General features: G+C 41.7%; 1 protein-coding gene across 1 annotated transcript; it reads left to right on the top strand.

Annotated features, from left to right (window-relative positions):
* The first annotated feature begins 15,088 nt into the window (after window positions 1-15,088).
* LOC104569502 (versican core protein-like) lies at window positions 15,089-112,789 on the top strand. Its single transcript, XM_088519787.1, has 14 exons — window positions 15,089-15,155; window positions 28,978-29,349; window positions 36,663-36,837; window positions 36,950-37,077; window positions 45,439-45,732; window positions 48,608-51,715; window positions 72,698-78,220; window positions 80,342-80,455; window positions 85,717-85,830; window positions 90,260-90,418; window positions 90,989-91,071; window positions 110,778-110,922; window positions 111,869-112,051; window positions 112,487-112,789. The coding sequence occupies exons 1-14, from the start codon at window positions 15,089-15,091 to the stop codon at window positions 112,615-112,617; spliced, it is 10,596 nt and encodes a 3,531-aa protein (XP_088375913.1). The 3' UTR covers window positions 112,618-112,789.
* Window positions 112,790-144,179: the final 31,390 nt, after the last annotated feature.

A 144,179-nucleotide genomic window follows, 5' to 3' on the forward strand; every position in this document is an offset into this window, starting at 1 on the left:
GCATCAAAAGTTCCACAGGAACTTAAGGAAAGTTTTCTTAACAGTGAGGGTGACAGAGCACTGGAAGAGGTTGCCCAGAGAGGTTGTGGAGACTCCTTCTCTGGAGATCTTCAAAACCTGCTTGGACGCAGTCCTGTGCCACGTGCTCTAGGTGACCCTGCGTGTGCAGGGGGGTTGGACTAGATGACCTCTAGAGGTCCCTTCCACCCTTAAGCATTCCATGATTCATGTCAAGACGCGATGGAGAACCAAGACCAGGGCTGTAGAGCTAGCTTCTATTTTGACTGTTAAAAATCACCCCTGTCCTGCCTGAAGCCAAGGTAGGCAAGCAGAGCAAGCGCAGACAAAGCTGGAAAGATGGCGGAGGGGGGGGGCGTGGCAGGACTGGAGGGGATATCTAAACTAGCATCAGTTTGACCTTGATGCTTGATCATTTAGGAGTTCCTCATTCAATCTGCAGAGCTCCTGGAGGTTGGCTCGAAAGGTGGAGAAAGTGCCACGGGGTGCACCCTGCTCCCCTCTCCTGTGGCCTAGGGTGGTGGTAGGAGGCTCATCACATTGTTCGAGAGCTGCAGGAAAGGGAATGGGCCATGGCTATGGCCTTGGCGCTGACGCAAAGGAGAGGATCTATCCAAGAGAGCTGCAAACCATGCATGTGTCTTCAAAGGATTTGGCCTGTGGCCCACAGACCTGTGGTGAGAGGAGCAGTAGCCTATATGTGCATAGTGCACAGCCCCTTATGTCATGGAGAGCTGGGGAGTCTGCTCTGAACCAATGCTGAAGAAATTAAAAGTTCAATTTTCTCCCTTAATCACAACATTGTGCAGAGGAAGTGTGCATGGCTTCAGCAGGAAGGGTGGCTAGGCAGGGAGGGCCAGGCTCACACACACATGGCGGGGGGAAGGGGAGCAGAGAGCAGCAATGCCCTCCCCACCCCCCATGGCTCAAAAATGAACTGTAATGCTTTTGCGTGAAACTTCTTGCGTTAAGTCTCAAAATATGCAGTGCTTTATAGTGCACATTTTAAAGCATCGAATTACATTTCTGTCAACTCTTTCACGGCATGATGTTTCAGGATTTAAAAAAGCCTGCAAGCCAACATTCAGCAGCTCCAGGCTGCTTGCACAGGGCACAACGCAGGGGCTGAGCGTGATGATTCGGGCCCAGTGCTGAGGGGCTGCTGTGGCCAAATACAGCCTTTGCTCACATAGGAGAAGGGATTAGCCACTCTTAAAGCCCATGGTAGCGAGTAATTATGGATTTACCCTATTTAAGGAGGAAAGAGCAACAAGCCAAATCTCTGGAGGCGAGATAAGTATTTGATCCTTGCAGTCCTGCTTCGGGCCTGTGGCTCAGACGAACGTGGGCTGGGTGAAGCCCCCAGGCCTCTGTCTCCACCTGCTTGGCCGTGATCTCCTCCACCTCTCGCTTCTCCAGCTTGGCGCTGAAGGCTGTGTTGGAAAATGCTCTGGGCTCGTTTCAAACTCTCTGTCAGCAAAACTCCAGGGATACAGGAGCCGGAACAATAATAGCAAGAGGCACTGAAGGAAACCCCCTCCTGCATCTGCCTAGCATTTGCACCTGCGGCTGCCAGAAACGTGCCCAGATCAGACACACCTATTTCTTCAGGCTTTGCTGGGCCTGGATTTACACCTTCTGGAGGGGAGGAGAAAGTGGCACGTGCTCATCTGGAAGCGAGCGTTGCAGGACACAGCTGCTTGCCAGGATTTTGTGCCTGTTGAAGGGTGCCTCTGTCACACAGCAGGATAGGTACATCCTGGGAAAGGAGTTGCATGTGAAATAGGGGCCAAGCTTTAATTGGTGAGAGGTCCCCTGTAGAAGGGTGGGTTAGAGTTCTGCTCATGACTTCATCTCCAAGGGTTTTGGATGCAAGCACAGTCTCTAATCTCAATAATAATAAAAAAAGCATCTGGAGATGTGTAAAGCTAGGGTGGAGAAGCTTGGCTCAGGAGGCTGTAGATGTGAGATTGCCTGTGAATTGGCACAGTTGGAGGAAGTTTGGAACAATTACCAACATATTCTTTTATTACAACCTCCACTGAGATTGGGGGAGACAAAGGGTGGGGGAAGAGGATTTCGGGCCCAGTCACTTTCTCCATTTAGCTGGCTTTGGGAGCCAGAGCAGAGGAGGTCTCTCCATTCTCTTCCCAATTAATTATTTAATTAGGGAACAATGTTTCTTTCACACTTTTCCGAGGGCTGATGCCTGCGCGCCGAGCCGCACTCTGCTACCGCCGAAACGCGGCTCTGAGGCGGCTTTTGGGCCGCTCCCGGACCGGGGTCGGGGGGGCGGCGGCGGGCCCGGGGGCGGTCGCACTGCTTCCCCCCGCGCCGGGCGGGCCGGGGAGTGCCCGCCGAGGCAGGCGCTGGGGGCTCTCCTGCGCCGAGCAGCTGCGGGAGCTTTGCAATTGCAAGGAGGCTCTTGAAGAGCCTCTGAACCCTCCTCTTCTCGAGCTAATGCCCCTCTTCTGCAGCGCTGACGGTACAACGATATAATAATGATGGGTGGTGGAGGCTTACATTTGAATTTGTAGGCGAGCTCTTTTTGCTCACAACTTGACGCAGGAACCTGGAATCAGGTGCTTGCCCGTGGGGAAGGAGGGAAGAGTGAGCTCTGAGAGAAGGGGAGATTCTGGAACCAGCATCTTCTCCCAGCACTAACAAGGGGATTTACTCTCTTATGTGGCCACTGGGATCTCTGGACTGGCCTAGCATCACGTTGTGATTTTTTTGCGATCTCTGCAATATGCTACCTTTTAAGGTAACTATACTCCTTTTTTTTTTTTTTTTTTTTTTTTTTTTTTTTTTTTTGTCCTTACCAGTAAGTACCTAGTGTAAGATTTAAGATTTAAAGCGAGTGTTTTGTTGTTGTATCTGCAAAGACAAAGAGTTGAACTGCAGACCTTCGGAGTAAGAGAAGGAATATCAATGATTGGGGAATTTAAGCAACCTGGGTAAGTTCAATAACGCGTGGGGAGGGAGAGGGGAAAGGATTCTCTGGGACCTACAAAAATCCCGTTGTGTAAAGAGGAGAACAAAGAAAGCTAGGAAATAGAAGATTTCGGGGGTGGAAGCGCTGACAGAAGTCTCGGTATTGGTTGTTTGAACGGATGGGAAGGTAGCGCTGCACCTTGGTGTGCGACGGGGCTCAGGAGGGAGAAAGAAAGCAACTATTTTATACGGGTATTAAATGCACAAAAACACTGTAAAATCATGTAGCAGGAGCAGCAAGAATGGTCTGAGGAAATTCCCCCCTCCCTCTCCCCCCCCTTTTTTTTTTTCCCCTTTGGAAAAGTGTATGCTCGCTCTCTTCTGGTGTTATGTGCCCCCCCCCTCCCCCCCTTTTTTTTTTCCCTTCCTTCTCTCCTCCTCTTCTGTCCCTCCCTTTCTTCCCCCCCGATGTTCCTGGAAAGCTGTTTCCCAGGCAGATCGAGGCAGGGGGGCTGCGAGGCTCAGACAAGCATCCCTCCAGGGGAGACAAAAGGCAGGCGTCCTTTGAGCCATATTTTCATGCTAAAAGGAGGGCGGTGGGCGAGGAGGAGGATCACAAAGTCAGCGGAGCAAAATGCCCCCCTTTTTACATCTGCGGGCAGCTTCTCGGGGGACACTGCCTTCCCCTCTCCGTTCGCTCCTTGGAGTCCCTCCTTTGTGTTACAAAAAAAGTGAGAGCATCGCGAAAGGAGCCTGGGGAGTTTCGGCGGCGGGAAAAGAAGGGGGTGGGGAAAGGCGGCGGGAGCCCCTTCGGCAGAGGAGCCCGAGCCGCTCTGGCGGCCGTGGCCTAACTTGGTCGCACAAAGGGATGCGGGGCCACCGGGCCGCCCCCCTCGTCCCGCGGCTACCTAGGGACCCGCCCGCCGGGCGCGCATGGTCTGGGCTGGGGGGCTTCCCTCTTCTTGCAAAGAGGTGACTGGGGGCGCTTTATCCGTTCGTGGTTGAAACGTGTTGCAGAAATCCGTCCCAGGACGGGAAGACTTTAATTTTTTTTTTTTTTTTTTTGGGGGGGGGGGGGGGAAGGACTGAAAGAAAGAAGTTTAATTCCAAAAAATGAGTAACACTTGGCAGATCTGAAACAAAGTCGAGTCAAATATAGGGATGGGTGACTTTTACTGTGAAGCGTGTTGCCGGGGAAGGAAGAACAAGTCGGCGGCTATAATGTAAGAATGCATATGTATGTATATAATATATATATAGTTCTCCTGAGGAGCCTTGTGCCTGGGCTGCTGGGGAGTCTCGGAGCGGGGCAGCGCGCCGAGGTTCCCTGCGCTCGGGCGGGCTTCGGCGCCACAACTCGCGCACCTCCAGCCTGCGACTTATTACTCAAGCGGACTGAAGAACGCGTCCAGATTTCTGTAAATGTCAGGCTGTAGGACGCGCGTCTTGATATAATGCAAACAGGAGGGGAAAAACCTATGTCATCGCTGGAAGCGGTGGCTTCGTGGAGGCAGCTGCTGCACGAGCGCCGTGAGCCGGGGCAGGCGCGGGGCTTGCGCGGGGCGGGGCGGGGCTGGGCTGGGCTGGGCCGGGCGGAGAGGGGCGCGGCCACGCGGAGCGGCGGCCGCGCGCTGTCGAGGAACGGGGCGAGAGGTGGAGCCCGGGCGCCCCCTGCCGGCGATGGGAGGTCACGCTGGGCCCGGGCCGGCTGCGGAGGGCGGCGATGGCTGCGTCCGCTCCGCCCGCGCGGCCCCTCGGGCCGCTGCTGTTGGGGAGGAGGCAGGAACCCAGTCCACGGGGCACGTGGGGGGCAGCCATGGGGCGTATGGGGGACAGGGGACCCTGCTGCGGGGACACAGGATATGTGGGACACAGTCAGAGGTTGCAGGGCCCAGATGAGGGTTGCAGGGCCCATGGGTGGCGTAGAGGGGTTTGGGGGCATAGGGAGCTAGTGGAAGAAACATGGGCTGAAAGGCCTGTAGGGAATGCTAGGCTCAGCCAAGGGGGTTGAGGAGCAGCTGAAATGGGCATGGCACCTGTGAAGGATGCAGGGCCCAACCAAGGGACTTGGGGCCAATGGAAGAGTCCAGTCCGGGGGTGCAGGGCCTGTGGAGGACATGGAGCCCAACTGAGGGGACATGGGGATAGCATGGATGGCGAATGAGCTGGGACTTGCATGTGGCAGCGTGGACTGGTGCTCCCCAGTCCTTAGCTTTCAGGAATCATGTTGTCCCTGGGATCTTCTGACAGCAGCCACAGGAAACTTGCTTCTCAGAGAGCAAGATGAAAGTAGATGCCTGCTGCATGTTAACTGCAGAAGAGGCTGGGGACTACAGGTACAGACTGCCTCTGAGGCTTTGCTTGATTCCTCATGCAGGGCTGGACTCTGCTCCCACGTGTGCACAGCTGGCTGCAGGACTGGTGATAGCGCACAAGCTGGTAAAGTTACTATATGCAACGCGATGCTGCATGTGGTGCTATTCTGAATGTCACAACCATTTCTAATTAATGAGGGATATACCTGACATAGTTGTAATAACACCTCTACAGGAGAGGTGTCTTTTTTTTAAAAGACGCACACACAAACGAAAACCTAAGCTTTCAGCTTTCCTAAGTCCTTTGTAGAGACAGAAGAACAGTCATGCTAATGTCTTCAATGTATGTTGTGTAAGTAACTCTTCACAAATGTCTTTACATGTGTATTGTGTGTGTGTTTAATCGAGGGCCTTAAGGTCCCTGCCCATAGTGCAAATATAATCAGTCCAACTGGCCTCAGAGCACTGAAGCTGGAAGCTTCTATCAGATGTTCTGATGACCCCACTGGTCTCATGCTGGGCCCTTTGCTCCTAGGGTGGTTGTGGCCTTGTGGCCTGTGGATTGTAAATGCCCCAAGCTGTGTTTAAATCAGTTATGTGTGTGCAGCATATGCAGCTGCATCAGTGCTCTTTGGATGAGCCTGCTGCACACTTGGTAGTTGTAGGGGTGGTGTTTCCTGTCCCATGAAGTTGGATGGATAGAAGAAAGGCGGTAAAGGGGCCTGAATTGGTTTTACCCTTTCTTGGGACAAGAGCTCTGATACTTTTTGTTCTTTCTCACACAGTTTTTCTTTTCATTTCCCCTTGCTGTTACCCTCACATTCCTCTTGCCATCATTGCCACAGCAGTGACATAGGTGAGAGGCAGATGGGCTGGGGAGAGGAAGGGCGGGAATGCCCAGAGGAAGCTCAGTGGGAGGCAGGAGAATGGGGCTTGTGCCACAGGTGGAGCTGGGATGGGCACAAGGTATGGGTGACCTGCAGGCACATGGGGTTGGGGACCCTGCTGCAGGTTCTACCTGAGGCGCTTTTCTGTTGCCTCCCTGTGAGGTGAGGCTGCTTATGTGTCACCATACGCTTCTGGCATAAATTAGCGCTGATTGGGAGAGGGGGATCTTCTAGTGCAGTAGCCTCCCTGCAGCTGCCAGAGCAAGCGAGGGTTGCCAGAATGTGCTGTGCTCTGGTCACTCTCCCATCTGCACCCCTGCTCATGCTTGGGACCGGAGACAGTTCTGCTGGCCTGTTGTGACTCCTGCAGACTCTGCTGGTGCTGGAAGTGGTGAGGAGAAGTTGTGGCAGAGGTCCTCAAGACCTTCATGGCCTTGTGCCCTATTGCAGGAGGCAACTTTGCATTTGCCAGTGATGAATCAGATACAGGCCAAGCTAACCAAGTGGCAGTATGGTGGACTAATTAATCCCATGGCAGAAATGTGGTGAAACGGGCTAAGTTAATCAAACAGAACTTATGGTTAAATTAATACATGTGAGCAATTAACAGTCAGCTGGCACAAAAGGATCAAAGGATGGCAAAAGAAAATGCAGACTGTGTATATTTGAGGAAAGTATAGCAGCTGCAAAAGTTTCAACCAGAGTCAGAAGGCAGTGAGAGAGAAGGCAGCAAGAGAGGTGTTACATCTGGGATAGGTCAGCTCTAGCTTGCCTGGTTTTCACTGGAAGGTTGTGTAATTTATTGTTTTACCCATTAGTAGGAGCAGTAACCTTAATTTACTTCTCTAATGCCGGATTTTCTTTGGGATCTTTTTTTCCTATGTTACTATGAACCTTAAACTTACTGTATAGGCAGAGAGGGGAAATGGGCAGAGCTTTTTTTTTTTAATATATATATAAAAAGTAATGTATCCAACTTTCAGAATATAACTGTAGGATATGTCATATTTCGCTATGACCTGAAAAGTTCCACCCTCTTATGACAGTGTCACCTCTATGAAAGTAGCTAATTTCTTACTTTCCCAGCTTCAGGAGAAAAGGTTTCCGATAGTGGATCCTACAGGGATAATTCACTTTCTTAACCTGGAATTTCCAAAACGGGGAGGGAGAGAGAGGAGATGTGATATTCTCCCATCTGGTTAAATTAAAATTGCATTGGTATGATATCAAGCCTTCATTGTAAATTAAACACAAGCTGGAATGTGATCAGAACTTATTGCTCATCTTATTGCTCATACAAATTCTTGCTTAGCTACTACTTTTGTAAGGCAAAGCAGCACTGCCTGTAAAAATAGGAACTGTGTTCTCTTTCCCCAAAAGAACACATTTTCATCCTTACTGCTACTTTTCAAAGATGTGAAGTTTACTGGGGCCTTGGCATCTTTCAATTAAAAGACACTGTGCCCAGTGTAGATCTGTTTGTATGTAGTAGCTCCTAGTAAACTGGATCAGTCCAGTTGGAAACTAGCCAGCAGGCAACTCAAGTTTGGCCACATAAAGTAAGATTTTTATTTTATTTTGTTTTAATAGATGGTGGAAAATAAACGCTTGCTCAAGTCTTGTAGTCCTGAGTTGGCAGGGTTTCCTTATGGTGTCCATAGCATTGGCTTTTTCTTACTCTAGGCGTAGTCACACCAAGTGGAGGGGGGAAGGCATATGGAAAAAGGCGTGGTTAGAAAACTTTTGGCTAATTACTGGCTGTGAACTGAGCAGAGACCTCTAAACTGTAGTGTGCAGGGATGGGAAACGCAAACCAGTATTAGAGCAGGGATTTCATTTATTTTTCAGAAAGCTACAAGGCAGCAATGTCAGCTGCAGTCTGGGTTGGTCAGCACTGGGAGAGGAGATGGGAGTAATCACTTTGGGACAGTAATTCAAGTGGCCTGGAAATGTGGACAGCACTGACTGGGACTGGGGACTAGCAGTAAACACTCTTGCCTGTAACTCCTAAAGAATATTGCTGATACTAGATTTGAAGAATTTTGTTTTCCAATTCTAGACTGGGCTGCCCTTCAGGGTCGCATTAGACAATACCGTTTTAATCCACGTGCTGTTGTTCTGGTGGGGACACTGGGATAAAGGCATGTCTCATTCTGACTGCTGTAGTGGAACAGCACTCTGTAACCTGCAAGTGTTTGCTGGATCCTGCTGTGGACTAGGGTGTCAAAACCCTCATGCTTGAGTGTTGCCTGGAAGCCATGGACCTAAGGGGTGAGGATTGAACCAACATCTTTCATTGCTTGAAAAAGTGCCTCTGGGGAGAGAAGGTATAGAAAAAGAAACCATGGATACTCTGTTCTGTACTGATGGCTGATATCAGCTAGGCTTCATCAGTCAGAGGATGTCTTGCAGATTATTCCACAGTTGTCATGTTTTCATGTGCTGCCATTGCATTTTTTTTCATGTTTAGTGCCTGAAAGCTGCTGTTGACTTCTTCATATGGTTCCTCAAATTACATTTGGAGTTCAGTCACTGATATGATGTTTGAGTTAGTATGCTCTGTATGTGTGTGTGCAAACTGTAGTGGAATGGGAAGATGAGGTCCTGCCTTGAGCCTCAGGGCAGCTGGCGCTGCTGGCTCTCACAGCCCCTGTATGCAGTAGCATTGGTGGAATTACCTAGGTGTGGAACCAGTTGCACCATCTCCGAGTGTGAAGGACTGCCCACCAGTATGTGGTGAGTATGTAGGTACTGGTTGTCAGAGCCTTCACCAGAGCCTTGGATTACCAGTCCTGTTGTATGGTAGTTCTGAGCAGGCTGCTCTCATGTTCAAGAGTGCCTCTTTATAATCTGAGGTGTCTTAAAATTCTGAACCTTTCAACAATTAAAGGATAGATCCTGGATTGTCACAGCTTGTTCAAGAGAGCGTTCTTGCCAAGCATCAGTTAGGTAAAAGCATTTTCACACTGGCTTGTGCTGACACTCACTTTTGCCACCCTTGTGAGTAGGGTGAAAAGTAAAGCGTCACCAAGTAATCCTTGTCCTTCAGGATTGTCCATTAGAAGCTATTAACCTGAGACCTCCAAAGAGACTATTGATGCTTCCTTAGCCTTCCTGTTGCTGTTTGACTTGAAAGCCTGTTGGCTTCCTTCCCCTCGAAGGAAATGCCGTAGAACGGGAGGTATAGAGCAACATGCACATTGCGCTGTTTATGTGCAGCATGCCCATCTCCAAGGAAAAACAAATCCTTTATTCTTTTACTCTGTGAACTTTTATTTCTTGTCTGAGAAACCAAGGTTGCCTTCTGGGGGAGGAGGAAGGTAAAGAGTATGGGGAAAAATATGAAAAGCTAAGCTTGTAAACAATTTGTTCTTGACTATTTTGTTTCGCTGTTGATGAACCAGTGGGTGACACATAGGAAACATATGGACAGAATATCTCAAGAGAAGGTCTGGAGCCACAGTGTTCTCATCAAGGCCAGAGCTTTAGCGCTATTTTGAAGGCAGGTCAACTATTTGCTGTGTTTGAGGGTGGCAAATTCTGTAGCACTTCTTTTTATGCCTTCATCAGAGTGGTTGTGTTGCTGGAGGAGCTAATTTGTAGTAATTTCTGTGCTTGATGTTTCACAGTGGTCTCGGGATATGAGGGTTACTTGAAGTGCCTTCTAGTTTGTGCACATGTGTAGACTTAAACTGACCTCTTGTAGGAGAAAGGGAGACTGCGACACCATATGGTCATCGACAAGACTCGTTTATTGAACACTCAGTGTGCACTTTTATACATAGCTTAATTAGGTTCATGCATATTGCAAAGCTTGAGCTCAGGATAGGTTAGCTCTTATTTGCGTCAACGAAATTCTATGCAAGATTTCCCCGTACACGCGAGCGCTTCTTTACAATGATTGGTCAAGACCCCGCGTCCATGCGTCTAACTATACAGTGTGATAGGCTAACTAACAGAGGCTAACTAACAGTGCCCACGTGTCCTCACATTTAACGACCGTCCCCCTCTACTTGTTTGTCTCAACTCTTTGCCTCCTTATCTGACTCTCCGCAAGATCTCCTTATCTCTTAGTCAGCAGTCCTTCCACCCTTTCAGCTAGGCCTGGCGCCCTTCTGCCCTTATCTGGCTTGCTCACAGCATGACCACTGGCCTTCAGAAACCCCACAATTCCCCTTTCTTGTTTTTGAGCAAGCCAGAATTCTTGATGGTTCACCCAAAATATGTCTTTGATCGCCTTGTCTACTGTCTGTCTCAGACACTTAATCAGGCAGGGAACGACCACCAAAATGCACAAGATTAGTGGAATCATCAAACCCGTTTTGCTCAGTGATTGTAGCCAGCCAAACCTTCTTTACAACATTCTCAATCATATTTGATACACATTTCAATAAGCAAGGCACAACTAGTAGAATGCAACATAGGATCAACAACACCATCCCAACACTTAATACCTAACACCGGTGCATCGAGTTGATCTGCTGTTCCACAAAGCCAACAACTCTTGATTTGGTTATAATTAACAATCTGCCTAAAAAGCATAACATATCCATTAGCGCTAAAAGCAGCATTAACCCCTATAATAGCGTTAAAAGCAATACTACCTCCTAAAAGCTACAACATACAGCTAATAACAACAGTAACACTTCTTCCTCCCATGTTTTCCTTCTGCAGGCTCACACTTTCCACAGCTAGGGTACTGGTTGCTTGCCTGCTACATCTGATCTAGGCGAGTTTGCTTCCAGCCAAGGTCTCACCCATTTCGCTGGCACCCATCTGGTTCCAATATCTATAAATCAAAAAATTTAAAACAAATTTAAAACATACACTGCTTTTGCCAATCTCTCTGCAGGCATAATTCCCAATTCTCCCCCTCTTTTTTTTTTTTTTTTTGTTTTGTTTTGTTTTATAGCCAGTATTTCAGCTTTTGGTTCTTCATTCTTACTTCCTGTGCAGAAGTATTTCCCTAGTCTCTTTCCAAGGACACAAGTCAGAGTACAGCTCCCATTCCTCCACTGGTGGGGGGGACGCCATAGTCTGAGTTATTCCTGTCTTTCCCGCTTTCAAATTCTGCACTTTCTTGTTGTGCTTATTCAGCCCTCTCTACTGATACACATTACACAACATCTAAAGACCACACACACAAACAGCACAAACAGAGTTTCTATCTAGTGGCACGACCTCACGTAGCTGTGCACTTCACTAGTGAGTTCCACTGTCTCAATTGCCAAATCCCATCCTTGTCGCCAATTAGGTGCGAATGGGCTTGGGATTTGGCAATAATCACCCAAAACAATGTGGCTACGGGGAGCCTCTATTCAGGTGAAAGCATCTTTAATAAGCAATGTATGAATAACTACTCTTGAGGTAATACTTGTCGGCAGGATACTGAGACTGAACATCTTCTCGAGTTGGCAGATTAGAGGGTTGCTGACAGGCTCCTAACTCGGCGGGCGTCCCCGCAGAGACAACGTGGGTCTCAGTGTTAGGAGTCTCACCCCCCCTCTCTCTGCACTGTCTGTTTAAGCCCGGTGCATCCTGCCACGTAGGGCCAGTACGTGCCAGCAGGCAGTCCGGGGGGCGGACAAACTCCGCCTTCAGTCACATAACCTTCCCTCCTGGGTGCGCAAATGCGCATATCAGTAAGTGGTCCCAGCCGTCAGTCTGAGGGTCCTGCCTTTCTCATCTTCCTCTTGGGTGTTTGACCTTCAAACTAGTTTAGTGGATGTTTGCAGTTCCCGGGCAGGCAAACATCTTCTTTCTCAAGATCCCATTATGACTCTACAGATCATACAAATTTCCTCCTTTCAACCATACCTCGTGTCAGCATCATTATACAAAGGACACAACACATAATACAGACGAACATAGCAAACAGAAATAATAGCCCTAATAACGGTTTCTGTCCTCACTTAAAGCATTACAATTCTTCAACCCCCACTTTAAAAGACAGATCAAATTCCCCTGCACCTCCCCCCTGGCTGTTGTCAAGCCATCAGCAACATAAGTTTCCTTGATCTCATTCGCCTTCTCTTCCCCAGCTCCCTTCTCTAATTTTTCAAGGCGATTCAACAAGTCCTGGACCCAGCCGGGCTGTTCCTCAGGCTCGACAGGGGGTCCGGAAGTGGGGGCGCAGATGGTGCAGGTGCTGCAGGTGCAGGTCGGGGGGTTTTGGCGATGGATCTCCAAACACCAGCGGTTGTCGGTGGCGTGGCGGTCCCGGTCCTGAAGTGCTTGCAAAGGCTGCCGTGACTCCGGCGGCCACTTTGCTTTTTGCTTTCACATCGGATTTGAATACTAGGTGGGGCTCGGCTTTGAACCCATTCTCTCTGCACCAGATCAAAAGCTTGCAGAGGGCCTGTTCATCAGTAGCTTGCTCCAGGGATTGCACGAGCCTATTCACCAAATTTCCGTAGGACTTCCACAATCCCGGTAATTCTTTCTTTAAGTCAATTCCCTGTACGTTACATTGTTGTAAGGTACGGGTAAATAATTCATACGCCACTTGCCTATCCATTCCTGACGTCAGCGCGCTGTTGCAGCTCTCCAGGCTCCGGTGGCGCGTATGGCCCGAAACCATCTATATGATCTTCGGGGGTGCCGTCCTTCCAGCGTTTGCTTGGCGGATTTGCACCGTCCTGGCTGCAGAGGACCCAACTCCTACTTTCTCCACCGTGGTGCGTCCTTCTCCCGATTTCTTTTCTGTCCGAGAGAGGATTGCCCTTCGTTGCATCACGTCGGGGTCACCATTTGTAGGAGAAAGGGAGACTGCGACACCATATGGTCATCGACAAGACTCGTTTATTGAACACTCAGTGTGCACTTTTATACATAGCTTAATTAGGTTCATGCATATTGCAAAGCTTGAGCTCAGGATAGGTTAGCTCTTATTTGCGTCAACGAAATTCTATGCAAGATTTCCCCGTACACGCGAGCGCTTCTTTACAATGATTGGTCAAGACCCCGCGTCCATGCGTCTAACTATACAGTGTGATAGGCTAACTAACAGAGGCTAACTAACAGTGCCCACGTGTCCTCACATTTAACGACCGTCCCCCTCTACTTGTTTGTCTCAACTCTTTGCCTCCTTATCTGACTCTCCGCAAGATCTCCTTATCTCTTAGTCAGCAGTCCTTCCACCCTTTCAGCTAGGCCTGGCGCCCTTCTGCCCTTATCTGGCTTGCTCACAGCATGACCACTGGCCTTCAGAAACCCCACAACCTCTTATTTCCTGAGATGTTGTGTAGTACTGGGGGTCATTTAATGAGTATCTAAGCAAATAAAACTGCTGCGTTTGAAAAGTGATCTACTGCATTCAAATGAACTGTCTGCAGCTTGTGTGTGTGTGTAACCTTTCCACTCCTGACAGCCTTCCCTGATGAATTTCTAAAGACTACAATCACTGTCAAGATTTTTAAAGTTAGTTATTAAATGGATGATTTTTTTATCCATGTTCAGCCTTGCTTGTGTGTAAGTAGGGGAAAGACCCCTACTTAGACCATTTGAGCGCTGTTGGAGGATATGCGTTAGTCTTCAAAAAAATGTTAGAGGAGACTAGGACTCAACCTGAGTTAAGTCTAAGATGTCAGTTCTTGTCTAGGATTTGGTCATAAAAAGTGAAAATTCTATGGAGTTGGTCTTGCAAAAGAAGAGATATCACATCATACTCTCAGGACACTTGAATGGCTGAAGCAAAGATGGGGCATCTTTGCCAAAGTGTGGTCAGCTGCATGGAAAGCAGCTGGGCTCTTTCCCCACATGCCCTGGGAATAGGTTGCAGCATATAATGTAGCTAGCCAACTCTGGCCATCGTCATATAGGGGAATGAAGCACTCCTGGGTTTTCGGTACTTTTGGATGGGAATTCTGAACTGTTACGCTGTTATGTTAGAGCTGGGATGCTTTCATGTTAGAGATTGCCTCATTGTAAAGGCTTGGTTTGAGATATATGGCATCCTTTCTGAGCCATTCAGCTATTACAGGGTGAACCCAAATTTGCATAGACTCTTGAGAAGTTTGGGCTATAGCTGGAGGCTGTGTAGAGGACTTTCTTGAGGTTGGATGCATGACCAGTAGTTTTCTGAGGATGTTACTTTGTATGTATTCATGTAGCTGTCTATTCAATATAATCTGTGAAGTTTTGTGGATGTATTAGTTACTGTTTTAAAGCACTAAAATGCTCATGTGTAAAAATTCTAAAATATGTAATACGAGTTTTATAGTTGTAACATAGATGTATATCTAGTAAATCTTAGTTTCAAGATTCCTAACAGCAGTTAAACTGTAATGTCTTGGATTGGGGAAAAGTGTCATTTTGGGGTACTAGCTGAAGCAAAGAGCCCAAGTAGTATATTTCGAGAGCAGTATTGGGAAATCTGGAGGTTTTTAACAGCAGTGTTTCACAAACTGTTCCTGAAAGCTATTTCTTATGATTGATAGATATAGCATATGTGGAAGAGAGACTATTACAAAGCCATTATAATATCTGACATTTATGGGAATTGTAATGATATTTTTAGTGCGCCACATAATTTTTGTATTAGCTCATGGTCAATGCATTAACTAGGAAGCGGAATAAAAATTACAATATGCTATTATGAACACCCTTTTCAATTGTAGAATGGCAACCTCAGAAGGAAGTAAGGAGCACACACAAAGGGGCTTGACAAATCTGAATATCGCTTGAGAATCGATAATCTGAAATTCATTATGAATCTGTATTAAATAGGTCCAAATTATCATAGTAACAAATCTCCATCAAAATGTTTGGGGAAGTCTTGAAAGCAGGAAGTCCTTGGGCAACACGTTTGCAGATGGAAAGCATCATGAATTGATTCTAATATCAATGGCAGTTACTGATGTACTGAGTTATAGCACTTGACAAGGACACAGTGGAATGCCTCTAACTCATTTTTTTCTTTATCTGTAGGTCAAGATGTTAAATATAAAAAGTATCTTATGGATGTGCTCTACATTAGCTGTAACACACATGCTTCCTAAAGGTAAGCGTCTCATAAAGAATTATTTATTAAAAGTCATTTAACTGACAGTGGAAGGCGTCATGGTCCAATTTGTAGCATGTATCCCAAAATCTAGGAGATGTGGTTTCTGGTCTTGTCTCTGATATTATTTTCTGCAATATTGTGTATCCAACTTTGCTTTTGTTTTCTTCTTTGCTTTACTAATTTACATAGAGAACTCTGTGGTGAGGATGCTTCTCCAATATCTTTGTGATGTCTCATGACTTTTTAAGTGACGCTGTAGGTCAAATAATGAAATGCCATTAGATTATATTGTGTAAAGTAAATTAGATTCTATTCTCCAATTTTTCAAGAATAGAATTTTAATTCTGTAACCTGTGCTTGTGAAGTGCTTGGCCTATGGGTCAGATGAGTGTCATACCTTCATTTTTCATGGACTGAGCAGGAGCTCTTCTCCAAGAGATGAGGAGAGGGCTGCCAGGAGGGATAACTGTAGCAGAGGGCAAACCCCTTTCATGGGAGCCTTCAGCCTGACACTGTGGAGGGAGGCAAGGAGTGCTGCCTGTGGCATGGTTCTTGGGAGCAAGAGCAGATGCCTGGGACTGTTAGCTGTATGTATGTATATTGCTCATGTATATCATGCCACAGCACTGTTTTGGATTTATAGGACACATGCTCTTCCATAGTTCCTGCTCTCTGTGTTCTGAAGTGGGCAATATCAGCCCCCTTGTTGATGGGGGCAAATGTGTGTAGTTTGAGTGGTCCTCAAGATATTGAGAAGGGGCAGGTTCCAGGCTGTTGTGTATTAAGGTAGATGCAGGTGTTAGGCTTGTGTGATAAGGAGAAGCATTTCTATTATGACTCTTGAAATCTTATGTTTACTTAGGGTAGAACTTCACAGACACTATAATCTCGCACATTTTGCCATTAGATGGGATAATAATACTTCTCCATCCCCTAGTGCTGGTTTTCATACTTTATACTGACACTAGTATTTATGTAGGTATACAGTCAGCTGGATCAGGTAAATATACTGTCTGAAAGACAATCTATTTCATTTTTTTTAAAGGTTACTTTTTAGCTAGGTTAGATGTTTGATCTGACTCTCCACCTTGTGCAAATGTTAGTGCTGGCAGAAGTAGGGACCTGGGAACTCATCACTCAGTAAAATGAGACTGAACCTTGTAGTGGCAGAATGAGTCTGCACCTCTAGATATCCCCTGATTTATTCTGCCTTTCATGATTTACTCTGCCATGAGCCTCTAAAATGGCTCATGAGGTCTCCAGTGTGAAATTTTTAGTACATAGGCAAGTACATACTGGGGTGTTTGTATGAACATCCTGGTTAGAAGTTCTCAAAAATAGTAGTTCAGGTTCTGACTAGTCCTTGTTTGCCTGGATCTTTCAGAAGGAAGGTAGAAAGAGCATCTGCTCCTAGGAATACATGGTGAAGGTTGTGGCTTTTATTTTCTAAGTTAGGGGCTGTTCTTTTGTCAGATATTCTTAAACATGCTCAAAGCATGCCCATGATGAAGAGAACAAAGATTGTAAAATGTTATTTAAAAAAAAAAAAAATGGCTCATACTGGCGGTTGTCTCCAGGCACATAGAGGACAAGAAAATACTCGAGTAGTCAGCATGGATTCACTATGGGGAAATCATCCTTGACTAACCTGATAGCCTTCTATGATGGTGTCACAGAATGAGTGGTGGTGGGGGTGAGTGACACAATGCACTTCTGGGAAAGAAATAGGAATAGGTTTTATTGGCCATGATAATGGCTTCATGAGATTCTATGGCAAGGTCACTTATTAGTTGCTGCATGGAGGTTCAAGATACATACAGAATTACCAAGGACACCCTCCCGTTGGGTCACGAGGTTCAGATTGGACCCACTTGATTTCCAAACTCCTCCTTGAGAGGAGTCTGGGTGCAGCTGGATCCAGTCCTAGTCCCAGACCTGGTCAACAGTTTATGTCTAAGGAATTTATGCACAGTTACAAAGTAAAGTTTACAAAATCAAAAAGAGAAAGGCACGCTATTGTTGCTTACCACGAATCTGTAGTGGGAAGAATGTCTTGACCTCGAGGAGTATCCTTGAGAGGCGTCCCTGCTAAAGGGGAGATCTTGGCGTGCAGCCCACTGCCATGCAAGGAGAGCTCAATGGGCTCTTGGGCTGTCCCCGTATTTATGGGATGAAGATGATTGACTGATAGTCATTCTTTCAATTCAGAAATGACTGTTGGCTGGTGCTTATCTCCCCATCAGGATAGGGCCATCAGGACTGTTATTGATGGTTAATGTCTGGGTGGGGGAAGAAATCAGGGAGGCAACTACTAGGATCAGATAATGTGGTAGTTAACACCTGAACAGGGCTACCTGTGAGAAGTCAGGATGAGCTGGGGAAGGAGCATATCTGTCACAGATAGAATGACTAGCTGGATAGATGAGGGGAGAGCAGTGGATGTCATCTATCTCGACTTCACCAAGGCTTTTGACACCGTCCCTCACATCTTCCTGGGCAAGCTCTGGAAGTATGGGATAGATGAGTGGACAGTGAGGTGGATTAACAACTGGCTGGATGGCAGAGCTCAGAGGGTGGTGATCAGCAGTGCAGAGTCCAGTTGGAGGCCTGTAGCTAGCAGGGTCTTCCAGGGGTCAGTCCCTGGTCCAGTCCTGTTCAATTTCTTCATCAATGACCTGGATGAAGGCACAGAGTGCTCCCTCAGCAAGTTTGCTGATGATACCAAACTGGGAGGAGTAGCCGATACCCCAGAGGGCTGCGCTGCCATCCAGAGGGACCTGGACAGACTGGACAACTGGGCGGTGAAAAACCTCATGCAATTCAACAAGGCCAAGTGCAAGGTCTTGCACCTGGGGAGGAATAACCCCAGACACCAGTACAGGCTGGGGACTGACCTTCTGGAGAAGAGCTCTGCAGAGAGGGACCTGGGTGTCATGGTGGATGACAAGTTGACCATGAGGCAGCAGTGTGCCCTCGTGGCCAAGAAGGCCAATGGGATCCTGGGGTGCATTAAGAAGAAGGTCTCCAGCAGGTCGAGGGAGGGGATCCTGCCCCTCTACTCAGCCCTGGTGAGGCCGCATCTGGAGTATTGTGTCCAGTTCTGGACTCCACATTACAAGAGGGATGTGGAGCTGCTGGAGAGAGTCCAGGGCAGGGCCACAAGGATGATCAGGGGCCTGGAACATCTGCCCTATGAGGAGAGGCTGAGGGAGCTGGGCCTGTTCAGCCTGGAGAAGAGAAGGCTGAGAGGGGACCTGATCAGTGTCTACAAGTACCTCAAGGGAGGCAGTGAGGAGGATGGTGCTGGCCTCTTTTTAGTTGTGGCCACCGACAGAACTAGAGGTAATGGCCACAAACTGAAGCACCAAAAGTTCCACAGGAACTTAAGGAAAGTTTTCTTAACAGTGAGGGTGACAGAGCACTGGAACAGAGTGCCCAGAGAGGTTGTGGAGTCTCCTTCTCTGGAGATCTTCAAAACCTGCTTGGACGCAGTCCGGTGACCCTGCGTGTGCAGGGGGGTTGGACTAGATGACCTCTAGAGGTCCCTTCCAACCTTAAGCATTCTATGATTCTATGAACATATAGATTGGTTCATATTCTTTTATTTTCAGAAATATCTGCTAGTTTGTGTATTGCTGGTTTTCAGCATGAATATTACAGGATCACTGCAAGCTTTTCCGATGCATCTGGTTTCTTTAGCTGAAGAAAAATCCTGTCTTTGTGTCTAGAAGAGTTTGAGCGGAATGCTCAAGTTTCTGTATTCATCAATAAGGGTTTCTCCACAGTTTGGCTCAAGAGCAGGACAAAGGGAGGGGAGACTGAGTGGAGCCATGAGCGAGTGGGACAAAAAGAGCCATCTGCAAGGAGATGAGGGCCTTTACAAAGGAGGGAAATAGGGCAATTCCCCCACATTCTTCAGCAAGGGGGACAAAGGAGTTGGTGAGCTCAGGTGAGAACAGATGGCGGGAGGCCGGAGTTCGGTGTAGGCGGGCCGGAAGGCTGTAACTTCTGAGGACCTTGGCCAATGGGGAAAAGGAGAGGGCGTCCCTCGGTCGGGAAATTAGGATAAAAGAGGGGCTGCGTCCCCCAGCAATTTGAGAGACCCCACAGGGATATGCCTGGTGGACTCTCCCTTTATTCGAATAAAGTTTTAGGACTCCTCTGTCTCCTTTTGGACATTCAGTTCTTGACAGCGAGATTTTCCGCACAAGTTGGACAAGGATTTCTGAAGCTTCATCTTTCTTTTTAAATTCTCAATTGAAATACCAACCTGAAGCCTTGAAATCTTTCATGAAACACAAATTTCCATAACTCCATTCCCCAAATGGATTGGGTAACTCCACATGTTTTATTTAAATAGTCTTTTGAATATGATGCATAGCAATATTGCCTTTCCAAAGCTTTCAGGTAAAATCATTCTGAAAATGTAAAAACTTTCCTTCAGGAGTCGCATGGAAAAATTGTCAAGTTTTACACATATATTAAAAATTCAAAGTTGAGCTTTGAACTGTCACTTTCTTTTGGGGAAAATGCTGTACTGGAAACTTTCTAAGCATCTGTAGTATTTGGTGACTAACCTATTTCCCTGTCTGTCACTGCTGGTCTCTAATCACCTGTCATTCAGCCTAAACCTGGCATTATTATAGCTGCTTAGTTAGTTCAACAGCTTACCATAACATCTTCCCAAGCAACTTTTTTTGCCAAGTTCTCCAAAAGACTTTATTTGGATATTTCAGTTGAGTCCTGTCTCCCCCACCCTGCCTCAACACACTTTTTTTTGAGTGTAAATCCAAGAGTTTAAAAAGTTATAACAAAACTTTAGCTTTTTTTTAAGAGCATGCTTACAAGCATGCAACACTTCATGCATTCACTGTCTTTGTTTCCACTCATCTTTGAGAGCAGTCACGTTCATAAATACCTAACATATTTGCATGGTGTACTTGTTAGATTTTTATACAGCAGTGTAAGTTTCTTTTGCGTTCAAAAAAAAAAAAAAATAGAATTCTCTTGTATGGTTTCTTTAAGACTTTAAATTCCCAGGAGAGAGATTTGTCATGAGGGCAGCAGGAAGTCAAACGTAAGCCTCTTGGGTCACAGGAGCACCCCTTTGCAGGACCTGCAATGTTTGCTTTGCTATACACGAAGGATTAATGACAGAAGTTAATTAAAGTTTTACACCTACTGCTAGCTTGACATTTACTCACTTTGAACTAGCTAATGTTAGGATATTGTAGTTTATAAGCTGGCCTTGGTGACTGTGCTAGATATTGGCATTTACTTTTTAAGTATCTATCTTTTATGCCACGAAAGCCTTGTAATTCAGGAAAGAAATCTCCTAAATTGCACTGTATGGTATATTTCCAAGTTGTGCGTGTGTGTAAATGCACAGCAGGTTATTTTGTTGTGTATGCATATGTACATGCATAAAATACATATGCATGTATATGATTGCATGTATGTGTGTGTACGCATGTTACAATGAATTCTGTAGAGTCTGAAAGTATTTTATTCTTTATTACTTTATGCTTCAGTTACTCTGCTCAGATAAATCTCCTGTTAAAGAACTTGGTGAGGGTTTTTTGTTGGGTGTCAATCTATATCTCCACTGTCCAAGTTCTGTGTAAGTTTGTGCAAGCAATGCATTCATTTTAATTTTCTCACTGAAAGATTTAGGGTTAATGAATAGGCTTCTAAAGTTCAGTTTTAATATTCAGATTTACAGAACATATAAGTTCATTGATACTTTCTATGACTACTCACAGGTAGGTCTATAGCATATATGTAGGTAGGCTGTTGATGAACTCAAAAAGGAGATTTAAATGTTCTTGCAAATTTGGCTTAAAAATAGAATCTTTTACTCTTTAAACCTGTGGTTTTGTCTACTTATTTAGCAACAGCTAAACAGATTAATTTGGTAGAAAATTTGCTCTTCTAAACACTGCCACCTCCTATAAGGTGGAATCTTTTCTTTTGGATTCTGACTTTTTTGTCTGTTACACTAACCAAAAACTGGTGTTGTGTAGAGTAACACTTCAAAGTTCTGAATCTTTTTTTCTTTACATTTCTATTTAAAGAAGTTTGCAACTTTTACAGCAATTTATATGTACGTGTGTGTATGTGTATATATATATACACACACACACACAAAGAATACCAGTTTGTGTCTAACTTCTGAAGAAAGCCATCAAGCCATACTTCATTGCTAAAATGAGCTGACTTTACAACCCAAAAGATATACTGGAAGGAAGAACCTAAGGCAGTTTGGTTAACAAAGAGGGGAAGGAGGGGGGGGGAAGGCAAGCTCTTTTTTAACTCCTCTCTAAAAAGAAATCACAAACTCTCTTTATTCAAGGTAGAGAGCAGAAGCCCTGTCAAAGAACTCATAGAATCATAGAATGCTTAGGGTTGGAAGGGACCTCTAGAGATCATCTAGTCCAAACCCCCTGCATACGCAGGGACACCTAAAGCACGTGGCACAGGACTGCATCCAAGCGGGTTTTGAAGATCTCCAGAGAAGGAGACTCCACAGCCTCTCTGGGCAACCTGTTCCAGTGCTCTGTCACCCTCACTGTTAAGAAAATTTTCCTTAAGTTCCTATGGAATTTTTGGTGTTTCAGTTTCCGGCCATTTCCTCTAGTTCTATCAGTGGCCACCAATGAAAAGAGACCATCCCCGTCCTCTGCACTCCCTCCCTTGAGGTATTTATATACACTGATTAGATCCCCTCTCAGCCTTCTCTTCTCCAGGCTGAACAGGCCCAGCTCCCTCAGCCTCTCCTCATGGGGCAGATGTTCCAGGCCCCCTGATCATCCTTGTGGCCCTGCGCTGGACTCCCTCCAGCAGCTCCACATCCCTCTTGTACTGTGGAGCCCAGAACTGGACACAATACTCCAGATGCGGCCTCACCAGGGCTGAGTAGAGGGGCAGGATCCCCTCCCTCGACCTGCTGGAGATGCTCTTCTTAATGCAACCCAGGATTCCATTGGCCTTCTTGGCCACGAGGGCACACTGCTGCCTCATGGTCAACTTGTCATCCACCATGACACCCAGGTCTTTCTCCGCAGAGCTGCTCTCCAGAAGGTCGGTCCCCAGCCTGTACTGGTGTCTGGGGTTATTCCTCCCCAGGTGCAGGACCTTGAACTTGGCCTTGTTGAATTGCATGAGGTTTTTCACCGCCCAGTTGTCCAGTCTGTCCAGGTCCCTCTGGATGGCAGCGCAGCCCTCTGGGGTATCGGCTACTCCTCCCCGTTTTGTGTCATCAGCAAACTTGCTGAGGGAGCACTCTGTGCCTTCATCCAGGTCATTGATGAATAAATTGAACAGGACTGGACCAGGGACTGACCCCTGGGGGACCCCGCTAGCTGCAGGCCTCCAACTAGACTCTGCACCGCTGATCACCACTCTCTGGGCCCTGCCATCCAGCCAGTTCCTAATCCACCTCACTGTCCACTCATCTATCCCACACTTCCGGAGCTTGCCCAGGAGGATGTTGTGAGGGACGGTGTCAAAAGCCTTGGTGAAGTCGAGATAGATGACATCCACCGCTCTCCCCTCGTCTATCCAGCCGGTCATTTCATCATAGAAGGCTATCAGGTTAGTCAGGCAAGATTTCCCCTTGGTGAATCCATGCTGACTGCTCTTGAGCACCTTCTTGTCTTCCATGTGCCTGGAGACAACAGCCAGTATGAACCATTCCATCACTTTTCCGGGGACGGAGGTGAGGCTGACTGGCCTGTAGTTGCCTGGGTCCTCCTTCTTGCCTTTTTTGAAGACTGGCGTGACATTGGCCTTCTTCCAGTCTTCCGGCACCTCCCCTGTTCTCCAGGATCTTTCAAAGATGATGGAGAGCGGCTTAGCTATGGCATCTGCCAGCTCACGCAGCACTCTGGGGTGCATCCCATCAGGGCCCATGGATTTTTGGGTATCGAGTTTCCTTAGGTGCTCTCTGACCCAATCTTCCTCTACCCAGGGCAAGTCTTCCTCTCCACCAGCTTCTTCTCTTGTCCCTAGGGCCTGGGGCTCTAATGGGCTGCCCTTGGTAAACACCGAAGCAAAGAAGGCATTGGGCAACTCTGCTTTTTCTGTGTTATTTGTAACCAGGGTGCCCATCCCGTCCGCCAGCGGACCCACGTTTTCCCTGATTTTCCTTTTGCTGTTAATGTATTTGAAGATTTTTTTTTTGTTATTTTTAACGTCCCTTGCCAGCTTGCCTTCCAGACGTGCCTTAGCTTTCCTTGTTGCATCTCTGTATTCCCTGACTACGTTCCTGTATTTCTCCCATGGGACCTGTCCTTTTTTCCACCTTTTGTATACCGCTGCCTTCTGCTTGAGCATTGCCACAAGCTCCCGGCTCATCCACGCAGGTCTCCTGCCTCCTCTGCCTGCCTTCCTACACACAGGGATGCACTGTTGCTGGGCGTGGAGGAAGTGCTGCTTGAAAACTAACCAGCTCTCTTGGGCCCCCCTGCCTTCTAGAGCACTAACCCATGGGATTCTACCGAGGAGGTCTCTGAAGAGGCTAAAGTTGGCCCTCCTGAAGTTCATGGTTGCAAGGCTACTTACAGCCCTGCCTCCTCCTCGTTGAATCCTGAACTCCACCAACTCATGGTCACTGCAGCCGAGGCTACCCCCCACCTTCACATCTCCTACTAGGCCCTCCCTATTTGATAGCACGAGGTCCAGTAGCCCACCTCTCCTCGTCGGCTCCTCCACAACCTGCGTCAAAAAGTTATCGTCGACGCTCTGCAGGAACCTCCAGGACTGCTTATGCCTGGCTGTGTTGTCCTCCCAGTTGATGTCAGGGTAGTTGAAGTCCCCCATGAGAACCAGGGCCTGTGACTTTGAGGCAATATCCAGATGACTATAGAAGGCCTCATCAACCTCCTCGTCCTGGTCAGGTGGCCTGTAGCAGACACCCACCACAGTGTCTCCCACATTAGCCTGCCCTCTAATCCTTACCCACAAGCTCTCAACTTGCTCATCCTCCACTCCCAGGTTGAGCTCCATGCATTCCAGTTGCTCTCTCACATAAAGAGCAACTCCACCACCTCGCCTTCCCAGCCTGTCCTTCCTAAAGAGCACATAGCCTTCCATGGCAGTGCTCCAGTCTTGTGAGCTATCCCACCATGTCTCTGTGATTCCAATGAGAGCATGATGCTGGGACCGCACACAGATCTCCAGTTCATCCTGCTTATTCCCCATGCTTCGCGCATTGGTATACAGGCATTTCAGGGAAGCAACAGAGGCCACAGGTTTCCCAGGAGGGGTGAAAGAGGACCCTCCGTGATCATTTCCTATCCTCACTTCCCCACTAGCATACTCCTGCTGGATGCCATCTGACCTAGGCTGTGCAGTACTGCTTGCCGTGTCAGTGTGCCACTCCCCTTCCCCCTTCTTGCCTAGTTTAAAGCCCTCCTAACCAGGTTGGCCAGCCTTTTGGCAAAGAGACGTGTGCCCCTCTTGCTAAGATGGGTCCCATCATTCCCCACTAGCTGGTGGTCATCAAACAGAGACCCATGGTCATAGAAGCCAAAACCCTGTTGCCAGGCCCAGCGGCGCAGCCAGTTGTTAAGCTTCCATATCCGCCTTCTCCTCCTTGAGTCCATTCCCCTCGTTGGCAGAATAGAGGAGAACACTACCTGGGCTCCCGTACCTTTGATGGCCATCCCTAGGGCTCTGAAGTCTTGCTTGACGTCCCTCATTTTCCCCATGGCATCATTAGCACCCACATGAAACAATACTAGAGGATAATAGTCCGACTCCTGAACAATTCTTGGGAGCCTTTCTGTGACATCCTTTATTTTGGCCCCTGGCAAGCAGCAGACCTCTCTGGATGAGGGGTCCGGTCTACATATCGGTGCCTCTGTGCCCTGCAGCGTGGAGTCACCCACGACGATCACCCGCCGCTTCTTCCGGGTGCTCCTTTTCACTTTAGGGGGAGCAGCCTTGCAGCATGGAGCAGACTGCCTCTCAGGAGAGAGCCCCCTAGACGGGCCTTGGTTCAAGGCCTCCTCTATCTGATCCACATGTTCCAGGGCCTTGTACCTGTTGAACGTGGTCACCGGTGGAGGTGAGGTGGGCCGTGGAGGGGATCTTCTGCCACCTCGAGTGGGGACCTGTTTCCATTGTTGGTCATCCCTGGAACTCCAGGAGGTTTATGGATGCAGATCTATAGCTTATCGAGCTACCTGTCTTTAAGAATGTCCCTTTACTTAATAATGCATTCCAAAACTATTGCAGCATTTGGTTAGGTCATTTTTTAAGGAATGGCTCTAGGATGTTGGGCCATAAGATGGGGAAAGGCTCATAGTTTTTGACTATAGCTGAAACCTACACTTTGCCTTCATGCATACAACATTGGCAAGTGTCACATCCCTTCAGTCTTTCCTTAGTCCCATGCACCATGAGCCCCCAATAAACTGGTAAAAATACAAACCTTAGCCTTAGATTTGGGGAAGGTAGGACTTCCATATAACTGATTCCTGTCTTATTTGGTCACTTATGCACGACAGGCCTGTTTATCAGGATCTCACATGGGGAAAGTTTTCATTCTGCCTTCTCTCATTGCTCATACCGAGTACTTGATGTTATTTAATGTTTTTATTTATTTATTTATTTATTTATTTATTTACTTTTAAAAACCTCCTGAGCCACAATATGACCCTGTAATAATTTGACTGTGTGCTGCTCTGGGCACAGCCCTGCAGTCTCATCTCATACCAAACTCTCATTGACTCTTCCAGGATGTACAGCAGGGGTCCAAATGACTTGTACTTAGCTGTATATTTTCTCTCTTCATTGCCTGTGTATTTTCCCTAGTGAATTAATTTTGCTTAACAACTGCATGTATTATATAGCAAAAGAAAAAATGACTATGTTCATCATAGTCATCACCAAACAAGTTAGTCACTTCAAAAAAAGAAAGAGGGGAACAGTTCTGAAGTGCACGATCTTATTAATATTTTAGGTCATACATGGCCCATGGGATAAAAGAGCGTTCAACAGTAGGGAATTTCTGTCCTAATGAATTAGTAAGTATCTTCCCATTTCAGCTTGTGTTCAGATTTACAGAGTTACAAACAAGCCATCAAGCAAGAAAACATTTTGTATTTTGCTAGCCACACACTGTTTAAGGAATTTATACCATACCATGATGAAAAACAGACCTAGTATGGAGCATGAGCCCAAGATGAAATGTAGAAGGAAGAAAAGCAATTAATAGGATTTGATTAATGAAATGGATTAGTTAATAGGAATGGTTTAATAGGAGAAGAGTGATGATGTCTGCATTGACCAGTAAACTCAGCTTGGGTAGTTAGCTTGGACTGTTGCAGGAAGTCCTGTTTTTTGGGGGCAATGCAGGCACATCACTTAATCCAATGTTTTAGTTCATGGGTTTTGTTTTTCCTCCTCTTCTGCTCTGCTTGTCCATCTGCAAGTCAAAACAGAGTGCTTTTTTATAAAAGTACTTTATAAGAATTCTGCAGTTAGACAGACGTATTTGTAGCTGCATGATCTTCCCTATTCTGGGATCAGCCCAATTTATGATAGATCTAGTTTGCATATCACTATGAGTTGTGTTTGTTGCCAAAAGTTTTCAGTCTACTGAATGTGAAGATACAGTTTTTTAAAGGGAGGAAATTTCCTTGGGGGTCAGTACTGATATTCCAGTTCACTTGCAACCGAAGAGAGATCTCTAAATCTATTAGAATTCTTTCAGTCAGGATAATTAAGGTAGGTCATTTTTTGTTTAAGAAGTTCCCAATATGTATTTAAATGGCAAGAGATTATGATAAATACTAAATATTTGGAGACTGTTTTTAATCTCCCACCTGCGCAATTTGGCAGTAATTCTATCACAGCTGACAAGATTTGGTCTTTATTTAGTTCTACACCACTGTTGTTTGCTAAAGTTACAATAAGTTAAATGTGATATGAACCAGTTTTGTTTCCTACTGAAAAAGCCAGTCCTTCCTAGTTTATGGCAATCAATTGACTCTAGGGAGTCAATTTTGTATTTCATGGCAGGTAATAGCCACAACTTTTTAAAGAAATGTATATGCAAACAAAATTTTTGAGCTAGACTTTATAAACTTCTACTGGCTTGTCTGTAAGCCTTGAGAATTTCCCAGTCTTCAGTTCTTGTACTGGTCCTGGGGGGAGGGTGTGGGTGTGTTGTGGTGGGTGGGTGTGGGTGGTGGTGGTGGTGGTGGTGGTGTGTGTGTGTGTGTGTGCGTGTGTGTGTTTTGTGGGTGGGGTGGGGGGTGTGTGTGTGGGGTGTTTTTTTTATCTTTCCTGTTTTGCAAATTGGTTTTTGCCATACTTGAGTTAGGTATGAATGGAAGGAACGTGAGCACTTCTGTTCCAAATTGTGATTCTTCAGTGGTCAGTTCGATTATTCCATTTTTCTAGTTAGCAGTTTTTCCTAACATATCAAAATGGTTATTCTTAACCGTTAACATCTTAACATATCAAGATGATTATTCTTCTGTTGAATCATTTCAAAGTAATACTGCTAATACTTTTTGCTGTATAAAGGTCTCTGATAAAAGTAAATAAGAAATATTTTTTTTCTATTTCTCTTCCTCATTTTTTTTTCTTTAAAAATCTGCATTGTACATGCAGAGATAATATTTTTGATGGTAGATAGGCAGATATTTCATGCATTATTGTGGCCAGTACTTGTTTGAAGCTACTGTTTTCCCAAACTTTATGAATCTTAGATAACTTGAAATTGGTAATCAGCATTTTCAGCTTTCCTAAACTGAGTGCAGGACAATGGAAGAGGATATGTATGCATGTGTATATAAATACACAGATATTTGTTATTGTACTATACTTAATGACGGTTAAAAGCTGGTGTATAATAGTATCCAACAGAAATTCTCTTCTCAGACATTTGCTGTGTAGAGGTTGGATGAACAGTAGTCAGCTTTTCCCTCAGCATATTGTCAAATGGAAGCATTTCACTGTAAAGTGTTTGCAGCTGGGGATGTCATAAAATTGATAAAGGTCCTATCATGTCAAGTTTGAATCAAGCAGGGGCTTTCTGTGCACTTCTTTGCTTTAACATCCTAAAATACTTTATTTCTGTAACATGTTAAAGGCTCTGTGTCTGCAAGGAAATAATTTTAAAAGAATGACTAGTTAGAATCTGGCTGGACAGACTTTTGTTTCAGTGCATATGCAATAAAAAGGGTTAACCCTTTTTAAGAATAATGGAGTAGTGTAATGAAACCTATGCAAAGTCATAGGCTATGTTTTACCCTTAGGATGTGAATGCCTAAAGAAGCTCTTGTAAGAGCATGAACGTATAGCTTATCAGTAGCTCTGCTATGTGCATGCTGCTGGATAGCAGCAACTCGCCCTCTTTCACTGAGACTGCCTTTACTCCTATGATGTAACAAAACATAGCTCTTGCAATCCATCTGGCAGCTGAAAAATTCAAAATGGTTTGCAAAACATGTCAATAACTTCATGGTTATAACAAATGGAGAAAGCAAGTCATCAAGCAGTGAATTAATTTGCCTATCTAGGAGAATGGTGGAGACTAGGGCCTTTGGGCTTAATCAAGGACTCGGGTTGTTGGAGCAGTATTTTGTGGTGGTGGTGGTGGTTGTTTGTGTGGTGTGTGTGTGTGTGTGGGGGGGGGGTGTGTGTGTGTGTGGTTTTTTTTTTTTTTTTTTTGATCAGTCTGGGTGAGAACCACCTAAGGATTGTGAGACTCTCATATTCAATGACTGTGAATCCTTAAATAACACTGTAATTTATATTTTTTCTAGTTTGCTGGTGCCCTAATGTGACTTCCCCTTTCTTCTAGTCAAAGCAGAAAAAAAAGCCCAGGTAAAGGGATCCCTCTCGGGAACTTCAGTCCTGCCATGCTTCTTTTCAACTACACCCACTATTGCCTCCAGCTACGCACCTGAATATCTTCGAATCAAATGGTCAAAGGTTGAACTGGATAAAAATGGAAAAGATGCAAGAGAAACCACGGTCCTGGTTACCCAAAATGGCACCATCAAAATGGGCCAAAACTACAAAGACAGAGCCTCTGTTCCAACCCATTCAGAGGAGACGGGTGATGCTTCACTGACTCTCTCTAAGCTGCGCGCCAGCGATGCAGGCGTGTATCGCTGCGATGTTATGTACGGAGTTGAAGACGCACAAGGCATTGTATCGTTGGCTGTTGATGGTAAGGAATTGCTTATTTATTATCAGCAGTGACTGCAATAAAAAATAATAATTGTGATACAACTAGAGGACATTTAAAGCAGTGTCTTTAGCAAATTGTTGTTCTTTAATTGTTGACGCTTCCATTTCTCTGCTTTTCTTCTGTTTATTCTTAGGAATCTTTTTCAGTCTGTAGTTCCCCATTTCGCTATTTTTTCACATTTCACGTTTGTTCTTGAAGTAGTTTAATACTTTGCTCATCTTCTTTGCAAGATGAGCTCCTGCTTTTACAGTCTTTTTTTCAGGATAAATCTCTGTTTTCCAAAACCAACTCTTTTGAGCCCTCGTGCGCAGTATAATAATATATGTCTCAATGTCTTTACAAGAAGATAAACTTGGCAGGCAGAAACAGTTTTATTTTTTTTTTTTTTATGTAGGATGAGAAGAAGCCATTGTCTTGCCACTGGAGTTCTAGTTGGCATCACTTGCCACTGGTTGTGCAAAAAATAATGCAAACTATACTGGGAACTATTCTTTCTGTGGTATGAATGTCAGTCACAAAGGAAGAATTTCCTTTGACATGATAAGAAAGGTTGGGCAGTTAGGAGTTTTGCTTTTCTAGCAGAAAAGCAAAAAAGGAGATAACTGCTAATCTTCTTTCATGGAAGATCAAGCTGAGGGTGGACTTTTAAGTACTGTAAAGAAATGGCATCCAAAACTTTGAGGGGAAGAAGTGTACATGTAAAGATATGTAACAAACAGGACTTTAAAAAGTGCATAAGTGACAAAAGTACTTGATCTCTGTGCTTTGCTCCTAGGTGCATGCTTATACAGCACAGTGAGTACAGGGTAGAGACTGCTGCGTGTGTGTGTGTGTATATCTGTATACTGGAGCAGGCTATACTTGCTGCGTAGCTCTGTCAGCGTGGTGCTGAGCCTGAACTAATAAATTGTGCTGAAAGTCGGGACATATTAGCTCAGGCACAGTGCCATGTTAATGCAAATTTTGGGCCCAAATTTTTCTGTGTGCTTAGGATGTTGTTCTATGTGTATGTATCAGGCTTGCATGAACATTAGCTTGGACTCTTTGCTTAGCACTCCTTTTGCATTTAGGTGTTTTTATGAAGGTTTCATGAGTATTTATTCCAATGACTGAATCCCAAAGCAAACATTAATATTGATTGCTGGAAGTCATGGCTTTGGCTAAGATTTTTCATAAGCTTAATACTTCATTGTTCTTCCAATATGCTTAATGCAACTTTAGCAGTTGTTTGGCATTGATTCAATGAAAGGTTTTTAGAGGTATCATCTTAATTTGGAAATACAATAAATCAGTATAACTATTAATGTCTGTATAACTTAACAGGCTGTGTACTCTGACTGGCAAAGGCAGAAGAAATGCTGGTTTGAACATTATTTTTCAGTAACTAATGTACCTAGCATTCCTTATTGCTTTTAAATTGTTCCCTTGACTACATATCTATATCCAGAAGCAGCGGACATTTACTGTAATGTCTGATTTATGCCAATACTTCAGCTTGTATACCTGGTGCTGCTGAAAAACACTGTGAGATGCAGAGTTCATATTTTCTTTTTTAAAGTTTCACATGCCTTTCTGTCAGTGCTGTTAGTGATTGCTCTAATGCCAGAATTTGGGAAAGGGAAAAGGCTAGATCTTGATCTAAATGAAAAATAGCATTATTAAATAGCATTTATTTACTTAATAGAAAAAGTAAAATACTGAGGCAACAATTGAGAATTTATCAGGCTCATAAAATTATTGCCCCTCAATATTTCTATTCCATTAGATTGCTGGTCATCTGTGATTTCAGCTTTTATTACAAAAAAAAAAATCCCAAATATAGCTAGTTTTCAGTGTACTGTCTACTTTAGGCTGAAGCCTCAAAAAGTAACAACTGCCTAAGAAGAAATACGATCTCTTGTGCTTATTCTGTGTACATTCTTCATTGACTGTCGTTGCTACAGTATTGGAGAATCTTCTTTTCAGAGTGAAGGTGTTAACTGCAAAGCTGGCAGCTAACACAGTTCAGCACTGTGTTTTGGTCAGCTCTTCTAAGCTAAGTGTAACTGATACAGGTGCTTGTGAGGGAGCCCTAGGAAGACGGAAGGGCGGTTTCATCTCACAGGACACCTCCTTTCCTGTTACTAATTGTGGGGAATAGTTTCCATACACCCTGGTTGCAATTAGAACTCTGATTCCTCAAGCAGGAAAATTTCATGCTTAAGTAGAGCTAATAGTCTTACAGCATTATATGCTTGGATCTCTCCTTAAAAAAAAAAAAAAAAGGGTGGAATATGCAAAATGTCATTCGTATTTTTTTTCCTTTTGAGGTGTTATCTGTCTTCTCTATGCTTTGCTCTATTTGACATCTTCCCCTTTTCTCAGGAAATACCCTTTTTGCCAGCTGTTGTAATCTTATCTTTCTATAGCATTTTCAGTTTTCCTTCTGGACCCTTCTTATTATCATTATTATTAAATCCACAGTTCAAACCATCTTGCAGTAGGAAGCCTCAGCCTCTTAATTTTTGAATGCTTGAAGTTATTTTTCCTTCAGTCTTGATTGTTTTCTTCCCACTGTTATCTAAAAACATCAAGCCAGGCCAGAGCCCTCAGACCTCTAAGCAGGATGGCTTTCCCTTCGCTTTAGCTACCAGTAGTAGAGGCAAACGTATATGCCTCTTCCTTCCCATTTCATGGGGCTTTCCCATTTTGCAGGGCTTTGGATTTTCACCTCTGTGCCAGTAGAGGAATATGGATACCATGTAGAGGTTGGCTACCAGCAGGAGATGCCCTCTGAAGGCCATTCCTGAGTATTCATCTGCCTGCTAACAGTTCACCAAATGCAATTTCATGATTATCATGCTGATGATATGAAACTGGGAGGAGTAGCTGATACCCCAGAGGGCTGTGCTGCCATCCAGAGGGACCTGGACAGACTGGACAACTGGGCGGTGAAAAACCTCATGCAATTCAACAAGGCCAAGTGCAAGGTTCTGCACCTGGGGAGGAATAACCCCAGACACCAGTACAGGCTGGGGACTGACCTTCTGGAGAGCAGCTCTGCAGAGAGGGACCTGGGTGTCATGGTGGATGACAAGTTGACCATGAGGCAGCAGTGTGCCCTCATGGCCAAGAAGGCCAATGGGATCCTGGGGTGCATTAAGAAGAAGGTCTCCAGCAGGTTGAGGGAGGGGATCCTGCCTCTCTACTCAGCCCTGGTGAGGCCGCATCTGGAGTACTGTGTCCAGTTCTGGGCTCCACAGTACAAGAGGGATGTGGAGCTGCTGGAGAGAGTCCAGGGCAGGGCTACAAGGATGATCAGGGGCCTGGAACATCTGCCCTATGAGGAGAGGCTGAGGGAGCTGGGCCTGTTCAGCCTGGAGAAGAGAAGGCTGAGAGGGGATCTAATCAGTGTATATAAATACCTCAAGGGAGGCAGTGAGGAGGATGGTGCTGGCCTCTTTTCACTGGTGGCCACCGACAGAACTAGAGGTAATGGCCACAAACTGAAGCATCAAAAGTTCCACAGGAACTTAAGGAAAAATTTCTTAATAGTGAGGGTGACAGAGCACTGGAACAGAGTGCCCAGAGAGGTTGTGGAGTCTCCTTCTCTGGAGATCTTCAGAACCTGCTTGGATGCAGCCCTGTGCCATGTGTTTTAGGGCACCCTGTGTGTGCAGGGGGTTTGGACTGGATGACCTCTGGAGGTCCCTTCCAACCTTAGGCATTCTGTGATTCTATGTTGAACATATGGTGTATGACTCCAGTTTTGAAATCAAGAGCTGAAATTGGGGTGGGATTTATTTTAACTTCAACTATTAGATTAGAACAGCCCCCCCCATCTTAAGTCCAACATGTAGGCTCTTGCCTCAGTCAGCTGCTCTTTGGTGAGCGTCTTGGGTGAGCTCAATACTGGCAGTCTATATCCCCCTCCATTGATTAGAGACTTAGAGGACTAGTTTATCTTAGAAGTCTAAGCTAAAACTTACGTTTGCTATAATTTTACTAGCAAGCAAACCTAGGTGAACTGACTCCCACAAAGGTTTTAGAAAGAAGTACTACTACATCTCTCTGTCCCTGTTTTCTTTTGATAGATATAATAAAACTGACTTTTATAGAGTAGTTTTAAGGCACCTTAGCAAAAAAAAATCTGACCTATGAGTGGCAAGTAACAGCACTCTTCATTCTGGAACGTGATTGGACATTTAGTGAACTACTTGTGTTCTGCTATGGTGTTGGGCAATAAAATAACATCTGACTATGTCTAATCCAGAAGAAAATCTGAATAAATCATTGTTTGAGATGATTTTTGATAACTCTCTTGGAAATGTCTGCAGATTAGTGTTATCCTTTTCTTACTGGTATCTTGTGAAACTGCTTCTTTCATAGATCTGTTGTTTTTATTTGATTTTGCTGCAATTCTGAGTGTGTGTGCGCCTTTTTTTTTTTTTCTTCTTCTTCTAAAAAGCAAAAAAGCCATTAAGGAAAATCCTACAATACTGATTTAGTTAATGGGAAGAAGCAACAATTAGAGAAGCAGACTTAGATGATAATTCACATTTTCATTTTTATGCAAACTCTTCTTTCTTGAAGGCATTATAATGATAATAAATGGGAATTGTTTTCAATGCCGGAACAGTGCTCCTCAATTGTGCTCTTAGCCCTGAGAGATTGTATGTTGACAACCTAATTGATTTATTGTCTAAAGCCAGAATTCTCCTTCATTATCTCTTAAGCATGGCATTTGAAGAGATGTTTTTTTATTTAATCACTCAGAATTATGTCATGCACCCTTATGAGTTCTTCCTTGCTAACTAAATTAAGACCGCTACATCTTTAAAATCGTGCTTTCTGCCTTGAATTACTCATCTAAGGAGGTTCCAGCTTCCACAGCTGAAACTGGAAGAGCACAATGACTAACCGCTATCAAAGGGAAGGAGAGATGAGTTTATTCCTGGTCAAAAAAAAGAAAAGACCCAGGGTTTATGCACAGTGCACCTCAAGAGCAGGGAAGTAAAAATGCCCCAAGAAAGCTGCTATCCCCTTCCTGCAGGGATTGGCAAAATGGCTGCTGATGTGCAGCCTGGTGGGGTTTTGTGCCAGCCTGGAGGACTTGCAAACAAAGAGCTCTGGGAGCTGCATCAGCCTTATGGCATTACTACTTCTGCAGAGCAGCTGAGGAGGGCAGTTATTGGGCGTGGCATGATTTCTCTATTTTTAATTGATCAGCACTGGCTTAGTCTCTATGGGTACTTGCAAGGAGGTCCTCCACTCAGGAGAATCTGCCCCATGAAAAGGTTAGGTAGAGCACAGCATTAATTGCTTATCCTCTCTGGACCAGCTTGTTCACAGCAGTTTGTGTACCTGTGCATGCAGCTGTGTTTTTCTGTACAGCTCAAACACCCCAAACTGTGCAGAGAAACAAAGTTAGTCAGTTCAAGCTGTTCCTGCCTCTGGAGAGCAGGAAGCCCTTGTGGATGCATGGGAGCAAAGCAGTTGCTCTGCACTTTGTCTGCATGCTGAGAAGCTCTCCAAGGTATTTGCCAATGGAGCTCCTGCTGATGCAATGCAGCTTCTGCTTCCAGAGCCTAGGACAGGGTTCAGAAGATGAGTGCAAAACCTCAAATGAGGAACACAAGTGAATTATTCATGCAGGAAGCTGAAAATGCTGCCATATTCCTTCCTTTCATGCAGTGGCCTGTTCTATAGCCTCTATTTTGGTGTGCATTTTTGATGTAAATTGTTTTCTGCATTAAAGGCAGGGAGAATCATCAAATTTATGTAGAATCTGATTAGATTTGGAAATAAGATGGGGGATCTTTGAGAGGCCTGTCCCTCTCAGACTATCATTTGAACCTAAAAATAAACAGAATTGCGACCTCTGACATCGTAATCTTAGTCTTTTCTCTTGGGTTGCTGTTTGAAAAACCCAATTAGGTATCCTTTGCCAGATCAGACAGCTTGCCAGATTCGGGCTTTGTGTGACTCTGAGACGGTATGTTGCAGCAATATGAGTTCACTAGTGATAGTGAATGGTAATTTATTGGCCACAGTTAAGTATGAGCTGTCTTATGTGAGCCTCCCTCTAGCAATTCCTCCAAGTTTTGCAGCATGATACCCTAGCAAGTTAAAAAGCAATGGTGCAGCCCAAAGATGTGAAACCCCTGGACTAGTCTCTTAGGCATGTAAGTCCTGCTTCTTAGAAGTGAAATACTTTACATTTTTCTCTCGTTAGTGTAACACACAGATAATTGACTAAAAGACATTCTTTCTCGGACAAAATTCTGTCACTTGGGCAATGAATCTTGGATACCTCAAATTACTTTCTTATGAGTGCTCGTTCTTGCTTAGAAGTAGTCACTGCTACTCCTTCCTGTAGCTATGCTTTATTGGTTTGCCAGATGTCCAGCAACAATGTTATATGGCTGTAGTCTGTTTTCTAGTTGCTTTATTTGTTCTCGGGCAACTTATTTTCTTGCCCTTTCTTGCAGAAAGCAAATAGACAAAGGGGGGGAAAAATCCTTTACAAACGTTTTAAATTGTAAAAACTCGGACAATGGATTTTGTTTCAATTAGACACAGAAAGAGGGGCAATGTAAGTCCTGCACTTGAATCTCCTTAGCCCCAGGGTTTCTTCTAATTATTGCAGCTATTGGACAGGCTTATATATACTGACCTCCTCCTTCCCATTCATCTTGGAGGCTCTTTTATGTCCATTAGCTCCTCCCTCACTGAAAATGGAAGAGCCTTAAACTCTAATAGGTGAAGTTTACCTCTTGGATCAGGGTGAGGAGAACAAAGCCTTCTCCAAGTTCCTTTCCAGGATTTACAAATGGCCAAAGGCTTTTTCTCAACACTGTAAAAGCTACTGTAAATTGGGAGTGATACCAACGCTGATACAATTCTTTAGTTTTGCCTTGTTTGGCTATCTCAGAGATTGCCAGTATATGCCAACTGAGAAAAGCAGTGGTTACTTCAAAAATGGGAGAGTTGAAAGATAGTTGGTTCTTGGAAATGCACTTGCATGTTTAAGCAATATGAAGCTCTAAAAAAACGAGTTCAGAGAAATATGTTGCTATCTCTTGCTAAATTAATGAACCTTTTTGTGGTTGTGCTGAGCAGAAATGCTTTTGATCCCAAATGAAATGTTGTATCAGTCTAGTAATTTTGAAGTAATTTTTAGATTCTTACTACTTTTATTATACCAGTCTGTTTTCAGCATTGTAACAGCATCTAGGGAAAGTTACAATATAGTGAGAATAGCAAAAAATGCTGCAAGTTGTGTCAGTAATGTGAGTTCGTTATCTTTGCAGGTGTTGTATTTCACTATCGTGCTGCAACCAGCAGGTATACTCTGAATTTTACACAAGCTCAACAGACTTGTCTGAACAACGGTGCTGTCATAGCAAGCCCTGAACAACTGAAAGCAGCCTATGAAGATGGATTTGAACAATGTGATGCTGGCTGGCTGGCTGACCAGACTGTTAGGTGAGATATTTAAAAGGTCTCTAGACAGCATTTTCCAAAAATAATATGCTTAGCCTGTGCAGACTTAATGCTGACTTACCATAATAACAAACGTGATTATGCTGCATTTCAGATATCCAATTAGATATCCGAGAATCGGCTGCTTTGGAGATAAAATGGGAAAGAAAGGAATCAGGACATACGGACGCCGTTTTCCTAATGAAACTTATGATGTATATTGCTATGTGGAACACATGAAAGGTAAGATAGACCTATACATATTCTGCACTGCAAAATCTAAAATGACTGGAGAATCTAATACAGAGATGTAGCAAAATAAGTAGTTTCTTGCAAAATGTTTTGACTGTTTTGAATATGAAGAGAGTTGCTGAATGAAGTGAACCTATAGCTTGCGGTCTAATAGACCTTGCTTAACAGTGAATGTGAAGGTGTACAGCTTACTGAGAGACAAGGTTAAAGTGGCAATAGTCAGTGACAGTAGATCTCTCAAAAAGTTGCTGTTGAAGCATCGTCTTTAGTTAGAATGTTATTAAAGTACTTTCAAAGAAATATATTTAACATTTGTGCATATATGTAAAGGTGAATATAGTACATATGCTAACTATATTATAGCTCACGAAGTTTGCAGTTAACATTTTACATATTCAGCACTTAAAATTAGACAAAATTAATAGGATTTAATTGCAATCAAGGGCTAATGCCATCTTTTTGTGAATAGAGTCTCTCATCATTGAAAGAAACAAACAAGCAAAAACTTTCCGATGAGGAATCTACATCTTTTTTTTAACAAGATGCTTTATGATTCCATAGTATGGCCATAGCCTTTGCAAAGGCTGCTATTTACAGGCCCTAATGCAAAGGGTGTCTATGAACCATGGATCATGTTGTGCCATGGTACCCCAAGATTTATGGAAGAGTTGAATTCTATGATCAGTACTTATTCAGGAAAGAGTGGAGTGGTTAAAAGGAAAAAAGGACAGTAATTTTTCCTGAGATTGGGGAGTTCTATTATGCATAACTCTCCATCTTACAGGTGTGATACTATAATCATTTCTTCTCATTTCCCTTTTAGAAGGGAATTTACCTATATCCTTCCAGTGGACTTATAGATATATTCCAGATACCAAATATTCATATGCTTAGACATTGCTGTGACTAGTTAAATGTTTATACTTAAAAACTAAATTTAGAAATATCCATTTCTGTTCTGTAACCTTTTTTCTTTTTAATGGCTTTGTGCCGGTTATGCTCATGGGAACATCCCTCTGGGAACAGAAATACTTTATAACCAAAGTACATTTTCCATCTACTGCAGTGATCTGAGGCTGTAGTTCTGCTCTATTCCATATCAGTTCCATTGTTCTGTTCTAAAAGATGCTTTGAGTTTGTAAGTGTAAATATTAAGGGATGTATCTTTGCCTGATACGCATTTGGTATAGTGCTTTTGACATCAGTGCAACAGTAAATCGGATAGGGCTATGAGCAAGCCTGCCTGTTTGTATATGTGTATATTCCTAACAAAAAAATGTAACATCCCCCCCTTGTCCCCTGAATATATACTAAACACCTTTAATGAAATGGTGTCTTCACCACTGCCTTCTATAGACTAATTCTTGTAATCTTTGGATGGAAATGGGTGGTCAGGAAGGAAAAATTTCTGTTCTGTCTTCAGATAAGCATATGTGTGATTAATTTGTCAATACTGTGATGTCAGAAATGGAGACAAAGTGAAATCTGCTCACCAAAGCCCACTGATGAAGTGTGGGGCTCTGAATATGTGGTGCAGAGCCAAAGCACAGGCTGCTCCATGTGGCATTGTCTTCTGGCCAAAGTCAGTGAGAGAAACCATTTATGTCTAACAAGCATATATAATATGCAGATGGGGAGCCATATCAAGAAAACTATTTTGGGGTGGCTGTGGGGAGGATTATAAAGTCTCCTTTCCATGCACCTTTTGTCCCCTGCCCCAGTTAGTGGTGTGGGTGGTTTAAAAAAAAGGGAGGGGGGGGGGAAGATGTCTTTTAATATTTTCTATGCAATTTTGCTAGTGTGAGATATTTGTGTGAGAATACCTAGGCTATAACTTTTAAAAATTATTATTAAAGCTTCAGGTAAGAAGTTTCTGTGTTTTTGGCAGCTAAAGATCTCTTCTAGAGTCTATGCTGATTCTGCAGCAAGCACTAGATTAAATTTCAGTTAAAATTAACCCTGGAACACAGGAAAAAAAGGACTTATTTTCTTCTGTCTTTCAGGGCCTATGATAGGGACATATCTTTTGCATTAGGCTAAACTGGGCATGTGTGTCTCCAGCTTTGAACTGTGTGTCCTAATGTATATACAGCATGCAAGAATTCTTAAGAGGAATATAGGGCCCAAACATAGGAAGCGCAATAGGAAATAATGCCATGATGCTTTTTACGCCTAACCTCGTATTTGAGCTCATCCCTCTTTCAAAGGGATGCAAAAATCCTACCTTCTGAATGCTTATTGTAAGACATAGAGAAAAAGATCATTAAAAATCTATTTCTCTACTTCATATAACTCAGTGACATTCTGCAACTTCATCAGAGCACTCTAAGGGTGTAACAGTCACTATGTTACTCTTCATGCTTCAGGGCAGCCTATAGAGTAAGATCAACTCTTCCAGTCCTTCCAAGTGCAATGGATTCCTGTTAAGCTATCACTTCGCATTAAAACAGACCTAAGATATTCAAGAGGGTTTAATTAAATCATTACTGATGTATATCAAAATGAATCTACTAGCTTGTTTTAACATGTGAAAGACTTTTTCAGCTTGTCTAGCTTTTTGCTTTAAAGTAATTGAGCTAAAATGTTCAGATCAGAATAAATCTATTTTTTTTTTCTATTTCCTTTTGGAAGGGCCTTTTGAATGGGCCAAAGAGAGAGAAGAGGAGGAAACGGGAATTCTTTGAACATGTCATCCCAAGTATGCATGGTTAGATATTTTAGTTGCCACCATATTCCTTTTTCTCTAGATACTTGACTGTATTCTAGAAATGAAATCAAGGGTTAGACAGAGTTCATATTCTGAGGAAAAGGAAGACACAGAGCCCTGGAGCTCTAACATACTCACGAAGGCAGCTCTGCTTGTTGAGTGATAGGTTTCAACATCTCTGAGCCAGCTAACGAGCATGTCTGGAGTTTGCTACAGACCCATTATACTCCAAAAGGAAAGCTGCTGGGCTTCTGGTGAGGAATACTGGGTCTTCTCCTCAAACATGTGGAAGCATATTGGATTTTTTTTTTTTTAACTTAGAGTTGTTAGTGGCAAGCATTAAAATCTATAGGAAATGATTAGTTTTTTTGTGTACTTGGTCTCTCTTTGGATTCCCCTGATAGTTCCCTTAGTCTTTCTTAATTGACACTGCTGAAGGTCATAAAATCAAACCACCACCAGGTAAAACTTCTGAGCATTTCTTCCTCATTTGTGATACTGAATTCCAGATGAGACTAATGAAGGGAACTGTTGCTCTGGGAGAGTAAGATGAGGAAAAAGGCTAAGAATATATATAGAGAAAAAAACAAGTGCAAGTTTTTAAGGTGTTTGATGTGTTACTAGATGTGTCAAACTCGCTTAGTGAGCAGCTACCTCTAGTTTTGTCCTAGTCAATACGTGTTGTGTATTGACTCCTGGCTATGGGTCTATCCTATCTATGTCTCCATGCTTGCTTTTTAAGATGTGCAATTCGCAATATTCACACCTATAGACATGCCCCACTTAAGGAGATATCTCCCAATGAGAAAGATGTGTTATCCTTCAAAGGAATGAAACTTGCTATAAAACCACCTGATAAGTCTCTAGATCTTTTTGCTTGGGGGTTGTAGTGTATCAGCTTTTGTCTTCAAGAGAAAAAAATTGGCACCTTCATCTGACTTGAAATATCTGAGAGAAATAAAAATTCTTGGAGTGCTCCCCAGGTTTCTTTGAGTGTTCTGACTGCTGAAGCTAGGCAATCAACTTGAAACTTGATTTTAAACAGGGGCCAAGAAGAATACCCATTGCATTATTGTCTGCAGTCTAAACATTGTCATAGTCTCCATTTCACTCCTTGGTACTATAAGACTGGTTTCTCTTTATCTGCTGGACTAAGCCCTGGGGTTTGTCTGCATAATATTGCTAAAATATTCAGAGTGGGCTCCAGCTATGAAAACATTGCGCATGGCTTTTAACGCGCACACACACACACAAAAAACAGAATCTTTTCAGCTTTGTTGTTGGTGGCTATGCCACTCATTTATCAGCCAGACAAGTTTTCTCTTTATTTCCTTGGGGTACACTCCCAAAGTTTCAGCTTGTTAATCAAGGTGCTTTCAGACATAATAATTAAGACACTGTAAGAGGAGGGAATTCTTCCTGCTAAATATGGAGCTTAGACCATTTGTGCTTCCAAAATAGGAGCTATATTTAAAGAATACATGGATTAAATATACTTTGTAGTTTCACCATTGACTATTTATTCCTTTTAAAGGAAGTTTCTGTATAAATATTCTCTATTTAGTAGTTTGAACTAGCCAGACAATTTCAGCTACTGCAACTGACAGTGCAAGGCAGGATAGGAGCATAAGTCCTTTTTCCCATAGCCTTCCTCAGTTTTGAGGTTGAAGTCTTGAAAGCGGTGTGCAGACCCTGAGCTATACAAAAGATTCCCCCCCCCCCCCAAAATTTGGCTGTTTCTGAAGAAATTTCCAATGTTCTTCCTTTAAGTACCAGCATCTTTCTTCACATTCATACTTCTGTTATTTCCCTCTTGTTCTGTTACCCCACTTGTACATAGACTAAAGGGGAAATGGTGTATTTTCCAGACTAAGTCGTTTTTTCTCTCCGAGATAAGCAGCTAGGTTTACAGTGAAGTAGGACCATCCCTCTTTTCACATGGTATAAACAGAACTATCTTATGGCTCTGAGGACGAAACTGCAGGGAAAAGCTTCAGGGATTATATAAGTAGCCCTTCCAGAGCATGTACACAAAATATGTAAACATCAATAATTTGGTAGCCATCTCTTTCTGACCGGAGACTCGTGTCTAGCAAGTGCTTTAGCACTGATCACATCAGAGAGGTGACATGGATTGCAGAATGTTCTCTGTCCATATTCATAGATGATACCTGCAAGGGTGCATTATTATAGGTCTGCTTTTAGGAAATATGGGGCCATCTGCATTGCTGCTTTCCCAAAAAAATATACACGAGTGCTTCCTGTACATGAGTAGTAGGTCCTGATTCATTGTCAGTGTGCAGTTCCCTGAAGTGTTAAGTCCATTGCGTGATCTCACAGTTTGCTCCAGGTGAGAAATGCAGGAAAGATTGTACGAACTCTTATCACATATCTTGGGGCTGCTGTAATCTGATTGATGCTTCCTGTCCTTGAGTTTTGAGTGCTGTTTTCTTCCCATGTGCTCAACAGAAGTCATTTTTCTTCACCCCCTCCCCCCCCCTTTTTTTTTTAATTATGGTTTTGGAAAATTGTAGGACAACTTTCAAATGTTTTGAGGTTTATATATAGCAGAATGTTTGTTAATTTGCCCTGTTTTTTGCATATTATCCCAACAATTACTATGCATATCAAATATACATTGAAACACACAATTTTTTTTCTTGAACTGGACAGGCCAATTGTGAAATCATGTCTTGAGAAAATGACCACTCTTTGGAAATTGACTTTTACACTCTGCTGGGTTGTTTTTAAATAGGAGTTCTAGAGTCATAGCAAAACATTCCTTGACTGGAGCCATTGTGAACTGACATGTTTTAGCATAGTTATACTTTTTTTTTGCTGTTATCATTCCCAAAATACATGATTCTATACTCAGTGTACCATGGAATGACAATAAAAGCATTTTGCTGGTCCTCTGGTACCTTTTCACATTCTTTTTACATTTATTATATTAAAAAATGTGAAATAGGTGACAAAGAATGCAACTTCAGACTTCACTTGCTGGAGTGTTCTGGTTAGCCTGTATTTTTTTTAAATACACGCTTTTTCTTTTTAGGATTTTGTTGTTTTATTTTATTTCCTTCTGGTAAAACACAGTTTAGACAAAGATGGTATCTACATGACATCAGCTGACTTTAAAGGTAAACCATATAAGTAAGTCTTGGGTCTGCAGGATAGACTTAGCACAGAGCAGGATATGCCACCCACCTTTTAAATGTGCATTATCAGCTCTGCATATGCAAGCATATTCTAAGGCTAAGTTGCATTTTTATATGGAAACTTGCCTGAGGCAATCTGTGAGATCTAGGTCATCCTGGGGTCAGTGAAGAGATTGCAGAACCCAGGGCACTTGGAGGTGATGGGGTGGTTCCCACCTCCCCAGCAGCTGAGGTGCATACAGAGACTGCTCTGATTGCCAGCTGGGTGCCCTTTACAAGGATTGGGCATGGGGCTGGCTTGCTCCAGCCTTATTTTATAAGGAGCTGTATTGTTGCAGCAGATGTCTTTGATTCTCCATCTCCAGAGACCCCTGCTCTTCAATACCCCACAAATGGTGTCCAATGTGGGGCCTGAAGAGACAGCTGGATGGGGAGAGGCTGTATTGGGGGGTAAGATTGACGAGCTGTGCAGAGAAGCTCTGGGTCCTCAATGCTCTGCATTTGCCTAATTGAAAGCAAATTTCCATATAAAAATGCAACTTGTGAGACTTGAATGGGTAAATTTTTAGTTAAGTGGCCTCCCTTATATAAGTAATTTGAACGTTGTGTTTTGAAGTTTTGTAGTCAGGCATGAGTTTCACTAAGTTTTCTTGCTTTAGTGGTGCAGATATCAACTTGGAGGAATAAATACCTCTAATGATGCTACACAAAGGCTTCATTTGGAGGCAGTTGGCTTCCTATGCACGGTGATCCAGATTAGTTGATGGAAACTTTGCATTGCTATTAATCTTACTCTGTTTACCCATTTTCCTGTCTTTTCAGGAAGCTTTTCCCAGAAGGGATGTTGTGGGTTCTTTTGACATTATTTACCTTTTTAATATATCATATTTGTTATTAGCAAAGCATTAAAATACATTGGTTTTCTTTTTTACTTTCTTGTCGAACTAAACTTAAAGCCTCCCTTCTAATCACAATTATTTTAACTACTAATTTTCATACATTTCAGAGCTGCAACATGAGGGGATAATTGAATAGTCTTGGATGGGTTAGCAGGGTGGGTTGCTGTGCGGAGGTCTGTCCTTGCTTCATTGATTCACAGTGCTGTCACTGGGACAGTGTTGTGGGTAACTATATTGGTTTGTATTGGCCCTGAATACTGATTTGCCCTGGTGAAGAGGCTGCACCCCACAAAAATGTGTAATAAAAGGTGTATTGTTTGTATGCCTTGTAGAGCTGAATAAATCATTTCAGCACTTCTGAGGGCAAATGGTTGTTCACTTCCCTTATCTTAAAGTGTGCTCACCAGACATACCGTGTCCCTCACCTGCTACAATACTTTACTTCTGTTAGAAACACCCTACAACATGTATAAAGAAACTTACACTATGGGATTGATATTACAGCTATAATAACAAATCATAATTTCTATCTAGGAGGAAAAAGCAATTTGGCACACTGCCTTCTTTCACACTTGCATTCCTTTCAAGCCTGAAACAAGTGTAATGTGAATGAAACCACTTGGGGTGATCTAGTCTCTCCCTCTGTCTTTTGCTAGTTTGTCTTGAGAAAAGTACAGAGGTGAGACAGATTGCCTGCCTGATGTGAACTAGCAGCCCTGCAGCAGCAGTCACCATTGTACATTGGATGGAAGAGAACCTCTTATAATGAATATGATGAATTTATGGTGTTTTCTTCAAACATCTGGATTTTAGATTTCATCAGTTTTGTGAAGTCTGAACAAAAATTAGAAGAGTCAGTTTCCTACTTTTGTTTCTGATGTTTTGGTGAGTGAATGCACCAACTGTATAATAGTGATTTAACTTGGAGGATGTTCTGCTGGAAAATATTTGATGTGCTGTTTATTTGGATTTAGTATCTGGATAGAAAGGCGGTATTTGCAAATTATAATTTTGTGGAGGCTAAACTAAATAAGGGGTTGTCTAGCTTTTTTTTTTTTTTTTTTTTTTTTTTTTTTTCTCCTCCCCTTGGGGCAAAAGCGAAACCAATGGAAATATGACATTAGAAGCTGCTTTGGAGCAGCTAGTGAAGATCATTTGATTTCAAGTGAGATTTTAGTGATGACTAAAAGGTCAGGTAAGGGACCTGCAGATGTAGATGTGTTTTACTGAGAAAATAAATGTGCTCAGATTAGACTTAATTAGTACAGCTGAGTCAGTGTACTCTAACAGAGCTCACCAAGGAGCTCTAAGGCCCACCATTACCTCTGCTTAGAGATTCCATCTTCAACCACAGTGGAGAACATTAATATGTAATGTTTCTGCTTTTGAGGTAGGTACGTTCTTATATTATGAGCAATTAGGTTTTCTATCTACTTAATTTTAAGTAAAACTTTAAGAGGGGAAAAAAAAATTTAAACAAAATTGGAAGAAAAAATTTGGGGGACTTTGAAAGAAAGAGGGGAATCTAGACTGACTTGATAATGGAAGGTGATACTCTGTCTTCATTATCTGTGTTCTCTTCCCTTAGATCAAGTCGTTCATGTTTCGGTTCCTATGAAGCTAACTTTCGAAGAAGCTAAGGAGTTGTGTCGGAGAAGAGATGGCGTTCTTGCATCTGTTGGGAACCTGTATGTTGCCTGGAGGAACGGTTTTGACCAGTGTGACTATGGCTGGCTGGCTGATGGAAGTGTTCGCTATCCTGCATCTGTGGCTAGGCCCCAATGTGGAGGAGGTTTACTTGGGGTGAGAACCCTATATCGCTATGAGAACCAAACAGGCTTTCCTTATCCAGATAGCAAGTTTGATGCCTACTGCTATGAACGTAAGTGGTGGGTGGGTGTGTGTGTGTGTGGGTTTTTTTTTTTTTTTTTTTTTTTTTTTTGACTTTCTCATGTGACTTTGTCATGGCTGCTTGAAATGTGCAACCTTACTGTCCTTGTTTCTGTGAATGATGAGCCAGCCGTAGCTACAGATATTTCCAGCACAGGCACTGGATGCTCTTTTGCAGACAGTCTTTGCTGCTGAAAGTAAATCCTGACACCTGGTATAATATTGCAGTCTGGCAGCTCTCACTTCAAAAGTGTGTCAGTGGGAGCTGGAGGTGCCCCATGTTCTCATACTCTTATCTGCAACATTTTAATATATATATTTTTTTCTTTGTTTTTTTGTGGGTAAGATCTTGTAAAACTGCCAGTGGAAGCAGTCCTAATGGACTTCAAAGGAACTGCATGCCAGAGGAAGGACTAATTAAGCTCAGGAGTGTGTGCTTTATCTGCATAATAGTATCTTGTCATGCTTCTCCTTCTGTCCCTCTCCTCAAGTGTTTATCATCACTTTTAAGTGTGATGGGTAAAATTAATTCTAATGGGGATGAAGCTCCTCAGTCCCTTCAAAAGCCTGGAGCAGGGACTTTACAATTTGCCTGTAATCTAGTCCATAGAACAAGTTTCAACTTTCTAAGTCACCTTTTTTTTTTTTTTTTTTTTTTTTTTTTTTGAAAAGTGCTCCAACTGTTCTTTCAGGAAATTTTACTTAACAAATTTTAGCTCTGTGTGTGTGTTTTTTCAGATCTGCTTTTTGTTTTGGCTATGTTTCGTGCAGCTTTGTTGTTTCTTTTTAGATTGGATTTATGATTTCATTTTAGCTGTAAATTGGAAATATTCAGGTTTTGAGACACATTGTCCTATGTGTTAATTCACTGAATGAAGTTCGCATTATTTTAATTGTTTCAACAGACCCACATCAAGGGTGACTTCAAGTCATCCTCTTGTGACTAAGGGCCTGTTTGCCTGATGCTTTGTCCATCTAAAGCTCAGAATCAGAGACTGGTTTTGAAAGAAGAAATATAGGAAGCAACAGCTTTCATAGTATATAACAGGACAGACCTTTGTTAGGTGATGGAAATGGAAAATAGTTGTCTCTGCAAACCTCTTCCTTGCCCCCTCAAAACCTCTGTTTCTGACAGTACTGAGAGTTCAAGCAAGAGTATTTCAGCACATCCGTGTGCATGTGGTGCAAGGCAACTTGCAAGCACTGTTTTTCTGTGGAAGACTTTCTGTGGAAACACAACAGACAGCTGAACATAGCAAAGCCAATGTATTACATCCCTTTGTCAGCTCAGCCCAGTATCAGAATGGGCAAAAAAAGAGTAGGGAAGCATCTCTGTCATACAGCTAACCACAGGCTGTTAGTTCTGTTCATGCTTCCTTTCTCCTATGTGAAGGTGAAAGCTTAAACTGCCTTACTGAGGCAGCTACCTTCACTCAACAATTCTCTGTTAAGAAGATAAGTCTTTGTCCTTCTCCCAGAAATGTGGTTTAGCAAGACATGCATACCTGCAAATATCTCTAGTAATATCTTGGATGAGGTACAGGTCAAATAAATCCCTAGAGTGCTCTACTGGCTTCATAGCAAGAGGCAAACATTACAAAGGAAGTACATGATAACAGTTTTCAGCATGTTTCTTATTAAAATCCTTATTTGGTATCCTTAAAGTCTGCCGCCTTAAGTTGTATAGTGTGCTTTCCTTGGGGAAAAATACTAAGTTTTAATATTGCTCCATTATTTTAAATCCCTGTTTAAGCAATGGTGGGAAAGAAGGTGAAAAAAGGCTATACAGTGAAAGCATAAGACAGAGAATGAAACAATATCATATCTGTACAAAGCCACATTCTCTATCCAAAAACAAATTCACTCAGGTTGTTCATAATATAAAAAGAATCAATATTAAAAAAAAAAAAAAGATAGCCTTTGATATAACCAACTGCTGGTGAGAACTTGCTTTTTTGCTGCTAATAGGTTGATTAATTTTATTAGGAAAATCTGCCTCATGTCTTGCATCGGAAGGAGGACAAAGTAGATAGCATATTACATGCATGTTGTAAGGACTACAGTAATGTAAAACATCTGGGTGGAGAAGATGACAGTTAAAACTGTTGTTCAGCCTATTAAAACAAGTATTAAGGATTTTTGTTTTCTCACAGCAAAAAAAAAAAAAAAAAAAAAAAAAGATTTCTCCATGAAGAATAAGCCTCTTTGATCCACTCAAAGTTTGCAAACTTGAAGTGTGTAAAAGATCCTATATCTCTTATTTATGCCAGCACAGTTCTAGTTGTCTTGAAAATTAATTCTAGCTGGAACAGCTCTTTGGATAGGGCTAGATTCATGTCACTTTGCACATGATAAAAAAAAAAAATGGTTATTGATAAACTCTTTAAAAGTAAATACTTATGGCAGTGTGCAAATGAACTATTTGACAAATAGAATACCTTTGGTATTTGCTCTGATTTTCTTTAAATAGATACTTATTTTATTCAGGAATTATCAGATAATGAGTAATGAATAATAAGTAACAGCATCTCAGGCAAATCTCTGAATATCTGGATCTTCCAAACATTTTCTTGGAAAGTGGAAAGTTACTTAAACAATTGTGAATAAATGTACACACATACCCAGCAGTGATGGAAGAAGATTGGCTCCTTCACAGATTTTAAAATCTGCCATTATGCCCTCGTTTTGTCCAAGTTTGCTATATAATAGTAGATAGATATTAGATAGGCACCCAATTAGACATGAGTGTGTGAAAATAACCGATTTGTGCATACATGCTGTGAATGCTTGAACATTAAATGTCATTGCACAAAATTTGTGCTTTTACTAAATGATTCCTTAACATCTTTTTTTCTCCTTTTTTTAAGGTAAAAAAATCATACCAGAGTCTACAACTCTTAAACTGGGTACACCTCTGAAAACTGCGTCAGACAATGTGAAACCATCATCTGCTAAAGTTACTCTTAAACCTCCTATTTTTGAGGCTTCAGTTACTGAAATGGCTATCACCAAAACAAAGGTCCCTTATTTAGAGGAAACAACCCTTGAGAGTGAAGAAGATATAGAAATGACTACTGCTTTGGCTGAGGAAAAAAGGAAAATGGAGGTGCTTATGAAGAACAATAAGTTAACCACCATTCTACCTCAAACTGTCACAGATGGTGAATTAAGCACTTATGATGCACTGGGAAGGACTCAATATGATGTTTCACCTAGCTTAACAGAGAGCACATCTGCAGCTTTGGAGGAACACACTTATTCTGAAGCAGAATTGCCCAAGGAACAAGGTAGGTCTGAAAGCATTAAGAAGGATGCTTTCTTGACCCCTGTTATTTTTCAGGATAGCACAACTGTAGTTAAGAGTTCTTCTGTTTCATGGGAAGATATTGAAACAGGTAATTCGGAAAACCATGATGATGACCAGACTGAACAAATAGAAGTGGGTCCTATGATGACACCTACAGACAGCTTGGTATCAACTTCACAGAGGGGGTTTCCCGGGACAGGGACTTCAGTTTCACTAACAAAAGAGAAAAGCTATTTTGGTACCCAGTCAACAAAAGAACCCCCCAAAAAATCAATGGAAGCAAAATCTGACAAGAACCTTACAACTGTTGTAATCCCCAAATCTTTTTTCACTGATCAGTATGATCTTACTACAGAGGGAGAGGGCAATGAAAGCATGTTCACTATTATGCCTGATAGGATTTCTGGCATGGTTACTAGTAACATCCCAGAATCAGATGTTCCTGCTATATCAGAAACATTCTCAGATGAGCATGTGGTAACCACTGAACAATTTTCTACGGCCAAAGAGTCAACTCCATCATTTAAATTTAGTTCCTCTGCAACTCTGTTTGAGGATAATGAAGCATCAGCTGAAGGAAGCAGAGAGGACTTGAAAGATGAGCAGCCTACCATGTCATCTGCAATACCTGTGTCTATTATTCTACCAGCTGTTAGTCAGACAGGATCTGAGGCCATCACACTCTCAGGAAGTGTTACTTCCCCTCAAAGCTTTGGAGAGAGTGTCACATCCATCATCCACTCATCTCCACAAACAGTAAGATCGGCCATTTTAGAAGAACAGGAAAAAGCAAAGGAGCCAGAAGAGCAGACAATTGATGTTACAACCCCTTATAGCACAACAGTCACTCCTGCTTCTGTTAAAACAGAATCTGAGGGATATTTTGTAAGTGAGAAGTCCACACCTGCCCCTCCAGTCTCCAGCATATGGCTACTGACAGAAAAGGGAATGGAGCCTACATCCTCTCCAGGGAAAATTATGGAACATATGAAACACTCAGGAGCAACAAGTTCAGAAATAAGAGATGAAATTAAGATAAGCACTAAGCCAATGGAAACAAAAGATGCTGAAGAAGCTTCATCTGCTGTTTCTGATCAGAGTAAAGATATTGGAAGTGTCTTCCCCCCAAGCAGCTCTTCAGTTTTGAAACTAATCACGGTATCCAGAATATCAGTGGATGAAGATAGTACAACAATAAAGCCTTTTAGATCCTTAAGTGATATGGAATTAACTGCTTTGCCCACGTTTATGGAGGTCACTGAACGTGAAGGATATGAAACATCAGGGTATATTTTGAAAATGTCCATGCCTACCCCAGAAGTTGAGCAAAAAGAGGTTACTGAGAAATCAATAGCAACACCTGCTGATGAAGATGTCACTACTGAGATGGAGGCTTCATTACACACAGTGACAGAAGATCAGACAAGCATTGCAATGGTAACTGAGGAAGAATCACTGACAACTCTTCAAGACATAGGAACATCATCAGTTGGCTTTGTAGGAGCAAAGGAATCTATAATACTTACAGATGTAAGAAAGATAAGTACTACAGTTGCCCAGAAAGAACATGATGTTTCCATAGTTTTGGTTACTGTTGAAAATGGGATCACTAGAGATATGCAAATAATTGATCAGACTACTTCTGGTGGTTTTGTTCCAACAGAAACAACTGCAAAAGATAGTGAAGTATTTCTAGATGAGCTCTTCACAAAAGATCAAGATATGGAATCAGGTACTTCTACAGATTCGACCTTACCTGTGACAACTATTCAAATACAGGAACAACAGATGATATCAGAATCTGAGTCATCTCAATCAACTGTTCAAGAGAAGCAGGATGAGGCAGGTTCAGCCTACGATGAAACATATCCAGCAACAGAAGTATCAGTGCCTTCAGTAAAGCTGACAGATTATGGAAGAGTCCTAGGACCTGCTGAAACAAACACTGTCACCTTGCACCTCACAGTGACTTTCAAAGCTGCAACTGCTGCTGATCAAGAAGAAAAGATTACTGAAGCAATGTCTGCAACAGCAAGCATCCAAACAAAAACAGATGAAAGCAGAGGAACATCTGCCAAAGAAGAGGACAGCAACATAGTGAGTTGGGAATCCGTGTTGCCCCCTCATACAGTGCCGACAGACCATTCTACTTCGGAAAGCATTACTCTTCTGACGTTGGGAGCTTCTCCAAGCCAAACTTTGGAAGGTTCAGGAGTATCAGAAGAACCTGAAGAAATCAAACCAGTTATAATTTCAGTAAATGCAACAGAAAAAACAATCCGCAGTGATGTAACTACATTTTCCATTAGTGCTGTAGACAAAATTCAGCCTACGGCAGCATCCAAACCTACCCCAAAGTCACCACGTATCATTCTTGAGGATGATGAAATAGTAACAAGTAGTGATATCATAATAATTGATGAGTCTATTTCCCCCAGTAAAGTCACTGCTGATGATGATCTGACAGGAAGAATGTCAGAACTGGAAATTGATAATGAATATTTCACATCATCAACTGCTACCGCAGTTGCACGACCTACTGCGCCACCCAAAATGAAGGAGGCCACAGAGGCATTACAACCTCAAGAGGTCTCTCCTCCTACTTCATCCCCTGATCGTGGAAGTGCCATAAGATTGTATGTTATTCAAATCACAGGCAATGATACAGGTAAGATTTTGCCTTTTAGACCTACTGTCCAGCACAATGGACAATTTATCATAATAAACTGGTGTATTTTAGAATATACCAGAGGTGTTTCTTGGATCACTGAAGCATGCAAAGTACCAAGTTTTATCTAGGCAGCAACTTACTAGATGTTGGTAGGTCTATTATTTATACATTTAAAAAAAAAGAAGTGTATAATATATATGGTTTTGAGCCAGATTGTTTTATCTTCATTCTTACATGAAAAGTATTGTTGTATTACCTATTAAGAGTCTTGGTGGTTATATTTCTGTTTTTTTTATATGATGTTGTCAAGTCATTGATTTAACTTCAGCTACCTGCAAAGCAAGCATTTTAATTTCACAGCTTTCATTCCATGCATTACTGGTCTCGAATGAAGCACTATATTATTTTAACATTCTATTAGTCTGTAGCTATTAACAATGCCATTTACGGTGTAGTCAGCTAAAAAAGATAAAGACGTATTGTTATGTCTACAGAAGTATCTCCTGTGGCTTAGGGGGAGGATTTTTGCAGGTTTTTGTAGCACATAATATTTTTTCTGACTGATTTGTAGCATCTGTGGTGCAAATTGACATAATTTGTACAGTTTCATCATATTTTTTTAGCTGATGGCACTGTATATGTGTACGCAGCTTCTATTCCATGGGTATCCAGAACAGAAACTGCTGAAATAGTAATGAACTATTGAGTTTTATGATCAATGTGTTGCTGTAATATAATAGCTGAAGGCCATACATTTTTAATTTAAAGAAGCCTGTCAATTGACTAGTATATCTCTTGATAAAGCCTTATTTTTTTAAATTAGATAAGAAAACTGACAAAAAATAAGGCTCAAAACAGTTATTTTAATATTGCACTATTTTTTAAATATATTTTTCTTTTTTGAAAGAACACAGTAAAAATACATTTTGTGTGCCTTATATCATAACTGTGCATGCTGATTTAGAATGATTATAGAACAAGGTGATTTCTCATTGATTCTTGACTTTAACTTCCATATCTCTGAAGGACTTATACAGCTACCATAATTTATGCAAGCCTTTTGATTTTTGTCAGCAGTTGATTCTGTTTAGCAGAGTTATTTTCAGAAATGAAAAAACAGCAGTAGATCCCTTGAGATCTGCTGTATCATATTGAATCTTTGGTGCACTGGATTTTGTATCTTTAGGTTTATTATGCTATTTTATATTTAGAAGATGTATAGTTATACAAGTTATCAGTGGCAGTTTTAACCCTCTATTTCAGAAAATAATAGTTCTGTTATTTAAACACTTTTCTGTCATTTAAATACTTTTGTTTTCAGGATACTTTATGGTTATTTTGGCTGATGTTGTCTATATTGTTAGTGTATGGGAAGTTATATGAGACAGTCTGGTAAGTCTGTCAAGAACAGAAGATTCTTGAAGACTAGAGTTAGGTTACATACTGAATGTTTTTGTAGCTGTGGAAATTTGGTTAACTGAGCAGAATAATAGTGAGACTGTACAGTAGTGATATAGTTTCCTCTGTTATATTGTTGGGCTATAATACAGTTTATTGCACATGGGCATCTATGTTCCAACTGCATGGGAGAAAGTTGTATGGCTTGGAAATATGCAGAAACTTTATATTTTCTTCAAGTGGTGTACAAGGTCTATTTTTCAAAATTTCTCAGCATATATATCAAGAAGAGTCATGGCTTATGTTTTGCTTAGAGCAGTTAGGAATATTGTGATTCTGTGAATTGTTAATCCAAACTGGACTACGTAGGGGACAGTGGATCAATGCATTGTCACATCCACAGCTAGGCTTGCTCTCGTTTGGGTGATCTAGGCCTGAGGATAGACTTTATTCAAGGTTTACTTTCTGTGTCTTCACAAACTTGCTAAAGCTGTGCATGCATATTTGCAAAAGTGAATGTGTTTGTATGTTTGTGGATATTTACATGCAGAGTTAAAGGTATACAGCCTTCGAATTCTGCCTTTAGGAGTGAGTATTCCCTAAATGGCAGTGGCGCTCTCCTCCCAAAATGCAAGGAATTTTATCATGTATTTAGTGCAAGGTCACAAAGGAATTTTCTTTATTACTCTGTTTTCGGAATCTGACATTGCAAGTCTCTACAGTTTTAGCTACTTGTAGAGAAAAGCCACCCTATACCTACAGGCTAGTTTAGAGCTGCCAAAGATTTATTCTGTCTAAGGATTTGGGTTAGTGTTTTCTGTTCTTTCTGGAAAAATGAAAGGCTGTGTCTGGAAAATCCTGTCAAACACATTTTCACTGCATTGTGCTTCAGTACATAAGGTTTCCTTTGTGCTGAAGGAAATGCATATAGGTGGTGGTGGAGAGGAGTGGATTTGGCAAATATTCCTAACATATGCCGTTCACTAGGATATAGTTCAACTTTATCATTCTTGATTTAGAAATTGATTCACGGTCATCCAGGAAATACATAAATGGTACCTTTGACTTTTAGTTCTCAGCTAATTGGAACAATAAATAGTTTTCATCATTATGGCGTTCTGGTAAAACAAGTTTTTTCTCTTATGCCTTGGCATATTTTCAATGCAAGATAGCTTGGCATTCTTAAATATAAGATAATAACAATATAAGCAAAGACCTTCATGATTGTGAAGCTAAGAGTCCAAAAATGTTAAATTGCTAAATGCGCAAAAAAAAAGACAGCTTGCATAGCATGCCCTTCAAATAATAGCTGTTGTAAATAGGAATCTAAGGAGAGCTTTGCTGTATAAAAGTTGTATATAAATGAATATAATATTTTCCTTCTTGCATATGCAGTAAAGTTGGTCATTTTAAGAGATCTTTATCTCCTTGTTGCTCAGTTTTTGCTAGAAGTAAGTTATTAAAGCAGAGCTCGATGGAATTACAGTATCGTATTTTGTTTAATATCAGACATATCACTTACAGTGAAAACTTACTAGTATACTAACACACTGAATATTGCTCTCTGCAGCTCCATTTGCCATCTGTAGAGTAGGCATAATAATAAAGTGCTCCACAGAGGTGCTGTTAGGTTTGTTTAGTTATAAACAATATTTTATACTCCATATGGAAAGCAGGGGTCATGTCAAACTAGAGGAGTTTGGAGAGAAGCAAGCTGTTTTAGCAGTACTCAGCAAGCAGGGCAGTGTGTGCCACACATAGCTGCGGCGCTCTCTGTGATGTGTGGGTTGTCTTGAGTCCTGCTGAAACAAAGGGAAGCCCTTTGCTATTTCAAGTGTAGTAACTGTACCTGTGGCCAGGATCTGAGAGAAGTAAAATTGGGAAGCATTTCTTGCGCCTTTCTTTTCCCTCTCAAACCTTCACTGAACTGGCAATGGCTTTGCTGAAGTGCTTTGAAGTCTTTAGATGGAATGTGTTATGGATGTACGAAATGCAGGGGATATTATTCTTTTTTTATTATTTTAGATGCAAGCCACACTTGAAAGATGTTGAATGTTGAAAGGGTTAAATTCAATTTATATATACTGCCAAGAATCTTAGGCTGTCCTAGACCCCCCCGGATTAGTCCTAAATAGTACAATATATGCCCTCAATTTGATGCTAAATATATGTGTTCTTTTTATATTTGTCCTTTTTAAAATGCAGTACTCCCTTAAATTTATTTGACCAACCATCCAGAAAGACTTTCTCCTAAAGGACCTCTTTTGCCATCCAAGAGTTAAATTGTTATACTCCTAACTTCTCATAGGTTTGCTTGTGATCAATTAAAACTTTCATAAATGAAGTTTCATTTAGTTTTAGGTATAAAATTTTACTCATGGAAACAGAAGTAATTAGGGACTTTGCTGTAGATCCTACTCATTATCCTACATGTTGGTAAATACACTCAAATGCTCATAAGAAAGAACATATACTTCAGTGCTGCTTATTTGTACAAGATTTTTTTTTGTTTGCTGTCTTCACAATGTACAATACATTTTATCACAGAACAAACAACCCATATTCTGCCATATGAGCAAATGTGAGGCAGGTGCACAAATTAAGAGGAATATAAAGCATGCAGTTTCATGCAAGGTTGTCAAAATGAGAAAGCTCAATAGCCCTGCTCTGTGATCTGTTACCATAATAGCAGTTTTTCGTTGCATCAAATGGGACACAAGTTCTGTCTTTCATCGCAGAGAGGTAAAACTTACCACTTTGTGCCCTTTTATGTTCAAATAGCTCCTGTGTATTGTAGTGGCAGCTCTGATGCTGTTGCTGGAGGGTAATGGATTTGTAGCTGAAAAAAGAAGACTGAAGGAACTTTTCAGCTCATAAAGCTTTTATGAGCTGAAAAATGCTTGTGGGGGTGGTGTTTAACAGTGGTTGAGGGGATACTGGAAACATAATCTGTATGTATCAGGAGTAATTTGCACACCTGCACTTTTTGGAGACATTTAAAAGTCTTAGTTGAATATGTTTCAAAGTGCTTATTGGACCCTGGGACTCACACCAGCTCTATCTGGTTTCTTGTCTCCTTCAGCTTTGAACAGAATGAAACTGCAAGAACTTGTGCTTTGTAGATGTGGAATTTTGTGGAAAGGGGTTATAAACCTCTGTTTCAACGTGCAGTTCTCTCATGTGCATGTTTCTGCCTTAGAAATGTAAGAGTATGTGAAATTTGAATGAAAATGAATACTGCAGAGTACAGAATGCTAATGACTCATGGTTATAAACTTTTTTTTTAAAGGCAGATTACAGTCTTTTTGGGTCCTTTTAGACCAGGTTTCAAGGTTCATTTAGTCTTCTTGTGCCCAGTGCTCCTACTGGAAGGATATTCCAGAACATCATGATTTTGTACACATTTATTCTTGCCAGCATTGTCTTTAGCTCAAATAATTCTTTTTTTCTCTCTGACATGTGTGTCTCGATACTCTTTTTTTTCTCTGTTGAGGTATAGCAAATAACTGTGTCCCCTTCGTTTTGCTAACTTTGGGGGGGAATATGTGCATGGAAGGATGGAAATGCTCTGGGATGCAAGGAGAGGAGCTGGCCCTGTTCCAGGAGCTGGGGGGTGTCAGGATGGTGTGATGCCCTGACTAGATTACTGTGTGGAGGGATAGGAGTAATATGCCCTACAAACACAGTTTTTGGGCACCATTTCACTTGCACCAGAGCTAGCATAAAAGCATGGGGCATGCATGTTTGTATCTACCTGCGCCTTTACCCACATTGTTCTCTTAAGTTATTTTGTTTATGTCCCCTGGCAAATCTGTTTGGATGCTGTTCTTTGAGGTATATACACATGTGCTATGTGCTATTTTTGTTGTAATTTTCAAAAGTTATGTGTACTAATTACTGTTAGGAGATGAGGAGACTTCTTAGTTTATGTGCTGAAATTGCTTTGTGTTTCCACAAATAAGTATATCTTCCTAAAACCTATTATTTATTCTGAGGACCTATTTCAAATCTAAGCCTATTGTAAAGAAAGTTGTTTTCTTGCATTCACTTCATTCTCCTGCATGATACAGTGATTGACTGCATGTCCAAATGGATGTGTATGAATAGGATTTCCCAGACTGCAAGTTTAGCATCAGTAACATCTGCTTGGCATTAGTAGTAAGTGCTTAATTCTTGTGATCACTGTTATGCAACTAAGAGAAAGCAAGTTCCAAAGTTGTCTAAACAACGTGGTAAACAGTGCACCATATAATTTCAAATACATCTTGAATTGTATGTGCTGGTGTGGTATTCTGTGGCCACAGCTTTATTGCTATTGTGCTAGTAGACACCTGAATTCATTGGGATGTTGTAGCAATAGTGAAAGCAGCTCAGTGTTGCCTGAACCAGCTTCCCTACTTATTAAATGCAAAATCTATATCCTGCTTTAACTGAGGTTGGCCCTGTATCCTTATTAACTGCAATGCTCTAGCTGATATTTCAGCAGCTGCTGGCTCTCATCAGTCCTGGAGAAAGGATACATTCCCCACTTTCATGAGCACTGTAGTCAATGGACATGGTCTTATTTCAAAGTCTGAATGATTAATGCAGTCTCTTGTAGCAACATTTTGTTTCCAGCACTGTGCTTGTGTGTTTGGCTAGGAAATGAAAATACCTAATGATTTTGAAACACATTTCCAAATGAAAGAGGCTTGTTAATGCCAGATAGCTATTCAAGTAATTTTCATATCCTGAATGACCAAACTCTCCATATTATTCCTGAAACCTGATATACATTGAGCCAACTGCTCATTTTGTTTAGAGTAACTCAAGTGTTAAATGCTAAGTACTGTGGTTAGATTTTGATATCATGTTCCCCAATGTAATTACAGCATAATAATTCCAATGAGCTGATTGAGAGCAGAATAGTTTTGGGGATGGTAGGTACCAGAATATCTTCATAACCTTTACCACCTCCAGTTCACTTTATAAATTATGGTATTCTTTTCTTCAGGATGGATTTGTGTTGTAGAGAATTAAATGAACATATTTAATCCTAATTAATAGACCTGTTGCTTAATTAATCTGGCTGGCTTTTTTCTAAATTAGAATATTCATGTTGTATTAGTATTGTAAAGAGCTTTTAGAAATAAACACAACACAATTGCATATAAATTAGATTTATAATTCAACTTCAAGAGGGTCCTGTGTGACAAAGTACTGATAAACAAATACTTGTAATAAATTCAAGCTTTTTGTGATTTGATCCTTTTTTTTTTTTTTTTTTTTTTAAAATGTGTGTCTAACACAACTGAAATTTGATACTTAAAAAGTTTCAAAAGGAAATAAAGCTAAGGCTGTGAGTTAATAAGTAGTTTGTAGGACACTATTGCTGGTTTTTCCTGGAGACTTATTATAGAATAAAATTTTCCCTTTTGCATTCCTGTATAGACTCCCATAAATACAAGGAACAGTGCCCTCACATTAAAGAGGATGCCTATGCATTTTCTGCTGTTTTTTCATTGTTTCCAAGGAAACATCCCAGATAAAGACATAGGGATTACACATTTCTAGTTTTCTTATATCTCTCTATTCATGAGAGGAATGAAAGAATTTTATTCATAGTTACAATGTAGTTTCCATGCATCTGTTGTAAAGGAAGAGGAATCCTTTTGCAAGTTTTTGTTTGTCTTCAGAAATTGTACTGCAGAAAAAATGAAGTGCCTTTTACATGGAGACTACATCCAGAATATGCATTGACATTTTTAAGGAAGGTAGTTGTCCATACCAGAATTTTCTGCCACTTTCAGAAAATGTTATCATTTTAGTGCACATAAAGTGATTTTGCCAAACTCTGGATAAATACTGGATATGATCCCAGAAATTTAAACAAAGATGTGTTCTAAGTGACTCAAACTAAAGCTCCTAGTAGAAAGTCATTCTGTTAAGAAGGGTCACTTGAAAATTATTCTGATAATAGAGCTTTAAAAATGCTTGTTGACTATTTTTTCTTTTTTGAAAACAGCTTTTAGGCTATTATTTTTTCAGTAGCATTTTTTGTTTGTTTTTCTTTTCGCACATTTTAGACCTCTGAATCTTTGAAATGATTGAAGTTCGTTCTTCTAATGCAGGGAATACAGCTAGTCTTTTTTTTTTTTTTTTCCATCTCCCTCATTTTGCCGGTGTGTAGATGATAAATTTACTTAATAGCCTGCATAATACCTGTCAGTGTCTTTGAAGATACTTGTGCCAGAAAATAATTCACAAGTCAGGATGTGTTCAGAATGTCTGCAACATTTTCTGTAGCCTTTGGGAAAATTGAGCTAAAGTTATCTATCTTGTTCTGCTGAATAATTCGCATTTAAAAAAAAAAAATCAGTGAATCGTACTAGGAATTGTCTGATCAGTCCTGCATTATTGCACTTGCTTAAGTGAGGAAAATTCAGTTTCAAAAATTGTACAGAAATTTCTCTTCATTAATGATTAGACTCCTGGGGAGGAAAAATTTGATTGGAAGTTTGCTCCTGGTCAGGAGCAATTTGATCTTCCAGTAGTCCCTGCTTTTGTGTTACCTCTGCTGTGTTTCTTCATTTCTTTTCTTTCTTTTTTTTTTTTTTTTTTTTTTTTTTTTTTTTAACCCAACATTAGATTACAGAATGCCTGAGAAGCATTAATTTTTTAACTAAAATGTTAGGTTTTTCATGTAGTCCCTAGTCAAGCAGGAGTTCCATAGAGTTACTGGGAGCCTTTTGGAATTAGGAAAGGAATTTTCATGTATTTGATGTAATTACTGTGTGAAAACAGCATCAAAGGACATGAGAAACCAGAATCCTTCTTTTTTAAGTTCTTATTATTAAGGGTTATTTTTAGCTGAATAGTAAATATTAGGAGTAACAATATCTTAAGGATAAAAACACAAGGTAAATCCTCTGGTGAAACTAGCTAGTGCTAGTGGAGTTGTAATGGCGAGCGAAGATATGCCTTCGCGCAGGTACTCCGTTTCATATTTGCAGGAGGTGGTTAGCATAAGTTCTCACAGGATTTCTTTGACTAATTGCCTGCACACCAATCAATGTTTTCATAGCTGATTTCATAGCTTGGGTCAGAAGGGCAATAATGGCAGATTTGTCATAGTTTGAAAATGACTTAATAATGGGTAAGATGATAATGTTTGTTGTTGTTCTGTGTTGGTACTGGAGTTACCAAGCTGGAATCACAGCTGAACATTGCAGTGCATGTAATGGATAACGGTTTAGCACAAGCATGAGTGTTACATTATTGGGATTATGATGCCCTCCTGGATCATTGGATATATACTCTTTAACCTGAAAAACTAGATTTTTTTATTTAACAAGAACTAAGAATGCTATGAAAAAAAATCAAAGAAAGCGAACTATTTCTGCCTCTCTAGCACTCGATCATTCATTTGTTCTTGCTTTATTTAAATTATCTGGCTTCATAGGTGGGTGCTTTAATTTTTTTTTTCTTTTTCAACTTGTTCTGGCTACAGAGCCTGTCAGATGTATGCTAACAGGGTTTTAGTCAAAAGTCTGTCTTTTCTGTTCTTCTATATTTTTTAGTTGTGCACCACAGCTATACAAGTATTCTTAGCAATACTTGGTTGAAAACTTTTGTTCTCAAGTATTTTCCAGCAAGAAATTCTTTTTTCAAAAACAAATGTTTCTAAAAACAAATTAATATATTTTTCGAAACACTGTTCCAAGGAGGAAAAAATGATTTTAAAAATTCTTAAGAGAAATGCAATGTTTTCTCTGTTTTAATATATATTTGGTTATATGGTTAGAAAAATAATTATTTGTATGGGTTATATATCCTTTTCGATCTCAGAATTATAAAATATTTAAAATTTTACAGGTATATAGTAGCTTGCACTTATATAAGTCTTTTCCACTGACAAGCTTATCCTGGAGTACTTCTGCATTAGACTTTTCTGCTAAGCTGTTCTTGTAAAAAGCCACATGCCATTTATGTCAATATATATGTATAATCACTCTAATTGTATATAGTCTAAACATGTTTTCATTTAAGATGTTATAAAAGATACTTCGTAGAGTAGCAACTCTAATCATTTTGCACAAGACCAAGATTTATTTGTCATATATTGGGCTTTTTTTGCAAAGCTTTGGTTGTATTTCAGTGAAGAAAACTGAAAGCTAAAAATAGACTTGCTGTGACAGAATAAATGTATGTTGTCACATGATTAATAGCTCTAAATATCTCCACAAAAGGAACAAGGCTGCAGGCAATCCATGCATCTGATCAAGTGCGGTTTTGAATGCTGGCTGCATGGCCAGTTAGCTTGTGCAGAGGTTAAATTAAAAGTGTGCTCTGAGGTAGTAGAAGGATACTTAAAAATTGTGGTGAATAAAATATCAGAGTAGCTTCATAGTAAGTGACAGTATATATACATAAACTACATCAGATTTCAGTAAAAAGAGCCTTGTGGACTAGATCAGGTGTCATAATCAGGATAATTTCAGTTGGCTGAATGGAGCTATTCAGAACAAAGCCAGTTTGCGTAGAGAGGATCCTCCTGAACATTTGTTTTCTTTCTATAGAAATAAATCTTTCATATATTCACATAAATATATTGCTATATAAATAAGCACAGCTCTCTGGTGGGACTGGAACATGAGAACATTTTCTGGTTTTATTTTTACTATATAAAGTTTCCCCTTTGAGACAAATATTGTTCAAGAAAGTAACATTTAGCTTATGCCTGCTAAGTAAAACAACCTTTATTAATACTGCACAAGTATGATATCAACCTTTTTTTTTTTTTCCTGCTACAAATGCATTAATGAGTCTACTGTAAGTTTGTTCCTAAAGTCAAAATATATTTCTTGCATGACCCTTACCAGGGAAAGGGACAAGGGAATAAATGTTCCTTATGGGACTTTTCATGTCTGAGCAACTACAGTAACAGTCTTATGGTGGACAACATCTGCTTCAACATTGTTTGTACCTGTGTAGTATTTTGACGTGTGAACCAGAGTTGTGGCAACAAGTCATTTTTAGGTCTGCTCTCTTCCCATGTTAATAAGGACAGAGTTTATTGATCCTTGTTTCAGCTGTGTAATAGGGGCATTTTGAGGTTTCCCTTGTGTAGCACAGAACACTATTGGGAGTAAGCATCACAGAGAGACAGTGGTGAGATCGGTCTAGGGTTGATTTCCCACTGTTTCCTCCTCAGCTATGAAAGATCATATGAGATCAAGCCCGAAGTTGCTTTGGTGAGCAGTTACTTTCATTACCAGCCATCACTTCTGTCTGTCACCTGACCTGCTGAGTTGGCCTGTACAGTTGAACTTTTCTAAATATATACAAACCAGCTAATCCAGATATGATGCAACTGCAGTCTGACTTTTTGCTTTGTTTAGAGTTTCAGCTGGAGGAAAGGATTTAATATTTACCAGTTGTTTGGTTTTGGGTGGTTTAGCCCTGCAGAGTTTATGAATTCTCCATGGGCAATAAGTAAAATGTTGTCATTGGAAGGCTAATTGTGGCAGGGCTGATATGGTAGGGTTCACTCTTAAATCACATCCTTGACTGGAAATGAAATGGGGAGAAAAATAGTTGTCCTTAGAATGTCCTATGACATATACTTGCTTATTCTCCAAGGAACTCAATCCTGCACTTTCTGGGGCTTAGACTTGACACTGCAGGACTGCTGTTTTTAACAACTTGACATTTTACTCAATCTGTTTTAACAAGCCTGCCACTGGCATGGTGTGCATGGGGGAGAAGGCAGGAAGCAATGAGGCCAGAGGAAACCCCAGAGATGGTCAGAAGGCTTCATGAAGCTCTTAAAATGGTTTCCTTATTTCTGATATGGTTCTTGCATCATCATGTATCTATTGCTTTAAAATTTGGCAGAGAAGTGTGAACATGACCATGCAGGCCAGAGCCCTGAGCAAAACAGATGTCCACAGAAGTGACATCCACTATGCACAGGTGTTTCTGGTCATAGCCAACTATTCTGGCAAGCTGGAGCTTGTGGGAATGGTGCATCTTATGCAAGCTCAGTCTATATCTGATATTTTTATATATACTGCTGATGAGATTTAATAATGCAAATTTCTTTCAATTATCAGAGGGAGAACAAAAGATGATTTTTGATTAAATTTAGAAGGTTAAAAAAAACTATTGAAGCATGCACTGCAAGGTAGCCAAAGTTAGCAAAAATTTTGGAAGTATATATCCATCTGGGGAATATTTTTAAATGAACTAAATGAAGCTTTTTGTTTATTTAGACTGAATAATAAGCAAGAACCGATTTTACAAGACCTCATCATACATATGGATAAAGTTAATGTAAGGTAGAAAGATTAAATTAATCAAAAGTTTTAATTATTTCTGGACATTTGTTTGTTATCTTTTACTTAGGTGTGTATAGTAGTAGCCATGTTTCTTTAACACCTTAGACCAGATCGTTGGCACTATTTCCACCTTTTCCTGACAGGGAGAATGGGGTATGCCTGAAGCACTGTTGCATTTTTTTTTTGACCGCACTTAGTTAGGTTAATGATAGTACAAGATGGCACAAGTTAGAGGAATTGCAAGCACTGAAGACTGACACTTGGAATTTTCTTTCAGCGGGGAATGTTTGTATTTCATGATCTTATTTCTTTTGAATTGAGATGAAAAGAGCAATTGAAAAAACCCTTTCCTATGAAATAAAATGGCCCAAAAGATGTTATCAGAATGTTTTAAATCGAAATAAATTCAAGTATTCTGTTCCAATTTAAAATTAACGTTTTTATAGGAAAAACTCTAAATGTAAAGTTTTTGAACCAAAAAAAAAATCCTTAAGGATTCCTTAATATTTTCCTGATGAGGTGGAGACACCTGTTGAATGAGTTTAATTGTGCTGACAGCATGATTGTTCTTGATAGTTCACTTTTGTGAGCTGGTCAGGAGGGTCCCGCAAATGTGCAGGGATTTTGAGACAACAAATTAAAGCCATTAGGTTCCATGCTGAAGAGTCTTAATCAGATACAATGTGCATGTTTAGTAAACTATTGTGTGGATTTTCTGTTTGGATCAGCTTTTCAAAGGAGCTTCAATTCGCAGCACAGCGTTGCACTCGGAGAAATTCTGTGATCAGTGTTATATAGCAGGTTGGACTAGAAGTTGGTCCTGAATCTGTGCATAAATAAAAATGTAGCAGATTTGTGTGTCTGCCTCCATCCGTTCTCTGTTGTTAGCATGATTTTTGTAGCATGCTTTTAAAATTTGGGCCCGTATTGCTTTTCTCAGAATAATGGTTTAGAAAGATTAAAAGGCCTGATCTATAGCTGGTATGAAGCCTGAGATGTCAGACTTGAGCTGTAATGGAATGGCTTATGTAAGCTGATGATCTCTTCTTCCATGCCTAGCTGATGAACTAAATTGTTGTGCCAATTGTGAGACATTACAGTTTTGCTTGTCCCATTCTCCTTGTCTCATACACATCAGACTTTGGACTCAAAGCACCTGATCAAAGGGAGCTGATATTTAAGGCTGTTATTAGGGAGAAAAGCTGTTGATGGTAGGTGTGATGGAGTCTTCTACATTAGATGATGATCATGGTACCATACAGACCGACTGTAGCACAGAGGAGTCCTGAAACAAAAAACAAATCAGGAGTGCAGAGACTGTGTGACTTTGCTCGTGTTTTTAGTGATTTCACATTTTCATCTCCTATAATTTTTAGCCAAAGTCACCAGGCTAGAGTTCTGAATGATCAATCAAACATAACTATGGTAAAGAACAAAAAAAAGCACAGTCCTCAAGTGATGGTGAGGGTTGGTTGTTTCGAGCTAATGAGAGAGATGTCTTTACTTCAATCTATGATAATTTCAGTTTAGGTATAAAGGCATGTTGGATGGTTTGGTATCAGTGGGCTGAGATCTAGGGTAGACTCTTGTTAAAGATTTTGAACCAAAGTAATCACAGATATAGACATGAAGTATATGTATATGAAGGGATGGTTTAAAAACAGGGAGTTTCATTTGTGGAAGAATGGGCAAAGTGGCCTGCAGCCCTGTTATTTTCTGCAGTATCATTACACATCAAGGTCGATGTGCTGATAGAGGAGAAGCCATTTCACTCTACGGCCATGTTTAGCAGAGTGCATACTACCTGAGTAGGCATTCAATGCATCTAAAAATAAATGCAAAATAAATCTGAGGGGAAGGAATGAAGTCATTTAATGTGGCTAGTTGGCAAATATACACAAGAGAAGAGCAGGTTTTCCCCATTTTTACCTTTAACTTGTTTATTGCATTTTGAGCCACACATTTTTGATTCTTGTTGAAGTTAAGTTATGATGTCAGCTCTTTTCAGTCACCGAATGTCAAATTTACAGAAACTTGATCTGAACCCATACACTTGCAATATTTTATGATATTTTATTCATTATATGAAATAAATTTTCTTTAATTCTTTTGAAGCAAAAATGAAAAAAAATTGGTCCTTAGGCACAGGAAAAAATGTGAATAATGAAAACTCTTCTGTGTTTTTATCCTATCCTGCCATGTGGTAATGTGTTCTTGATAGTGTAACATACAATTTGTAATGTGGATACACTGCAATGAAACTCTCACTTTGAAGACACAAACAGTCCTAAAAAGTGTTTCTAAATTCTTCTCTTCCTGTATTCTAATCAAAATACAGGCCCTTATTCAAAATCCATGGGACAATTTGTGAATCTTTCAGTGTAATTCATGGGTTTATCTGAGCTCTAGTCCTTCTACAGAAGACTGAACAATATTATTTCTCACAAATAAGCGGCCAAGTTGTTCTCACAAACACGGGGCAAACTGTAGGATTCTACAGGCAGAATTCTGTTATGTGCAGAATTTCAGCTTCAATGTTAACTGTCCCAGTATAAATGAGATTTTGCAAAATTGTGCTAAATGCATAAGTCTTCTGAATAATATCATTCATAGAATGCTTAAGGTTGAAAGGGACCTCTAGAGGTCATCTAGTCCAACCCCCCTGCACACGCAGGGTCACCTAGAGCATGTGGCACAGGACTGCATCCAAGCAGGTTCTGAAGATCTCCAGAGAAGGAGATTCCACAACCTCTCTGGGCAGCCTGTTCCAGTGCTCTGTTGCCCTCAGTGTTAAGAAATTTTTCCTTAAGTTCCTGTGGAACTTGTGGTGCTTCAGTTTGTGGATGTTTCCTCTAGCTCTATCAGTGGCCACCACTGAAAAGAGGCCAGCACCATCCTCCTCACTGCCTCCCTTGAGGTACTTGTAGACACTGATCAGGTCCCCTCTCAGCCTTCTCTTCTCCAGGCTGAACAGGCCCAGCTCCCTCAGCCTCTCCTCATAGGGCAGATGTTCCAGGCCCCTGATCATCCTTGTAGCCCTGCCCTGGACTCTCTCCAGCAGCTCCACATCCCTCTTGTTCTGTGGGGCCCAGAACTGGACACAGTACTCCAGATGCGGCCTCACCAGGGCTGAGTAGAGGGGCAGGATCACCTCCCTTGACCTGCTGGAGATGCTGCTCTTAATGCACCCCAGGATTCCATTGGCCTTCTTGGCCACGAGGGCACACTGCTGCCTCATGGTCAACTTGTCATCCACCATGACACCCAGGTCTTTCTCCGCAGAGCTGCTCTCCAGAAGGTCAGTCCCCACCTTGTACTGGTGTCTGGGGTTATTCCTCCCCAGGTGCAGGACCTTGAACTTGGCCTTGTTGAAATGCATGAGGTTTTTCACTGCCCAGTTGTCCAGTCTGTCCAGGTCCCTCTGGATGGCAGCGCAGCCCTCTGGGGTATCAGCTACTCCTCCCAGTTTGGTATCATCAGCAAACTTGCTGAGGGAGCACTCTGTGCCTTCATTCAGGTCACTGATGAAGAAATTGAACGGGACTGGACCAAGGACTGACCCCTGGGGGACACCACTAGCTACAGGCCTCCAACTGGACTCTGCACCGCTGATCACCACCCTCTGAGCTCTGCCATCCAGCCAATTCCTAATCCACCTCACTGTCCACTCATCTATCCCACACTTCCGGAGCTTGCCCAGGAGGATGTTGTGAGGGACGGTGTCAAAAGCCTTGGTGAAGTCGAGATAGATGACATCCACTGCTCTCCTCTTATCTACTCAGCTGGTCATTCCAACATAGAAGGCTATCAAGTTAGTCAAGCACGATTTCCCTTTAGTGAATCCATGCTGACTACTCTTGAGCACCTTCTTGTCCTCCATGTGTCTGGAGACAATGGCCAATATGAGCTGTTCAATGACTTTTCCGGGGACAGAGGTGAGGCTGACTGGCCTGTAGTTGCCTGGGTCCTCCTTCTTGCCTTTTTTGAAGACTGGCGTGACATTGGCTTTCTTCTAGTCCTCTGGCACCTCCCCTGTTCTCCAGGATCTTTCAAAGATGATGGAGAGTGGCTTAGCAATGACATCCACCAGCTCACGCAGCACTCTGGGGTGCATCCCATCAGGGCCCATGGATTTGTGGGTTTTGAGTTTCCTTAGGTGCTCTCTGACCCAATCTTCCTCTACCCAGGGCATGTCTTCCTCTCTCCAGGCTTCTTCTCTTGTCCCTAGGGCCTGGGGCTCTAATGGGCTGCCCTTGGTAAACACCGAAGCAAAGAAGGCATTCAGCAACTCTGCTTTTTCTGTGTTATTCGTAACAAGGGTGCCCATCCTGTTCGCCAGTGGACCCACGTTTTCCCTGATCTTCCTTTTGCTGTTAATATATTCGAAGAAGTTTTTCTTGTTGTTAACATCCGTTGCCAGAGTGCGTTCCAACCGTGCCTTAGCTTTCCTTGTTGCATCTCTGCATTCCCTGACTGTGTTCCTGTATTTCTCCCAGGGGGCATGTCCTTTTTCTCTGCCTTCTGTATACCGCTGCCTTCTGCCACAAGCTCCTTGCTCATCCACGCAGGTCTCCTGCCCCCTCTGCCTGGCTTCTTACACACAGGGATGCACTGTTGCAGGACGTGGAGGAAGTGCTGCTTGAAAACTAACCAGCTCTCTTGGGCCCCCCTGCCTTCTAGAGCTCTAGCCCATGGGATTCTACCGAGGAGGTCTCTGAAGAGGCTCAAGTTGGCCCTCCTGAAGTCCATCATTGCAAGGCTACTTACAGCCCTGCCTTCTCCACGTTGAATCGTGAACTCCACCAACTCATGGTCACTGCAGCCAAGGCTACCCCCCCCCCACCTGTTGCAGATAGTTAGGGTCCGGCGGCCGGAAGATATCGTGCTGTACGGAAAGGTAGAGCCCCTAATAGCCAATAGTGTTAGTTTATGATGTAAGCAGACGGATGTGACGTTGTAAACCTTAGCTATATAACACCTTGTTACCCATCAATAAATGCCATTTGCTGTCCACCACAGCGGTGTCAGCGAGCTGATGGCCCGAGCGGCCTGGGGGTGGTCGCCGTGCCGTTCCTGAACCAGGTCGCCATGCCCCTTGAACGGCAACACCCACCTTCACATCTGCTACAACTCCCTCTTTGTTTGTTAGCATGAGGTCCAGTAGGCCACCTCTCCTTGTTGGCTCCTCCACAACCTGCATCAAAAAGTTATCATCAACACACTGCAGGAACCTCCAGGATTGCTTGTGCCTGGCTGTGTTGTCCTTCCAGTTGATGTCGGGGTAGTTGAAGTCCCCCATGAGAACCAGGGCCTGTGACTGTGAGGCAATATCCAGATGACTATAGAAGGCCTCACCAACTTCCTCGTCCTGGTCAGGTGGCCTGTAGCAGACACCCACCACAGTGTCTCCCACATTAGCCTGCCCTCTAATCCTTACCCACAAGCTCTCAACTCGCTCGTCCTCCACTCCCAGGTTGAGCTCCATGCATTCCAGTTGCTCTCTCACATAAAGAGCAACTCCACCACCTCGCCTTCCCAGCCTGTCCTTCCTAAAGAGCACATAGCCTTCCATGGCAGTGCTCCAGTCGTGTGAGATATCCCACTATGTCTCTGTGATTCCAATGAGATCATGATGCTGGGACTGCACACAGATCTCCAGTTTGTCCTGCTTATTCCCCATGCTTCGCGCATTGGTGTACAGGCATTTCAGGGAAGTAACCGAGCCTGCAGGTTTCCCAGGAGGGGTGAAAGAGGACCCTCTGTGATCATCTCCTATCCTCACTTTCTCACTATCATACTCCTGCTGGGTGCCATGTGACCTAGGCTGCGTGGTACTGTTCTCCCTGTCTGTGTGACACTCCCCTTCCCCTTTCTTGCTTAGTTTAAAGCCCTCCTAACCAGGTTGGCCAGCCTTTTGGCAGAGACGTGTGCCCCTCTTGCTGAGATGGTTCCCATCATTCCCCACTAGCTGGTGGTCATCATACAGAGTCCTATGGCATAGAAACCAAAACTCTGTTGCCAAGCCCAGCGGCGCAGCCAGTTGTTCATCTGCCATATCCGCCTTCTCCTCCTCATACCCGTTTCCCCACATTGGCAAGAAAGAGAACACAACCTGGGCTCCTATACCTTTGATTGCCATCCCTAGGGCTCTGAAATCTTGTTTGATGTCCCTTCGTTTCCTCAGCTTTTTCATTTTTTGGAAAGTTTAGAAAACATCAGACACCTGTTTTTCGTTTAGTTTTCTATTCATTGTTCTTTAGCTGCTTATCTGAAGGTAGAGAAAATGGTTTCTACTGCCTGATGTCCAGAAAACAATTTAGGAAAGGCTTTCAGAGTTCTTTGTAAAGTTTTAAGAATATTTTTAAAAAGGTTATTTAAAACTTCTATACATATTAAATGGATTAAAAAACACTCTAGGCTGCTCATGCGCCTATATATTTTTTATGTGTTCACTGCATACATTTTCACTATCCTCAATGAAAGGCTTTTCTGATAAATTTCCTCTAGCACTTGTTTGAATTGGCAGGCTGAATTGCTAAGCCTTTTTTTTTACAACTTTTTAGCCACTTTTTTTTTCTTTTTTTTTTTTCTAGAAGTTATAGTAAAAAATCCTCTCTTTGAACAAGTGCTATTTTTGGCTTGCTTGTCATGATAATGTGTGAACTATTTATAAAAATACCGAAGAACCAAATTCCTTTCCCTTAAAATCCTTACTTTGTTTCCTGTGAAAAAAAAATCGTATCTGTATGGCTTTTCCTGTACAGGACACTTCAGCTGAAATGGACATGAACGTAAAAATTGGCAACACGTCAGCTCTACCTAGACACTTTATTACAGGTGTTTGTGTGTCTGCCCTGAGGGTCTAACAAACCAATTTAATAGATAAGACTTTTCCCTAAATGCATGTTTTATGATAGAATTCAGGTTTTCATCCCCATCTTTTGCTTATTCTTAGAGAACAAAGTTATATGAGCTATGAGCTGTGTAGATTATTAGCCATCTCTAAGTTTTAAAGAATTTACCATAGTTAATAATGCTGAACATTAGCAACTTGGCTTGCTAAAACAGAATAATCTAAGCTCTAGAGAGATTTTATTAGAAAGAATTGAGCAGAATTCAGTGTATTTTCCCTATGGAAGCATGCAGCCTTTGTAAATTAATTAAAAAAAAAAAAGCTACTGGAGAAAGGAACAGGGTGAAATTCTCCCTCTACAAGCACTGAATAAGACAAATCTAAAAATCTAAACAAGTCTATGTCAGGGAGACGGGAGGAGTTTCAATTCTGTAGTTATCTAATAATCTAATAGAAATGTCATAATTCAGGATGAAGTAGACATCAGACTACTTTGGGGCAATACAGGATAGCTGAAGCAGAAATGAGGTATAAAGCAACATTTTTTCCCTTGCTTTGGGAACACTGAACTTAGTTCTGTACCTCTGGCTTGTACAAAGATTCAAAACTACTGCTTCTGATTATTATAGTGGAAATACACAACACTGAAGACCATTTGTTCTTTGTAGAACAGGTATGGATCTTAATTTTTCTCAAGTTGTTTGATAATGAAACTTAAGCCTTAGAGTCAGGACATCCTTATTTCATGTTCTTCATAAAATATACCTGATGTCACCATTTACCCTTCAGCTGGAAGTATATCAAATTGAAGACTCAGTAAATACTTCATACATTTAACTGAAAATACAGGGTGAGTTGTTAGAACATTAATTCTCAATAGAGTTGTAAATGACCTTTTCCAGTCAATCTGCATGCCCCAAAGACCTCAGAAGAACCATAGGCCTCTCACAAGGTTATGCAACAGTTTAATATGATTTAATATGTTCTTTTCCAGAATGATCACCTGATTAGTGTATCTTTGTGGGTCCTAAAGGTTAAATGGTGTTCATATTTAGTAGAATTACTTCAAACTAATGAAATAATTTACCCATCGTATGCTTTATATATATATATATATATGTATATGCAGTGTAGATAGTTTTAATGAGGAAAATTTATTTATGCATCATCTAGTGTGTATAACAGAATACCTCAAAGTATGCTGTGGGGGAGCAACTATTGCTGATGATACTCTAAGAATGAGGTGGTTAGTGTTGGTTCAGCTGAGAATAAACTCCTTTTGGACAAAAGGCTTATAAGCGTATGCTCTCAAGCCAGATAGATGAATGGAATAAGGTTTCAGGACAAAGTTTCCAGCTTCAAGTCAGTAGGTTGAACCTTGTATCAGTGACAGCCTGAAATTTTGCTTTTTTTTCTGAGTCTTTTTTTTTTTTTCCAGAGGGTAGCATATATTATGTAGTACTAAGAATTTTCCTTTAATGTTTATTCTGAGATGGAGCACTTAAAAAGTGTCTATTGAGTTATGAGTTATCTGTTGGGATCATAAATGTTACAGGAATTCATGAGGGCTTTGCAACCTTGTCTATGTAGAACTTTCTTCCTCCTTTTTGGCTCTTCTGTTCGTCTACCTAGGAAAAAAAAAATTAAAAGGGAGAGGTTTTCAATATGTATGTGTGTGAGAGAATAATTCAAAGTGAGTGATAAGCAGAGCAAACTTACTGAGCTTTTTTTTTTGTATTATTATCTGGATAATGGTTCATTTTTGTATCCAGGATAGTTGTATTTGCTCTCCATTTTGGAATGGCACGTTGCAAGACCTCTGGAAGTTAGTCTTTATTTATTAACCTAGGGTCCAAGAATAAAGAGCCAAGCAGCTCATGGAGTTTTGATGGTGTTACTTGAATTAGAGGATACATAGAGGATAAATGGAACTGCAGAGACATGTTCTGAACATCCTATTTTGTTTTAAACTCAGTTTAGTAAAAAAAAAAAAAAAAAAAAAAAAAAAAGCTAGTGTCACAGTTCCATAAAAGCAGTTGCTGAATGTTGGGATCACAATGTTTGGTCTAAGAATGATTTTCATCTTGCGTATTTCTTATGTCCGCTGAATAGGATGAGTCAGCTCAGATCTGGTTTCGGGGCTAAAGACATATGGCAATCGATAGTATTACATAATCTTCGTTTTTAATATACACAAATACTTCAACTGAAAAGTCAAATACTGTAGCATCTTTGAAAATAGTGTCAATAGAAAAACATTTTTGTTTGATATATTTCCTGTGTTTTTTGAATTTTTTGATGTTGGTTTTTGTTTCAGTATATGGTTTGTACATATAATGCGTGACCATCTCTATCACTTAAAAATTATGAAAAGCTCTTTTTTTTTTTTTTTTTTTTTTTTTTTTGCAGATCATCCGGTGAATGAATTATTGGATCTGTTCAATCCCCACATACTTCCTCAGGCAATAGATGAACCCCACATTGATGCAGAATCATCTCAGGCTGAATCCTGTACTTCAGACCCTGTGCAGGATTCATCTGAATATATTGGACCCTTTCTGTTGGATCCTTTCTTTCCAAGCTTTTTAGACTCTTTGGAAGAGGAGGAAGACTGTGAAAATACTACTGATGTTACAACTCCTCCAGCTTTGCAGTTTATCAATGGCAAACCACAAGTGACAAGTGCACCTAAAAGCACAAAAGCTGAGGAAGCCAGAAGTGACCAGATTGAAAGTATTGCACATTTCAAAAATGTAACCTTTTCACAAATCAATGAAACAAACACATTTATAATATCTGAAAGTGAAGCTTCTGGTACAAGGCAACCAAGCAAAGCTGGAGAAATAACAGGGGTGTTTGAATTTACACAACCGACAGCAGATGTTGCAATGTTAGAACCTGTATACAGTGGTGAGACAGAAATTGCCACAACAGATAAATCAGTAGAGATTGCTTCTTCATATGAAGATTCTCCACAAAAAGGTAAAGTGACTGTAACATGGCACAAAACGGATAAGACTTCTACTGAAGACACAAAAAACTTACTTTTGGTTACAAGTGAATCATCTGGAGATGGCTCTACTGAATCTGATTTGTCTAGTTCTGTATTCTCAGAAACAGTAACAATATCAAGAAAGGAAGATGATGAAAAAAAAATAGATATAACTTCTGTTCCTAATGTAGTTATAGTGGAAAGTTCTGCTGTAACTGCTCCACTAGATGCAGTTTTTGATACTGCTACTGTTCGCATAGCTGTGAAGGACCTTAATCCTGAAGAGGTTACCTCTGTTCCAGGAGATCGTTATAAATCAACTGTTAAACTTGATGCACAGTCCTCAGTTGAAGGTGTTCTGGAAATGAGAAGTCATACAGAAAGGCCCAAGATAAGTGCTTCTTCATTTATAGTTACTGAAGGCTCAGGAGATGTAGAAGAAATCACTATTGCTTCAGCAATGACAATGGAAACAGCAATAACTGAAAATCTTTCTGTGAAAGATATTTCTTTGGGCTCTGGCACAATACTGCCAACAAAAAAATCTGTAATGGTTTTGGGAATCACCTCTTATTTGGCTAGAGGAACAAGTAGTCCTTATTCTGCTTTTGATAAAAGTTCTGGAGTAACTGTTCCCACCAAATCTGTACCTGAGTTTATTACAGAAAAAGTAGTTGTGAGCTCTATAGTAACTGAAAATAAAACTGAAGATGAAAAAGAAATACAGACCACTGCTTATTCAGCTAAGGAAAAATCAACTTCTGTTGCTGAGGGAAAATCAGAGTTGAATGAAATTGAAAGCACTACTAATGATGTCAGAACTGTAAGTCAGGAACCCACCACTCTCAGAGAAACAGTATCAGGCACAAATACTGTACGTTTGCAAATTAAAAATGTTACCACCATTCCTCTCTTGAAAGAGAAGAGACCTTTCATAAGTGAAGGATCAGCAGAAGAACCAGCTGACATATTTTCAGGGGGTCCCACAAGAAAAGTGGTAAGTACTGACTCCCCATTTATTGATCCAGGTTCTGGAGATATAGATAATATCATTGAGTCTGCTACTTTGACTTCAGTTCCATCAAGGTTTATGGCTGAAACACAAACAGAAAAGCAGGAAGGAAATGTTTACAGCATAGATGCTTCATTGAAGAGCACAACTATAAAATATGAAGAACATACAAGAAGTGATAAATTAGCAATATCAGTTTTAAGTACCAGGTCAGATGACTTGATGAAGGAAGCTGAAGTAGTAAGTCAGATGTCCCAGAATATTTTTAGTACAGGAAATCCAGGAGAACTAAAACAGGAAGCAGAAGCAACTTATACAGTGCCTTCTCAGGAAAAATCTAGTCCTGGTTCTAGAGAAGAGGTGACATCTCATGTTACATCAGGAGATAAAACTAAATATTTACAAACAGGTGAGGTTACATCATCTTCAGAATATGTGGTTAAAAACAACCCCCCTGGAATCATGGTGACACATGGTACTGGCAGTATAAAAGCAGTAGCTGAATCTACAGAAAGCAAAAATGAAAAATATGGTTCTTCAACTGTCTCTTTAGGCAAAATCTTCCTAATGGAGCTTGGCTCTGGAGAAGAATGTAAAGGTGACAGCAGCACCTCAAAACTAATATCTAATAGACCTACTGAAAAAATATTTGTAACTCATTTCTCATTTACTGATCAAGGATCAGGAGAAGCAGAGACTGTCACTGAATCATCTATAAAACTAACAACTTCACCAACTAGGAGAGCAGAAATACAGGAGAATTATGACAAAGAAGTGGTTAGCATGTCGTCTGCAGATTATGCCTTCACTACTCAACCTGATGAGCTAGTCACAAGTACTGAGCATGAAGTAACCACACTGAAAATTTTAACTGGTATAAAATTGGAAGATAATGAGTCAGTTGATGAAGCGATGACGAGAGATTATATTACACAAGTTCCTTTAGAGGAAGGCACGCATTCTGGGGAGAACAGGCTGATCTCATCAAAAGCTACAGAATCTTCTGAAGAAACAACAGAGGACCCGTTCTTTAAAAGTACACAGTCTAAACTTGAACATGCAGGATTTTTAGATGTTCCCACAGTAAGGCCATTTTCAGGAGAAAATAAATTAGAAATTGAATCTGTTAAAAATATACCTTTGCCATTTCATGATGATAGAGTAACTGAGCCTGTAAAGTTTGAAAGTGAATATATAAGCTCTTCAGTTACAGGTACAGAAGGAGAAAATTATTTCGGACAAAAGGTTTTCCCTACTAAAGATATTCCCAGATCACTCCTGACACCTAAAGAAGACAAGCTAACAAATAATGAGATCACTAATGACCTGTTGATTTCAGGAGAAGGATCAGGAGATGACCTTGCTGTTAGTCCTTCTATAGTGCCACTGGCTGTCAAAGATATCACAAACACTTTAAGTCCCCAGACTTTTCATTCTGCAAATGTGGGATCCAAACTTTCAACTGACATGACACAAGACTTTGAAACAGTTAGCACTGAATCAAACATTGAAGTTAAGGAAGAAGTTACAAGTGCTGCAAAAGAGTTGATTTTAGAATCAGCAAACTCGATAGTCACCAGTTCCCCAGCTTTAACGAAAGAGAGTTCCAAGAGCTTTGGCACTAAAGAGGTAAAAGAAATCAAACGATATTTTATTGTGAGTGAAGAACCTCATACTAAAGAAACTAACTATAGGAGAGAAGCAAATGAAACATATAGGACAACGACTACTTCCAGAGCTGTTTCTCAAGAGGAAATTCAACATTTGCTTATCGGAGATGGTGTGACTCCCCCTTCTGTATTAATCAGTGGAACTCCTAGTCTTGAAATAGAAGAATCACTCATAACATCAACAACAAAAATGCCAAGCAGACCTGAAAGCCCTGGAGAAGGATCTGGTTGGGTTGATGTTTCAGGTTCATCTTCCCCTGATACATTTACCCATTCATCAACTCCCCCTATGGCAAAAGTAGAACTAAATCCTTCATCTAGTGTTCCTGGGGAAGTTTATTCTGAAGTTACAGCAACAGAGGCATCAATATCACAGATTGCGATCACTGGATTATCACTCCTCTTTACAGAAGAAAAAGAGATAGTGACAAATCCGACTGCTGTTCAGTCAAGGACAGATACATCAGAAGAACTAACAAGTGATAATGGTATCTATGAGAAGAACATTCCAGTGTTTGATGATAAAAGAAATGTACAGAATGTTTCAGTTTATGGTGATATTACACTAATTGAAGATCGACTTGAAATCATCCCAGAAAAATCAAAAATTATAGACATGGATCACTCCACATCAATGCCTGAAGATATAATAAGCGTGCAGACAGTGGCAAACCCTGTCATACAACCAACATATAGCAGTGATGTTAACATGAAAGTTGAAATGGAGAAATATGATTCAACACCTAATTTTGACTTAGACAAAGAAAAGTCACTTGGATCTGGTAATGGTCTTTCCTTGACTACTTCCAGTCAGCCGATAAATAGTGAATCACCAACAGCTGAGCACAGACTAAAATCAAATGACAAGGATGTGGGTTCAGGCGATGCCATGGAGTTTACAACAGAAACTTTCATCACTACTGAACTCTCTAAACTGGACATTTTCCTTCCAACTGTACCATCACTAGCAAGCCCTCATGTACCTCATGAATCTAAAGAAACTGAATTTGTGACTAAACATGTCACACTGGCAAGCACAATGGAAGACACTTATGAGCTGAATATTTCAGCAAACAACCAAGTAATAGCAGATCAAAGTGAAACCATTTCCATCTCTGGTATTTCTGGAATGGGCCAAAAAGAACTAGATCATAAGAAACCTGTGGTTCCTTCCCTTAGACTACATTTGATTACTGAGACAGAACAGGCTTTGACAACCAACATGTTTGATGTTATTACCACCACACAGTATACATTCCCCCACGTAACAGTGTCATCTAGCAAGAATGAAGAAGAGCACTCTACAGTTTATATAGACACAAAAAAAACATCAACAGAATCAGAAGAAACAGATTTTTATTCAGTACCTCAAACTCCTAAATCCTCAATAACTGTTCAGTTAGTTAATGGAGTATCTGAATATCCTGAAGTTGTCATTCCAAGTACTTTGTCATCAGAGGATTCAGATCAGTCCAACTATTCATCAGAACAAACCTTCAAAGAGGTTAATTCTGATATTGCAGCAACATATAAACCACCTACTACAGATTTTTTTGAAAAAACAGAGTCTCTGCTACAGTTTTCTCCTGAGCCTGAATCAGAAAGCACAACTATAGAAGGTATTCCTCATTTTAGTAGATTTGTAACAGACAAGATAGAAGAGACAGAGACTTCTGTAACTGATCTGGTTGTTACGGAAGAAGCTACTGTTTCTGGAGATTCTCCATCAATACCTGTCTTCCCTACTGCTTTTTTGAGTTTGAGAGAAACAAAAGCACAAAGCACAGATGTTCCTAAAGTTAGCACAATTAAAGTTGAAACTTCTTCAGAGAGAGTGAAAGACCCTAGTCAAGAAGATGACAACAGTAATGAGAAAGAAATTCTATGGCTTTTTTCCACACCTGCTTTGGGTTCACCTGATAGTGTTGGAGGTAGAGGATTTACATCTGAACAGGAAGCAGTTACAATGTTAACTTCATCTTCAAAACCTCTGCATAGGAGCATGGAAACACAATCAGCTTTCTTTGTGCAAGAGGAGACCACAACAATTTCTTCTAACATTGCAACAACCAACAGAGCCCCTGGAAAGAGTCCTTATCAAAATAAACAGACAACAATAAATTCTGAGGAGTTAAACAATGCTGAACTTGTAACTTCATCATTTTCCCTTCCTGAACTTCCTGAAGTCACTAATGGATCAGATTTCCAGATTGGCAGCAGTGTGGGTTCAGTTGAAGGCACAGCAGTGCAAATACCAGGTAACTTCCCAATCTGATCAATGTTTGTTTTGATACTTGTATATGTTTGTCTTAACTCTAATAAGAGGTATAACTGAAGCATTGTTGAAAGACATCAAAACTCATCAGCCTCAAGCTTTGAAACCAGCATGGCTGTTGATTGTGTACAAAATTAAGAAGAATGTGGAGACTGGAATCCAAGCTCAGTGACTTTTTGAGTGTTTGCACCTGGATCACAGTTAAGGTAATCATGTAGTTCTAAAAGGCAGGAAGGTAACATTGACTGTGGTAGAAAGTTCAGCAGTAATTACATAACTTTCAAAGTTGTAATGGAAATATATATAACTATCTTATCTGATAGGTTTTCTCTCGTAGCATGATGATAGCATGCACATATACTATTGATTTATAAGTAGTCTTTTTATAACATACATAATTGACTTGGATTAAAACTGAATTATTTTCAGTCTACAAGATTATTTTCAGATGAAGTGACAAATGAGGCTCTGCAAATTCAGCTGTCTGCAGTTTAACTGGTTGATGCAGTGTCCAGCTCACATAAATTCAAGATCTCTTAGACATCATTTGCCACAATATTTTGCTTTATATGACAGTTATTAGGCACTGTTTCACAAAATACACAGATGATACAAATAAACTCAATTTAAGTAGTGTGGCTTCAATTTGTAATTTATCTAGATATAGCTGAGGAAAGAACTAAATGAGCTTAATATTGCGGGGGCTTTATTATTTAACCTCCAATCATCCAGGTAGCTGTCAATTTAAAAATATTTACTGGGGAAATATCCAGTCCTTAGGAGGACCAGCAGACAATAAACCCCCAATAAATATACTTAAGTATGTCCTGCATTTTGGACATTCAGTGATGCCATCATAAAACAAGTACCCTGTTTTATGAAGATGATCAGGTTATTTTGAAGCCCTCCCAAACAAGGTCCCGTCCACTTAATTACTTGCCCAAATTTATAGCGACAGGATTTTCTGAAGCTACTTTTTTTTCTAGTGGCTGAATAGGGAACTTCTGTACTTTAAGAAACCTGCTCCATTAAAAGTTTAGCTTGTAGTGGTAAAATAAACATTTCTTATTTTTTATTTCTTAAAGGATAGTTAAAGTATCTTGCAAAAACACAGCCACCAATCTAATTGGTGTGTGTGTGTGCGCCTCTGAATGAAATTAGGTACAGAACTTTCTTTGCTGCTTTGTAAGTTCTCAAATAAAGCAAGGACTCTGTTTTTGTATCACAGAGGGAAATGACTTCATGCTTTTACTCTAGCTCTGAAAAGCTGATACTTAAAATGATTATCTGTTGCATATCTGTTCTCTAAGTGATCACTCTTATTCATTAAACCAAATGCAATTATCTAAGTGTAATTCAGTGTATTCAGTTGAAATAAACATCACTAGAAGGCATCAAAACTGCAAAGAAAAGCATTTAAATGATAGCTCCCCTACCAACTGAGGATTTCACAGCAGGTAAGCTTTTATCTTAATGTTTTAGTGCAATTGTGAATGTGTTTAGTATATTTACTTGTTTTTCTGAAGTGTGTCTTCAAGATAGACAACTGGGAAATATGTTTGTGTCCTTTCAGAAAAATAAGACTTTGTAGGAATTTACTGGTTAAATACATAAATAAATAAATAAATAAAAGCAGCCAGATGGTGTGTTAGAGATGTATGTTCTGTGTACCCACTCATGCTACATAAACTAACCTTGTTCAGTAAATGCATTTTCCATTCATTTTGCATTTCTTTAACAGTTTTTAGCTATAATTGTCATGTCATGCCAACTAAATCCTCAATAGAATATCCCGACTACTTGTTATAGTACAAAGTCCTATAAAATGCAACAATTCTGAAAATGATTTATATTTGTTCATAGTAAGTATAATGTTATTGTTAAAGTTGCAAATAACGATGCCTGAAAATAGCAAGCTGTACTGTTTTACAAAACTATTTTATTCATAGTCTTCTATGATGTTGTTAATAGTTTCTGTAACTACAGTAAAGCCTACAATATCAAAGCAAAAATAAGGAACATATATTTCTTCCAAAGAACCAACAACACTTTTTTTTTTTTTTAAGACTACAGAGTAAATTTTCATTTTCTATTTGTTTAACAGGCCAAGATCCATGCAAAAGCAATCCTTGCCTTAATGGTGGTATCTGTTATCTGCATGGTTCATTTTACATCTGTACATGTTTGCCGGGCTTCAGTGGGGAGCAGTGTGAATTAGGTAAGGTGATACCATCTACACCCTAATTAGAATATACATTAGAATATAAAGTCTTTGTATGTCTGATTTGGACAGGAAATGGTGCATTTTAAAGTTGATAAACACCTAGGCAATGGAAAAATTCTACCATCAAGTCTTAAGAAAATAATAAAATTGAGGAAGTCCACTTACCGCTTTCCCTTATAAGTTATGCATGTACACATACACACACAAACCTAAAGGAAGTATTAACTAAGCAGAATGATCTAGAATTCATGAAAATAAATTCATAACAGCATTAAATAAAACCAAATAAACATTATTATTTGGAATAAGTCCTTAAAAACTTTGTGTAATAATTTGACGGGGCAGTAAATTTCCCTAATCCCAAACATAATTAGGAAACAGAACCCTGAATACCAGCTGATATTTTTTTCAGGCAAACTATAATCATACTCAGATATGAAGATTTTTTTTTCTGTGCTATTGTTACACACCATGGAGTCAAATACAGAGTCAGATTCTCCACAGATTAGGGGAAATACTGCATTCTGCGCAGTTTGCCTTCTTTCTCAGTACCAATGAGATGAAGATCTAGGTTTTAGAAATTAACTCAGAAGTCATGCTGCAAGGTAGAAGAGTCTATATGTATAAAATTGTGGTTCATTAATATCCCTTTCCCAAGGGAACTGCTGTAGAGGGATGGCTAGAGAGCCGCGTACATGGCTGCCCAGCAGGCCTGCTCAATTCCAGCCTTCAGGTTTCAGTGAAAGAACAAAGGGAGTGCTAACTAGGAGATAAGAAAGTAGACCAAGGTCAGAGGGAATAAAAGAGCTGTTGAACTAAAAGGATGAGCTAAACAAGTAAGGGGGGCTGTAAGGGTCTGAGTTAGATCATTGTCTACCAATTAGGAGCCTGTGTAATTACATCACTAATTGTTAAGAATCATATAAATGTACTGCATGAAAAGCTAATAAACGAAGTCAGTTCCAGCTTCTATGAAGTTGATGTCTGGCATTCCTGACCCGCTCCAAGCTGCAACAAGTGGCGCCCGAACAGGGACCAGATTCCGAACAGGGACTGGTACAGGGACCTGGCACAACGGTGCGGGATTCCGGAGGAACAGGGACCAGATTCCGAACAGGGACAAGATTCCGAACAGGGACTCGATTCCGAACAGGGACCAGATTCCGAACAGGGACTGGTACAGGGACCTGGCACAACGGTGCGGGATTCCGGAGGACGACGTACGGGTGCAGCCGAGTGATCCGACCAAGAAGGGGACCGGAGCGGGTAAGCCGGCCGTGATTGCGCACACGGGAAGACGGCGTGGGGTAACGGTTAGAAGCAGAATTCCCAGTGCACGTGTACATGGAGCGAGAAGCTGCTGAACAACTGCTGCTGGACTTATTAGCAAAAAGGGAAGCAGCAGTGAGCACGAAGAAGCTGTATGAGTTGATTAAGTGGGCAAGGGAGAAAGGACATTTAAAGGAGCCACAATTTGTTTTTAGTATAACAGAGTGGCGTGAGATAGGGAACTCATTATGGGAAGCCACTCTGGAGGGCAACAAAGCTGCCAAAGAACTGGGTCAAACTTGGCGCGAGGTGGCGAATCAGCTCAAGTGTATGCAGGCTGAAAAGAAAATGGTAGCAGCCGCGACGCAGATGCTGCAAGGGGAGGAATCAACTCCTGAGGGATCGGCAGTGCAGAAGGGCCCCCTTGGACGAGGCGCCACTGCAGTCCCAAAGAGCACCGCCAAGGAGTTGATCGATAGCGTTCTCGGAGGTGGGTCGTCGCAACTTCAGCGTCCCTTGGAGTCATCACCTCCACCACCGGAACCTGCGCCAGCCGAATCGACCGCGACTCCCGAATCGCCACAGCAGCCATCGGCGCCATCACTCCCGGCAGGGGCAGCTGGAAATAGACCACAGGAGCAACCACCAGAGCGAAGCCGGGACCGACCCTCTGATAGGCTGTTCCGAGAAGCCTCTAGAGCGCTGGTTCAAGCCCAGGCAGATGGGCGAGCCACAGATGGGGGGTGGTCGGGGGCTTCCGGGGGGCTTTCGGGTCCGCGGGTTTCCTCTTCGCGTTGGTCTGGGGTTATCAGGGATGCAATTCTGGAGGGTCAATAGGAGCCGGCTATGAGGGTAGCGTGCCCGGTAACCTTTGAGCCGGATGGTCAAGGGGGGGCAGCGGGTAAATGGGATCCGTTTGACTGGAAAATTCTGAGTCAATTGAGGGATACGGTCGTGCGTTGGGGGATCAAAGGCGAGCCCTCCAGACAAATGCTATCCTACATTTTTAACAGCGATATGCTTCTTCCTAGTGACTGTCAACAAATTGCAAAATTAATCTTGACACCAGGTCAGTTACTGTTATGGGAAAGAGAGTGGGCAGCTCATGCGGCACGGGAATGCGCTGTGCCGCGGGGGCAGGATGATCCGTTGTTTAATTTACGGCCCGAAACGGTCATCGGACAGGGAAACTTCGCGGATGTGGGATTCTTCGGTCTAGATGGACTAACGGACTGGTTAGGAATTGGGGGATGGATAAAATCATTGATGAAATCGTTGTTAATGTTGTTACTATGGGGACTGTTGTTTGTAATTGGCTTAATGATTGCTTGTACCTGTTTGCGCGCTTTAATGTCACGGTTATTAACTGCTTTTTCACGCAATCCGAATCTGACGCCTCAAGGCTGGCTTGCTTCCCGGCGTCACCTAATCTAAAGAAAAGGGGGGATTTGATTTCTCTTTTAAAGTGGGGGTTGAAGAATTGTAATGCTTTAGACGAGGATAGCAACCGCTAGTAGGGCTAGTATTTCTATTTGCTATGTTCCTCTTTATCATGTGTTTCATCCTATGTATATTGATGCTGACATGAGGTATGGTTGAAGGCTGGAAACTTGTACGATCCGTAGAATCATAAAACTGTTGTACAAAACAGAACCTAAGACCTTGAGAAAGAAGATGTTTGCCTGCCCGGGTTGAGAGATAAGGAGTGCGGAGGCGACTGCTTAGCCAGGCTCACAGCCGACCTCCTCAGAAAAGCAGTTGAAGGCGACTGCTTGACCGGGCTTGTAGCCAACTTAACTGCAAACATCCTCTAAATTAATTTGAAGGTAAAACATCCGAGAGGGAGGGAGATGAGAAAGGCAGGACCCTCGGACTGACGGCTGGGACCACTTACTGGCATGCGCACCTGTGCAGCCAGGAGGGATGGTTATGTGACTGAAGGTGGAGTTTGTCCACCCGTCCCGGTCTGCCTGCTGGCACGTACTGGCCCTACGTGACAGGATGCACCGGGCTTAAACAGATAAAGCAGAGCGTAAAGGGGGGGGGGTGAGACTCCTAGCACCGAGACCCACGTTGTCTCTGCGGGGACGCCCGCCGCGTTAGGAGCCTGTCAGCAACCCTCTAATCTGCCAGCTCAAGAGAATGTTCAGTCTCAGTGTCCTGCCGACAAGTATTACCTCACGAGTAATTAGGCATACTTTGCTTCTTTAACGTGCTTTCACCTGAATAGTCGTAGCCACTTTGTTCTGTGTGATTATTGCCGAATCCCAAACCCATTCGCAACCTAATTGGCAACGAGGATGGGATTAGGCAATTGAGACAGTGGAACTCACTAGTGGAGTGCACAGCTACGTGAGGTCGTGCCACTGGACAGAAATTGTGTTTGTGCTGTTTGTGTGTGTGGTCTTTAGATCTTTATTGTGTAATATATATATCAGCAGAGAGGGCTGAATAAGCACAACAGGAAAGTGCAGAATTTGAAAGCGGGAAAGCCGGGAATAATTCAGACTATGGCGTCCCCCCCAACCAGTGGAGAACTGGGAGCCGTACTCTGACTTGTATCCTTGGAAAGAGACTAGGGAAGTACTTCAGCATGGGAAACAAGAATGAAGCGATGGCCAAGCTCCAGTGCAACTGGCACGGAAGGACCTGCAACAGTCCTTACAAATTGTAAAAGCCTCAATGCTACTGGAGCGGGGGCCTTCTTAATATATAGAAATCCCAAGCAATTTCTGGGGAGGAAACCAAACTGAAGCTATGCAAACATAAATAGAAATGGAAATCGTGAACCTTTCAAAATGATTGGGACATCTTAATAATCGATTTGAAAGATTGTTTTTTCACCATACTATTGCATCCTGAGGACCACGACATAGTGGAACGTATGAACCAAACGCTGAAATGCCAGCCATTAAAAAAAAAAAAAAAAGGAAAGAAAAAAAAAGAAAAAAAAAAGAAAAAAAAAAGAAAAAAAAAAGAAAAAAAAAGAAAAAAAAAAAGAAAGAGGAGAATTGGGAATTATGCCTGCAGAAAAATTGGCAAGAGCAGAATATGTTTTAAAATTTTGAGATTACCCCAGGACAGCCTAGTCCCTCTGATGGTCAAACACAGGGCTGGGCTAAAGGGAGCCCTGACAGAAGTAAAGTCGGGTCCGTGTAAGGTGATGCTGAGAGACTGGAACACGGGAAAAGTGACAGGACCTTTGGACTTGATAACCTGGGGAAAAGGGTATGCTTGTATCATTACAGATGCTGGAACCAGATGGGTGCCAGCAAAATGGGTGAAACCTTGGCTGGAAGCAAACTTGCATACATCAGATGTAGCAGGCAAACAGCTGGTACCCTAGCGGTGGGAAGTGTGAGCCTGCAGAACATCATGAGAGGAAGAAGTGTCCTGTACTACTAAGCAGGCCTTGCTGGTACAAAAGAAAAAGGGGGAATTGTAGAGGGATGGCTAGAGAGCCGCGTACATGGCTGCCCAGCAGGCCTGCTCAATTCCAGCCTTCAGGTTTCAGTGAAAGAACAAAGGGAGTGCTAACTAGGAGATAAGAAAGTAGACCAAGGTCAGAGGGAATAAAAGAGCTGTTGAACTAAAAGGATGAGCTAAACAAGTAAGGGGGGCTGTAAGGGTCTGAGTTAGATCATTGTCTACCAATTAGGAGCCTGTGTAATTACATCACTAATTGTTAAGAATCATATAAATGTACTGCATGAAAAGCTAATAAACGAAGTCAGTTCCAGCTTCTATGAAGTTGATGTCTGGCATTCCTGACCCGCTCCAAGCTGCAACAAACTGCTGTTTTGTTTGTGGGTGAGGAGAGTGGAAGGTTGTGTATAGTGAAATCAAAATTATGCAAAGAAGAAAACCGCCCTGTTAGATCTTTTGCAATACTATTGTGCCTAGTAGTAATTATGACTAAAGATGAGGAACATTTCCCTTCTAGTAGATAGGTGGATTATAAAAACTCTTCTATATTTATTTTGTAGATATTGATGAATGCCAATCTAACTCATGTCAGAATGGAGCGACGTGTATAGATGGCCTCAATACATTTACTTGTGTCTGTCTGCCAAGCTACGTAGGTGCTCTCTGTGAACAAGGTAAGGCATATTTTTTAATCTGTGGCGATCTAGATCTCAGGTATGCTGTCATCAAAGACGCAAAACTCCATAAATTTTCCAGGAGCTCTAATATGAGTTTTTACTCATATTAGCACTAAAAGCACTAGCACTAACCTGGCATAGTATTAGCAGTTTTAAAGTATTTAAGGGGATATAGGCTGTTGGTGCCTTCTGCCTCACAAAGCTGTAAACAGTGTGAAAAACCCATCACTTAGAACAGGCACCACTTGAAAGCAGGAATATTCTGCTGAATATACCTGATCACATATCCATTCACCAGGGGCCATAACCTTGACATCTGCATCCCAGACTCTTCCAGAGTGACTCGTTCAGTGATTATTTTGGGAAAAATAGGTGCAGAAGCACAATTGCAAGGAAGCTGTAAGAGACATTCTAAACTGGATGGTTAAGAATAGAGTAAGTATCTGAGTCCCCATAATTGTTAGAACATTACCTGCATAAAATCCCCCTATATTTAAGAGAAATGTTTACAGTGCAAGATGCTTAATGTGTGCATGTCTGAGAGGAAGAAGGGTAGCAAAATCTGGTCGGTCAGTAAAACTAAGGAAGGAATTTCCATAAGAAAAAAGAAATTGTGCCTTAGTGTACTTTTTAAAGCCTGTAAAATATTTTTCTCTTTTTCTTCAACTGAATGGTTTTGTTCACTGGCCAGTGAACTAGAAATTCTGATATTGTTTTATTAACAGTGAATATTTCAAGGCTTGTGTCTCATCTTCAGCTGAATGAGTGAAAGGCAGTTTGCAAACTCTTCCAGGTCAACCTGTAGAGATTGGTTTGTTAGAGCAGAGACCTCAGGAAGCTGACTAGCTCCAGCAGTTGTCACTTGTCACTGTTTAACTCTGTTAATAATCTGGCTCACCTTACAGTTTGAAAGGCCTTTCTGAATCTGTTCTCCAGAATTACAAGTTGAACATGTTTTTACAACAGAAAAAAAAAAGTGTTCTTGTTCCCTTCCTCCTTCCCTTTATTTCAACAAATCCATAGTAGTGAATGGCTCTGAGCACCGTGGTAGCTTTAAGCTGTCTTTTATGACCAACCTGAGAGTGCATTTTAGGTGGTTAATGGGAATGTTTCCTAGTTTGTCAATCAGAAACAGAGCTCTGCTCACTCAACTTTGGAATTTAAATTTCCTCCACTTAATGCCTTGCAGTGGTTTGGGACCTGGGAAAAGTGTTCAGTGCCAAATTTCCATTCCACCAGACAAATTAAAACTGTGCTGGCAATTCAGACATAGTTGTCTGGCAAGTAGGCTTTATTTCAAGGCATCAGTCCTGACCTCACTAGATTTAAAGACCAGCCAGAATGACAGAACGTGTACCTCAGTGACACAGGAAAGGTGGAGCTGAGCACACTAAGATTATGTTTCATTAATACTTCTTTTTTTTCCCCTCCCGTATAATTTATTTATTTTAGAGATTAAAAAAAAAAAAATCCAGATCTCTTCCTTCCCCCTCCTTCCCCCCCCCCCCCCCGATATTCATGTTTCAAGGTTAGGCCATTAGATCTTGTTCTCTGAACTCAGCCTTCTAGCTCTTGCATTTTCACACGCTCTGCCTCCCTCATATTACCACTCAGCAGATTTTTCATCAAATCTTGCGCTTTTTCTAGCGATAGAGGCTTAATCAGAGTAGCCTGAAGCTGCTTTCTGACCATGACTTTTCTCAGCTTGCACAGCTGCTTGTAATCTGACTTGTTTCCTGTGGGACGAGGTGATCCTAAAACAATGAAAAATAAATTCTTATGTGCCTTCACAAAGGACATTTTGCTGACTATTAGTCAGCATTGTGTGGTTAAATAAATGTTCTTGAAAGCCAAAGGCAGACTAAACTTGGCCTAGGCAGACTAAAAATGGCCTAGATCCCAGAGATTAAATCTGTATTTGTACCATGTACCTAATGCAGCATACAGCAAGGGAAAACATCAAAAACTAACAACTTGATAGCAAAGATTACATTCCTTTTTCATACTTGGGATTTCTCAAAGCATAAGCAGTTTTCTACAGCTTGACTTGTGGAAAATAAAAGCATGAGACATCAGTTTAAGTTCTATTTTGCCTCTCTATTTGCTTTTGACATTTATGTCTATGCTAATATATGTGTATATATATATTTTTAAATATTTTGATACCAGACTCTTAGGACAATAGCTACTATGTTATCAGTGTTGCCAGAAATTGTCAAAGAAATGCCACTGAACTGGTAAAAATGTATTTATATGAATTTAAAAGCGTAAATGTATCTGAAGCTTAGTTTTTATGTCAGGAAATTTTGGAAAAGGGGAACAAAATTTCTAAAGAATAGAAGCTTTCATGCTTCAGAATGCGAATGATCTCTTCCTGCTTTGATTAAGAATCAGCCTTGCCTTATTGGCAAATTATTCCCTAATTGTCTCCCTGTGATGGAGCAATAACTGCTCACCACTGAGTATACATTGGCAGCCTAAGTGTACGAAGGGTCTGATCAATTTTAGTACTTTATATGACACGTGAACTCTAGCTAAAGCTTGAAAAATATCATAACCAAAGAATGATTGGGGACATTTGTATAGGAGGTGGATATTTTTATGGGGGAAGCAGAATCCAGACCTTGAGACAGAAGGTGTTTGTCTGCCTGGCCTGAGAGATAAGGAGCACGGAGGTGGCTGCTTAGCCAGATTCACAGCCGACCTCCTCCAAAAGCAGTTGAAGGCAGCTGCTTGACCGGGCTTGTAGCCAACTCAACCACAGATGTCCTCTAAACTAGCTTTGGAGGTCAAACACCTGGGAAGGAGGAAGACGATGAGGAAGGCAGGACCCTCAGACTGAGGGCTGCGACCCCTTCTCCCCCCCCATTGGTATGCGTGCCTGCACACCCCAGAGAGAGACAGTTGCACAACTAAAGGCGGAGTTTGTCTGCCCCTTTGCTGCCCCCCCCCCCCCCCCGGCTGCCTCCTGGGTCAGACTGACCCTATGTGCCAAGATGCACCGAGCATAACAAGAGATAGTGTGGAAAGGGGGGGTGAGATAAGGAGAAACTCCAAACACTGAGGCCTGTGCTGTCTCCATAGCAGCAGGTCAGTGTCTCTGTCTCTCTCATCTGCTCTGTTCGAGAGGATGTTCAGTTTCAGTATCCCACCAGCGGGTATTGCCTCGTGAGTAGTTACCCATGTTTTGTTTCTTCTGTGTGTTCTCACTTGAATAAATGCTCAACGTAGCCATTTCGTTCTATGTGGTTTATTGCCAAATCCATCTGGAACAACATTTTATAATGTTTAGCTTTTTCTGTACAGTGACCAAAAAAAAAACTCTCTTTGGCCAAAGCATGTTACTGACTTTAGGAAATTCCATTTCATACCCAGAATATATAAATACCTCCTGAAAGGCAAGATGGTTGCTTTCAGATGTGGTGGAAGTTTGAAAGACTGTTGCATGATGAAAATAAAAACTCTGCTTTGTGTTTCTGTGCTTGAGCATCCCGCAACAGAGGCCCTTCTGCGTGAGCCAAAAGTGTGTCCAGATAACTGGAACAGGATGCAGTTGGGACATGCTGTAATTTTGAGCTGAAGTGTCCTTTATGGTGTTATTTCAACTATCATAACTCCAGTTTGAGTTTTCTATATAGTTTCTCCTGTTCTTGTCCAATCCACAGATTCTTACAGCTCCAAAGCCCATGTTTACTTCTCTTCAGATAAAAGGAATACTGGCTGATGTGAACTCCTACCTATTACATGTCTTTATCAGTCCCATCTCCCAATAATACAATCTCCATTTCATTTCTTTATATTTTGCAGTTGTCTTTAGAAACTGATACCTAAAATTTTATACTTTGTAGTGGAAGGTGGGTTTTGGAGAAGGACTTGGAGAGGTAAATTCATTCTTCAGGAAGATAATACGCCAGTTCCATATCTGTGGATTGAATAGTGACACATTTTCCTTTATGGTTACTTTTAATTATTGGTTATTTTCAAACCCAAGTAATTCAGTCACTATTCAAAGAACTATTTGCTGTACAAACAATAACTCTTGTCCCCATGTACAAACTCATAAATAAAACTGATGAAATGCAGTCTATCATCCAGGCTTTTCATTCATCCAGAATTATGGACTAAGGATGTCCTCCTGGGATTGCCCAAGTACGGCACAATAGGATCAATAGAAGCTCACAAAGTGGCTGATAAAAATTATATTCCTTATGTGAATAATATTCATACAACTTGTACTGAAACCTGGTAAACAGGACTACTTGAAATATTATTAAGTCTTCAAGGGTGAATGATTATTTTTGCCTTTGCATTGCTTAAGGGAGAGGATACCTTTTTGAGCCTCTGCATTGGAGAAAATCCATCCATTTCTGTGAAATGTGCCTGTGTTTCATGCCTGTTAGAAATATGATTTGTTTATTTGTCACAGACACGGAGACCTGTGATTATGGCTGGCACAAGTTCCAAGGACAGTGCTACAAATACTTTGCCCATCGTCGTACATGGGATACAGCTGAACGAGAATGCCGTCTTCAGGGAGCGCACCTGACAAGCATCTTGTCCCATGAAGAGCAGATCTTTGTGAACCGTATGCATTAGTAAAATTCCACTCAACAAGAAAGGGCCCTGAGGATTCAGAAATAGAGAAATATCCTTCTAATCACTTAGCTTTGTGTTTTCTTTTTAGAATACGCTTAGAAAACCTTTCACAGCGCACATTGTGTTCTTGATGTTTACTTTTGCTGTTTAGTTCCTTATCACAGTTATTTGTTATGTAGAAAATATCTTTCCTGAAAGTGTAATAGAACTACTTTTTAGCATTGAAGAATATATAACAGTTTTTTTTTTTTTTCCTGAAAACCTTAGGTCTTTTTAGTAATTAAAAAGCTAAACTGTTTCTTTTGGGAGGCAAAGTAAGGAGAGAAGAGACAGGATTGTTTAAAACTCAGATCTGAATCTGCATTTTGTAGACTTTCTGAATTAAAATTTAAAAGCTGAAAAGCAGCCTGTAAATAATTGTTTGAGCAGTGAGTAAGAGAATCTTAAGAACAGGATGTCTGATTCATTTCATGCAAGTTCTTTTATTAAGATAATGATGAAAACTCTTCCATTTATGGGAAAGTTAATAAAAATATCCTTCTGGTTCCTTTTGCTTTAGGTATTGGGCATGACTACCAGTGGATCGGCCTCAATGACAGGATGTTTGAGCGTGACTTCCGCTGGACTGATGGTAGCCCGCTGGTAAGATGCCTTTAAAATGAAATCACTTATTCATTTATTTTTGTGGTGGTTTCTCAAATTCCCACAGAAATGAATGAAGCTTCACCAAAAATGCAGTCGTTAAATATGTAAGCAAGTAAACAGCCAGGAAGCTATCTTGGTTTGGGATAGCTCCTTTTCTGCAATATATTTCTAAATTCTTATTCTTTGTTCTTATATATGTGGGAGCTCCCAAAGTTTCCCAACAGAAACCAACACTTAAGGTTTAGTCTGGGAACATAATTTAAGAGTCTTTGCTGGAGCTGGTTTGTGCTTATCTTTACTTATACAGTGATACATGTCAGAATTCTCCTTTCTTTCTTCTGTAAGTGGAGAAGAGTGCATTTTTCAGATTTGTATATGGCATACATGCCCTTGCATTTGTGGGACACATTGAGGAGTCTTAAGTGGACTCTTCTAGTGTATGTGGCAACTGTACAGCTTGGACTGAAAAGCAGTCATCCTTAGGTGGTTCAGGAGGCCTGTAATCGGTAATCTGTCCCTAAAATTTTAAGATGTTCTTGATATCACCTATTTCCTTAAGACAGGATGGAAAACCAGCAGAAGAAAGGGAAAAATCTCTGTACTTGCCTTTAGCTAAAATAAATCAGATTACTACATACAGGAAATTGTTGAGCTCTTTTCAGTTCAAAATAGTCTCTTCTGTATTAGAGACAGGTGATTTATTGTCCTTTAATACCCATTAAAAACATTATTAAAAAATGGTCATGCTTATTACTGCTTCATGTAAACATACTAAGACATAAAGTCCTCTAAAATGAGGACTAGTGGCTCTAAATTATCCACTTCTTGGGAAACTTACCATGTGTGGCAGATGACACAGGAAAAAAAGAAAAGGAAGATCAAACTTTTTTCTTTCATAGCTCTCTGAGAGAATTATGGTACCCATTTGTGCTTGGAGGCACAGTGTCTTCCAGACTGTAAGCAAAGGGCATTCTTCCAACCATTTTCTTACCTCTGCCCATGTATTTTGGGGAGTGCCCTATGTGCCATGTCCTTGAACTCCACTTATTGTGGAATTCATTCTGTCTCTTACATGATCTCTTCCATGTTACAGACAGTGACTGGCACCCTCTGAGGCCTGTTTAATTTTGAGTGAAGCTTGGGGAAATGCCAGTCTTTTTGCATTCGTTGGATAAGGAGCCTACACTTCACTAAGGGACTTAGAGTTAGCAGAGGGAAATTTGCCAATAAATGCAATGCTTGAAGGGTCAGCATGTCACTCATACCAGGAGTCTGAAACAAGATGCAATATTGCAAAGATAAAGTTGATAAGTCAACGAGTGATGAATCTCAGGATGGGATGGTGCTGAGACTTGATTTCTAATTCAAGCTGCTGGACAAATGTGTTAAATTTTTACTTTGTTTTTTAATTTAAGCAAAAGAAGGTATCCTAGCAGCAGGATAAGACCATCTGCCTAACAGATTTATCTTTTGACTGATCTTATCTTTATCCCACTTTCCAAATTTTTTTTAGCAACTTCTCTCTGTCTCTTCCATTGGAAACAATCTTAAGTGTCTCTTGAATTCATTTATATTCATTGTTTCAATAGCCTTCCCTTGTAACTTTTTCCATATGTTTTATGGATGCAGTAGTAACTTGTTTGCTTCTTTCTCCTAGGGTGGTTGGTTTTTTTCATACTTTCTAACCCCCCATTCAGGTGATAGTGATTTATTATTTCACTAGTAATTGAGGTAATATCCTAATGAAGCATAGGTGTCATATATATTTCTGTGGTGATGTGTTAGAATTTCACTGAATTTTAACACTGTGTAGGTCAAAAATTACATTTCTCATGTATTTGCACGTGAACAATAGGCATGGTAGTGTTAAAAGTGTTTATGTAATTCAGGATCACAAAAATCAGCATAACTCCATCACCACTCAGGTTCTAATCTGAATTTCTGAGGTTAGAGATAGCTCTTGCATATAGACAGATTCTAGACAGTTTTCCGTTTTGCATATCAGGTGTATCTGTAATTGAGCTGTGCTTTTATGTTTGCGACTCAACTCCATGTTTTCTTCAAGACAGTATTTATCCATCTAGACTGCTATTTAACACTTCCAACTCACTAGAAAATTTGTCAAGTCTGCTAAGAATTCCCCTGACATCAGATTATGAATCTGAAAATCCTGCTAATAATGCTATAAGTTGTGTTTTTTTTTTTATTTTATTTTTTATTTTTTTTTAAGTCCTAATCTTGGTAGGGTAAGAAAAGAGCAAACAGAACAACAAAATCCACAGGAGATGTTGCTGATGGACTTCTTGGCCCAGTGCTACTGTTTTACCCAGTACAGCCCAGATAAAAATAACTGATGAATGTTGTCTATACTAAATCCTCATGATTTTTTTAATGTGAATTTTCATTCTGAACCAAAATGTTTGGCTAGCATGGGGGAAGTAGAGTTTGGAATCTGTAGACCTCAGACTCTAACACTGGAGATTATGGAATAAATTTTGGATTATTTTGTTACACGTTTTCCATGAACATGAGAAAACTACAATTTAATCGGTATGCTGAAAGAAAAACTTTTGCCAAGTGTTGGCATGAATTTTATTAGCATTTTCTGAAAAGGGACTCAAATACTCTTTTTATTTCTTTACATCTAAAAGATATTTCAACCAATGATTTCAATGAAAGGAGATTAGCTTTTTTGTTGGTTTTTTTTGTTGTTTTTTTTTTTTGACATTTTCAGCTCATAACCCTGCTGTGTTTTTTCCAGAAGCTAGATGCCAACTACTGTTAAATATAATGGAGTTGGACAAAAAAAGCATGCAAGAGTTCCTTATTGAAAAACAATGAATGTACTTCCAAGTGTATTGCACTTTGTTTCTTACTACACTGAGTTCCTGAATACACGTTCACCTTATTTTTTTTTTATGAGTTGCATAGTCACATGCAGCATTGGCGTATAAACCTTGTGCTGTCTCGCATTGCTTCCCAAAATACAAGACTTTTATGCATGTTTTTCTTGCTGATTCATGTGAAAAAACTTGTCCCTGTCATTGCTCTAGTAATGTGAGAAAGCTTAAATTCTCAAATGTCGTTGTTGGAATTTCCTTTCCCTCATGGAAAGGATGAATGGATAAAAGTTTTGCTAACTATATAAGTAAGGACTATTTAGTTTTCTGTGCAGTAGGACAGATAATATCAGTTCAAGCCACTTCAGAGGGATGAGAGGCTTGTTTGCTTCTAATCAACATTGATCAACATTTTAAAAAGGCAAATATGTAGAATTAAACTTCTTACTGGGAAACTTACACTGAACATTCCATTAAAGTAACTATGGCAGGCCCACAGTCATATTGAAGAAAACAGTAATTTATATGCCTAATAAGGGTGTAAGCCTAATCAGCTACTTTGGATAGTCTTGGCACTGGCTTTTGGTCCCCATTCCTCTACCTTCTCAAAATACTAGCTGTTTTAATTCGTCAAAACCAACAGTAGTCCAAAAAAGTTGCTTTATTCCTGTGCAAGTTTTTCTTATATTAACTGGAATTTATGTGAGATTACCAAAAAGAATGCCAGTTAGCAAATCTTAGAATATATGGAGTATCATCTTGTAAATATATGGCTTGATCTTTAGCAGAGTTATTTAAGGAAGGAACTTTTAAGATGAGGACAATTATCCACATGAAATAGAAAGAGGCACAGTCCTATTTGTAGTATTGTAGGCTCTGTTCTTGCAAAGATAATTTGAGTAGACTTTTGGTCTACCTCACTGAAGTATGCAATGACGCATAGCTATTTGTGCATTTGTAGGGGATTAGGATTTTAGTCTTAAAGTTGCCTTTCATTTAAAACTGTTCAGCAGTTTTCTGCCCTCTGGGCAAAATGACATCTCAATCTCCTGGTGTATGACACTTTTTCAATGTCCTGTGTCCATTATATCTCAAACACATACTCATCTTAAAAAATGCAAAATAGTCTGTAAAATATTTTGGTCTTACAAATGGTATCCAAATGTTCAGTTGTCAATCTAGGTGCTAATTTCCCATGAACAAGTTAATATTATTTCATTATCTTGTATTTTATTGGTCAGACCATGTTTTATATTTGTCTTGCTTGTAATTCTTTTAAAAAAAAAACAATTGGGAGCTTTTTGGCTGAGGTCAAGACACCTCTTTAAAGCAGCTTCTTGGCTAGGCTGTGAGTACCTCTTCCAATATGTAAAACAAAAAAGCTATAATTACCCTAATCTGGAATACAGTGCTGGCCACCCATATGAATCTCATTTGTTCTGATTTGTTGTCCTGTATCTATGTGGCAACAGAAAATGATCTTTATTTATTTATTTATTCATCTATTGTGTATTTTCTACATTTTTAAAGAGAGAGTTATTCGGTGTTTCCAGTTGTTGAGAGAGGCAGATTCATGTTCTGGAGCTGATAGGCCATATGAAAAACTCTCTGGCAGCATTAACTTATTTTTTCTCATATCAAGTGAAAAGAGTTGACTGCAGCTGTATTAGAACAACATAAAAGTGTCATTCAGGAAACCTGGTCCCACACTTCTGGTGCAAGTTCAGCTCTGACCACAGTGAGCTTTGCCGATTACTGGCCACTACCAGACTTATATTGGCAACATAAAAACAAAACAAACAAAAAAACACATGGACCAGTAGAAACAGAATTTGAAGGCTGCAAATTTTGGCCTGTCTGCTTAGTCCCTGTCTTATGGATAATGTGTTTCAAAGGTAGAGAGAGCAGGCACTAAAGTGAGCTCAGAGCACTCTCAGCATCCCCACATTTCTAGAGCATTATTAGGGCATACTTCTTGAAAATGCTGCAAATTACTGCTCAAGATATTTCAGGTGCGGTTGCTTCTTGCAGATGCGAAAGGTGAAAGAAAATAATAGTTAGAGAGCTCTGCTTCTGTTCTATTACAGCAGGGGTCCTCAAACTTTTTAAACAGGGGGCCGGTTCACTGTCCCTCAGACACTGTCGGGGGCCAGACTATAGTTTGGAAAAAAATGAACGAATTCCTATGCACACTGCACATATTTTATTTGTAGTAGTGCACAAAAAACAGGAAAAAGAATGCAATATTTAAAATGAAGAACAATTGTAATCAACAAAAACAAATAATATTTCAATGTGAACTATGGGCCTGCTTTTGGCTAATGAGATGGTCAATGTTAGGTTCCATATTTGTCACTGCTAGTCGTAGCAAGTGATGCCAGTGTTCATCAGTTAGTCTGGATCTGATTGGAGATTTCAGATGTTTCATTCGGGAAAAAGTCTGCTCACAGACATAGGTGCTGCCAAAGATGGTTGCAATTTTGAGTGCATGGTTCCTGAAATTATGATATGCCTCTGAGGGGAGAGATGCATAGAAATTAGTAAGGCTGCTTGATTTGAATGCATATTTCAGCGAGTCACAAGTCTGTAGTTCGGCCAGTTCCATTTGGTAAATCGGATCAACAGTTTCAATGTCAACAGAAAATGGGTTCCGGAAAAGCTGTATGTCCTGTTCATGGAGACGAAGCCCTTCAAATCTAATTTGAAACTCCTTTTGCAACATTTCTAGTACATCCATACATGTTTTGTTTGGGAATGCAACTGCTGGTTTTTCTGCAGACAGGTTTTGAGTTGTGGGGAGATGGCAGAAGTTTTCCTCCTTTACTTGGTTAATGAGCAGGTCTAATTTGACTTGAAATGCTTTCACATGTGAATACATATCACAGATGAGCTTCCCCTTTCCTTGAAGTTGGACATTGAAATTGTTGAGTAGCTCTGTTACATCTGTCAGAAATGCAAGGTGCCATTTCCATTCTGCATCTTTGAGCTCTGGTACTTCTTTGTTTTTAGAAAGCATAAAATCATAAACCTGTGGAAGTAAGTCATAAAATCGTTTCAAAACTCTCCCTCGACTCAGCCAACGGACTTCTGTGTAGTACAGAATATCTTCATAGGCATCATTTAGCTCAGAAAGAAATTCCTGAAACTGTCTGTGGTTTAGCGCATGAGCTCTAACGAAGTTAACACAAGAAACTACAATTTTCATGACAGAGTCCAGCTTCAGTGATTTATAACACAGTGCTTGTTGGTGGATGATGCAGTGTATGGCTATTGGATGTGAATGGCTGCGTTTGTCCATCTCTTTGTTAATGCGTGCAACCACTCCTTTCATGGACCCCACCATGCTAGGAGCACCATCAGTTGTCACACTGAATAGTTTACCCCAGTCCAGCTCCAAATCATTCATAGTTTGGCAAACTTTCTCATAGATATCCTCTCCTGTAGTTGTTCCTTTGATGCTTTTCAGTGCAGCAAGCTCCTCTGTGACTTCGAAAGAATCATTTGTCCCACGAATGAAAATTAGAAGTTGTGCAGAATCATGAACATCATTGCTTTCGTTGAGTGCCAATGAGAAATAGCAAAGTTTTTTTGAGGAGTTTTGCAATTGCAGATTCAAATTTTCCCCCATTTCTTCAATCCTTCATGTAATTGTGGGTCCTGAAAAACTCACTGTACTAAATAAATCCGCCTTCTCTGGACGCATCTCTTTGGCAACAGAAAGAAGGCATTCTTTAACAAATTCTCCCTCTATGACTGCTCTGCAAGGGGGCGCTATGAGCTCGGCAACTCGATAGCTTGCTCGAAGTGATGATATATTGAGCTGCTTTTGCTTCACAAAAGTATTTTCATAGAATCATAGAATCATAGAATGCTTAGGGTTGGAAGGGACCTCTAGAGATCATCTAGTCCAACCCCCCTGCATACGCAGGGGCACCTAGAGCACGTGGCACAGGACTGCATCCAAGCGGGTTTTGAAGATCTCCAGAGAAGGAGACTCCACAACCTCTCTGGGCAGCCTGTTCCAGTGCTCTGTCACCCTCACTGTTAAGAATTTTTTCCTTAAGTTCCTATGGAATTTTTGGTGTTTCAGTTTCCGGCCATTTCCTCTAGTCCTATCAGTGGCCACCACTGAAAAGAGACCATCCCCGTCCTCTGCACTCCCTCCCTTGAGGTATTTATATACACTGATTAGATCCCCTCTCAGCCTTCTCTTCTCCAGGCTGAACAGGCCCAGCTCCCTCAGCCTCTCCTCATAGGGCAGATGTTCCAGGCCCCTGATCATCCTTGTGGCCCTGCGCTGGACTCTCTCCAGCAGCTCCACATCCCTCTTGTACTGTGGAGCCCAGAACTGGACACAATACTCCAGATGCGGCCTCACTAGGGCTGAGTAGAGGGGCAGGATCACTTCCCTCGACCTGCTGGAGACGCTCTTCTTAATGCACCCCAGGATTCCATTGGCCTTCTTGGCCACGAGGGCACACTGCTGCCTCATGGTCAACTTGTCATCCACCATGACACCCAGGTCTTTCTCCGCAGAGCTGCTCTCCAGAAGGTCAGTCCCCAGCCTGTACTGGTGTCTGGGGTTATTCCTCCCCAGGTGCAGAACCTTGCACTTGGCCTTGTTGAAATGCATGAGGTTTTTCACCGCCCAGTTGTCCAGTCTGTCCAGGTCCCTCTGGATGGCAGCGCAGCCCTCTGGGGTATCAGCTACTCCTCCCAGTTTGGTATCATCAGCAAACTTGCTGAGGGAGCACTCCATGCCTTCATCCAGGTCATTGATGAAGAAATTGAACAGGACTGGACCAAGGACTGACCCCTGGGGGACCCCGCTAGCTACAGGCCTCCAACTAGACTCTGCACCGCTGATCACCACTCTCTGGGCCCTGCCATCCAGCCAGTTCCTAATCCACCTCACTGTCCACTCATCTATCCCACACTTCCGGAGCTTGCCCAGGAGGATGTTGTGAGGGACTGTGTCAAAAGCCTTGGTGAAGTCGAGATAGACGACATCCACCGCTCTCCCCTCATCTATCCAGCCGGTCATTTCATCATAGAAGGCTATCAGGTTAGTCAGGTAAGATTTCCCCTTGGTGAATCCATGCTGACTACTCTTGAGCACCTTCTTGTCCTCCATGTGCTTGGAGACAACGGCCAGTATGAGCCGTTCCATCACTTTTCCGGGGACAGAGGTGAGGCTGACTGGCCTGTAGTTGCCTGGATCCTCCTTCTTGCCTTTTTTGAAGACTGGCGTGACATTGGCCTTCTTCCAGTCTTCCGGCACCTCCCCCGTTCTTCAGGATCTTTCAAAGATGATGGAGAGCGGCTTAGCTATGGCATCTGCCAGCTCACGCAGCACTCTGGGGTGCATCCCATCAGGGCCCATGGATTTGTGGGTATCGAGGTTCCTTAGGTGCTCTCTGACCCAATCTTCCTCTCCCCAGGGCAAGTCTTCCTCTCTACCAGCTTCTTCTCTTGTCCCTAGGGCCTGGGGCTCTAAAGGGCTGCCCTTGGTAAACACCGAAGCAAAGAAGGCATTGAGCAACTCTGCTTTTTCTGTGTTATTTGTAACCAGGGTGCCCATCCCGTCCGCCAGCGGATCCACGTTTTCCCTGATTTTCCTTTTGCTGTTAATGTATTTGAAGAATTTTTTTTTGTTATTTTTAACATCCCTTGCCAGCTTGCCTTCCAGACGTGCCTTAGCTTTCCTTGTCGCATCTCTGCATTCCCTGACTACGTTCCTGTATTTCTCCCATGGGACCTGTCCTTTTTTCCACATTCTGTATACCGCTGCCTTCTGCTTGAGCATTGCCACAAGCTCCCTGCTCATCCACGCAGGTCTCCTGCCCCCTCTGCCTGGCTTCTTACACACAGGGATGCACTGTTGCAGGACGTGGAGGAAGTGCTGCTTGAAAACTAACCAGCTCTCTTGGGCCCCCCTGCCTTCTAGAGCACTAGCCCATGGGATTCTACCGAGGAGGTCTCTGAAGAGGCTAAAGTTGGCCCTCCTGAAGTCCATCATCGCAAGGCTACTTATAGCCCTGCGTCCTCCTCGTTGAATCCTGAACTCCACCAACTCATGGTCACTGCAGCCGAGGCTACCCCCCACCTTAACATCTCCTACTAGGCCCTCCCTATTTGATAGCACGAGGTCCAGTAGCCCACCTCTCCTCGTCGGCTCCTCCACAACCTGCGTCAAAAAGTTATCGTCAACGCTCTGCAGGAACCTCCAGGACTGCTTGTGCCTGGCTGTGTTGTCCTCCCAGTTGATGTCGGGGTAGTTGAAGTCCCCCATGAGAACCAGGGCCTGTGACTGTGAGGCAATATCCAGCTGTCTGTAGAAGGCCTCATCAACCTCCTCGTCCTGGTCAGGTGGCCTGTAGCAGACACCCACCACAGTGTCTCCCACATTAGCCTGCCCTCTAATCCTTACCCACAAGCTCTCAACTCGCTCGTCCTCCACTCCCAGGTTGAGCTCCATGCATTCCAGTTGCTCTCTCACATAAAGAGCAACTCCACCACCTCGCCTTCCCAGCCTGTCCTTCCTAAAGAGCACATAGCTTTCCATGGCAGCGCTCCAGTCGTGTGAGCTATCCCACCACGTCTCTGTGATTCCAATGAGATCATGATGCTGGGACCGCACACAGATCTCCAGTTCATCCTGCTTATTCCCCATGCTTCGCGCATTGGTATACAGGCATTTCAGGGAAGCAACAGAGGCCACAGGTTTCCCAGGAGGGGTGAAAGAGGACCCTCCGTGATCATTTCCTATCCTCACTTCCGCACTAGCATACTCCCGCTGGACGCCATCTGACCTGGGCTGTGTGGTACTGCTTGCCGTGTCAGCGTGCCACTCCCCTTCCCCCTTCTTGCCTAGTTTAAAGCCCTCCTAACCAGGTTGGCCAGCCTTTTGGCAAAGAGACGTGTGCCCCTCTTGCTAAGATGGGTCCCATCATTCCCCACTAGCTGGTGGTCATCAAACAGAGTCCCATGGTCACAGAAGCCAAAACCCTGTTGCCAAGCCCAGCGGCGCAGCCACTTGTTAAGCTGCCATATCCGCCTTCTCCTCCTTGAGTCCATTCTCCTCGTTGGCAGAATAGAGGAGAACAGTACCTGGGCACCTGTACCTTTGATGGCCATCCCTAGGGCTCTTGCTGAGTTGTCAATCCATGTTTCAGTCTTAATATTTTATCTTTTCTCACTTGTCCGACCAAATCATATTTATCTTTATGTTGAGTTTTGTAGTGTCGACGCAAATTGTATTCCATGAACACAGACACTGAATTCTGGCATATCAGACAAACAGCTCTTTCTTTGTACTCCGTGAAAAAAATAATCAGAAGTCCACTTTTCTTGGAATACCCTGCACTCGGAGTCAATTTGTCTTTTTTTTGACATGATGGTGCGTGCGCTTCCCACTGGTGCTGGTTTGCTTGTCCTGCCTGGGAGCTGGAGGGAGGGAGAGACGGGGGAGCCGCCCACCTGGCTGATGCCGCCTCCCCCCTCCTCAGCCCGGCCGCGCAGTCCAGAAAGGGTGGCCAGAAGGGGCTGAAGGAACTTTGCCGCGCCGGGGCTCTGGCGATTCGCCCGAGTTGGCTGGACTCGCAGTCCAGAGGCTGCCGACTGAGCTTGCCCGGCAGAGGAGATGCCCGCGCCTCTCGCCTGCCGCGCATCGCGGAGGAGGAGGAGGAGGGGGGGGGGAGGAGGAGGACGGGGGGAGGAGGGGGGGGGAGGGGGAGGAGGAGGGGGAGGGGGAGAGGAGGGGGGGAGGGGGAGGGGGAGGGGGAGGGGGAGGAGGCGCGGTTTGTAGCCGAGAGGCGCCCCCTGGGGGCGCTGGTTTCAGCCCAGTCCCGGCGGGTGCTTGGGGGCTGCGGAGGCCGGCGCGCGGATTAAGCGGCAGGAAGTCATCTGCGGCTGCTTGGTTTCCCCCCCAACCCCCGGCGGGGGGTTCTGTAAATACCGGCGGGCTGGATTGAGGACCCTGGGGGACTGTATCCGGCCCGCGGGCCCTAGTTTGAGGACCCCTGTATTACAGTGTAGTTACAGGGCTGTTTATTGGTGTGTGGTGTGAGGAAAAAAAGTTTTCCTCTGAAATATAATTTTATTTGAAAATGGTAAGAACTTGCTGCATAAAATAACTTCAATTCTATAAAAATTCTAATTCTCTTCTGCAGTTTTTTAGTATTTCTGTGATAGTGAATAACTTTGCCAATTTTAAGAATGGATTGTGGACAATCTTCAGTCCACATATATATTGTAAAAAGCTGTAAATACTAAAAGCAAATCAATTTAGGATAATGACAGTGATACTGGAGCAGAAAGCAAGACCTAGATCAGTCACACAATTGTAAGAGTTTGTCCAAGCCTGATTGGATCAGTGTAACACAATTAAATAGTAAATGATAGCTTTAGTAAGAAAGAGCCAATTATTACTAATAAAACTTATGCTATCAGTAGGGACACTTAAAAACTGACTTGATCAAAGAAAGAGTGAATGCAATGGGACATGTGAAACTATCTTAGGGAAATTGAATTTAAATAATTCACTCAGTCCTGTGAATAGTAACCTTTACATCTGTACAGCATGCCCATCCAAATAGAAGAAAAATGGTGTTGCTTTTGGCAGTTTATCCATTGTATTTGGATTGCTGGCATTTCACTATTAAGGACCCTTGTGAACAGGCACAGCAATAAAGGAGTCCTTTGGATCTATTCATATTATGGATTAAGTACATATAGCTACTTGTGGTTGTGCCTCGGGCCTCTGTCTCACAGGGGGAGTTATTCATATCCTTTGGAAAGTGCTGCTGATAATTAGTGCTTTGTACGGCGGTGAGCTCACTCCCATTACATAAGATTAGTGCTGTAATAAGGAGGTGGCTAGTGTCTGTGGCCAGATTGTCTGTCACTTATAGAGCACTGCCAGCTAGGAAAGTAATGGGTCATATTGCCACTTTTAAATCTGTCCAGAGACCCAGGGTTAGTTTTTCTCCCCTTCGGCGCAGCAGTGTTATGCTTTGTGTTTGCAATGCTGGCCTTCAGGTTGTCAGAGTTAGTTAAAAAAGCAAAACAAAACAGCAGTTTAATTCTGGCAAAAACAAAGCCCTCTCTTTTCCCCCTCCTTTATTGGTCAGTGAATCAGAATGTTTTAACTTGAGCAAATCTATAACTATTCCCTACTCAGAAAGAGTAACTCCCTTGAACGCAAAACCCTTCAAATGGTATAGGATATTGTAGGGAGGTAGGCTGCCTCAGAGGGTTAAATAAAGCAAACAAGCTAAAAAGTACTGTAGTCAGCTGCAAACAAAAAGCTCATTGTGCCAGCGTCCCACAGGATCCTTGGAGAAGGCGATTTTAAATCTGCCAAATGTTTTGATTTTGTGCTGCAAACAGTCATTAGAGCCTCTCTTTAAGATACTCATTTGACCTGCATTAAATGGAGAACTATATTATGTTATTAGTGACAGGTATGTTTTGAGTTCAGCCTGTCTTGGGCTGTAAGAAGGGCCTATTGGACAAAGTGGGTTTTTGTCTTATTTATACCAAGGGGGTAGGCAGTTACTTCAGAGCCTCGTTACAGTTGGCCTGGGGCTGAAACTCTTGAACAGCTTCAAAACTGCAATAATTGTTAAAATAAGTGGCAAAATGAAGGATTTTTTCCCCAGTGGCTCTCTAGTAAATTGCACATAAAAATGAATTTACATCATGTTGATAATATATAATTATGTCAATATGACTTCCAGAGCACATGTATTATACCAATGAACCTTTATCGCTCTAGCATGCTTCTCTTCAACACTAAAACACCTGGCCATTAGCAAGAGACTTTCACCAGCAATTTGTGCCATTCGCTTTTGGCAGCTCTGCATGCTAAGGTGTGTATTCTGGGTCTTTCAGAAGCCATATACATGCACCACTGGACAATGCAGTTCTCTAAAGGAGGAATTTATTATATTTAAAATCTCTTTAAAATACCCTAAATGTTACAACTCCAAGAGATCTCGATTCAGATGAAAGTCGATGGGATTTTGTCCATTGGCTTACATAGCTTTTAAAGAGCTAATCAAGGAGCTATCTGTCTGTGTCATTATTATTTTGGACCTATTCGAAGCCAGTGTCTAGGCTCAGCAGTGAGTAGACATTGCCATCTAGTGGGACCTTCCTGCCATATGTAACATCTTTCACTTTCCATAAGAAAGTTGTCATATTTTGGTACTGTGCTTTTTAAAAAAAAGCAAAAACAAATGTTTTCATGGGTCTTTTTAATCTGTAATCAGTGCTTGCAGGTATTCATTGAAATACCTAAATTTATGATATTTTGGCTCCTCTCTTTGCAAGCTTCATACATAAAATGAAAGAGTTGCCAACAAATTCTACTACTTACTGTGTTGAAGGAAAAACAAACCCAAAAACCTTAAAGTAAAATCCTTTGCAAGGTTCATTAGCAAAGCTCATGCTTTCTGTATCTGAACCAGTGAAGTTAGGAGCACTTCTGAGCTCCTAGAGCTGGGAGTTTGCTGTAGTCACACTCTGACTCCCTCATGGAGAAAGCTTTGGGTGCACAACTGACCCACATCCTGGCAGCTTCCCAAATTATGTGCAAGCAAAGCTCAGATTAGGGACTTGATGGGAGACATGCAGTTATGATATATGCAGTAAGAATACAGGACCACAGCATGCAAGCTTGTATGTACTCACTCTTTGGTAAGGTTAAACACAGCAGTTGCCTTTGTAGGGGCTAGAATTTCTCCCAGAAACTATTTACTAACGTATGTAGCTTGACCCCTTGTTCAGCATGTTGTTTTAGCGTGTGCCTGAATTAGCCATGGGCGCACCACTCATCATTAAAGTAAGGTATGTGCTTGGGCCCTTACTGAATGGAGTTTTCAACCTCATGAATAGTTTTGTGAGTTCTGTCCAACTACTCCCAGTCATAAAATTAAACAGAGAATCTTTTGCAAGACTGAGGTGGAATCAAGTGAAACACAGCCAGGACTGTAAGGTAGTTTCTTGTCTTTCCTAATGTAAAAAATGTATTTAAAGGCCAGGTGATCCTAATGGAAATACGGAAATATTACTGTCACTGCCAAGTCGGCACAGTAATGTTTTATTTTTGTTTGTTTGTTTTGTTTTCCCCCCTCTCTCTCCTCTTTCTATTGGAAGGAAATGGAAGCCCTTTCAAACTTCCCATGAGTGTCTCATGTAACAGCAGCAGGGCTGTGTAACAACATGACAGAAACCAGGGGATTCTGAGCTGATCCATATACTCCTTGTAACCTTGTGCTGGTCTCTTTATCATTTAGCCAGCCTTAGGACTGTGTAGTAGCAAGAACATAACATGAGATGTAATTTCTAGTTATGCTATTCAATTATAACAGAACCTTTGTGCTGAGGAGCTTGTTCAGTAGACTTTTCTGATTTAAAAAAAATAAGAATTTTATCTGCTATTGTTTTAAAAAAAGTGTGTTCCTGTTCTCAGCAGAGTTATGGAAGACAGACAATAGCTGGTAAGCTTTGCAATGCTGGTTTAAGCCAGTTTCATGATAAATACCGATCATGAAATGTTGCTTCACTTTAAGATGAAATGGTACAGAGCGTATCCATTCAGTTCAATCCCTGCATACTTCCTTCTCTTTTTGATTTACCTTATTAGTCTTGCATTAAGTTACAATCAGATAGGAAAGCAACCAGAATGAAATAAAATAAAAATCCCATTGGAAATTACAAGTGCCAAAAGAGATTTATAATTTAAGCACATTTAAACATACTGAAAGCATGCTTCCTTTTCCCACAAGGAAAAGCATGAACCCTAAAACCTAAATGTTAGATGTATTTCTAGTAAATTATTTCTTAGCTTTAGTTATGTACAAAAGATTATTGGCCTTTTCACAACAAAGAGGTCAAGTAGTTACGTTTTGTTTGCATCTAGTTTATTTTGTTGTGCTTCATTAAACATAGTGTTGTTGATTTGTTCTGGAATGCAAAATCCAAGCTATTGATCTCAGCCACTTGGTATGCCCTTCGGAGATAAAGCAATGGCAGATATTTCTAAATGCATGTCACAAAGCTGAGGTGCAGCTTACTCATAGATTCACCTTGGCATATGCAAACATCTGAAAGAGCTGAGTGGATTATTCAATAGTCAGGATATGAGTCCCCAAAATAAGGTTGGTTATCTGAATATAGAAATAACAAATCTTCCACAAGGTCAGATCATGTCCATGACAGGAAAGCTATGCTCATTCAAATTCTAGGTGACAGCAATATGAATGACAAAAATATGAATGACAAAATATGAAAATATGAATGACAAAACAGAACAATTGGTTGATAAAATTAGCTGCTTTGTGACTCTTAAATCCTTGCTTTCTGAGACTTAATTAATCAAAAAGGTCTGAGTGTCACCCAATTGGCAGGTTGTGGCTATTGCTCAATTCAGTCCTATACTAGGAAAACCTCCAAAAACTGTGCAGACCTGCTTCCTGGGGAACTTAATAAAAGACCTTAATAAATAAATACACTCTTGTTACTGCCATATGCACTGGAAATTTCCTGTGAGGCAGGAAAATACACTGTCACTATTTTACAGATTAGGAAATGAGTCAGCCAAATGTATTTCTTAATGCCGTGCAGGAAGCCTGAAGAACTGAACCCATGTCTCAGCTGTGGTTTTCACCAGTGGACCATCCACCCTTGTTCTGCCAGGAAACTTTCAATATTCTCTAGCAAAGAAAGCTAGTAATTCCTATGTGTAATTATGGACTTCAATTTTACCAAAAAAAAAAAAAGATACAAGAAAGGCTTCTTTGAACATAGTATAATTAAATATGTAAAGAACATAAGGGGAGCCCTGTTGCTAGCTTGAAAATGATGGCAAGACAGGGTAGTTGTGTGGGCTCCTAAAGGACCAAATGAATGCGTGGATACCAAAATCTTGTTCCAAAGGCCAGCGCTAGCAGTTCTTTGATTACCCTGAAATCTCAATTTTTGGTAAAAAGAAATAGGTTTCTAGTTCTCATGAATGTTAAGAGTTTTGTAAAGTAGCTGATGCAACAATATGTACATGAGTTGAAGAGTTGTGTACTCCATGTATTCTTGCTTTGAACTTTCCTCTCCATGGCCCAGCAATGCCATGCTTTATGTCTAGAGAAGAGCAGGCCATGTTTGTATTAAAGATTATAGGGACTAAAATGTAGAGCCTGGAAATGCTTTGCATTGTAATCTATGGGAGAATGTCCCATGTGTTATGTCAATGTTCCACAGACACAGAGTCAAGGAAAGGCATCTTGTTTAGGATTTTTGGGCAATGTTTCCCAACAGGGGAGTTATGAATTGAATATTTTAGATACTTTATTACAAGGGGAGGAAAGCCCTTGGGAAGCCTTCACTCTTGGCATGCTTTGCATGAGATTATAGGGAATATTGCTGAAAACAGTGCAATCCAATATGTGACACATGGGATTTGGTTCTTTCCCATTGATTTTATTCTCATATAGTTTTACTGGATATAGTGAGAACACCCCTGATTTACACTAGAGTATGCAAAAAAACAGAATCAAGCTCATGGACGCGCAAAAATGTCATCCGTAAGGAGAAAGCAAAATATTAGTGTATTTGTCTAGCAACTTACCAGTCAAACTGTGAGAATCTTTTTGTATCCTTATCCCCCTATCACTGGCTAAATAAGGAATTGAATAACTACTGAAGAACTGGGTGGAGACTTAAGAAAGCAATTCAGCAGTCTGGAACTTCCTCTGCTAAGCAATTCTGGCACTAAAACCAAGAAAAGACAGAGTCCGTGCAATGACGATATCAGATGTGAGGTAGCTGTCATGCTGGAGCATATCAGACATTCTTGCATAAACCACAGAGCCCAGAGCCTAGATATGATTCTTTGCTATGACACAGCAGACCTGCCAATGAAGCAAACAAAAAGTTTGAAGTCGGTATGGCAAGGTGCGTAGGGCATATGGCATCTATGTGCCATCAGCTGGCAAGCTGCTGAGCACCTTCAGCTCTCACACCCCCAAAGGCCATTGCATGTCTTTGCTTCCCACACTCAAGTCCTTACGGAAGCAATCATCTCTCTGGTGTCGTTCCTACAAGTAACAGCTACAAGCTGCATTGAAGTTTTCCCTTCTCTTTCAGCACGTTATTGATCAAGCTTTTCTATCACATCCCAGCTGTTTTCCTTGATTTTTGTTTGTGTCCGCATGTGTGGTCGTACTCTAGAAAGCAACTGAATTGCCTCATTTTAAGAAGCTAATTGCCTGTCATCTGAGCAATATAACTGGCCACATATGCCTCCCAACTTACAGCAGTAAGTGGGCCTTCAGTGATTTGAGAGAGGTATCACTTCCCTCTGCTTATCCTGCCTCCACAACACACACAGATGAACTTCTCTGCAGCAGGAATGAAGCCTACAGCAATATTTGTTGAATGGCTTTTGAGATGTGGTGTTTGCGAAGCTGTATCAAAGCTTCTATGCATGTGGAGGAGATTAAACAGATAGCTGGGGCAGCGACATTAGCCATTCCTATGTAAATCATTTCTGTTAGCAAGCCAGAACCATCAGTGTGCCTAGCTATTGCTGTTTGGTAGAGCAAGCAGTGACTTTCTACCTTGTAGTAGCGTGAGCTTTTCCAATCACATTCCTGCGTCCTTAACCAACTCTGCTGTAGGTAGGTGCTAAACTTCAGGCTGAGCAGTTATTCCAAAATATTCTTTTGGAAAGAGGGGACTTGTGGTCCTCTGAATTGCCGTAGTACATAGTATACATGAGTACCTTCCCTCCTCCCTGTTTGTCTTCTCAGTTGTTCAGGAGATATGTACAGAGCTTTCTTGTTTTTTTTTTTTTTTTTGCACTAGGTGTTGCAGAAAGCCTCCCAAGCACAGATCTTGACTGATATGTATAGTATTTTGCTAGTGTGCTTGCAAAACTCACACCCTCATTTATCAGCTAATGTGAAATGCTGAATTCTGGACTTGAGTAAAGAAGGCTAATGTTCATTTTGTGGGTTAGGATTATTAGGTATTGAAACAGAGACATGAAATTATTCTAGTCCCACACAGAAAGGGGAGGGGGGGGGTGCTTTATGAGATGGTACCACTAATAGAGTCAGTACAGAACAAATTTCTTTAGAGCATGATTGTTAAATTGCTTGGATAATTAAAAGCCGTGATGGATAAGATGGGACACAGTAGGAAAAGGTTAAGTATTTAACTCAGATTTTTGATTAGCTTGGTTCACTGTGAGATAAATGCTACTTGCATGCAATTCGTTAACATTATTTCTAAAATGTGTTTGAACAGACAGTGAATAGTGGCTATTTCGTACTGATAAAAAACAAAAAGCTAAATTTCTATGACATTTATGTGGGCCAGCTCTAGTCAAAAAGAAGTAGGCACTGAGTTAAAATATAAGCACTGTAGAATCTGTATAGTTTTGACCATACAAGGGGCTAGCTGACTGGTTAATGTCTAGCATCTATGTACATTCCTGTACTACTAGATACCTATTTTTATCCTTTGTTAAATTTTTCTAGGAGTGACACCACAGCAGTCCCAAAGAAAATCACTAAGAATAGTTTCCCAAATCTGTTCTCACTTTTCTTTGCATAATGTTATGTAAATCTTAAATTTCTCTTTCGTTTGGGATAAAGATTATCCCACTTCTACTGACTGCAGCATATGCTCCCCTATCAAAGATAAAGTTTCTAGCAGTTTGACAGTCCTTTTGCTTTTTTTTCTTCATTCTTAGTGATTGAAAAAAACAGACTGAATCCTCCCTAATTTTCAGCCAAAAATGACACTGTGCAATGATGAACTTAGCCATGTTTGAATGCCCATATTCTGCAGTGAAATATAGGTGGATATAGCCCATGTGCAGAGCCCTGCATAGCCTGCCAGCAGTTGGTGTCACACTGCCTTGGCAGGGCTACCTCACTGCTGTTTGTCTCAGCAGGCACATCTCTCCAGGTAGATGCAGAACTGAAAGTCACAGGGGCTGTGTAGCTAAATAAATGCCTCACATAGCCGATTTGGAATCCGAAATCTCTGCCTGCCCAAATGGATATGCCAGGTGTGTTCTAGGAGCAGGACTGAGGAACTAAGTTATTTTTCATGCTAACGAACTCTGCCATTTGAAGCTTTGTCACATACCAGCAGTCAGCTGCTTCTCCAACTAGTATGCCACATTCTGCTTTTATTCACAGCACCGTAAATCCAAAGGTCTGCACTCTTGCTCTTTTTTCTACAGAGGACAGAGCTTGGATCATCATTTCTAAAGCTGAAAGGCTGTGGTATTCATTCAGCCTGCCACCTAAGCCTTTTTAATGGAAATGTCAATCTGTAATAGTTTGGGGACATATTCTGACACCACCTTTTAATTTTGATCTGATTCTGCAAGTCAGCCCATTGAGTGACTTTCTTAAGTGAAATCAGAGAGTAATTTGAGCCTGACAGGATTGCCTATAATTTGCCATTTAGTAGACCAGAACTAATAAGAATAGTGGGGTATTTACTGCATTTTCTGTCCTTTCAATTTCCATCTGTCTGTGTAGGAGAGAGTGTGCTTCAGCACACTTGGGATAAGATTTTACTTGGTCTGAATTGTGTTATTCTGTTTTGTTCACCTGACATCAGTTTACAGTAAGTGAAAAACTGCCTTGGAATATTTTTCCCCATCTGAGATTATCTCCTAATAGAGCGGGAGGATATTATAAATCTGCCTTTGTTTAGTTTGTACTTAACTGCCTCAATCAAACAATTGAGATGATTGTTCTACATCAAAGGTGAACTTCTGTAAAATGGAATGTAAGTACATTCCAGCATTAAGAATAATGGTTTTGCTCCTCTTTTCTGCAGCAATATGAGAATTGGCGACCAAACCAGCCAGATAGCTTCTTTTCTGCTGGAGAAGACTGTGTTGTTATAATATGGCACGAGAATGGGCAGTGGAATGATGTACCGTGCAATTATCACCTTACATATACCTGCAAGAAAGGAACAGGTACAAACTTTGCAGTAACAATACCTTTAGTAACCATATTTTTCTAAAATCCAGTTTTGCAAAGCTAGAAGGACAAATTCTAGCTGATGCCTGGTGACTGACACAATGATCCCACAATTGAGTTCACCCCACAAAATCACCCTTCATCTGTAGCTACGTATTACGTGTGTCTCTAATCTGTTCTTGTCAGAACAAAATTTTGGTAGACAGTTAGAACAGGCAGAGGTCCACTGGTGTGTAGTTAGTTTTTCAGCTTCAGTTGGCCATACTTTTCCCCTATACAGTTTAATGGCACCACTGGAACCTGAAAAACACATTTGGTTTATATAATGTTAGAACCAATAAGTACATGAAACCTGGCAGTTCCCAGGAGCTATATACATTGACACCTTAGGAATTCCCTGCCTCTCTGTAATGTGAAAGCAAAAATCCAAACCAAATTCTTTTATGCCTCCATTGCTGTCCACTTTTGTTTACATTTTATTGCCAAGTTCCTTCTACCTTGATGGATCCATCAGTTTTAAGTGTTTTTACATATTCTGTCACTACAGAAGACATTTAAAGTTTTACAAATCAGATTAAAAAAAAAAAAAAAAAGCTTGTAGTTACTTCAGTGGTTATCAGATTCTTCAGCTTTCCAGTGAAAATATTCTTCATATGGCAACCAATTTGATTCAAAAGTCAAAATATCAGAAATTCAAAGCAGAAAGGAAATTCTAATCACACTGGCAGGAATTTCCATCATTATTGTATTTGGTCTCCAAAAACCAGAGCACTACAGTACAGGACAGACCTCCCTGTCCTTGTTTGGCCATACTTCTTAAATTTCTTAATGAAACCATTTGATAACTTTCTTTAGTCAGGATTGAGAAGTCAATGCATCACATTCAGAAATGTATTCACAAACCGATGTTTTGAGTTTCATTTTGTTTTCTTCTCCTCTTAGTTGCCTGTGGTCAGCCTCCAGTTGTGGAAAACGCAAAGACCTTTGGAAAGATGAAACCTCGTTATGAGATCAACTCCCTTATTAGATATCACTGCAAAGATGGTTTCATCCAGCGTCATATTCCAACTATCCGGTGTCAAGGGAATGGAAGATGGGATATGCCTAAAATTACTTGCATGAATCGTAAGTTCTTTGAAGGGGAGCCACTTTTTGATCAGAAACAATAAAATCATGAATGCAAGAATTAATAAGCAGTGAATACATATTTTAAGAGAAGAGCAAACTGAAATTCTAGGTGACAGCAATAATGGTCATTTTATCTGTAAAAAATATCAAGCATCCAAAAATAATGAAAATATTAATCTTCAGCTTTTACAATATCTACAACACTCTTAGAAAGTCCCTGAAATCTGTAGGTTCCTAATAACTCTAACAGTGCTTTCTGCAAAGGTGCTCTATGTGTAAGAAATGTTTCCACTATCTGTGACATGGTTATAACACTGGTTACTAGCTTGTTAATGCTCTAGTTAATAATAAATGGAACCTTAGTCTGACGTATAACCATCTTTTAGGTTCGTATAATTTTAAAATATTTTCCTTGTGTCCTCCTCTTTGCAGCGTCCACATACCAAAGGACTTATTCTAAGAAATATTACTATAAACATTCTTCATCAGGAAAAGGAACATCATTAAATTCATCAAAACACTATCATCGCTGGATCAGGATGTGGCAGGACTCAAGGCGCTAAATGTTAAATGGTGAATAGGGATTTCCACCATTTCAGCCAAAGTCCTAACTTTCTGTGCCTTTTCCATCACTTATAGGAGTATTATCAAATTGTTTTGAAACTACAGACTCCGGTATTCACAATGCATTTTGCAAAAACATGGTATCAGAAAATTCAAATAAAAAATTAAAAATATATATAGCAGAGGAGTGCTTGTGAGGAGGAGAGGAAACCATTTCCAGCCTATATGTACTATTAATTTCCTATATGCCATCAGTGTGGGCAATTTTATGATGTATACCAACCTACTGCAATATTTAAACAGCTCAATTTTAGCAGCAATGAAAATGTAAATAAGATTATTTTAATTGTTCAGTTGTGTGTTGTTTTTAAAATCCTGTATATAAAATCAAAAGTCACACTAAGTTCAGGCATATTTATGTTTAGAATGGCCTCAGAGGTCTTCTGTCGTTTATGACATTGTTTCTGTGTCATTCACCTAGGCCGGAAATGGTTGAAAAAACTGCATTGATTGAGATTTGCTATTACCAGATGAAGATAAACACACAAATTACATTACTTTTTTTTTTTTTTAATGGGATCTGTGCCATTTACCATCCAAGGTACAGTTTGTGTCAATGTGATGCGAAGTTTAGACATAGCACATACATAAAGTGGGATGAAGCACGAACTAGGGGCTGCAATGTGGAACTTTGCTCTCCATTCCAGCTTCATCATTCATGAAAAAGGACTGCATGGAGGACTTGTATATGACAAGGAGGACCTGTAAAAATCCAAGTGCGAATACATTAACTTTATCAACCAAGGTCACTTTTTTTGAAAAAAAGAAAAAAAAAAGACAACTTTCACAACATTACAACATTAACCACAAGGTCTGTATTACAGGTCTCTGCATTCTAAAATAGAGCTAGACCTAGTGTTTGAGGATTTTTTTTTTTTGTAAAAAAGCAAAAATCAAAAAAGTAAATAATTTTATATATAACCTTTTTTAGTCTTTTTATAAAGTAATGAATGTTTGTGTATGAATGCTGCAGCTGTGAAGCATACATAAATAAAGTAAGCCATGCTGATTTAATTTATTGGATGTTATTTTACCCAAGCAAAGAAGATTAAAAGAGCTTACCAGTGCCATATTAGCCCCTGAACTCCACTTTTGGAACCATCTTTCAGTTCAACCGCTGTTTCCCTGGAGAACAAAATTCCTACTAAACAGGATCATTTGTTTGCAATTAGATGGGTGAGAACTGTGCGATTTGCAGAAGAATCAGGATCTTGGCTTTCTAGAAAGAAGTGTGTGCACAAAGAGATTATAGATTGTAGTTGGTGAAGTGTGTACGTGGGAGTTTTCTATTATGATTTTTTTCCCCTGGTCAGCTTGATAACTGATCTGGGTTTGTACAGTAAGTATAAAAGGTAACATTTAAAATAACCTCTCCACAGAAAGGACTGTGTACGGTTATTTCTGTAAAGTGCCTTCCACACCTTTGGGCACAGGAAAAAAATATTAAAAAACAGAAACAGTAAGTTTCCTATGATATACCTTTTAAAATATTGTTACAAACATAGATGGGAGGTTTATGCCTTTGTGTTAATGTGGGGAAATGATGCCAAAAGTTGAAAAGGAAAGGAAAAGAATTGGAAACCCTGCCAACATGCAAGAGCTCATACTAGGTAGAGCTGCTCGTAAAGTAATCTTGCCGTAGCTCACCAGGTACAGAGATTACAGTTCCTGACCAACATCTCTCAAGACACTCCAGTGACCGTTCCATCAAGTATATCCTGATTTTTGTGTGTTCTCCAAGGCAAAACGTCGCTGGGTTGGCTGGTTTGTTCCCCACCCCCTAAACAATGCACATAATACTTTATTTATATCTTGTGTAGTGAATGTGAATGTCTGTTATTTTGTGAATGAAAGTCTAAAATCTTTGTAACTTTTATATCTGCTTCTGTTTCACCAAAGAAACAAGGTTTTGCTATACTGTGACTTGTTATTGCATGTCTTCCTGTTTAAATCTATGCAATGTGATTTTTTCATATGAATACAATTAGATCATCATGGATGAGCAACTGTCAGGTACTTCACAGTTGTTATGGGCTGGAGTCAAAGAGAATCAGCTGAACTTTAATAGGTGCTGGGTTTGACTTCATACAAGAAACTGTAAGGGATTTGGGAATGGTATTTTAAAATCTACAGTGTGTGTTTTGAAAACAATTTTTGCTTGTATAAGTCAAGGCTCTGTTCATAAATATACAGTATTCTACACATCACTTCCTTGTACCAAAACATACAGAATAGAAAATATATTTTAACACTTTGCAAACTTTCTCACCATATGTATAAAAAACCCTGCATAGATTTATTGTTTTCTTGTCTACTTGTTGGGTTTAAACAACGTTGTAAGGCATTCAGATAACATTGTGATTGTAGTTTAAATAGGTTAGGTACAGTGCTTATGTTGATTTTTTTTTCACCTCCTTCTCCTAATACTCATAATAAAATAGGACTGACAACATTCCTTATTAAAAAACCAAACTGTTACCCATGCTTTTTTATTTAGACAGAGAATGGAACTTTCTTCAGCTCTGAAGACTATTTTTAATACTAATTTAAATCCCAAATGGTCTAGTACTAATTCACTGCTAGAAGGCCCCCATTCACATCCTAGAATTGCCATGCAGTTAGGACTGGTGTGATAATCTCTACCCAGAGAGGAGATGGCATTTCCACAACTAGTGACACGATTCCTTTACATACAGTGTCACTGAACTCTAGTATATGAAAGCGCGTTGGGTTTAGGGAGTTAAGCTTCAAATACATTTTTTTTTCTCAAAAGAATGTTTAAGTCTGTTTTCTCGCCTTCCAAATTCATCCAAAATTCTGTTTAACTTACTTTTTTTTTTCCAGCTGTCCTGTATCTGCCGCAGTGATAGAAGAGTCTGGTTTAAGCTGTGAATTTCAAACACAGGCAAGGCAAATAGCAGAGTAGTATTCCTGTAGCAATCCCCTGTTGTGCAAGTATTAAGTTTTTTCTGTCTACTAGCCCACTTTCTGCTGCTTAGTAAGATGCTGAAACAGCTATTGATGAGGAGCTGGAAAGGATGAGGTGTTGTTGATGAAAGTCAATACCTAAAAGGAAAGCAGCCCTTCCCTGCACATCAGTGGCTTGCCACATGTGCAATATTTGGATCAAACCAGACTTGGGTCACAGGGCTGCACACAGAGCTGAGGATGCTGCAGAGAGCAGCTGCGTTTCACGTACCCGTGAATATGGGAGCAGGACAGCTCTTTCTCCAAACACCTTTTTGCCCTGTTAGGTAGGGACGATATTTAACTTTTTGGCATGAATCTCAGCTGATGAGGTTCACATCCAACTGTGGTTACTGCTGCACAGAACCAGGTACATCAAGCTGCCTAGTGCAGTACAGTTTCTCCCTGTGGCCAGAGAGCACGCTGCTTTTTGGAAACATTCCTGTATTCCGGTTAGGTTCTAAAAGATGCCCATCTTTCTGAACATAGGAAAGAGCAGATGTCTCTATGGCAGACCTTCCTAGTGGACAGTGGTTTCTACATTAACTTGTTGTCTGCTTGAGAGGTCGATGCAATCAGGATCTCCTGAGAGGCTGGATGGAAGAACCAAAGAACCACGTGGGAGAAAATACACAGTTCTGGAAATGTGACTGCCAGGTGAGCGAGGTACAAAGAGGCTGCCAAGGGACTGGTAAAGGAAAAGGGAGGCTGCAAAGGAGCCTTTGCAATCAGAAATTTGTTTCTGGGACAGTGGCTGGAGGAATATTGTCTACAGCCTGACCTATGGGCATGGTTTGGGCCCAGGTCAGTAATTCATTCCCATAGCCAATGGGAATTCTTTCCCAATAGCCAATGAGCAGATGCAGAAGCCAACACATACATGTAATGACGTGTCAAGAAGTGGCTGGAGCTGCCACAGCTCCTGCGTGCTGGAGATGTAAAAGGCCCAGCAATGCAGAGGCTGGAGGTTATTGGGGAGGAAGTAAAGGAAGGGGAGGAGGAGATGGAGCTATTAATTTAAGTGCTATTAAGTAGCTTTTGAAAAGCTGGGTTATGGTAGTAGCCCTGAAAGCCTTACTTGTGGATATAGCTAGAACTGCTGTGAAGAACCATGGTTTGCAATTCTAGTATGTTTTACTTTCAGTTTTTGTCTCATATATCCATGCTGTAGAGAGTGACTTCTGCATTTGGGCATGCTATGTTTTCCTCTGCTGGAATGCTGTCTGTTAAATGCCTCTTACATCCTTCAGAAACAATGAATTCTTCCTACTGTTACATGCGCGCACACACACACACACAAACAAAAACACTTTTGGATGCCTCTTTTCTCAGCCCCATCCTTGACCAGCAAGTATAGAGGGGACTCCCAGAGCTCCTGAGCAGCTCCATTTGCTTTGGTGGGATTCATAGGCAGGAGGCTAATGGCAAAAATCAGTTCTATGGCTCAGTCTAGACAGGAATAAGGAAAAAGAAGGTAATTGTGTTTTTAGCTTAACTAAAAGCCTACTAATGACCAAGGAATCCGTGGATTCCTGGGGGATCCGTACCACCTGAGGTGGAAGAAAAGTCAAGCTGTTTATGGGCTTCAGCTCTCCAGAGAGAAAACTGCTGCTTTAACAGGAAGTAATGAAAGGTTTTGTGTATCAAAAATGGCCAGAAAATCTCAGGGCTTAGTGCAGTTTCATCATACCTGAAAAGAAATATATGGTCAGGGCTAAAACTTTTCATTATATTATTTATTCTAAGCAGTAATGCTTGTAGGGAAAATTGTGTGCTATGGGAGGTCTGATAAGATATAAAAGGAATATAAATGATGCTTGGGCTAAGCATGAACTGAAGCTGTGACACAAACAAGCCACATAAAACTATTGATACTGTAAGGTTGAAAAGTGCAGTTGTTAAAAAGTAGGGCAGAAGCATCATGCAGAGAAAAAGTATGATTTGAATAGACAACAGTAGTAATAGAATGAAATTTAGGAGCCTGCAAAGCATAATCTGATGCAAATTTAGATTCTTGTGAAAACCAAATGTGTTCAAGTAGGGAAGCCATCAGCTGTTATATTATGGAGGGTATGTTACTGTTTAAATATGATAAAAAGAAATGGGACCTAGGATGTGTCAGTGAGGAGTTTCTTTCAGAAATGGGATTGGATTCATGCTCCTGTGAGCAGGAAAGCTCCTCTGAATTGCTGGCCACCAATAGTCAGAAGTGACTTTATGCTGGAACTTGACCAGAGACTTGCTTCTGGGATGACCAGGAGAATGGAGAAGTCAAAAGCAAGACAAACAGCTGTGAGCTGTGGTGCTGCATCAATGCCACAATTTTACACAGCAATTACACTGCTGCTTTCAAGCTCTAGAAAATGCATCATGTAGTGGTGAAAAGTCTTGTGAAAGTGAAAGCCCCATTAAATTAAAGTAGGAGGTAATCGGTTTAGGAAAGAGTATGGGAACCATACCTTTAGGAAAGGTATGGTTGTCTTCAGTAGTAGTAGTTTGGCAATTTCAATCCTGCATTTCCTAAATGACAATGCTCAAGGCATTACTTAAAAATAACTGTTCCTGCATGGTAGAGAAATATAGTTCAGTGACTTGGCAAAGCTAATGCACAGAGGTCTGCAGTAAATCCACAAAATGAAACTATGTTTCGTAAGGGTCCTATTTATTAACAAGGTAAGAATACAGGACTTTGCTAAGAAGTCAGTGGAAGTCTTGATTTTAAAGGCACTGGGATCCTAGGCAGATTGGTCTTTTCAGAGTCTAAAAGGATCTCTTGGATCATCCATGTACTATGTTAACATTGTTAGTACATTTAAAAAAGGAAAAAAAGCAATGGATGTTCTTCCCTGACCATGTTCTTTTCTTCCTGAATGACTGATTCCTTTGATAATGAAAACGATATCTTTCTGAAGTTTTTTTTACTGCAACTTTCTGCTCTTGAACTACAGCAGCTTTTAGATGTGCACAAATCATGACTTAGTACAGTGCACTGTAGATTAAAAGGGCAGGTGACTGTGGAAGAATTGTTTGTGGAAGAATTGTTTGAAAGCAGGAACTGAGAGGAAAACTAGGGCCAAACCGAAGTTTTGGCATTACAAAAGCTTGCTTGGGGTGATACACAGTTGCCACTTCCAGGATGGCTGGTGTGCACGGACTCTGCTCCTCCACGGCAACACAATCTGCCCTCCTCGCAGCTGCAAAGGGGAATAACGGAGGATGGAGCGGAGTGAAGATACCGCGGCCAAACTCTGTTGCACTCCCTGTGCTGGGCTGCTGATAAGCTGCACAGTGCCTGTCTAATGGCAGATATATGATAACATGTCCAGTGCTGAGCCAGCAAGGGTGGCAAATCACTCCTTTCAGATGAACTTTGCTTGAACTTTGCTCAATATAATGTGAAAACCACACCTCCATCCCAAAAGTTACCCGCCTCCGAGGTACGACCACCCCTCACTGAGCATGCGCTCTAGATTTTCAGTTGACTGTACCTTTAAATGAAAGCGAGAAACTATTTCACCAATCAATAACAATATTAAGTATGACTCTAGTCACTCAAGCTCCACCTGAATGTAAAGAAAGTATAAAAGGTGAACTAAGGATGAAAAGGAGGAGGGAAGAAACCATCGTAACTCCTGGGTCAGTCAACGGGCTAAACCCCCTTCCCTCCCCTCGAGTCGGGACGCTGCCTGAGGAGACTAAGAAGCGAGGAGGGAAGAATCCATTGTAACTCTTGGGTCAGTTGACGGGCTGATCCCCCTTTCCTCCCCTCGGACTGGAATGCCGCCTGAGGAGACTCGAGACTGAGAGCCCTCTCCCATCTTCTGGGGTGAGTGATCATTGCACATTTGTACATCAGAGCTAGCTAAAAACCCCACGCTCTAGTAGAGAATTTCCTGTACTGACATCCAAAACCTGCTTTGTAAATGTTGCATTTGAATAAATCATACTGTTTGTGGACTCGACTACTTGTTTGTGGGGGGGAGGCGATCGGACCTACAGTTGACAGACTGTTCGTGAATCCGATACTGCCAGGGTCGACCTTATAGTTGATCACACTATTTGGGAACTCGACTCGCTCCTAGGAAGGCGATCGGACCTACGGTCCACAGACTGTTTGTGAATCTGATACTGATTTGATATCTCCTCCCCCCCCCCCCCACTACCACTACGGCTTTCAAACTGCAACATTTCACAAAATTGGCGTAGTTGGCAGGATGTCGATAAAGGAATTCCTATGGAGACAGAAATGTGGCCCCTCAGAAGGTGGGGAAGATTGGGCCAGAGATAATTGGTCAGATCCTGAAAAGGTTTTGCAAAGAATGGAAGAATGCCATGCTAAGTTTAAGGACAGCAAAGGCAAGGGTGTTATCTGTGCCATTCTGGGTGGTTGCCTAATTCAGGCACAGAAGGACTATAAAATAAGTGAGAAATTGAAATTCGATTATCAAAGTAAGAATTCAGAAATTCAAAGCTTGCAGCATGAATTAAAGAGGGAATGGTAAATTGAAGCAATGCTAATGCAGGCACCCTACACACCCCCTGTACACCTCCCTACTTGGGTCGATCTGTTACATGATATGGTGAGTCATGGACGAGAGATAGAATGGTCAGACCTTGAACCCCCACCAGAAAAATTAGGGAAAAGAATTTGTAAATCAAATTTACAGCCCTCTGCACAATAATATATGACGAAAAGCATTAGCTTTAGGAGTGCCCCGCGCTATGCTGCAGGGGCAATCCACTAGCTGCATCAGAAAATTGGTTGAAGTCCTGGAATACAGAGCAACTGAATCTCCTCCTCCAAGCAGACAAGACCAGAATTCCCCCTCTTCCACTCTCTGACAGAACAAACAATCCTTTTGCGCCTCTAAGCGAAGAGTTTAGGAGATCAAAAAACTAAAGAATGCGGATTGGGATTCGGGCCGCCCAACCCGCATGATACATATTTTTCAATGGTCCCAAAACAAAGAACCCAATATATCAATTCCTGTTGGTCCAAAAAAACTTAGTCTAGAATTTTTGATTGATACTGGAGCACAGATTAGTGTTCTGAACAAGTTGCAAGCAGAATCATTAGGAATTAAACCTTCTCAAAAATTTATTGTGATTAGTGGAGTTACAGGTGCTAAAGAAAAATGCCCACTTGCTAGGACACAATTATGGTTGCTTGGGGAAAAGAGGATGACAGCTGTGGATGTGGTACTAAGTTCACACCCAGGGAACATTCTAGGATACGATGTGCTTAGAGGAAAGTGATGGTATCTGCCTAATGGTAGTGTTTGGAATTTTGGAGGAAAGGAGCAGGAAAGCATAACAGTGCTGGAGTGCTGGAAGTAACCCATGCCCTGCCCCCATCTCATGTGACCAATGTTCCCAGTACCCTTTGCCTGCAGCTGCAAAGAAAGAAATAACTGAAGTACTTGCAGACTTAGAAAAGCGAGGCATAATTGGCCGAACACACTCTCCGTATAACTGCCCGGTGTGGCCTGTCATGAAGCCGGATGGCAAGTGGAGAATGACAATTGGTTACCGAAAACTTAATCATAACACTGGCCCACTAACAGCGGCAGTCCCTACTATAGCTGAGATTGTCATGGCTATACGATCAGCTGCACATCCCTGGATGTCCACCCTAGATATCAAAGATACGTTCTTTATGGTACCCTTAGATGATAAAGATAAGCCACAGTTTGCATTTACATGGGATGGTGTACAATACACCTTTAATCGATTGCCACAGGGATATAAACACTCGCCCACTATTGCACATAATGCACTCGCAAAACTTCTAGCCACAGTAAAGAAACCTCCTGAAATATGCATTTATCAATATATAGATGATATACTAATAGGTAGGAACAGCAAAGAGTGTGTACGAGAAACTGCTCAAACTGTTTGGCAACTATTAACAAACCATGACTTGGAGGTACCACCATCCAAATGTCAAGGTCCAGCCCAAGAAGTTAAATTCCTGGGGACTTTGTGGATATCAGGAGCTGTAGCTGTGCCCGATGATACATTAGCGGTGATTGAAAAGGGATGCCTACCCCTAAACAAGAAGGAACTACAACAACTAATGGGAACACTAGGATATTGGAGGAAACATGTTCCTGGGTTCTCTGTAATTGCCTGTCCTCTGTATGGTTTGCTGAGAAAGAACAAACCGTGGGATTGGACTCCGATCCATGCAAAAGCCATTAGAACCCTAAAGGATGCATTAGTTATCAATCAGAGGCTAGGCCCCCTAAATCCAGTGGACCCTTTTTGGGCTGAATGGGGTTTCTCTGAACATGCCTCCTATTGTGGCATCTTTCAAAAAGGAGCTTCAGGTCCTTCACGACCCCTGCTTTCCTCGTCTACCTCCTTTAAAGAGACAGAGCAGTGTTATTCTGAGTGGGAAAAGGGACTCCTCTCCTTAGTTCGTGCAGTGAAAGAGGCAGAAAAACTACAAACCTCACAGGATATCATTGTTCAGGGGCCTTTTCCATTGTCAAACCCTATCCTTAAAGGCACTCTCCCTCCTGAAGGTGTCCCACAGAAGGGAATGATCCGCAAATGGTATGCTTTTCTAGAAGGAATGAGCCACTTGTTAGCACTAAAAGAAGGACCAACTAAGACCTCTAAATTACAACAGCCAGTAAGCTCAGACATTATGACATTATGTCTCCCTTATAAACTTTCATCTATTAAGGTAGCTCCAGAATTTACTAATGCCTGTGCCAAAGAACAAGCACAGGGTGGAAATAGAAAGCAGCAGCATTGGAGGTAACTTATACTGATTGCTTTTGCCACTTTTAAGGAAGCGACTGACTGGGGAAAGATTATTGCGTGCCCACAGTGCCAGCTGAGACTGTGAAAGAAACAATGCTGCTAGACTTCCTATACACCTGGAAGCTACTGATAATAGTAGTGCAAAATTAGTGCAAGTTAAATATCTTCCTTTTATTCCAAATGGGATAACCTGTTCGGCCTCACCCCACCGAGACAAGTCTTGTTTTCTCTTACAGTGATCCTCAAGACAGCAAATGAAAACGCTGTGTCTGAGCTGCTGGACTGAAGTCTCTCTAGCATGTGCTTTTGTTACTATTGTGATTGCATTTCTCATAGTAATTTTAGTGTGTAGGCTCAAATCGTAGTTCAGAAATAATGGCCTGTTCCAGCATATTCTCTCTTCTTATTAACATACTCTGTTTGGTAGCTCTCCATTCTTATCTTCTGCACTGCTTTAATACCACTACTTTTAAATAAAATACACCGATTTCCTTACACCCATCAGAAGAATAGAGGGTAAGATTGTCCCCCTTCAAAATAATCATAACTTAAATTGCTCTTGGTTTGGGGAATTTCAGGACTTCACAGATTTTACACCATTTGGCCCAGGGTTTTCTTTCGGTTCAGTATCAAACAAGCCAGTGTTGTGGTATTGCCAAAATGTGATAAATTGCTCCAATTGGGAACAACACAATTGGGTCAGACACTATTGGCCAGTTTACATTTCCCTAAAAATAGGCTGTCTGTGCCATAATCACAGCATAAAATATAAATCAGTAAGTGATGGCCAGGGTGAGGTGCTGGTAAAAGGCCAAGCTGAAGCAGGATATTGGCTTGTTCCATGTGTTTCAGCACCAAGTTTCCTCTCTGCATTGACATCCCAATGCACAGTCTGCCCATGCTCAAACTGTGGCCAAACTGGTTATCTGCACTTTGAAAACTGATGATGGTACAAAGCTGATACATTTGGCCTTAATTCCCTTGGAGTTTGCAGTTGAGGGGACGGCTGAGAAACAGCCCTGTAATTCTTTGCATCTTAGGAACTTCTCTTTGCTTTTGGTGAAAATAAATACCTTTTCCTCTCAATAGGTGAACAGGTCACACTGTCAGGTAAAAGGGGATTCCACATCTAGCACTTGATTGACTCATGATCCCTAACCAATTTGGCCCTCTTATGTCTTGTGAAAACAACCTTCACATGGTATCTATCTTCACGAGAACAGACATAGGGTGCCATGCCAAGGTCTGTCTACTTACCTGGGTTTGTCACTGATAGTAACTAAAAGATTGAATGGAACGTTGTATCACCATGACATATCTCCCTGTATCCCTCCAGTGCCAGCAGCCTGGGTCCCTCCCTGCATGCCTGCTCTCCTGCCAGGCTGCTGTTTGGTCAGCTACTGTGTGGAGGAATGAAGTCATCAGAAAACTTTCTTATCAAAGGAAGTCATGAAGTTTGAGAGAAAAATACAGGAAGAATGATGATGAGGGGAAAGAACATAAATCAATTTTCCATTCCAATTTCAAATCAATTCCTGTGTTAGGTTTGCATTAGAGAATTTATACCAGCTAGACTGTCTGGTCTCTCACAAGAGAGACTAGCATCCCCACTGCATGCATATCAGTATAGTAGATAGGTATAATATAAAACAAAAACTGTTGTAGTTTTCTATAAAAAGGGCTAATATGTGTGGTCTTTGGTAATATTGTTTTTGTTTGTGCTCTATGGTTACAAGTATCTTTCTTTTTAAAAACTCCTATAATCCTACTGGATTATTACTTAATACAAACCTTTTAGTCTGCGTTTATACAAGTGGGCTATGCTTTCAGTGACTGGAAAATTGTTAGGAACAGCTGTTTGTACTTGTAAAGCCAAACAGTTTAAAATGACAGGCAATGGGGAGATGAAAAGATTCTTTTGTCAGGATACCTGAAGTGAGATCAACATATTGCTTAACTGGACTGACTTCTAAAGATTATCCTAAAGATAATAATGATGTCTAGCTTTTGAAAAATTCATAAAGGCTGACAGATTTTTTGGAAATTGTGTTGTGTTTCACCATGAGACATGTCTCTCCTGATGTAAGGAAAAATCAGACATCTCACTCTTGTAGAGCAAGGATCTTTGTCAGAAATAGTTCTCACGTTTTAAGAACAGATTCAGTGAGTAGTAAATAGAATCTTAGGTTCTCAAATTCATATTAATTTAAGAAATCATCTTCACTTTTCAGCCATCATATTGCCTCATTCCAACTATATACTCTTCCAATGAAAGTTTGCTATGATCCCTTTTGTGGCATAATGTAGAGGCAATGGTTGATGTAGAGCTTTGGGAAATATTGCAGAAAGGTGAACAATTTTCAGAGTTTTGTGTTTACCCACTCATTTATGTTTCCATGCAATCTGAGCAAGGAGTCTCTGGAAGAAGCATGAAGGTGCCAGTTCCAGCCAATTCCATCAGGTCATTAACAGGTTATTCCAGCACACTTAAATCCCCCATGGCATGGGACTAAGAGAATAAGACATGTCAAGGCACAAGATGTGTCTAAGGGACTGTTCAAGATCACTATCAGGAGGGTTCACTTTTAAGGAGGGGAGCAAAGGACTCTGGTGCCAGTGATTTATTCTGATCTTGTTCTGTGGAGGTAGTAAACAAACCATTGGAAACAGACCAGAGCATGTATCTGAATAAACTCAGAATAATTGTGCAGCTGAAGGGGTGTTAAATCTCTCCAGCTGGACCTAAATATTATTTGCTTGTGGGAGAGGAGGGGAGGAAACTTTTCAGCCTCAGGAGTTTTTTCAGCTTTCCTCTTAGACCAAAGAAATAAGCTTCATTTTCCATCTCTCTAAAAATGTCCTTTCTCCAAAGTGCATCTTATAACCCTTGCCTTTTATTATATCTTTAGACCACTGTGGTCTAAATAGCAGATTTAATCTTAAGCCAGAAATACTGTTCCAAATGGAGACGATGCACCATGTGTCCAAAAGCATGTTCCTTTTTCCTGCAATATCAGTTGGCCAAAAGAGGTACTTTTGTGCATATTTTGCTTCTTCCCCTGACAATTAGTGATGAAAGCAGGATATCACAGAAGCTGAAAAGCCAAAGATAGGTTTATAAAAGCACTGGGAGGATTTAGGAGCATGAATACTATTTGCTTTCAGCAAGACTTCTGCTCATAATTCTTTCAGGAACCTCTGAAAATCTCTTCTCTGTGTTTTATTTACTTGGCCTGCCCACTGACAAGGGCTGAAATTATAAATGTCAATACATTATTGCTATCCAGTTAAGGACCCCAAATGCAACTGCAATATTCCTTGCAATTTGTGTGGAAATTAGGACACTAATTTTCCTCTGAAGTTCATTTCTTCAGATGTTTTTGGTTATGAATTGATCCTGTGTACTATTGTGAGAATGCCTGTGAAATACTATTTTATTTACTGTCCAGATGAAATAAACTGAGTTAATTTATTTCGGGTTCAGTACCAGTAATAGTCTTGCTAGAAAGGGGAAGGCAATTTCATACCTGTTATCAAATAATTGTATGTTAATGATGTGGGCGTTTTCTTTCTTTTTTTCCTTTCCTCTCTGACACGAGTAGTTAGGCATCGCTTTAGACAATGCGAATGACCTTTATAAGCTCCAAAAGCTTTTTCCTTTCATCCCTTTAGAGGCAATGTCAGACCACGCTCCCTGCTGCAAGAAGGGACGATGCAGCTGTCTACCTGGGCACCCCCAGCAACACCAGTGTCTGCCCCCGCCCCCCCCAAATAAAAAAAAAAAAAATATATAAAATAACAGTAAGTTGCAGAAGCAGGAGGCAGGTGGCTCTGCCAGCCCCTACCACCCTGGGGCCGTGGCCGTGGTTCACCCAGGCTGGCGCTAGATGGCACAAAGAGGAAGGTTGTTGCACTATGTCTCTGGCCACGGCTCCCAATGCCAGATGTGTGGGCAGCTCTGGAGGCTGTGCACACAGCCAGTGAAAGTGATTTTTTTTTTATTTTTAGTCTTCAATTCTATCCATGTATTAACTTATTTAAAAAAAATATACCAACAGAAATGCCAACACGTAACGGTAGAGCAATGAAAGTAATGTATTTTCTTGCTAATAACATGATATGGAATATGTTGGTTTATTTGCTATGCAGTTACATGTTGGTGTTTCTGCCGCTTTATAGAAATGCAAGCCATTTTTACAACCAATGACAATGTGGAAAAATTAAATGAATGCAAAGCTGCACTAGACAGTTGAGAAATTGCATATCTGTACACAGGCAGCACACAAATTCAATTTATTAACTTTCTCATTTATTACTATCCTCATTTCCCATATGAGGTTTGGTACTGAATATGATAACAAAGTTCAGGCTTCTATATCACCCTTCAGAACCCTTTCCTTTTCCTGACTCTAAAGGTGAGCAGCTTTATTAATTAAAATGTATGCCTTAATTTCTCCAAATGCTCTGGAATACTGCAAGTCATATTTGCACTTTTCTATTATTTGCTCTTTGGAGACTTTTGGCAGGAGGAGAGTTGTGTGCCTGTTATTGAAATTGCCACAATTATGCAGCAGTGCTGTGTACTTTGCTGTTATGTCCATTTGCAGAGTTTGGCAGTCCTTCACTGAGTCATTTTTAAATGACTTAGTTGATGCCTGGGACCGAGACCTAAAAAAACTTTAAAATTGTGTGTTGCTACTCTGATAATCAACAGTGGGAAATGGATACTATTTTGTTATATTGACATTAAACTCCTAAGATTTATGGAAAGGGAACGTAAGTGTTATATGGAAGAATTTGATCTACACAATGGAGATTTGCTTTTGAAGATATGCTGACGTGCAAGTGTAAGGAAAAATACCCCATAGTGTAGGCTCAGCAAGTCTTCTCAATTTGGGGGCTTCTAAAACCACTTTCAAGTGGCTTCCTCTGGTGCACTAAAGCCTCCTCACTTTCTCAAGCCTCTCAGTGGCAGCTCAGGAACTTCTTTCTCTGCCACCCTCCCTATTCTGGGTCTGAGTCAGAGATTAAAAAACCCAAGTTTACAATACTTGTGGAAATAGTGGAGTTAGGCCAGCAAGGGTCAGCAGCATTTTGGCCTCTGTTAGGGGACTTTGTCAACATAATATACCAGCATAGTTACACCACTGGAGACTCTGTATATGCTTGGCATGCCTGCAGTGCTTGAAGTCTGTGAAGTTTAGGAGAGAGTTAAAGAGAGATTATAATTTTTGTTATAAGGAGCTGTTGGTTTGTAACCAGAACTGCACAGGGTAGGAGTAGGCAGGTGAGTGTTTGCATGTGCATGTGGTGCATGCATTGGGTTTGGAAGGGATCTCTGGAGGTCTAGTTCAGTCCTCTTGCTCAAGCAGGGTCACCTTGAGCAGGTTGTCCAGGGTTGTGTCAAATCAGGCTTTAAATATCTCCAAAGGTGGAAACTTCCCATCCTCTCTGGGCAAACTGTTCCAGGGTTCAACTAACCTCACAGTAAAGAAGGCTTTTGTGTGTGGTGTCTTTTTTATGCTTAGTTTCTTGTATTTCCGTTTGTGCCATTGTCCTGTAATGAGGCACCACCAAGAAGCCTGGCTCCATCTTTTCTTTACTCCCTCCATCAAGTATTTATAGACCTTGATAAGGTCACCCTGAGCCTTCTCTACTCCAGATTGAACAGATCTGGATCTCAGTCTTTCCTTGCATGAGACATGCTCCAGTCCCTTAATCATCTTTGTGACTTTTTGCTGAACTCGCTCCTGAATGTCCATATCTTTCTTATACTGAGGAGACCAGAAATAGACACTTCCCCTAGCAATAAAATTTAAGAGAAGTGACAGTTGAGTTGTCCTAAACTAAATATAATTTTTTTAAAAAATTCCTTGAGCATTCATTATATGTGCAATGGATTATATATAAAACATGTTTGTGTGTATTTGTATTATTAACACCAAATGTTTGTTACAAGTGATATCCTACAATTGATATCTTGAGGATATGTTTGAGTAATTGGTTTCTCCCTTCATAGCGAGTATGTTCTTCATAGGAGTCTCAGGGAGTAAATGTTGTGCATACAATAAATACCTGATGTATAATGTATACTTGCCATAAGGAGAAATGAGTTTGTGCTGAAGTGTACTTAGAATTGAAATGTGTTATGGTGCAACAGTAAAGGTCAAATGCAGATTGGTAGGATTAGAAAGAGTATTTACTCCTGAATCAGCAAGAATGGGATTTTAAAATGCTTAATATGGGGACACGACTTCAAAAAACAAACTTGCAGTGTCTCAGATACTCAGATCTCAGACCAGTGCAAGAGTTAGAGCACCAGAGTGTGGGAGCATATCTAAGTAATGGAGGCTTCCCGATAGAAGACGGATACAATGAGCCAGACTAAGACCAAGGCGAAAAGATCGTGGGAAAGTCACCAGCTGGAAGAACACAGAAGTAGCAGAGGAAGAACCTGTAAACAAGCTTATCAGTGCAGGATAGAGGACTGTGTGCGGGCCAATCATGTAAACATGTGCCCCGATATCTACAGCCAACCTAGTACGGTAGAAGATGCATGGACAGTAGTATGCAACCAATCGCAATGTAAGTGTACGTGTGGCTAGATGACTTAACAGAAATGTAGTAGATAAATAGAGTGCTGTAACGCAAATAAAGTGATTTCTGTTAGACTCATATTGAAACCTTCAGGAGTCGTGTCTGGCCTCCCGCAGATGGCGACCCCGACGTGATGTGATTTCAGCGCATTCGAAGAGGGACACCCCAATGGGAGCACCCGGCTGGGGAACGGCTCGGCAGGACCGAGATCCGGGACGGATTGGGTGGCAATCCGTGAAGATTTGAAGATTCGTTGCAACGGTCACCTGGTGGAGGTGAGCAGACGGGGCAGGAGATGGGGCAGTCAGTAACTAAGGAAGAAAGTGCAATTGTTAAGCTCCTCCTGCATATTCTCTCTAAGAGAGGAATTAAGTATGATGAACAGACCCTCTGCAAGCTTTTGATCTGGTGCAGAGAGAATGGGTTCAAAGCTGAGCCCCACCTACCATTCGATGTGGAGACGTGGGAGAACGTAGGGCGGCAGCTCTGGGATCATATTGCTGACGGGGATAAGCAGGCCAGGGACCTTGCTACTACATGGCAGCTGATCCTATCTGCCTTATCCGATATGAAAGCAGAAAAGAAAGTGGCCGCCGGAGCCATGGCAGCCTTTGCGAGCACTTCAGAAACGGAACCGCCACGCCACCGAAAACCGCTGCTATTTGGAGATCCATCCACTACTTGCGGCCCGCTAGGAAAAGGATTAAGTGCACTACTGTTAGGTCGCTCATCGGTTATGTGCAAAGGCCTTTTTGTATTGCCTGGCGTGATCGATGCGGACTTTACAGGTACCATTCATGTGATGGTCTGGACCCCCAGTCCGCCGATTCATGTTCCGGCTGGGGAGAAGATCGCACAGCTAGTGCCTTTTTTTGCATGCATTCCCAAATCTACATCAAAAGTCAGAGGGAAACAGGGTTTTGGCTCAACCGGGACCCCTGAAATACACCTGGCAATGGACATCTCAAAACGACAACCAATGGAACGGGTAACATTAAAACACCCATGTGGGCATCAGACATCAATTTCAATGTTAGTGGACACTGGGGCGGACGTAACGATTATCAGTGTGGCTGCCTGGCCTCACACCTGGCCATTAGAAACTCCATCGATTCCTGTTATGGGGGTAGGTGGAGTGAAAACAATGCGTGTTAGTAAGGAGCTAGTTCAATGCTGTATGGCAGATGGCGGATGCTGCGGTATTAAACCATATGTCACCAATGCACCACTATTGCTGCTAGGACGAGATGCGCTCAGCCAGCTAGGTGTGCGATTGGTTACTGATCAACAGGTTTTCTAGGGGCGGTCACTGGGAGAGAGCGACTGGTGATAAAATTATCCTGGACGGCTAGTACACCTGTCTGGGTCGACCAGTGGCCATTGTCTACAGAAAAGGTCACTCACGTACAAGCATTAGTACAAGAGCAATTAGAATAGGGCCATATACAGCCTTCAACCAGCCCCTGGAATACGCCTGTCTTCACTATCCCGAAAAAATCTGGGAAGTGGCGATTGCTGCATGATTTGTGGAAAGTAAATGCAGTTATGAAAGACATGGGAGCATTGCAACCAGGCTTACCATCGCCTGTGATGATCCCAAAAGACTGGGACATCTTAATAATCGATTTAAAAGATTGTTTCTTTACCATACCATTGCATCCTGAGGATCATGAAAAATTCGCGTCCTCTGTACCCTCTGTTAACAAACAAGTCCCTATGCAGCGATATCATTAGGTAGTACTTCCCCAGGGTATGAAAAATTTGCCCACCCTGTGCCAGCTCTATGTCTCGTGGGCATTAACTCCCATCTGTCAGATACACCCTGAACTACTGATCTACCATTATATGGATGATATCTTAGTAGCCAGAAAGCATCTGGAGGCAGAAAGTCTGCTGACAGAGATGGAAAAGATCCTAGGAGCGGAAGGTCTACAGATAGCGCTAGAGAAAGTACAACGGCAGCCAGCTTGGCGGTACCTGGGCTGGGAGATTACCAGAACAGTTGTTAGGCCACAAAAGCTCTTTCTGCGAACAGAAGTCACTACCCTAAATGATGTGCAGAAGCTCCTGGGCGATATTATTTGGATATGCTCGGTCTGCGGTATTTCCAACGCGGATATAGAACCCCTCGTCCAACTCCTTGGTGGGGGAGGTGGAGTTGATGCCCCACGTGAGCTTTCCCCCAAAGCAAAACTAGCACTACAAAGGGTATCCGAAAGGGTATCAACCGCATATGCCAGCCGCTGGGACCCTGATGAACCAGTGGGTTTGCTCTTGCTAAACCACAACCACTACCCGCTGATGCTATTAATGCAATGGTTTGAGGATAGAGATCCCCTTCATATACTCGAGTGGATTTTTTTGCCTATTCAACCCAAGCGTATGGTGACAACTCATTTAGAAGCTTTTGCACAGCTGATAATGAAAGGACGATCTCGGGCAGCGGAAATAGCAGGATTTGAACCCAGTTTTATCGTTGTGCCATTGGCTGCAGAATACCTACAGTGGGCTTTACAGAACTCTGTGCCACTTCAAGTTGCCCTCTTGAACTATCCAGGGCAGGTTAGAGTCCACCTGCCACCCCATTGTTTTATGGCCGCGGTCAAACTTGGACAGTTCGAGGAGCGCCCTCCTCGGCGATCCCGAACGCCGGTTAAGGGAGTGACTGTGTTTACGGACGCCAGAGGGAGATCACAGAAGTCAGCATTCACCTGGAAAGAGGGAAACGTCTGGAAGGAGGTGGTGCTATTGGACTTTAGTGGTTCCACTCAACAACTAGAATTACGTGATGTCGTCATGGCTTTTCAGCGCTGGCCGGATCAGGCCCTGATTGTGGTCTGTGACTCCCTGTATGTAGTAGGTATTGTTCAACACATGGAACACGCAATTCTGAAAGAAGTTAGCGATGCAGCTCTGTTTGCCCTCTTTAAAACACTCTGGCTCACGCTCGACATACGCGAGGCGCCATATTTTATTACACATATTCGGAGTCACACGAATTTGCCTGGTGATCTGTCGGAGGGAAACCAACGGGCAGATCAGCTGGTACCCCCAGCATGGACGGCCCCACATGCAGACCTGAGCATGTATTTCTCCTGAAGATACTAGCTTTAGCCCTTTGTCCAAGAAGGTTAATCCCCAAAGTAATGCTAGATCACCCTCATAGCCTTGGGGGAGAGGCAGATGGCCTTCCTCACTGTTGGCACTGTAATTTCTGCACAGTTGTCATCAGCGTGCAGCAAAGCCTTGATGTGGGATGCTTGCACTGCTGTTACGAGGGCAGCTGCCAAGTGGAGGCTGGGGGTTATTTCAGTGGAGTTTCCAGTGTGATGGACCATGCATGGCTCAGTTAAGAGACAGGCAGGTTTTAGTAAGTTTTTGAGGACTGTCCAGTGCTTTGACTTGTACTGTGTGTTATTTATGCCCAATTGGTTGTATTAATAAGCAATTGGTTGGAGATGATTTATTACCTCTATCATGCAACAAATGTCAAGTTAGGAAATATAATGGCTTGGTTACAGTTAGGGTTTTTTTTTTTCTATCTTACTCATTCTAAAGATAAAATGCATTTAGTCTTCCCCTTGTTCAGCTTTTTTTCCCCCCTCTTTATATAGAGGGATATAGAATTTTGGAATAGAATTTGGATATAGAATTTTTTTAAAAAAATACTTAAAGGACGGATTAGGTCCATTAGCTGTGTATTCATACAACTGCAACTGCAACCCCCAGTAGAACTCTGATACTACAGAAATTAGTCTAGTGAAAATTAAAAAAAAATAGATATCCAACACTAGAAATGAAGTAATTATTTTCTATTCCTCCTCCTCTGGAGTTATATCACTTTTTTTTTCTTGATTTTGATTTATTCAGTTTTCTCTATGATACTGTGTTATATGAAAGACACTTATTTTCTTGTATTCCTTTCTTCTCCCGTGCCACCTTATCCCAGCCTTTCCTGGAAAAGCTTGATACTGACCTGTGCTTCCATTTTTGTTAGTATAGAAGTAAACTGGGCAATGTGGAAACAAGTGCTAATTACAGAAATAGTGCAATTGTCAGGGCAATTAAGTGACAGGAAGGCAATGTACTGCAAAAATTACCCCCAGTAATACTCCTGGGATCTGCATGTATTTTTCTGTCAGTGGTACAGACTTTTGCAACTTCTGTATTGGGTTTGTATGTTTCCAAAGACATGTTTTGAGAATAACATTGCAAAACAAAACTAGCTTTCATAGATAACTTAAAGTGTTTCCATCCAAGATCATGTTTTAGGTCCCTTGTAGTTTTGTATCAGGAAATGATAGAGACCTAGAGGCCAGGCTGAAGTATGTACTAAATGGAGGACCACAATATCTCCCACCTAAGGAAGAAGCATAAGAAGTATATGTGTGTCCGGTTTTAACATATAAAAAGTGTGTGTAATATATACTTATAATGATTAGAGCAACTTTACATGCAAAAAAAAAAACATTTATTATGTTAAATATGTTTTAGTTCAGTTCTCCCTCTCTCCTTTGAGCAACTTCTAAGATCCACGGAAGCTTTCAGAGCGCATGGTACTCTTTTGGGAGCCAGTATACTCTGAGGGGCACAGGCCAGTGAGACCTTGCAGTGTGGTTAGAGCTAGAAGTCCAGATTCCTAGGCTAGCCTGGAGGTTAGGATCAGAGGAAGGTAAATTGAATCAGCACTTTTCTCTTAATATTGGGGCTTGTGCAAGTAATAGCCCTTTGTTGCTCTAGTACACAAGAGTAGTACACAAAATCCTAACTGCTCTTGATACTTTCCTCTCCTTGATGAGAGTCCAGCAACCTGATGGAGCTGGATCCTGGGATCCATATCAAAACTAGTTATCTCTCATTGGCAGCCAGAGGAGAGGTGCCTATGCCTCCAGGACTTGCCTTTCCAAGACCACTCAGGCTATCCTTGGAAAACTCTAACTGTTTCTGAAAGAAAAAGTGTGGTCCTTTGATGCAAGGTTGCCTTTGCTGGGACATTTCAATGTGGTCATATTTCTTCCTCATGTCACCTGATTCCCTCCCAGGTCAGCTGGTCACTTAAGCTTAGGGACAGATGTCTCCTGGGCTTTTGTCTCATGGACAAAAATATGGTCCTGGGTCCAAAACCAGCCCCTGACACCATTACTTAGTTATTTATACCTTATTTCTTGAGCAGCAACACTTAATTTGGCAAGTCTCTCCAGCAGAGTTATCTTATTGAGATGTTTAATCACTTGCCTTGCCAAGATCTTAATGAGGAAGTAAGGTCAGAGTCATGGCATGACCATCATGGAAATGCAGCTGACCCCAGGATTTTAAGTCCCATTTAACAGCAAAGGAAGTACAATTTGAAATCCACTGCCTGTTCAAAGGGATGAATGAGCAGACCAGCTGATAAAAGATATTGCACGTTATTGTACTGCAAAACCAGGAAGCAGAGACAGATAGCTCCGTAACACAGGCCCCATAACAGACGGAATCTGAAAGGAGCAGTGTTTAGTCTGTGCGATATATAAAGCAAAAAACTGTGAGACAGGAATGTGGATAAGATACTTCTATGACTTCTGTGACCACAGCTGTGAACTCCTGATGAGATGCAGACAAAACTTGCTGATTTCTTGGCTAGAGGCAGTAAGCAGCAGGATCTTCTCTTCAAACGATGTCTGGCAGTTTATCTTGAGATGTCTAGTCAATGCAGCTAAGTCAACATGCAAGATGAAGGGGTTAGTGATCTCTCTTTTCCTTCTTCTGTGCGTCTGAAGCCCCTGCCCCATCTGATTTATGAGTTCCTGCTGATTGCCAAATGGCCCTTGGTTCTCTCTGAAATCTGAGACTCAGAGGACCCTCTTGAAGTTTCTCCTTTGCACTCAGAGAGGCGGGGGAGGGGGGGCACAAACATTTCTGATGAATGCTTTGTGCATATTATCCTTCTATTTTTTACTGTAAATTTTAGCAAAGAGGCTATGGATTATTGCCTATCAGTAGTCTCCTCCGGTAGATGTCATTTGGGATAACCTATACTTCTGCTCTTCGCTCATATAATTGAGTTTATACTTAATCTATTGTGGATACTGTGTGACTCCTACTACTGCAGTAACTCTGTGCCCGATGACAGTCTGCATGAGTTTGGGAAAAATTATTCGTTTTACATGAGAAGCATTAAGACACAAATGGAATTATGTGTGGTCATACAGACATTGCTAAAGAAAATGCATGAATCCAGTCTGAACACGTGACGTGTCCTAACCACTTACACTGATCACCTCTGTTCACTTTAAGAGACCTCATTGCAAGAGTGAGGAAGAGCCACTGCAACAGTGATGAGCGGTCACAAAAAATCAATCCAAAATGAAGTTTTGGATAGATTTCAACATAATTTACTGCTTGATGTGTTTCTGACAGGTCTGGCAGAAGCTAAGAGAGTGCTGAGAGCTTCAAAGGAATCAATGGTGTAATAAATTTTGAAGCAGGAAGTATTAGTTGTATGTGCTTGGTTTGGGATTTTCTTATTATTTCTTCCATAAACTTGATTCTGATTGAAGTCTAATGCTGTGACTGAACATGGAAATCTTTGCTACCTTGCCATAGCTTTTCGAAGCACCTTGGCATTTTTGGCACAAGAGGCATGGAGATAGCAGTAGTCCTAGGATGTGTGCTGCACCTGTGACGTGACTCAATGTACCAAGGAGTTCCTTCTCCTGGGTTTTGAAAGCAACGCTTCAGGTCCCAGCATTAGGTACAACAAAGAAATTGTCCTTTTTAGTAAAAGCTATGTGGTTCTTGGAAAACTTGCTGTGAAAGAATTGTTTGAAAGCAGGAACTGAGAGGAAAACTAAGGACTAACTGAAGTTTTGGAATTACAAAGCTTGCTTGGGGTGATACACAGTTGCCACTTCCAGGATGGCTGGTGTGCACGGACTCTGCTCCTCCACAGTTCCCTGGGCAACACAATCTGCCATCCTCGCAGCTGCAAAGGGGAGTAACGGAGGATGGAGAGGAGTGAAGACACCGCGGCCACACTCTGTTGCACTCCCTGTGCTGGGCCACTGATGAGCCACACGGTGGCTGTCTAATGGGAGATATACGATAACATGTCCGGTGCTGAGCCAGCAAAGGTGGCAAATCACTCCTTTCAGATGAACTTTGCTTGAACTTTGCTCAATATAATGTGAAAACCACACCTCCATCCCAAAAGTTACCCGCCTCCGAGGTACAACCACCCCTCACTGAGCATGCGCTCTAGATTTTTGATTGACTGTACCTTTAAATGAAAGCGAGAAACTATTTCACCAATCAATAACAATATTAAAAGTTTGACTCTAGTCACTCAAGCTCCACCTGAATGTAAAGAAAAGTATAAAAGGTGAACTAAAGATGAAAAGGTGGGGAGGAAGAAACTATCCTAACTCCTGGGTCAGTCCACAGGCTGAGCCCCCTTCCCTCCCCTCGAGTCGGGATGCTGCCTGAGGAGACTAAGAAGCGAGAGGGAAGAATCCATCATAAATTCTGGATCAGTTGATGCGCTGATCCCCCTTTCCTCCCCTTGCGTCAGGACGCCGCCTGAGGAGACTTGAGACTGAGAACCCTCTCCCATCTTCTGGGGTGAGTGATCATTGCACATTTGTACATCAGAGCTAGAGAAAAACCTCACACTCTAGTAGAGAATTTCCTGTACTGACATCTGAAACCTGCTTTGTAAATTTTGCATTTGAATAAATCATACTGTTTGTGAACTCGACTACTTGTTTGGGGGGAGGCGATCGGACCTACAGTTGACAGACTGTTCGTGAATCCGATACTGCCAGGGTCGAGCTTATAGTGGATCACGCTATTTGGGAACTCGATTTGCTCCCAGGAAGGCGATCGGACCTACGGTCCACAGACTGTTTGTGAATCCGATATTGATTTGATATCTCCTTCCCCCCCCCACCACCACTATCACTACGGCTTTCAAACTGCAACATTTTCACACTTGCCTTTTTGAATCTCTTTCTCTTTTTAAAGAGGTGAACTGGCTGACTGAGAAAGCAGCTGGAATCTACTTCAAATCCATGGCCTTAAAACACTAGAGGGTCTTGGGGCTGTGAGCATTACAGGATGTATTTAGCCATTTCCCATCAAATATTGAGAAAATGCCTGCTTGGGTGTTCAGAGGCTTTTTTTTTTTTTTTTTTTTTTGTCACATGGCTCATTCAGTGAAAGTGTCTCTCTAAGCAAAAAGAAAACAGTATTCAAGGTTCAGTTTTGTGCAATGCCTACTCACAAAGAAATATAAATAAGAGCTACCTTTGAACTGATCTAAACTGTGATTGGGATTATAGAGGAATAGTTAGAGAGCCACGGATATGGCTGCCCAGCAGGCCTACTCAATTCGGGCTTTCAGGTTTTAGTGAAAGAACAAAGGGACTGCTAACTAGGAGATAAGGAAGTAGGCCAAGGTCAGAGGGAATAAAAGAGCTGTTGAACTAAAAGGCTGAGCTAAACAAGTAAGGGGGGGCTGTAAGGGTCTCAGTTACATCATTGTCTACCAATTAGGAGCCTTTGTAGTTACATCACTAACTGCCAGAATCATATAAATGTACTGCATGCAAGCTAATAAACAAGCAAGATCTTTTATCTCATATTGAGTGTGCGCCTTGACTCCAGCTGACCTCCTACATTTGGCGCCCGAACAGGGACCTTGGGACTATCGCTTAAATGCGGACAGGGAAACTCCAGGTAAGCTGGAACTCGCCTAAAACGCGGATCGCCTAAAACGCGGAGAACCCTTGGATCCGCATCTCCAGTCGCCAAGAAGCCCGCGCAATATCTGCTATCGGAAATGGAGTGGGAGAAAGAAATCCAAAAGGTGGTGAACGCACATAACATCCCGGGAGATCCGTTGCATGGTGTGACTGTGCAGATACTTATGGGACGTGGTCTTTATGGTGACCCCGCGACCCAGCTAACCTACTCAATGCCCATGCGTAACGCAGCCGCGGATGCTGCAAAGCAGGCTCTGTTTTTAGTGCCGTCAGAACAAAAGGCCCCATCATTTACGACGGTGAAGCAGGGATTGCAGGAGTCCTACGGAAATTTTGTGAATAGGCACGTGCAATCCCTGGAGCAAGCTACTGATGAACAGACCCTCTGCAAGTTTTCGATCTGGTGCAGAGAGAATGGGTTCAAAGCCGAGCCCCACCTAGTATTATAATCCGATGTGAAAGCCAAAAGGAAAGTGGCCGTCGGAGCCACGTCTGCCTTTGCGAGCACTTCAGGACCGGGACCGCCATGCCACCGAAAACCGCTGCTGTTTGGAGATCCATCGCCAACCCAGCCGCCCGCGTCCTCGCCTGTGCCTCCAGCGCCTGCACCGTCTGTGCTCCCGCTTTCGGACCCCCGCCCCGTTGTGCCTGAAGAACGGCCCGGCTGGGTCCAGGACTTGTTAGATCGCCTCGAAAAAAAGGAAAAGGGGGGCCGGGGAAGAGAAGGTGAATGAGATCAAGGAGACTTACGTTGCTGAGGGCTTGACAACAGCCAGGGGGGAGGTGCAGGGGAATTTGATCTGTCTTTTAAAGTGGGGGTTGAAGAATTGTAATGCTTTAAGTGAGGACAGAAACTGTTATTAGGGCTATTATTTCTATTTACTATGTTCATCTCTATTATGTGTTGTATCCTTTGTATATTGATGCTGACAGGAGGTATGGTTGAAAGGTGGAAATGTGTATGATCTGTAGAGTCATAGGACTATTGTGCGAAATAGAATCCAAGACCTTGAGAAAGAAGATGTTTGCCTGCCCGGGCTGAGCGATAAGGAGCGCGGAGGCGGCTGCTCAGCCAGGTTCACAGCCGACCTCCTCCAAAAGCAGTTGAAGGCGGCTGCTCGACCGGGCTTGTAGCCAACTTAACTGCAAACATCCTCTGAACTAGTTTGAAGGTCAAACACCCGAGAAGGAGGGAGATGAGAGAGGCAGGACCCTCAGACTGACGGCTGGGACCACTTACTGGTATGCGCACCTGCGCAGCCAGGAGGGAAGGTTATGTGACTGAAGGTGGAGTTTGTCCGCCCCCTGGTCTGCCTGCTGGCACGTACTGGCCCTACATGGCAGGATGCACCGGGCATAAACAGATAGTGCGGAGAGAGGAGGGGGCGAGACTCCTAACACCGAGGCCTACGTTGTCTCCGCGGGGACGCCCGCCGAGTTAGGAGCCTGTCAGCAACCCTCTAATCTGCCAACTTGAGAGAATGTTCAGTCTCAGTGTCCTGCTGACAACCAGTGGAACTCACTAGTGGAGTGCACAGCTACGTGAGGTCGTGCCACTGGATAGAAACTGTGTTTGTGCTGTTTGTGTGTGTGGTCTTTAGATCTTTATTGTGTAATATATATCAGCAGAGAGGGCTGAATAAGCACAACAGGAAAGTGCAGAATTCGAAAGCGGGAAAGCCAGGAATAACTCAGACTACGGCGTTCCCCCCCACCACCAGTGGAGGACTGGGAGCCGTACTCTGACTTGTATCCTTGGAAAGAGAGGAAACCAAATTGAAGCTATGCAAACATAAATAGAAATGAAATAGAGAACCTTCCAAAATGATTGGGACATCTTAATAAGTGATTTAAAAGATTGTTTTTTCACCATACCATTGCACCCTGAGGACCATGACATAGTGGAACGTATGAACCAAACGCTGAAACGCCAGCTACAAAAAATGAAAAAATTGGCAAGGGCAGTATATGTTTTAAATTTTTTGAGACTACCCCAGGACAGCCTAGTCCCTCTGATGGTCAAACATAGGGCTGGGCTAAAGGGAGCCCTGACAGAAGTAAAGTCCGGCCCATGTAAGGTGATGCTGAGAGACTGGAACACGGGAAAATGGATGGGACCTTTGGACTTGATAACCTGGGGAAAAGGGTATGCTTGTGTCGTTACAGATACTGGAATCAGATGGGTGCCAGCGAAGTGGGTGAGACCTTGGCTGGAAGCAAACTCGCATACATCAGATGTAGCAGGCAAGCAGCTGGTACCCTAGCTGTGGAAAGTGTGAGCCTGCGGAAGAACAACATGGGAGGAAGAAGTGTTACCGTTATTATTAGCTGTATATTGCGGCTTTTAGGAGGTAATGTTGCTTTTAATGCTATTATAGAAGCTGATGCTACTTTTAACACTAATGGATATGCTATGCTTCTTAGCCATATTGTTAATTATACCCAAATTAAGAGTTGTTGGCTTTGTGGGACAGCAGATCAATTTGATGCACTGGTGTTAGGTATTCCTCTAAGCAACTGGACAGACCTGAATCCATATAGCCTACTCAATACATCATATCAGTGTAAAAAAGGGGGAATTGTGGGAGCATATCTAAGTAACGGAGGCTTCCCGATAGAAGACGGATACAATGAGCCGGACTAAGACCAAGGCGAAAAGATCGTGGGAAAGTCACCAGCTGCAAGAACACAGAAGTAGGAGAAGAAGAACCGGTAAACAAGCTTATCAGTGCAGAATAGAGGACTGTGTGCGGGCCAATCATGTAAACATGTGCCCCGATATCCAGGAACAATGCATCCATTGCCTAGGACAGCTCATCTCCACCCGGTGGGCAGGATGGCGATGCCCTGAGTTTCCTATATGCCTCATGGTCATCTCCCACCCAATCTCTGTGTTTGCCCTCATCATGCAGTGGCAAAAGAAAAAAGGGGGAGAAGGCGATCATCACTACACTCATCGCTTTATCATTCTGGAATGGGTATTTTTAGCAATGCAACCAAAAAAGAGTGTTCAAACTCGGATGGAAGCGCTCGGTGAAGCAATCAAAAAGGGACGTTCAAGGGTCTTGGCGATCCATGCCACCTGTGTTAATGCAAGCCACTAAAGAAATGATGGTTAATTATCGTAACCTTAGAACGGGGATCTGGGAGGGCCCCGCCACTGTCATATTTAATGGTCGAGGGCATATGTGTGTTTCCACCCAAACAGGTCCGCTGTGGGTACCCAGCAGGTGGACCCGAGCCGTACCAGAACGGAACGACCATCCCGAAGTCTGCCACCCCTTGACAGAGACCACACCATGCGTCACCTTATATGTGGCAACCGGGCTTGGTCCGGAATTCCATCAAAGCCCATAGGGGGTCCATGTACGGTAGGCCAAGTAAGTATGGCTTTGCCCTGGGTTCATCCCAACAGCACCAGCGTCAAGAGAAGAACTCGGCGAACGGCGCATAGCATAATCCAGATGGAGGACTGTGATGATGAAGTCTGCCTCTGGTCTAAGTGGGAGACCATTTTTGCATCTTTTTTCGTTCCAGGGGCAGCAGCAGCAAGAGCCCACAAAGTCTGACACCTGGTCCTGCTGGGTGGTTAAACAAGCAAATGTCACTAGTCAGGTCCTCTCTAATCTTGCCCTAGATTTATCACAGGTGCAACACGCGGTGCTACAAAATAGGGCGGCCATTGACTTCCTGCTACTGGCCCACGGACATGGATGTGAAGACTTTGAAGGGATGTGCTGCATGGACCTACAAGACCACTCTAAGGCAATCCACCAGTAGATTCAGCAGCTGATGGAGCACACCCAGAAGATATAAAAGGGCGTGGGTTTCTTTGGACTGGATGGGTTAACAGATTTGTTGGGTATTGGTGGGTGGCTCAAATCTTTGCTTAAGACAGGATTAATGCTTTTGATTATTATGCCTTTTGTCCTGTGCTTATTTAGCTGTGCTTTCACATGCGCTAAACGAATGTTATTCTCTACTACCAATCAGGCCTGGCTGGTGCAAAAGAAAAAAGAGGGAATTATAGAGGAATGGTTAGAAAGTCACGGATATGGCTGCCCAGCAGGCCTCCTCAATCCGGGCTTTCATGTTTCAGTGAAAGAACAAAGGGACTGCTAACTAGGAGATAAGGAAGTAGGCCAAGGTCAGAGGGAATAAAAGAGCTGTTGAACTAAAAGGCTGAGCTAAACAAGTAAGGGGGGGCTGTAAGGGTCTCAGTTACATCATTGTCTACCAATTAGGAGCCTTTGTAGTTACATCACTAACTGCCAGAATCGTATAAATGTACTGCATGCAAGCTAATAAACAAGCAAGATCTTTTAACTCATATTGAGTGTGCGTCTTGACTCCGGCTGACCTCCTACAGGGATTGCTTTCCCTCAGAGGAGGAAAGATCCTCATTGTGGAGATCTGTAACACAGATGTTAACTTCGGTGCAAATAGAAATGAGTGTGTGACAGCCCCAGAAGATACAGTAGAGCGAGGGTTAAAAGAATGGCAAGTAGTGTTAATATAGAACATGGCTAACAGCAATAAAACTGGTGAACACTGAGGAAAACATTGTTTACATCAGGACCAGAAGACCAGAGCATCAGGAAGTCTACAGCACTGATGACTCATCAGAAGAAAATTCAAGAGAAATCAGAGGGTCTGCAGCAGTATTGCACCACACTTGCTTTGCCATTCCTCTTCCTGCTGTCTTCAGAGGAAGATGATCTGCTGGCATAAAGATGTCTGAAATGAGGAAATGGTAGACAGCGACATTGTTTAAGACTCGAAGTTAACATCCTGAAGAGCTTAAGACTAATCAAAAAAACAGTTTGTTGTCCATCTAGAATAACCTAGGAGATATGAGAAGTTTATAGCTTGCGCTTGTCCTTTTTGTCACACATTAGTTTTCCTGACTGGACTAATTGCATGCATCCATTTGGGTGTTTGTGAATATGAAAAAATGAGTCACCGACATTAGTTTGTTTTAAGAAAAACATAATGTTCAACTTTGAAGGTCTTGGATTAAGGGGGGGTATGTTTTGGGGTTTTTTTTTTTTGCTTTTGTTTTATGGCAATTTTATTCAGTATATTGTGGGTCTTGTCAATAATGCTGCTAATAGAGCATGAGACAATTGCATTTTTTAAAAAAAGAGATTCTGGTATTTTGAAGACAGTAGTTGCTTTTTGTCCTAAACTCTTGATGCTGTGCTGATCAAGTGAAGAACAATGATTTCTTTGCTTTCTTTTGTGGAGTGTATTTGATACAAGATAAGCTACCTGCAGGCACTTGTTTTGACAGTATGAGAAATAGAAATTTTCAAGGACTTCCCAAGGCTTTGCTTTCTTTCACAAATGGAAGATATTTGCTATCTTTCTGTGATATGTGTACAAATTCTGAATGCTGTTGCATTTTTGAAGATGGTATGTCAGCTGCAAGCACTTCAGAATTAAGTGCTCTGTGGCTTTTAACCAGAAGAGAAGACATGAAATAATGTTACATTTCTGTGCTTTCTCCTTCATTTTGTTATGATCAGTCTCTGGGTCAACTTGCCGCTGCCCATTTTCATTAAATAATCTAATTAAAAGAGCCAAAGCATTGTTCAGCCAAAGATAGGTGCCAATGAAAACTGAGTCACGTACAGAGTGCAATGAATCATTTGATGTTCACCTGTGACCTTGCTCTTAGTGCTTACAACTGACATATGTGATTGTCCAGCACAGGGACATGTTTTTTTATGGTCTGTGTTTGAGGGTACTTCTATCCTGCATTAGAACAACAGTTAGAAGATACGCATTAGTCTCTATAGGGTAAATCCAAGGAACGGATGTTTTGATGCTGTCTTATTGGCCTGGATCTTCTGTGTATATTAGGAATCTTCACTAGTCTGTGCTGGAGGTCTGAATAGGTTAAATTGTAAGAATGTACTGCCTGTGATGTTTTGGGAAATTGGAAAGGGGACAACTAAGCCAGTGGAGCCAGCACTGGACCAAGAGATTTTTCTTCAGGCACCTGAGTTAGTTTGAGAATCCAGCAGCTCTGGGAGGGTGGTGGGAGGCTTTGGGTCTATCCCCAAACTATGGAAAGAGCCAAAGTCACAAGCCAAGGCCCACAAACTTGCAAGCACTTGTACCCAGTATCCTGGGAATAAAAATTTTCTGGATGTGTGCATCCAGACAGGAAAATTGTGCTTTACTGTGCTGTATTTGTCTTAAAGGTTACAATTTCTGGGGAATACTGCCTACAAATTATCCCAACTTGCTTAGCTGTGGAGGCCTGCTTCAAGGACAGTAGTACAGGATGCCTCATTAGTAGATAACCAACCTCAAGGACGGCAGTGCAGGTGTTCTACCAGCAAGCAAGAAGCAAAAGCAACTGTATGGCTGCTGCGTGACCAAGAAGCTGATCGGATAGTCTTCATGCTCTCCCTTAG

Source organism: Tinamus guttatus, unplaced genomic scaffold (genome assembly GCF_059628265.1).
Source record: "Tinamus guttatus ecotype Peru unplaced genomic scaffold, ASM5962826v1 Tinamus_guttatus_pri_ptg000071l, whole genome shotgun sequence".
In the NCBI taxonomy this organism is placed as follows: Eukaryota; Metazoa; Chordata; class Aves; order Tinamiformes; family Tinamidae; genus Tinamus; species Tinamus guttatus.

Coding starts and splice junctions, on each gene's coding strand:
- LOC104569502 (XM_088519787.1), top strand. CDS start 15,089: ATGTTAAATATAAAAAGTATCTTATGGATGTGCTCTACATTAGCTGTA. Junction 15,156..28,977: donor AACACACATGCTTCCTAAAG/GTAAGCGTCTCA, acceptor CCTTTCTTCTAG/TCAAAGCAGAAAAAAAAGCC. Junction 90,419..90,988: donor AGAGCAGATCTTTGTGAACC/GTATGCATTAGT, acceptor CTTTTGCTTTAG/GTATTGGGCATGACTACCAG.